This window comes from Calypte anna, chromosome 2 (genome assembly GCF_003957555.1).
Source record: "Calypte anna isolate BGI_N300 chromosome 2, bCalAnn1_v1.p, whole genome shotgun sequence".
Lineage (NCBI taxonomy): Eukaryota > Metazoa > Chordata > Aves > Apodiformes > Trochilidae > Calypte > Calypte anna.
In genome coordinates this window covers 105,768,234-105,912,412 of record NC_044245.1, presented here as the reverse complement: position 1 = coordinate 105,912,412, position 144,179 = coordinate 105,768,234, and the positions used below count along the sequence as shown (strand labels likewise).

The following is a 144,179-nucleotide window of genomic DNA, read 5'->3' as shown; positions in this document are numbered from 1 at the left end:
CTTTGCATTGAATGTAGTGAAAAATTCTCCTGAAAAGGCAATAGAAACTGATCCAGATACTCCATGCCAGCTATGGCACCCAAATCATAGGGTGAGAGCTGCCACATGCGCTGTGAGATGCATTTCAGCTGGTGGAAGATGACAGTGGGATTATGGCATGGGGATGTTGGGGATCCATGCTACATACAGCTCAAAGCTGTAAGAAATTTCTTCATTTCTTGTTATCTAGGAAATCTGGAGAGTCACTGCCCTGGATGATGGGAAAGGAAAAGCAAAAAAAAAGCTAAGAGGCTCAGAGTTATTTATTTGATATGGTGCAGATCAGTGCTTGTTGTTACCCAGAGATGGGTGGAGTCTACAGAAGCCATGTCTTGGGTTTGGAGAGGAGCAACTCAAGGTTCAGCTTCTCTGAGTTTTCCATCATTCAGTCCATAGCATTATGGATTAGCATTAGTGTGAACCTGGAATGTTTATGTGTTTCTTTGTTCTTCTGATGTACAGCCAAAACCTGAAGAATAAAAATAAAATGTTTTAGTATGTTATTCTTTGTTTGTTTGTTTGTTTGTTTGTTTATTTTTTGGGGATGATATCCTGCCAAAATCAAACCCAAAATATTTAAGACACCAGAACTGATTTCCTTTGTGAAGTATCACTATTACTTTGTCATGTAAGTCTGATCAAACCCACAGGTTTCAAAGAGCCTTTAGAGAAACAGTTTTGTCTGGAAGCCTAAAGTGAGATTGGAATCTAGATGTGCTATATGCTGTAAATGACCATTGCAAGTGATTGTTCACCCACTATGGACTGAATAAGCAGAGTGGAGAAAAACTATTACTATCCCTATGGAGCCTTGGGGAGCTGAGATACAGGTAATAACTAAATTACTTACCTTAAATTATATCTGAACTCAAAATTGAACTTCAGTCTCCTGAGTTTCCTTTCTGCCTCTTAGACATTGCATCTTGTAGCAACATCTGCTTATTCCTGCAATCAAAGGCCTAAGGGATGCATCTTACTGAGGATGGACACTGCGCTGGTGTCCTGAGGAGGAAAGATGGATGGGGAACCTCTGGAACAGGGCTCTGACATGCTGGGTGCTCAGCAAAGAGTTGAGGTTGAAAGCTTCATAAGAGCTGTGAGGTGAAAAAAGAGAATGTTTAAACTCAGTAACTTGGGGGGAGAAGGGGAAGGTGGAAACTCAGCTGATAAATACAAACTTAAGACATATTTAGAAGCTGGATATGCAAGCTGAACTTTCCCTGGGGCTAATTGCTGTAATGGCATGTTAAATAAATGCTCTCTAAACTTGGCTGTACCACCGGAACACTGTTTAAATAATGAAGTGTTCATGAACAAACTCTCAAAAGTATTAGGCAGAAAAAATCTTTTATTTGACTTGAATTGCAATATGAGTGGGTTTTTTCCATCTAGTTATTGTAACCATCACAAATCAGATCATTTTTTTCTGTTAATTTTGGGGCTGCCTCCTCCTTTTGCTGTCCTGAGTAACCAAGAATATAACACATGCTCCTCTTCCTTGCTTTTTCCCATAGTTCCCCAACAGACACGGGAATGTTCTTTGCCCTTTATTGAGCAGCTGATAACTTCTGGGCTTTTCCTTTTCCATTATGCATGTGCCTGAAACAAGACAAAGCTGCTGGGACATGGAAGATATTTATGAAACAGTAACTTCCATGGCCAAGCCTCTTTAAGAAGAGTACTTCAGCTGATGAGTTAGAACAGTTGCTGCCTCAAATAAATCTAAATCATGGCAATCCATACAGAAGAAAGATAGAAGATAAAGCAGAGGAGTAAAGGATGTATCTAAAATCTAAAATGCTTAAGTCTAAAAATTTTACCTCAGTTTGTGTAAATAGAAATAGCTAGATAAAGTTTTAGACTTCCTGATAGCATTATTCAAGAAAATATAAGATAAACTTTGGAGCACATTATGTTCACTATGTGAAAAGGTGTTTTCTGCTTTGGGTTGCTTTTCTCAAGAAACATACACAACAATTAATTTTATACTTTTGATAAAATATTTCCTTTAAAAACTTTCAGAAGAGAGCAGAAATAAAAGTATATGGTTCTTCTCAGCCTCAGAATAATGTGTTTACATATTAGGTAATCTATTTTGTAGAAATCAATATCTTTTCATTGCATCTGGGGGAGAATAATATTAGACACTTGTTGGTTCTTGGCATTCTTAACACTGTTTGAAAAGGGAAACAAATAATTTTACAGCTGCTTCCAAGAAAGCACATTATTAGATCTCAATACTTAACTGCATTTCCTCACAGACATTGATTTGTTGTTGTTACTGTTGTGACTGCAGCCAGGTGGTCATATAGTTTGAAAGAAGTATGCAATTAAATTGATATCACAGAATTATACTTGGTATATTTTTGTCTGCCTAGGTCTCAGACTCAAAGGTGAGTCATTTGATTTTTCTTTAGAACTGGAAAACTCAATTTCCTGTTATGAACTCCATGACTGTTAACAACCACCAAGAGTGATAGAGAGAGGCTTCTTTTAAGCAAGAGGCTTGTTGGGGGCTTTTCCTGCTCTTCAACAGCTGCCAGCAGTATGGGAGAAATTCCATTTTAGATTCCCATGCACATCCCAGGAAAATGCTACTACCACCAAATGTTCTTTGAGCAAAGAAGGAGCACAAGGCAGAGGAGCTGTACTGTCCCACTCTGAATGTCCCCCTCAAAGTATTTCCCATTGCAGTCCAGGAGTCCGGGCACTGAGCTGGAGATTCAGGTCCCCTGACAAAATGAGTTGTAGCAAGGACTTGAGTCTCTCTATGACTCCAACGAGGGCTGTAGCCAGTGGTTAAGTTGTTGCACATACATCCTGACCAGAAATTCTCTTCACACTGAACCTGTAGATAAAGTAATGTTGGGAGATTTCTTTCGCAAACTGATTTTTCTGCCTGGAAAATGGCTTCCTCTAAATATGCCCAACCAGCTCAATCTTGTATTTGCTAAAGGTATGAATATATATGCATTTTTGCTTAATTATTATTGGGTTTTTCTTTCTGTTGACTTTTGTCTCTGTGTATTCTGATATCGAAATTACAAAGATCATGAGATGTGAATATTAAATTATCCTACCTAGAATACATTAAAAGAATCTGATTTTAAAGACATCAGGTCTATGGTTTCCCAGCACCAGCCATATTTAGAAGTTTCACTGTCCATTTGAGCCTTTAGCCAACTAGTCACTCCACACATTTTTACACCTGTCTCAGGCAAGGACATGAATTTTAATTTTCCCTAAATATATTTGTGGATTTTATTTGCCCAGTAGAAGTAATATAATGCTTTCTGCTGAAAGATTTGTTCTTACACATTGAAACCAATCAAAGTCAGCATCAGCCTTGTCCAAGAAGTGGTCATTAAAACTACAGCTTAGCTCTGCAGTTTCTGAATGACAGCAGTTTGGTCAGGTATAAAGTTATTCCATCATGTCTCTCATTTTCAAGTGCAGAGGATCCCCACTGATGCTAAAGGGCACTGGGAGCAGGCTAGGACTTGCAGAACGAAGCCCTGGCCAAACTCATTTATTTTGTTCTTCCTTTGGGATAATACCCTTGCTTATAAACCACATGGTGTAAGTGCCTCATTGAACAGTCCATGAGCAGGGATAGATTACAATGAACTGCTGTGTTTGTATTACCCTCAACCACCCAGCCTGGTGGCTCTTGAAGAGACAGCATTGAGCTGCTCACGAAACAGCTGCAGAATGGCTGCAGTTTGCCACCTGGACCACTAACAAAAATGGGCTCCAGCAAGGAGCATGAGCTGAGGTGTTGATGGAGAGGCAGACAGGTGGGCAGAAAGGTGAAACACTCACACCCATGGGTCCTGGCACACAGAAACCACGTTTACAGCTAGCTGGAGCATGTTGTGTTTCCTGGCAGGGCCTCAAGTTGCAAAGTTAACTTCACTCCAGAGAAAACTATGCCAGATTCTGGCCTTTGAAGATTTCAGTAAAGTTCTTTTTCAGGGAAAAAGGATTGCCAGCTGGGAGGTTTTTTGTGAGTTTTCTACTTTTCAAAGATCTCTCTGAAAGGGGCTTGGTTAAGGGCATTGCTGGGGGAAATCAATTATAATTTTCAAATATGTTAGACTTAAATAAACATTTAATTAAAATAAGACCAGCACTTTCAGACATTGCCTGTCTTCTCCTGTCTGTAGAGTTGGGGAGTTCTGGGGAATTCCTGATATTAACATTTTTCGATAGCATCAGCAAACTTTTCAAACTAACCTTCAGTACTTCCTTTTCTGACTCTTCTCTCTCCCAACTCTTTTTCTCAGACACTTTCATCTATTTTTTCATCTCTAGATTTTCTGTTTTCCCCTATTTCTTGCAATCTCAATTTTTCTTCTAACCTCCTTACTCATTGCTCCCTGATCACTTTTCTGTGCTTTTCTCCCCACATGCTATTTCCCAGCCCAAATTAAACTCTCCACAAGAGCCTCTGCCTAATGATGGAGAGAAATACCCTGAAACATCAGCTTTGAGCAGATGGGCATCAGGAGGGTATGTGTGAAATGGATTTTTCATCGGCTCTCTGATTTCTGTTAATCCTTCTTCAAATGTCTGTCTGACTTGAAGATGATTTTGCCACTTGATGGGCAGCTCCAAACCTCTGCCAGGCAGTCCAGGAAGATCTGCAGGGAGACAGAGGGACAGAGCCAGGGCTGCGAAAGGTGGGCATCACCTGAGTGACCTACAGCACCCAAACATGGGTTTCCACTAAGGTATCATAACACTGTACTTATGGTATTATCAGAATTATAACCACAACACAACATGTGTGCTGAGTCTGAGTCTTTGCAGTTATTAAAACCTACAAATATCTACAATAAAAGCAAAGGAAACATATTGGCCACAATATGTTTTTCTTTCAAAAAAATCCAACTGATACTAGCTTGCCCCAGGTTAAAGTTCCCTCACCCAAATCAAATTCCAATTTTCCTGCTTTTTCTTCTCCATTTCTCCTGTCTTCCTCAAGGACTTTCAGTGCTTAGGTGTATTTGCTTGGTAGGACCTGATTAAGGATCATGATACCAAATTGAGATAAAGTAAATGTAAACAGTATTATTATCCCTATTTTGCAGAGGGACAAAGAAGGTATTGTGTAGTAGCTTGTGACACTGGCTGATAGCAGAAATGCATTAATGCAATAAATTGTACTTTTTACATATCTTCAGCCATACAAAATACACAGCGTAGCAAAGGTGAGCAGTAAATATATATTCTTAATAAATACAAATAAATTGTTTTATTTGAAAAAAAATTGTATCAATTAAAATAACCCAGTAAAACATTCCAATTCTATTGTAAAGGAGAGAGCTGCAGTAAAACTGGGGCAGGACGATTTACAAGGACATGTAGGGATAAGATAAGGGGTAATGGCTTTAAACTGGAAATGGGTAGATTTAGATTAGTTATTAGGAAGAAATTCTTCACTGTGAAGGTGGTGAGACAGTGGAACAGGCTGCCCAGGGAAGTTGTGGCTGACCCCCCATGGAAATATTCAAGGACATCTTGGACAGGACTTTGAGCAACCTGGGCTAGTGGGAGGTGTCCCTGCCCATACAGGGGGTTGAAACAATGATCTTTAATGTTCCTTCAAACCCAAACTGCTCTGTGATTCTATGGTTTAAAGTTTCTGTGATTTAAAGACAACTCCCATGAAGGTTTCTGCTCAGACTTGTCTTGCTCCTGCTACATACTAAACATAAAACATGATTTTTCTTTTCTATTTTAAAGCATGCAAAATGTGCAATATGATCCTGTAAACTTTGCCTGTCAACCTTAACTTCTACATTTTCTGACTTCCAAATGATTGCTCTCATAAATCTAGTTTACCATTAATCTCAGGATTCTTTGTCATTTTATGGTATTTAAAGATTTGGAGACATTTTGCTTTTACATTTGTGAGTATGCTGTGAAGAGCTATCACTTCTTCGCTTGTCAATTCATTCTCAAAAGCAGAAGGTCTTTTTAAATTTTCATAATATACAAAAGTTACACCAGGAGGATCCAGCAGACTTGAGGACTAAGTGACAGACTAACTTTAATCTGTATCAGGTGAGGAGGTGTTTTGAGAGTCATATCATGATAGCCAGCCTGCTTAAAAATTCTGTTTCATCTGTGAGCAGACTTTTAAGACTAGAGACATTTCAAAAGCAAAGAAAATATTTGGATTCTGCTGAATCTAAAAAATTTCTAGACTTACAGAAAGAAAATGTAAAAACACATTCAAAGTAACAGGTTTCTCTGTCAGTTAAAGATTTTGAACAGAACTGGAAAGGTAAGCCCAGGTGGAGATTAAATTCAAGTCTTTTCTGTCATAGACTTTATAACAGTGCTCTGAACTTTTGAAAACAAATAGTTCCTTGGTTGGAGGTTTGGCTGCAAGCAGCTTCATTTTCATACAAAGCTTCTGTAAAAAACAATCTGATTTGATGATATTCTTTTAGCAGATATATGGTTTGCTATAACAAAGAAAACCAAAACAATACTTTTCATGAGTCTTCTCAACATCACATAACAACTACCAGTTTCTACATAACTCCTCTCCCTCTGATGATGATTAAATTTTGCCATCTGCTAAAACACAAAATTTAATGTAGTTTAAAAACTCTTAAAGAACAAGACATGCAATTTAACTCCTGTTTTTCAGTTTCAAATCTATAATCAACATGGGGATTTTAGACACACTCAAAGATTTTCAATTGAATTAATGCAGTCATTATGATTTTCTCTGCTTTCTAAAGACCATTAAAATACAGATTCAGTGTTCTGTAAATGGAATAAAATTATTTACTATACCTATTAATATACATATACATTATCTTGAATTGCACATACTGATTATTACATAGTACAGATGAATCACTAAATATGTAGATGAATCACTGAATAGTTAGTACATTCTATTACTTTTTTAATCTATGGAAAATAATCCAAAGTGTGACACTAACCAAACCACAGAAATCTGACACACTAAGCGTGTCTGAAAGTGTTTGTCCTGTCTGATCAAATCACTAAATTAATGATTTAATAATGTAAATGTCTCCTTCTAGTTAAAATGTTCATCATATCTTAATAGACACTTTATATGTCATGTCCATCATTTTGAGGGGATAATTTCCATGCAGAACATGATAAAACCCCACATTTTTCCTGCATTTAGTAGTATAGATCTTCATTTCATAATTTCGAACTCTTGCTATTAGGAACTCATGCATGTGAATAAAGAATAGCAACCTTACAGTATTTTTAAAATTCTGTCTTTCAAAATGTAAAGAATTAATAGCCAGTGAGATTTGCTCTATCTTCAAATATGAATTAAGATGCAGAGCTCTGCCTGAGGAATTAAACCTTGTAAGCCACGTGTTTCTCGGATTTTTATGCCTTTCAGTTTTGTCATAAAAGTTCTGAGAAGATTATAGCCATCCCTGGGGATGTATTTTGTTTAGTTCTCAAGTGCCTGCATTCATATTTCACTTACAGGACTTTTGAAGAATAGGGCCTCCAGCAATCCAGGGGATGAAGCCACCCTGGAATCCCATCAGAGGGACAGCTCCCCCAGCAGCACTGTAGCAGTCACTTTGACCACCCAATGATTCTGTTCCAGTCCTCATCAGGTGGGAGATATCCCCTCAAAATGTTTTGGAAAGTTGTAAATGATGCTATTAATCATGGGATTAGGCTTTTAGATGGTGAGCACTGTGTTAAGAACTACAAAACTGTCTTTATCTATCAGTGGCTCTACTGGTTGCCAAGCTGCACTAAATCTGTGCTAAATTCTGGCTGCTGGTCGCAAAGCAACTCAGCCAATGCTCATTTGACTCTAGGATTTTGTCCTTAGAAGAAAAGGTGACGTTAGCTAAGTTTTGTCTTAGGCATGTGCAGTGGTGGCAGATGTTCTCAGCAATTGTTAAATGAGCTCCAGATGGTAGCTTAGAAGTTTGACCTTAAACATTTTCTAACTTTCAGCTGTAATTTTTCAACGAAGAGATGTGTAGATGCATGGCTTGTTCAGCTTTTCTTCTGGATGTAGACTGATGATAAAATGATGAGGTTCATCAAGAAAATGGATGATGATATTATCTTGTCTTGAATTCATCACAAATGAAGTTTGAAGGAATCACCTGTTCACCATTACCAATAAGGAGATTTTAAGGAGAAAGAAGTAGCCCAGTAATTTGTTTTTCTTTTAGTCCTCATAGAATGTAATAAACCCCACAATTTCCTGTTCAAATTGTTGATTTATTGTCTGATAAAATTTCCTCTATTTATGCAAACTGTGTTCTGTTAGGCCATTTAGAGTAAACCCTAATTCAATGTATTCAATGTACTTTACCTAACAGAGAACAAAACACTCAGCTTTCAGGTTTAAGGAGCTCTTAATTTGCTTTCTCCTTCAAAAGATGATGTATGTATTTTTAAATCATTTACTGCTTTTTGCAGAGTAATCACCAGATACTTTGCCACTTACTTACTTACTTATTTACTTACTGTAAGAAAGTTCATCTACACAAGAAGATTTATAATTTAGAAAATAACATCTAAAATCATCAGACTCTTACTGGAATTGTTCTCTACATGCAGAGTTGAAGGAAGATAATTCATCGTTCATTCCCTCATTAGAAAAGAGCACAGCCTCTCTTTGCAATAAAACTTCTGTATGCCACTTTCAGATGGGTATGCGTAGTAAGTAGTTGATTCTGAGCACATGATAAGCATGTGCTGTGAAATCCATGCCTGATTTCAAATTAACTGTTTTTTCCATTTCTTCCTTTTTGCTCTAACACACCTATAATTCTACCATTTACACCAAAAGTTATACTTTGAAGTCTCACCTCTTCCACCAGAGAGCAGGTAAGAGTCCATCTCATTTGGGCAGCAGGCAGGAGCCCGGTCCCATCAGAGTGCAGGGATGCAGAGCATCAGACACACACTGCTACTGGGCTCAGCACATCTTCCTTACATCCCAGGGGAATGATAAAGGTGGGAGTGGATAGGGCTGTGCTCATGTGTCACCCCAAGATGAGCTCAAAACACAAAGGTATTGCAACCATGAGAAGGACTCTGGGATATAACTGCATCTAGTAGTTTAGATATAGTCATAACAAGAAAAAGATAAATAAAAAGATCAAATATGATCTAGACCTGTACGTTTTCTACTGCTCCAACCACAACTAGCATCAGAACTTTGGCGCCCAAAACAATTAACTCCAGAGGAAGAAAATGAAGCCTAAAGAAGGTCTGCAATAAGGTTTGGGCCTTCAGCTGTATAACACTTCTAGATCCCTTCGAATGCACACATCTCTGGAAATATTGACTTGGAAATATTTAAAGACTGCCATTTATCATACCCTTGATCTATAGATAATTCAAGAAAATAAGATCTAATAACATATCTTATTAAAGCTGATGAATGCAATCAGCAGCTTTCAGCCTAACCAAATATTGAATGCTCCTTTATATAGCAATAACTCAAAAGAGCAGGGAGCTATTGCCTGAAGTCAATGGAAAATTAAACCATGAGGCCGAAAAGGATTCCCTTAATTGTAAAGCAGTTGGGCTATGGTATTGATTTATGCAAATATCTGTGCCTGTAAATTGAGGCAGTGACCCTGGGAGCAGGCAGAGAGGTTTGGGGACAGCTCCAGGGGGCTGAACCAGAGATCTCACTGCCTGTAACCCGTGCTCTGTGGCTTCAGGGTGTGAAGGCAGATTCGTGATGCCTCAAGCAGCATCTGGATTCATAATCCACATCTGTCCCCCAGAGACACATATGCACATGGGCTGCAGCTTAGTATTTCCAAAGTGCATAGATCAGAAAGCTATAATTAAACTTTTTGTTGCTAGTATTTATTGCTTTTCACACATTGCCTGCTCGTAGGTGGGGGATGTTGTCCCATACATGAGGTAAGGGGTCCTTTGCAGAAGTATATAAACAGCAGCAATATCACTTATCATAGAATCATAGAATTGGCTGGGTTGGAAGGGACCTCAGAGATCATCAAGTCCAACCCTTGATCCACTTCCGCTGCAGTTACCAGCCCATGGCACTGAGTGCCACATCCAGTCTCTTTTTAAATATCTCCAGGGACGGAGAATCCACTACTTCCCTGGGCAGCCCATTCCAATGCTTGATCACCCTCTCAGTAAAGAAATTCTTTCTAATGCCCAACTTAAATTATCTATATGTAACCTGTATTACTCATATTTTTGAGAGTGCAGATGAGAGATTTCCTTGATTTTTGTGCAATATATATGGAAAGTGATTGAATATATGTCTGAAAATACTAACTTGTGTAATGATTCTAATCACAGTTTGCTGGAGACTTAATCGTCATTTGGTTTAAAGAAACAAAACCAACAGTACTTTTCTGAGACATTGTGAGCCCACTCTGCGTGAGCCCGGTCCAAGCTGAGGGCAATTTTTTCCTGTGAAGAAGGGAAGAAAAGCAGTTTCTTTCATTTCCAAGTTGCTGTGCAATGCAGGTTTTTATATCAACAGTCATGATGAATTCATTAAGTGTAATTTGAAACCAGCTTGGCACAAAAATGTCCAGATGTCTGTTAAAATCAATGTAACTATGGAGTGAGTAATTAGAATTCAATCAGCAGGGAAAGTTGCTGATTCTTAAGACAGAGAAATCAATATATATTTTGGCAGAAATCATAAATTGTAATGACTGCATTAAAGACTAACAAGTAGCTACATCTTTCATTTCCAGTCCCTTTGCAGGTCTCTACCCAAGACACCCAGAGATTTCTCTAGCCTTACTCCCATTTTTTTCCTTAATAATGGGAATATGGTTCATGATAATGTTCTGATATACTTAGAGAAAACTTCCATTTAAAACAAAGAAACAGAGAGAGACAGAGACAGAGTTCTTCTTGCAAACAAAAAATTTATTCAGGCAGATAACTTTAATACTTAATGCTAATCATTAAGGTAAGTATAAAGATTAAGCCTCAAGTTGTCATCTCACAGAAATTATCCTGTTGTTATTTCAGGGATTTTGAGCCTTGTCTAGAATTAAGCTACATATAGGAAGAAATTCTTTACTTTGAGGGTGGTGAGACACTGGAACAGGTTGCCAGAGCAGCTGTAGGTGCCCCATCCCTGGAAGAGTTCAGGGATAGTTTGGATGTGGCTTGGAGCATCCTGGACGTGTCCCTGCCCATGCAAGGGAGTTGAACTAGATGATCTTTAAGGTCCCTTCCAACCCAAACCATGCTGTGATTCTACAATAATGGGTCTAGAGGTGTGGAGAGGGTAACTAAAATGATTAGTACCTCATAGGAAAAACATGGGTGTTTTAAGAACGACAGAAGAAAAACATAAATAAGAACATGAGTACAAAGTGTGCAACTTCCAAAGCTGCTAAAATGGCCATCTGAGATTTTGGGGAGAATGTGTTGAGAAGCAGATGTTCGTGTCAAAGCCTCACAGTGAAGATTTGACACAAACTTTGACACAAATTCCGTGCTTTATTTTTGTTTTCTAATACAAATCTGACTTCGAATAAAACACAGAGAAGCACTGTGAAATTACATGCAAATATATTTTATTACCCGGCTTGAGCCACTTCATCAAAAATTAGCATTAACGATTATAATGAAAGAACAGGAAGAAAAGTTAAATCACATGCAAATGTGTTTTGCTACCTGTCTTAAGCCATCTCATCAAAGATGAGCATTAATAAATTTAAGAGGCTTTCTGAGTAAGACCCACCAGTTTCAGTTGCTGAAGTTCAGCTCTGGATCAAGAGAGAAAAGCAAACAAATTTCTGGAATATAATAAGCAAGAAAGATGAGAGAAGAGAGTGACATGCAGCATGTTGACCTAAAAACCCACTAAATAATAGATTTTATTTATGTGCTCTGTGGGCCATCCTCAGTTTATCTGCAAACAATCTTACTTATAAAACAAAAATCCATTTCTCAGTCCTGCAAGCTAAGTTTAGCAGCTACTCCATCTGTTGAGCTGCAGCAGCAGAAAGAGTCTGTACTCTGTCACTGGGTGTGATTGGTATCCAGGGGAGAATGCAAGGTTGAAAATGCAAGCAGTGACCTCCTTTTTGGCTTCTTGCATGGGGATTTGTACCGGGGACTTCCAAGCTGAGACAATATTTTGTATCTGGGTACTGCCAACATTCATTTGTTCCCTAGGGGCAGGGGAAAAAAGGATCAGTGGGTTGCAAGTGGGTCCTGCATTTCTCTCCTGGGCTGGTCGTCTTGCTTTCCTTTAACCAGAGCAGAAAGCCTCACTTCTTTGCAACTCACCAATCTCCTATTCAGGTCAACTGCGTGACTACAGGCTGGTCTGTGCAATCATGGCAAGTTATTGCTGATCCCAGGATGCCCTGGTTTGGTATTAAGAATAAAACACTTTAATAATCTAGTGTAAATCTCAGTTTTGTGTGTGTTTCCAGCTCCATCCTGCAGAGAAGCTCTTAAACTCTTTATGAGTCTCTGCCATTCAATATTATGCTAGATAGGCTCAGCTTGCAAAAGGGATAGTACATTGGCACCAGACTTTCTTTTTTTATCACTGCTAAATATCAGGCTGACAAGACTGATAATCTTCCCTGATTAGTTCCTTCACGTTTTATTAGAACATGTCCCTGCATTCATTCAGATATTTAATTCCACTATTGATGGCTGCTTCTTAAAACATAAACAATTCTGTCTTGCCTTGAAAAAAGGTTTCTATGATATCCAATAATTGCCTTAAGTGACAGCAGCCACCATCACCAGCTCAATGCATTCTCCAAGGTTACTGGACTCAAGAGCATTTTCAACTACTAATTACTTTTCTGCATGCTTCTCTCTTTTTCCTTGGGTCTGATAATTAATTTCTTCATTCCTTCCTCAGGTTTTCATGTTTGCACACTAATTTTCTCCCTCAAGCTCCTAAAATGTTTTTGTGCACCTTAACCTTCAGATAGAGCCACTGTCCTCATGAGCATACACCCGTTTCTTTCACGGGGCTCTGCTGAACAAGGTAACTCTTGAGTTGTGCCATCAGCCTCAGGAGAGTCCCTGCAGATTTATACAGCTATGGCCAGATGTGGGGTTACTTATTTACAGATAAAATATCTTTCCCCTTGCAGTCCCTCCAAGCATGCAGCATTTGACTGGGGTTTGCTCATGTGTAGTGGGAAGCTCAGGAGTTTTTCTCTGGCTTCCCAGCTGGCCACTGTCTTGTTGGAGAGAGCCTGAGGAGCTGCTCTTTCCGTGCTTGAGCTGGGGATTAAGAACAGCCAGAAGGAATTTCTAAATAAGCATAGCATTTCTGGGACTTACACTCCCTCTGAGAAAGAGTCCTGGAAGAAACAGATAAAGATCTGGATGTGTTGCAAGGGGCAGAATTGCAGGGGCTCTCAGACTTTCAGTTGAAATAATGTGACTCAGCCTCTGCAAATATAGAGGAGGGTACTGGCTTGGGTAATGAGAGTGAGCTAGAGCCACCATTACCTTCAGTATTCTCAGCCCACAGTTTTTGGCAGCATTAACCTGAGTGTTACTCATGCTCAGAGCACAGGCATGCCAGAACAAAATGTGTTGCCTGTGCCCATTAGGAGCTGTTAGGTGGCAACAGGATTTCAGTCTCCCACTGCCGTGACATACTTTCCCCAGAGGTTTCACAATAGCTGTGTTTAAATATTTGCAACTCTTTACAGATTTACAGGATGCAGTGAAAATTAGAAATGTGAAATTTTTAGACCTACTCTGATCAGTGATTAATATCACCTCAAATGAAAAAATGTGCATTTCCAAAATACAGACATTTCATTGTCTCATTAGGAGGAAAAATTGTGTTATGAAATATCAGTCTTTGTGGGCCTCTTGACAAGAAGAAAACTGTTCTTTCAGAGTATTCAAACTACTCACTCACCCAGAGCTGCTATACATTAAAAAGAATGGAGAACTCATTTTATCTTTGCAATTGAAGATATTAAATCCCATGTAGTTGATACTGTAGCTTTTCCTGTACAATTATCCCATCTCTTGATAGTGGTGGTGATCATTCTGATTTTGGATTTCAACACTAGGATTGGGGAAAAAAAAAACCACCTTTCTGAGGAAGAAAGTGTGATCATAACAGTGCAAAAATGAAAAATGATGCTCAGGGGCAAGTGTAATACTTTGAAAGGTATTGTAACTCATTTACTGAAAATGACCAGATTTCATGGTACCATCATCTTCTCATAGGATTGCATTCAGTCCTCTTTGATGGCTTATAAGTCTTTTTTTTTCTACATAATGTAATCTTTACAGCTCCTAGAGAATGCAGTATAATGAAGGCAGGTGCTGAATAGAAGATACATTTATGTCATAGGGTGAATCTCATACCTTTTATTTGAAGCTTATCCACCAATTGCAATCCATGATCTGAAATAGCTAAATGAAGAAGCCCCGTTTTTCTGGTAGTGTAGCAGAATGGAAATCATATCTATGGCCTGCAGCCCCAGAATAGTATTAGAGCACTTTGTATACACCTGTTGCAGACAAGGAGCCCTGAGCAAATGATGCTAACTCAGTCACTCTGACCTTCTATAGAGGGTAGCTTAATTAAAAAAATATACTCTAAAAGCATGTTTGCAGGCACTTGGAAAGAAAAGATGATCTGGAAACAAACTGTCCTTTATCTCATTTGCTAAATGTTGTTTAATTCCTTTACTAAAACATCTCTCCTCTCCCCTTCACTCCCCTTCCCCAGTCTAGCTAATTATTCCACCTGGAAGAAAGGATGTGGCAGCAATTTTCACTAGGTCCTGGAATGTGTGAAGAGCAATCATAGGTGACAAATCTGTAGTGGCCTGGGCTGCAGACACAATAGAAGCTCAATTTCATGTTGTGTAAACCCGGACTTCTAGATTAATAAATCCAAACTGCACTGAGAGAATGTATTTGATTCTGTGTGCTGTATGGACCTCTGACAGCAGGGTGTCAATGGGATTTGCTAATACCAGTTTCTCTGGGGGCTACATAATATGTTGGATTTTTTTTACATCAGATGATCCTGAGAATCCTGACTATTTAAATGTCACTATTTAAATGCTTTTGAACACACATATTGGCATTGGGTGTTATTATACTGACACAAGCAGCAGCTGTGTACCTAACACAAATTTGATGGCTGTTAAAGAGATTAAGGAAAATAAACAAAAATTCTCACTCCTTTAATTCACTGCTGGCAGCTTCAATTGGTGTCACAAGCTCAGGTTTTTTTAGAGGACCTGCAAATTTGAAACAAAGGAGCATACAGGTATATTTATAACTCAAAAGAGTATGCAACATCATATGTGCGTGTAGACAACGTGTTTAACATATATGGTCAAAAATTAGTTTAAGAAACATGTAGCTGGTCAATGTGGTTGATGACAAGCCACAAATGTTGGGCTAGGTGTGCTTAGTGTGTACAGGGTGCACATTTCCTGCAAATTCTCCTGTCAAAAATTCAAGTGAAAAACCTTCAGTCTTTACTGACCAAGAACTTTAACTTTGCAGTTTATAAACAGCACTATAAATGGTTTTATCTGTGCTGTAGTTCTACAAATATAGTCAAATATTTGCCATGATGACTGTAAAGCTTTGCTAAACAATATATTTTGTACATAAGCATTTAGCTTTAACGAGGTATTTATGAAGTAGAGCAAATAAAAGAATAATAAGCTGCCTTGTTTATTGTTTAGCTGTTTCCCTGTAATAATTAGGATAATCCCAAAAATTGCAAAACAAGAACATTTAAGCTTTGCTATTTCCAAAATGTGACTCAGTTCCCAAGCATATATTAAAAACAAAACAAAACAAAACCAACCAAACCAAACAAAAAACATCAAAAAAAACAAACCCCAAGAAATAAAAAACCACAAACAGCACTGAAAAAAATACAAACAATCATTCCACTTGTGAAGCCCAGATCAGGTGTGTACTAGGAAAGACACCCGAGAATATAATTCCATTGGTTGGTAGCAAGTGCTTAACTGTGCACATATATATCTTTTCCAACAGTAAGATGGACCCTAAAATTATTTTGGATTCTCTAATGGATGGAGTGATAGATCATACTCCCCCCTCCAGATGTAGAGTAACAGTCCCAAGCAACAGAAGCACTATGTGAGTGCATTTGTGGAAGTTCATCATCTGTCCCAAGTTACTTATCAAGTATTCTTAAATTTCATTCTGATGATGAAAAGATGGAAAATTATGATACCATCTGGAAAGGGCAAGTTCAGTAGTCACAAATCTAAAGGAAGTTCTGGCCAGAATATTGGGCCATTTAAGGTAGCCTTGAGAAAACCACCTTTGTTCAGCAGTTAATAAGTAAAATAAATTCATTGCAGAATTCAAACATAGGGTAAAGGATGACTGCTTCCAATTAAGGAAGCAATCTGCTCTGGGTAGTGCTTTCTTTAGTAGGAAGCAATGATTTACTGTGTAGCATGTTACCACAAAGAAGTTAGTGAGCTACTCTGTGTCCTTTGGGAAAAGAACACAAAGAAAATGGCATGAAATCAATGAGAGGGAAAACTAGATCAGTTGCAAGCAAAAGTTTCCTAAAAATAAAGAAAAATCTTCTTGGGGAACCTAATTACTAGAGAAAAAGTAAGCCAAATCCTGGAGAGTATGGTTTATAAACAGTTGAGCTGAGCTGAGCCAAGGGAAATTAGCAGGAAACCTGTGAGATGTGCAAGGATTTTATGATCCTGGGGCTCCATCATGGTGTTCACTTACACTTTCTGCTACAGCATTTTGCAGCAGTGGAGCCTGAAGGCAGGAAAAATGGCTGTGGGTATGTGACAGGAGGGTAATCCCCTCAGCTAGAGAAGTTTCTGCTGTCAGCCCTGTTTCCAGAATAGCTCCAAGCCTACTTCCCAGCCTGAGCTGAAACAGCTCTTCCAAATCTCCTCCTCTTTGAACAGTCCAACATTAGAAGCATATTTAGTGTTCCCAGGCTGCTCTTCCTTTTATTGTGCAAAGTTATGCACTTTAGTGTTTGAAAAGCTTGATTATGCTATTAAGAAGATACGGAGTTTAATTGCCCATGTATGCTGCTGACTCCCAAATCTATTTTGTCTCCCAATCTTAACTGAGGGCTTTAGTATATCAGGATGTTCCCAGGACCAGGAGCACATGTAATTCCAAGCAGTAGTCCAGCTAGGAGGAGGGATAAGAGAATGAGACTTGCAGCTTTGTATCTACCCTGCTAGGTCTCATGTAAAACAGCATCACGTGATGGTCAGCTCCATCAAATACTGCCAGCAGATCTAGCTACATCACCATTGTAATTTGACTAAAAGTTTCTAGCTAAAAGAAGATGGCCCACCAGAGTAATCACCATTGTCTCTGTGTAATATCTTCAACTAAAACCCCAGCTGTGAGAACATTTTTTGGCAGAAAACAGGCAGTAATAGCTCCCTTTTGGTTATGCCTCCTCAAAAGCTATCCTTTGTTTTATATGTATCTCAACTTCTGGCTAAAGGGAAGTGTGTGATGAGCAGTGAAATTGCTTCCAAAATCTTAGGCTAGCCAACATACATCCTACATCCACTATAGAATACTTGACCTTGTTTTTTGACACTGCCCCTGCAATAATACCATCCAGAAGTGCAAAGGAATAGTACACCACTGACACTTGGCCACATGTGAATCATTAAATGATGACCAAACTCTCTGGATAAATGCCCATGCTAGATTTATTATTTAAAAATCCGTAGTTCTCTTTCTGTCTCTTTCCTACCATATAGTGTCTGGTTGTCAGTTTGTCTAGTCTTTATTCTACTTTCCACTCTCATTTGCCCTAGAATTTCCCAGTAACTTTCTTTTTCTGGCATAAATGAATACTATCATGTCATAATTTGCTCAGTGTTTGAATTCAGGCTGTCAGAAGGGGTTCAAAATATGTCCATTGGTCCTAATAAGTGATGCAAACATTCAACGTGTAGTACAAATTCTAAAACTGGCTAAGAGAAGTCTACACAGTTTTATTTCGTTCAATCCTCTTTTATATGTTCTTCAGGGCAGCTGCCAGACTATGTCACTGTATTTTGGCTTTTTATTCCAGGTATTTTAGGCTAGAAGAGGAACAATAGCATTGGAATTACCTATTTAATGGTATGGTGCCTTTGTTTCAGCAAATTGTGAATCACTTTGGAGGCACACTCAGTTTCACATATCAGTTCGTTTCACTGTCGATTTATATAGACAGCTTGTCAGCAGATGTTGTATCAGTGCAGAACTTTCTACTATCAAAAGTGCTGATGGGAGTAAGAGAGTTTTGCTTGTCTCACATTCAGGTCATGTGTAGAAACCAAAGCATAATGTTCAGATTTTACTTCTCTGACATTTAGTAGTCACTTAAAATATAGTAAAACAGCTTTAAGAAGGGCTTTGGTGGGATATTTTATGGTCTGTGTAATGCCTAAAATCAGTCACTCAGCTGAGAAATATAGAGTCCACATGATGATCTGCTAATGTCCCTTCAGCCAAAATTGAAAGACAAGCATGAAGAACACACCCTTCAAGATCTTTGTGAATGCTGTTAAAAATTTTAAATCAAACAGTTCAGAAATTCACAATTAATATTGTGTGAACAATGTGATACTGATAACTGATACAAACACCAAAGAAACTCTCTCCCAGATAGGCACTCTAACAGGATACTCTTTTCCAAGTGGTACCATAATCAAGCATTATTTGGCAGAAAAAAAGATAAATGGTTCCTCCTTTCTAGAACTAGGCAAACTGGAAATATTACATAGTTTTAATAAATACTGTTCAAAAGGACTGGAAAATCAGACCTTCCTTGGAATTTTCTCAAGAAAGTGTTGAAGGCTTTCAGAGGAACATCCTCCTTGCTTTACAAACCACATTTCAACTGAAAGCCTTCTGGTGCTAGTTAGGACCTCCCTCATTTATTTTCAGCCTGTGATTCTGTAGTAGAGTTACAGTCTTCAAATCTCATTTTTGGAGAGAGATGAGACACTTTTGGTGCAAGTCTGACCTCATGACTTTAAGATGAAGCCTGTCCAGGAAAACAGCACAGGACAACTCCCATAGGGTGTGATCACATGAAGCCTGGAGTCTCACCTCCAGCATGCAGCTGGGTCAAGGCCAAGCAGACTGAGCTGTTCAGGTATCTATCCAGTCTTGTCTTGAATATCTCCATGTATAGAGCCTGCAAAACAGGATACACTTCAACCTAAGGTGTAAATGAATAATATAATAATGTGAGTACATACATACATCCTGCTCATACAGGGCAGAGGATGTATAAGAAGGGGAGCTTATCTTAACCTACCCATTTGGACCTGTGACTGGAAGCCCCCACCAGTGTTTTTTAATACAGAATGAATTCTTTTTTTCAGAAAGATGAATTTTTAGGACATCCTGAGGCATATTCCAGCCCTGCAGCTCTTGACATGGTAGTAGCTGCCATTTGAAGAACATTTTAGAATTGAGGAAGATAATGCAATAACATTCAGAAAAAGAAAAGATAGTAACTACTCTTTTCTTTCCGATAACTTGTGAAACAGCAGCTAGTTAGAATAAAATAGTTTCACAGTTTACTCATTTACTTGTTTAAGTCAAGATGGGTTTGTTTTTAGAGACTTCTTTAGAATGAAACTTAGTAATAGCTGAAGAACAACAAGCACTTTGAATTGCCTATTATTTTTGAAGGAAAACACAACTTGCTTAAAAAGGCTTTGATAATTACTCCAGCATGCCAGTTACTGAGCAAACAAATCTTATACCAAGTTGCTAGCAGATTTTTTTAAAGAAACAAGCAAATGCCCTATAGCGATGCTTAGCAGAGGCTGATTTTAGCCTCTGAACTGAGAAATGGAACATGTTGTAGGTGGTGTATTTCTAGCTAATTAGCTGAAAATTAAAAAAGCTCAAGGAAATAAAATGAAACTGCTTGCTGAATGCTTTATGCCCTGGAGCAAAAGAGACACCTTCATAATGATAAAATGCTTTTAATCACCAAAGGTTTTTCTAATCGCCTGTGTATTGATATACAACACACAGAACTGAAACTGTGCCAGCATGGCCCATCCCAACATTCATTGCAGTAAATGCTAATGGCACTTGGAATGAATTTCCCTAATCTAAAAAACCCCTCTGAAGGTCTAATCCTTCCCCTTTGGAAAAAGATTGGGCCAAACAGGCACAGTTTTGTCACAGCTGCTACTTGAGTCATGGTTTTCATATTGAATTTTTCTTTAAGAGTAAGAATCCCCACTTTTGAGTCCTCTAAATGTGTATATCTGTGTAGGTGGCTGAGCCAGCTTTACTGTCAACTTTGAAAAATGAAAACATGGAAAGCTCTGTGGAAACTTCAGCAAGAGTGAGAGGTTTCTTAACACTTCACAGCAAAGGAGCACAGGGTTTCTCTCCCACCTCTCATGGTGGAATGATCCCAAACTCCTAAATGGCATTTAGGGGGTTTACACAGTGTGCACTGTTAGCCCACAGAAAAGCAGTTGTGAGTGTGGGAACTCCTATCTACCCTCCACATCAAACTTTTTTCCACAGCTATGACTGCTGGGCTGAAAATGTAGCCAGAAAAATGTGCTTAAAGAGCCTAAATTGGTCTTACAGTAGAGTAGAGGTGTTCTTACTTCAGGGAATTGACCTGCAATTTTTGGCAGGTTTCAGTTTCAATTTGTGACCTGTTATCTTTCTTTGCTAACTCCACTGACTACTCCTGTTACTTCGAGGAGGTATCAGTGCTGGCTGCTGCCTTACTGCTTTCAGAAGATGACTCTGCTACTTTAACTATTGAGCTGCTTGTCTACCAGAAGACATCAGGAGACATGCAGAAACCTGCCAAGAATAGGGTTGCTGGCTCCATACCAACCCTGCTGACACAGACAGACTGCCGCCACCCTTTCCTAATTCGTTTCTTTTTTTTGCTACACGTCAGGCTTTGTAAAGTGCAGATTACATTTACGTAGCTGATGAGTTTCCTAATCCAGTGTCTCATTTCACCTGCATGTTGAATTTTTAATCTTGTGAAGATTCTTCAGTCCATCACTGGAATATGCCCTCTGCACTGGAAGAGCCTGCAGCAGAACAAGTATTATATAAGCTAAATGCATGGGGTTTTTTATTAAGTCGTAAAACAAGACTTGGCTTCATCCCAAAGCAATTAATTTATTCCTTTAACTGAAGAAAAAAATCAAGATATCTGATCTTTTCAGTGTTGCATATAACTTTAATCAATTGATGGGTACAGCCTGAGTAGATCAATCCAAAGAAATATGTTTGTAGAATGTATTTATTGAGTGAAATTAAATCTACAACACTTGGAAGTTCAATCTGTATATACTGACTAGAAGCTTCAGTGACCTTCAGTACAATCTTCTGAGTGTATTACCTCAAGATGCTAAAATTCAGTAGGCCTCTTTTTCTGTAAAATCAGACTGGTGATGACAGACTAACAGATCTGTAATTTAAACCTAAGGTTGCATGTGTTGTTAGGGCATACAGTTATAGAATCACATGCCTGCCAGGTTGTCAATAAGGGCAAATGAGCTCAGCTCTTACAAAAGAGGGAGCAACTGGCATATTCTGCTGTTAAACGTAATTTCCTTCCTTTCTCCACTTTTAGTTCTACTAGGGAATCAGACAAGTTACAGGTGTGAGGGGCTGGAGTGGGTCCAGAGGAAAGCAACAAGGGTGGTGAAGAAACTAGAGGGAAAGTCTTATAAGGAAAGGCTGAGGAAGCTTGGGTTGTTTAGCCTGGAGGAGATCCAGGGGGGACCTTATCATTCTCTACAGCTACTTGAAGGGAGGCTGTAGTCAGGAGCAGGCTGGGCTCTTCTCCCAGGCAACCAGTGACTGGACAGGGCATGGCCCAAGGCTGCACCAGGGGAGGTTTAGGCTGGATATTAGGAAGCACTTCCTCAAGAAAAGGGTTATCAGACATTGGAATGGACTGCCCAGGGAAGTGATGGAATCACCATTCCTGGAGGTGTTTAAGGAGAGAGTGGATGTGGCACCTAGTGCCATTGTATAAGCAGTGTGATGGTGTTAGGTCATAGGCTGAACTTGATGATCTGAGGTCCTTTCCAGCCTCAGTGATGCTGTGTGATTCTGTAAAAGTGGATACATGACTGGCTTTAGAAGAAATAAAGGAAAATATTTTTGCTCCCCAGGTCTGCTCTGAACTGCTAGCCTCCATAATGTACTGCAACCAGAGGGATCCTCCAGTGACATAGAAAGAAAATTCATGGCTCCCTGGTGAAGCTTTATGTACCCACACACATATAAACCAACTCAAACTAAGAAGGAGCTGGACGATTTAGCACTTGAAATGGAAAACCATGGGGAATACCCCTGCACACAGATCTTGGCTGCTGTTGGCTGCTTCAGATCCTAGACCACTTTTCAACAAACACGTGTTATCCCCAATGCCTAAGGTCTGGTTGAGGTAATTACACTCTGCTTAGGTAAAACCCCCTGGAAATCAAAGCAACACATAGCTTTGCTCTCTGCTCTGAAGCACTCACTGTCTTGAGCTGGTTGGTGATGCTCAGCTTCATGTCAAAAGTGGCTGTGCTTTGGTGACTGGAGAAGTAATCCCCTTTTACTGGCTCTAAGAGTGTGCAGGATGATTTGAAACCTGTTAGGGTTTCACTAGTATTACATTAAGAAAAGGCTTATGCCTTAAGCCAGCCACGGGGCAGTGACTCAAGGAGAGTTTCAAAAGTAAATGGTGGGGTAATTCTAGGGCCACAGCAGTGCAGCAAAATGCCTAAGGGGGAGAGAGGTGGTTTGAGCACAACTCTGGAAAGTTATAACTTCTCTGTGCTTACCTCATCTTGCAGAGCTATTTTCTTCAAGGACTTTCTTGAAGAAATGTAAGCGAAGCAACATGCCCGTTAAAGAGATAATGTCATTTATCTACATGCCTGGCCTATTGTCACAATAAACTGATAACGTCTGCGAGGCACATCCAAAGTGAGAATAAGCACTAATTAAATATTTTTCTCTGTCATCCCGTTTCCCATAGACGACAATAAAGTTTTAGTATATAATTCCAGATACGACTTGCCTCTACCTGGCGGTTTAGATACATTTCTTTGCTAGCACAGGGAGAGCCTACCCCTGGATATGCAGCCGCAAACAAACCCTGTTAGCGAAGCGCTTAATCTCAGGGTCGCTCAGAGCCAGGAATGGCTCCGCACAATGACACGGGCTCTGCAGACACAGCGGCGGAGGGGCGGGCAAGTGGGCGAGCAAAACCCTTCATTTACCTGCCCCCGCCGGTAGCCACCCGCCTACCCACCTACTCTTCTCCCCTCCCTCCCTCCCTCCTGCCCGGCCCAAAGTTTTACGGGGAAAGTTTGTGCCTGGGCGCCGCTGCAGAGACTCCTCACGGGAGCAGCGGGAAGGTGAGGGGCGGAGACGGTGGGGACCCCCGCCGGGCCGGGCGGGGTCGGGTCGGGTCAGGTCAGGTGTGTGTGTTAGTGTGTGTGTGTGTGTGTGTGTGTGTGTGTGTGTTTTCTCTTGATTTCCTTTCCTGCCGGGCAATCGGAGGCTTTCCCGGCTGGGAGCCCCGCCGGCACCGCCCAACCCCGGGAGTTCCCCCGGCGTGAGCGGGAGGAGGCAACCCGGCCGCCCCGGTACGTTTATCGGGGACCGCCCCTGAGGGACAGGGATGGCCTGGGGACACGAACCCGTCGGCTTCGTCCGTCTCGGCTCTTCGGTATGTCCGTGGCAAGGGACTCCCAGGGATTCAGGGATCCACGGGACCGGCCGCAGAGAGCTGTCTGCCTTGGGTGAGGGCGGCTGCGGCTCGTCCCGGGCTCCGGTGCGTCCCCAAGAAGTTGAGGGGATGCTGAGCCCCCCGCTGTGGCACCGTGCGAGGCAGCTCTGCAGACCGATTAACTTTCATGCTGACTCCCCGCATCCCTACCCCCACTCCCCCCCACCGCCCTGCTACCCTCACACAACGGAATCGGGCATTCAGGGCACGTCTCCAAAGTATTAAAAAAAAAAAAAAAAAAAAAAGCTAGCATTGCCTATGCGTTTTCAAGCAGTGGAGTGAATGATCGGGGCAGACTGCAAGTCTACTTGGCATGCTGAAAACACTGTGGTTCACTGCAGTCAACAAACCAGGTTCGTGTAATCTCACCAAGTTAAAAAGAGGGAAGATTTTGCTTTGACATAGTCCTTTTCCTAATCTCTCCCGTCCTAAAAGGGAGAAGAAAGTCCACCTCCACTCCTGCCAGAAGACTGAGAGCCATCACGTTGCTGTCTTGTGAGCCCTGTTCCTGGGCAGCTTCCAAAATCCAGGTGACTTCCATGGGATTGCTTACTGATTTCACACAGTGCTTCAGGCAGGTAAGGGGAAGAAATTTTTTTATAAGAGGGTCGGGAAGCACTGGCCCAGGTTGCCCAGAAGGGTGGTAGATGTCTCATCCCTGGAAACACTGAAGGTCTGGTTGGATGGGGCTCTGAAAAACCCGATCAAGCTGAAGATGGCCCTGCCCACTGAAAGGGGGGTTTGGTCTATATGACCTTTAAAGGTCCCTTCAAACCCGAGCCATTCTATGATTCTGTGTGTTCATTATATACTAGCTAAGCATGCCAAACCTGTCTTTGTCTGCAGTAAGGTGCCTCTGTCCTGGCTGAGAGAATAATGAGAGATGTCCTGTAGAATGTAGAATGAAGCCCTTGGTACTGCGTATTCTGGTAAAACTGGTCAAGCTCCAAACCTGTTGCTTTCAGGACTGGATCTTCTTCTCTTGAAGTAAGCAAAACTTTTCATGATGCTGATGTGTTAACCTACATACTCATGTTTAAGACAACTCTGAACTTTTTTGTGTTGTTAACACAAGCACAGCTTCTGTTTGTTTCTTGATAAAGAATAATCATTAGAACTTCAGCAAAATTACCCTACAAGTGGCTGAGGGTAGCTGTGAGGATTAAATTAATATGGTCTGAAGTTCAATAGGTTTATGGTTGAGGAGCAGGACCAGGTAAGTAATCGTGTTTGTGCATGCTCTCAGAAGCAGTGCAGGACTGCTTTCAGTCACATCGTACAATTCCTGTGGAAAGATTTAATGGCATCAGAATCCATCATATATGTTGTTACTAAAATGAGTCCATTGCTTCATTAAAGAGTTTCTTACTTGGAAATATATTGAAAAGATAATGAGAAACCAGTGGCTTAAGTAATTTAAAATGGCCAAATCAAATGCAAACCATATTTTCCTTGCTGCGTTATTCATTTTGTATAACGTGTACGCTATAAAATGCATTAATAACAAAACTTGAGTTTTATAACAGCATTGTAGTCTGATACGTAACAAGGGAGAGTGAAAAAGGAAAATGTTAAATATGTGAAACTTGGCTGAGTGGGAAGTTATTGTGGTGGGATGTTGATGTTTGGAATTTCCTGATTGCTCTTGAAATTTTTTTTTAAAAAGAGCTTAAAAATTTAAAGGGGCTATATTGCTTCAGGATTTTCAGTGGATGAAACTTGGCTGAGTGAGAAGTTACTGTGGTGGGATGTTGATGTTTGGAATTTCCTGATTGCTCTTGAAATTTAAAAAAAAAAAAAAGCTTAAAAATTTAAAGGGGCTATATTGCTTCAGGATTTTCAGTGGATGAATGAAGGATGCTCACATTGTTTATACAGGTCTGTTCTTTGAAAATAACTCTCTATGTATTTCATACAAACTATTTCATTATTTTTGCCTTGTGGAACTCTAACAAAATTCTCATAACTCAATTTGCAAGGTAGTACTCTTCTGTTATTGCCAATGATAAAGTTGTGCAGGCCAGATGGTGTCTTCACTTACATTTTGATACAACTTTCTTAGGAACAGTTCTGAAGAAGTTGCTGAGATGTCAGCAGGACTGATGTACCAGCAGGTCTGGATGCTGGCTGTCTCCCTCCTTGGTGCCAGGTGTTGAAACACTGTTATGGAGTGACAAAGAAACTCTTAAATGCATTGCCCTGTGAGATTGCTAACTATTCCCCTCCTTTATCCTTCCAGTAGACTATAGACAGGAAAGGCTGCATTGTGGGAATTTTGGTTTTTGGGGGGGATGGTTTGTTTTGTTTAGTGCTTTTTGGTTTTGTTTTGTTTGAGTTTTGTTTTGTTTGGTTTTTTCATTACTACAAAGTTGCTCAGCAGCACTGAATTCAGTTATCTTGATCTAGTATATACTTAATCCAAATTTCTCTAAGGACTTTGACATCACCCAACCATAATATTCAAAATAAGTTCTGGAGAGAGGAAATAGCAAATATTGTGGTTTTATTCCTAGCAGCCACTGGAATAAACCAGAATGAGGAGTAACGCTACCTGATAGCTTGCTACTGTGCAAGCATTGTTAAGAGCTGGAGCTGTGCCCTGTGATATCTGTTGTAAAGCCAGAAAGATGAGGTGTGGACTATGGAAAGGTGATCCTGGAGGATCACTTATGCGTGAAGTAGGACACAGGCTAACAGATGAGAAGTGGGGGAGGAAGGGGAATGTTGAAGTGAGAAGATATCCTTCCCTTCTCCACTGTCTGAGCTGAAAGTAGCCTGAGCCAGTGTCCAGCAGGACATTCCTCGGTGGAAAATTTTCTTGCAGTGATACTCCTGTGAAGGCATCAGAAAATGTATTGCTTCTAGGGGTAAGGAAGGAAGAAGAAAACCAAAACACGTGTGTGGTTGTAATAGCTTTCTGTGTCCTTTTTTCATTTTGATTTCCTTAATTCAGTTGTGTCTACGGAGATGCTAAGTGGGTGGGAATTGGTGGTAACCCACAGTAATACGAATGCTTTGACCATTATAAAAATCATTTGTTTTTTTCATCTGTATTCTGCTGGCTAACCACTCATCTTGATAATTTTTTTTTTTTTTTTTTAGGTGAAGGGAAAAAGGGTGGAGAGGAGTTGAAAAGATGGGTTTCTAAATAGTATGAGACCATATTATGTTTTGCTTTTATGCTTCTGATTGCAGAACTAGATGATGGTGAGGGTAGTAGTGGCAAGGAAATCTTAAGTTAGCCAAAATGTACTGTGACCTTTGATTCTGTGTGGGTCTGGAATAGGAAGAAGCCAGGAATGGTAGCTGGGTGCTGGAGATGCCTCTCCTCAGGTTTAGGTGTATTTGCTTGCCAGGAAGAGAAAGGTGGATGAAGTACTGAAAGGAGGAATCATGCCAGAAGCAGGAGATGCAGTCTTCCCCATTTTTGGGTGGCTGTGCTATTTCAATTGCTTGTGTTGGGCCTTTACAGGAATGTGCCTCTTTGAACTGGAGGCACAAAACACAAATAGTGAAAAATCCAAGTGTTTTATGTTAGTGAAGTGTGGATTCCTGAAACTCTTAAATTTGACAATGGAATTAAACAATTCGCCTAAACAATGAATTATTATAAATCTGCCAGGTTGTAATTTTTTCTGTGAAAAGCTCTGTGTTATCATCTAAGACATAGTGGTTTAGTCTGCTGGATTAACTGGTTCTCCATTATGGATAAGAAGAGTACATAGTAATCTCTTTTCAGTACCAGAAATGACTTGGAATTTTGGGATATGTGGGTCACAGTGATGTTTTCTGGACAGGGTTATGTTTAAATGGATGGGACATTCTGGTCCATACTTCCAAAACAGAGGAGAGGAGGTTGGGCTAAATAAAGAATCAATAAATGAGAGGATTGCAGTAGTTTCTTAGGCTGTATTAGTTTCCCTGTAATAAACATCCTATCCAGCAGCATGGTCAAACTATCACTAAATGGAGCCATGTTGCCCAGGACTGGGGGCAAGGAAAGATTTACTTACTGAAAATGCTGAACTTCTGTCTCAGTACAAATTATCTCTTTTGAAAATACATAGGTTAGAAGTAATTTCTTGTTGGCTCTTCCTTCACAGCCACAAGAGAGAATTCATCTTGATTAGGAAGTATTTGCAGGTATTTCTTCTTTGCGAAGATGCTAGAGAATGTTATCCACAACAGTTGCTTCTTAATACTAAATGAGCAAATTTGCCAGTGTTGTGTGGCCATTTTTCAAATTCTACTAGGAGACTCATAGGCACAGACTTTTTAATGCCTTTATAATTTTTTCATACATGGCTTACAAATCACTATGTTAAATAAATTAAGCTTCTTATGCAAGCTGAAAAACCTTTAACAATCTCATCAGGTAGGAGAACAGTTTAAGATTTTAAATGAGTTTGGTGTATTTACAGTCTAACTTGTGCTAAAGTAGGTAGTTTTAATTGAAACTAACATTACTTTTGTTTAAAAATAATTTAAAACATAGCCAACACATAAATAAAGAATAAAGTTTCATATAAAATAATTTAAATAAATTAAACTAATTGCAAGCATCATGAAAACCCTTGATATAAAGATAATTGCAGTGACTGTAATGATAAATTTATTTTAGGCTGTGTTTGGTAGTTAAAACAAAAAGAAAAGAAAAAAAAAAGCGCCTTAAATGGCTGTTTCATCTTAGGAACTTAAATCTGTTCAAAACTGAAATCACCCTAGTAAAAAAACATCTGTTTTCTTATTCATGGATTAAATAGTTTGAAAATGCTCCTGATTTTACTGTGCATCTGAAGGGTGATGAGGCAGGGCTTGTAGATGGTGCTTCATGCAACCGTGATGGTGTTTGGGCAGGGTCATCTGTGTATCCTGTGCCAGCATGTGCCATGGATGCATGTGCTGCCTGGCATTGCTGAAGGAAAAACCTTCAGCATTGTTCCTTGGGTAAAATCCTTTGTGGGCTGTAATTTAATTAAACGAGTGTTTCCTGACTTCCTTTGGCAGAAAGGTCCCCATTCCTTCATTCTGGAGCAGTTTTTAGCTGGATGAGCTTTCTGAATGTTACTATGCTGGTGTGTAAGCTCTTGTGTTGGTGGCAAGGGCTGGGCAGTCAGGGATGATGAGAGCACTTGGCTGGATAGAGAGAGAGGCAGTGCTGGCCTACACATCCTGGAAATGCTCATGGAGATGTGGTGTGAGATACTCTGCTTTCAGTATCATCCATGAGGCCTGAGAAAGCTTTTCTTGCCCACTCAAGGACACTGATTTTCAGAAAAAAGGGATAAAAATGCAAGTTTTGTGCAGTCAGAGATGGGAAAAAATGACAAAACCCAGAAGTGGGCTTATTTGGAAGCATGCAACCATTTCTTGTGTGTTTCTGGGTTGGTCACTGTTTTATTATAAGGAAGTTATGAATCTCAAGCAACTTTTCCAAAAGAAACTGCAGCCTGCTTTCTAATACCTGGTAGTTGTTTCTTTTGAAGATACTAATTCATACCTTCATGTTTTATTTATTTGTCTTTTTTGTTTGGCTTTGTTTTTTTCTTTCTAATCCGGATGCTGTCAATGTCCTGTTACAAGAACAACACAAGTTTTGTCTGTGGAAAACAGAAGAGGTTTGTATCCCTTGGTCCTTGGTTCTTTAAGTATTGCTTATGCTGAGATGCTTCTGTCTCAGCAGAGAGATTTTTGAAGACTTACAAACAATGTGTTTGCTGCAGGACTGCAGTTAAGTGTAAAGACATAAGTAAACCTTTTGGGAAGATAAGGAAGACTGCAACTCTGAGAATGCTGAAGGCACTGTTGGAAAAGGTGGAAGTGGTAACAGATAATAAAGAGCTGTCTGGAAGGAGCCTCCACTACCCTGACTCTTGCAAAAGAGATTTCATGGAGAATTCCCTAAGCATTTTCCTTGCTTTAGCCCAGTGTTTGCTGCTTCTTTCTAATTGTGTGCAGCATTATAATAGCTGCAAAAAGGTACATTTATACAATGTGTAGGAAATTCTATCTCTGCAGAATCAAGATAGAAAGAACTAGATGGAAAAAATCTCCTATTCACCTTCCTTCTGTGTTCCAGGTTCAAACCAGATATGTGCTATACACAGAAGATGTCAGACAGTATGTACATTCTGTTGATGCTTAGCTATCTGTCTTCTACAGAACAATTGCATATAAATTGATTAAACTCTAGTTTACATTTTCTGCAGGCAATTTTGTGCTTCAGAGAAGTGTATAGTTTTAATGGCACAGAACTGGAAAAAAAATGCGAAGTTCTGAACAAGGTTTTGTTGGTTTTGGAACCTTCTCTTCCTAATGTAGTTAGTTTGTTTATTCAACAGCTGGTTTTAATGGCAGTTCTTGCTAAGCTTTGTGTGCATTTTTAGAAAATGTATGTGCATTTTTAGAAAATCAGCAATTAGAGATATGTCAGTGCTGGGTTACCTAAAAACACAAAGTTGAGGAACACACAGTCCCTATATGCTTCAAAATTCCGTTTTCTGTTTATTTGGATGAACATGTACTTAAGCTCCTCTTCTAATAGGTTTCTCTTTCAATTATTTTTCAGTAGTCTGTCTTTCTTCAAAGCCTGAGTTTTTCTTTGCATTCTTTGTGGTAGTTTATGAGATACTTCTATCAGATAAGCACTTACAAGGGTGTTCGTTGCATTGGATTTTAACACTGACTCTTTTGCTGTTCAGGTCAGTTGCAACAGCTGTTCTTCAGCCTCTAATAACATAATCTCAAAGTGAATGCATTCAGTTTCAGGTTAAGGAGGTGGCTCTTTCATAAGCCACAAGATCTTCTATGTTTTGTTACAAACAGAATTTTATGGACCCTTAGTGGCTGGCTGTCAGGTAGATTACCTCCTTTTTCTGTGTCATCTGCTGTACAAGAAGGTACTCTTTTTGATTTTATATTTGATCTTGTTTTGGTTGAATCCAGTGTAAAGAAGTGGGTCCTTCACAAGTCCTTCTCATGTTGCAAAATAGCTGAGCAAAAAGATGATCCATTAATTCCTTTCTGCCATGTTACTGGCACCATCTTATGCTGACCTTCCCGAACCCAGCAAAACTCCACTTGGATTCATGTTTGAGGGTAAACAGCATAATATGACTCCCTGAAGCATAGGCTGAACTGACGCTGGGGCCCATTAAATTGTTGTATTGCAGGGGTGACTGCAGGGTACACAGGGTCAGTCAGTCCAGAAGCAGAGGTGCTGGGTTGCCCATCGCAGGGCAAGCTGAGCTCCAGCTTCTCAGCTGATGGTTGTTGGGCACTGCTGTGCTGGTTTGAAATTCAAGTGTCTCATCTGGGGCATCACCTTGGTTCTTTATGGCAGTGGATGAAGTTTGGAGGTGGAATGGTCCCTCCTGATGCTTGAAGAAGCACTTCAGCTTTGAAATCATCCAAAGGTGGAAGGATCTTTGAGATGGTGAACAGAAATCTAAGCACTGAAAGTCATAGCTTGTGAGAGCTCCAGCTCATATATACTATGCTATTTACACAGCCTTCTGTAAAGAATAAAAATGTAACATAAGAACTAGTTCCATCTCTTCTTATTCCAGGTTGGTGTCTCAGGGGAACATAGTGAAGAAGATACAGGCACGCTGAAAACTTCAGAGAAGTGAGCCATGAGTCCTCTGAAAGCTGAAAAGTAGTCCTCTAACAGGGTCATGAACCTAAGACAAATCTTTGTGTCTCTACTGATGTTTGGAGTAGCTGGTCTACTCCTCTTCATGTATCTGCAGGTTTGGATTGAAGAACAACATACAGGTACTGTAGGTTTGCTTGCTTGTTTGCTTTTTGTTTGTTTGTTTTTTTAATACAAGTGCATCCATTACTTAAAAGGTTTTTGGAAAGTCTGTTGAATACATGTTGACAGCTGGGGGGGTGTCACCCTGTTTGGCAGTAGAATGGCACTGAGAACAGACTTGTTTTAATTGCTGCACTTCATGAAAGTATTAAGAAAATTATTGAGTCACATGAAAAGATGCCCCCAGCTACCTAATTGTATTTTATCAGCTTCATTTGCAAAAGCAAGAGTTGCAAAAGCTTATTGTGCATGCATGATGCCAAGCAAGTCCAGTTAAGAAATAATTCTGTATGCTGATTTTCTGTGGGTTTTGTACAGTTTATTTTATGTGGCAAAGCAACTTTTGAAGGATTATTGTTATTTTTTTGTAGACAAAAGCAGCCTTCTAATCAGCCATGGTCATGTGGAATAACCCTATATATTTTTTTTTTAATTTATTTGTAGTTGTTTGAGACAGAGTTAGATACTGAACCTACAAGACTTTTTTATATATGGAATCATGCAACCTCTGGTGAATTGATGTTGATCCAGGATTAAGGTTTTGAGGGAATTTCTGTTGTTACCAATTTTGGTTCACAGCACAGGTTGATCTACATTCTTTTTGGCTGAAACTAAACCAGGATATTCTCAGCCTCTAGTCGATGCTCAGTTCACAGGACCAGTCTAGAGTTACTCTGCGTTAACCTCCTCTCCATCCCAAAATAATGTGTATAAGGTGGGTGTCAGTAAGGTTCTTAATACCCACTATTTTGCTGTGCAGATCCACTGCTGTTGTTCCATGTTGCTTGATGGCATATCCTAAGTTTTAGTTGTGTGCTTGTTTTGATTTAGGGGGTTGTTTGTTTCTTAGTTGTGGTTTGGGTTTTTTTTTTTTCCCATTAACAATATGGAATGTTCCCAACTTGTTAAGAAGTCTTGACTTTTATTTCTTCTTGTCTCTATTGTTCAGCTTCCATTTCCCCTATAAAACTCTTATTTTATAGTATGCTGATGCCATTGTGAAGAAATGCATCAGTAAAACCACACAAATCTCCTGGCTTTATTGATCTGCTGGATGAGCTGGAAGGCTCCAGTTTGGTTTTGAGACTTTTTGAGGGGGGACCTAGTGCATTATTCCTGCTGTTTGATAGTGACCTTGAGGTTTTTTCAACTAAGTATAGTGACCACAACCATTCATTTCAGCTTGTTAATGTTTCTGAGCTGGTATATTTCTAGGTATTTTTCCAGGTAGTTTTCCAAGCTTGCATTAACAATGCTGCTAAAAGAGGTAGCGCAGACTCCCTTCAGAAGGGTTCCCTTGTAATCATCTGTTGACACAAGGGTGCTGGGAGAAACAGAAATTTGGAGGAGTCTTCCTTGAAAATTTCTACTGTTGTCAGGAATGTTAAGAGTAGATATCCTGGCTTTCATGGTAGTTCAGGAATGTAGATGATAACTGTAGATTATTGATTTACATACTTGCTGACATTCCTCACATTCCTTACATCTTTTTTTAGTCCTATAATTAACCCTTCTTGCAAGTTTTTTGCTATTTCTTTCTGTGTTTTTCTACTCCTTTCTTCTCTCTGTACGTATCTACCATTAAAAAAAAAAGAAACAGGGAAAATATAATAAAGGTAGAAATAAAATACACTATGTTCGTTTGGGCAACTAGATGCTTTCTCTCAGGTTTCTTTGATGTATTGCCATAATATTCTTCAGAAGAGAGAGGATTCTCCTTGTACATATAAAGTAATTTGCATGTGAAAACATTTCCATAATGAAATGGAAACTACTGGAGAATAACAGAATGGTTAGTGAACTTAAATTCTGACTGTGGTTTTGAATTCTCTTTTATCTCAATGGACTGCTGTTGTGACAACACCTCAGCAAGAAGAAAAAAAAATATTTTTGGCATTCTCTACAGTGGCTGGGTCGTGCACATTGTAAAGAATATAGTGAAAAGTCATTGTTTGGTATCTGCTCTTGCCTCTTCTTCCAGTTTAACCTGTAGAGAGCCATTCTTGTTTATTTCAAGCACCTGTATCTCCTCTAAACCTCTGCAGCTTAGTTCTATAATCCTTCTACAGTTCCATTCTGTAATGCTTCCCCTTCTGTATGCTGCTTAAGAGCCAACACAAAAATGAAACATATTTGCATCTTCACAATATGCATTGGTTTAGATACAGGCATTTTGAAATTTCTTTTCCCTCTTACGTTTTTCGTACCTCCATGTGTTTTGCAGCTTTTCTGGGGATGATCTGTGTCTGGAGAATCCAACTGACAAGTATCTTTACAAGGATTTTATGTGCTCCTTTCATTGCATCCTTCATGGCACAGCTGTAAGACAGCTCCCTTTAATCTGCAAGTGGCTGAGCGTGTGATTTGATGCTCTGCTAAGAAATGGAAAGCGCGCCTCGTGTGCTACTCAACTGCCACGCTAGGAGCCCGTGGAGACAAGTGTTTGTTGTAGGCAGAACTATTTTTATCTTCCTCAGTGCCCTGCTCAAGACCTATAGCATTCGTGTTTGCATTTGGTTTCTGAATGATGGAAAGTTGGCTGTGAGCTTAGGAAAATACTTGTTTTGCTCCAGTGAGGTGCTGGTGCTCATCACCCCGTTCCTCCGAATATCTGACCTGAAGCTTTTCTCAGTCTCAGGCACAGAAAAGACACAATGTTTCACTTGATTGTTGGATGCAACGTTCATAATTATTCCTCAGGCTCTCCTAGATGTGGTGCGAATGATTCCCAACCAGATGTAGATTTTGTGGGGATTCAGAAAACTACTTGCTAGTGTTTGCCCTACTGTATTACAGGCTATTTGCTTTCATACTCACCATTCTCATTGCCACTTTTTCTCTTTCTTGCTGTTCTTCTCAGAATAGATCTAATGCCACTTTTCCTTCATATTTTGAATTTTTCTCTATTTTTTCTCTTCTTCCTACTTGCTCTTCATATCTCTGAGATTTCAACTGTGACTTCAATTGCCCCTTTGTCTTATTCTCCTCTAGTCCTGATCTTCTCTCAGTATGTTTATTTCTGATTTACTTTTGCAAACTTCCCTCATCACTCAAATCTGCCTAGCCCAGGAACACCTTCCCTGATCTTTCATCCTGTCTGTCTACCTCAGATGCACCTGCAGGCTTGGCAGCTGCATGTATCTCTTAGCACAGCCATTTCTTCAGCTCCCTGATGCTGTGCTTAGACTCTTCAGATTCTTTTTCATTCATGTTCATCACCCCTATACCTTAAAAGAAGATAAAATCTTGAATTTAGAGATATCTAACAAACAGCTGCTAGTGACTTGGTGGTCCTATCTGATGGCTTTTCAGAGACATTAGCAGACTGAAAAAATAGGCAGATTTCTTGTTTCAGCTCTGTACATGGAGTGCATAAAGAGAGGATGATCAATGCTTACTTAGATGTAGCAGAGCACCCTTGTCTTGGGTACCTTCAGTTCACTTCAGTAGGGTTTTGGGAATGGACTTATCAAGACCAGTCTGACACGAGTGTCCACACATACAGACTTTATCTGGCTGAAAACTTCATTGACAGCAATATTGATAATCTAATGTACACAGAGCACTTCAAGTACTCCATATATCAATATATCAATGCATTTATATATAAATTCATATACATAAATGAAGTTTGAGTTTAGCTAAATCCTGCAGCTTTACTTGACAGTTCTGCATAAGGTCTTGCACTCTACAGTGAAAGAATCAAATAATGTATCAAGTTTAAAAAGCAATTACTATTTATTACATGCTTAATAATTTCCAACACAGTTAATCTTATTCAGGGGATGCAAACTGCTGGGACTTCTAGACAACATTGAGTTTTATACCATGAATCACCTGAATTACCTGTGGGGTGCAAAAGGCCATTGAATCCACCTCCTGAGTAGCTTCATCGTGCAGATCCTGTCCCCATTCCTCAGGCACTTGTTCTTGTGAAGAGTCAGAAGAAACTGCATAAAAATAAAGACGAAACCCCCATTTTATTGAAATTCCATAAATTGGCATCAGCTTTCTCAATTTAGTCTGCCATTTCTGTATCTATCCATAGTACAGTACCTGTACTTCTGAGCATAAGAAGGTGGTTTGGTTTTTTTTTCAGCTATGCCAGACTTTTTATTCAAAGGGAATCTTTTGGGTCCTTTGATAACCCCATGAGATATTTTGAGTCCACGGAGCTTCTTCCTTATTTTGACAAATGAATGTGTACAAAGGCACAGTAATATATGGCCTTTGCTGTTTGTGTGGTTTGATTTAAACTTTGCCCAAGTGGAGCAACATTGATGTAGCTTAAAGGCCTGTTCATACAGAATGGTAACAGTTTCCATAGAAGTCAGTCTTCCCAGATAGTCTTCAGTAAATACATTAAACTAATATATTTGTAGAAAAAAGGCTTGTAAATAAAGGAGAGAAAGGCATTGCTCAATAGCAGTAATTAATAATTAACAGTTCAGTTCTTTTAGTATCCTTGAAATATTTCTGTTGTTAAAGTCTTGAGTATTTTATGGGAGTCTTTCTAGCTCTGTTGGAGAACACCACTGGTATGGCAAGCAAATCTTTTTAGTTTACAATGTCCAGCTACTAATGAGGCTGTTCTAATGAGGCTGGCTGTTCTTAGTTTTTACCCTTCTGATCAGAATATGCTGACTTCTCTGTGTAAATTGTTCTAGTTTGTTTGTTTGTTTGCTTGTTTGTTTGTTTTAAACAATCTACCCATTATTGGATTGAAGCACAAAAGAAAGAGAATTCAATAGGATCAGTAAATGTTGCTTCATGAGAAGTTACAGAGTTGCTGAGGTCTCAGAAACACAACAGGATTTTATTAGGAGAATTTCTCCATGTAAAATAAATGGGTTTCCTTCCCCCAACACCCCCTTCATTAAATGAATGCCAGCTGCCAGAGAACAATTGTCGTTGCATAAAAAAATTATTTACAGGTGGAAATTGATACTTTTTCAAACCATAATGATCTAAAAATACAAGTAAAAAGAGAAAGTAAAAGAGAAATATAAGAAATTATGTTTTTCAGAGCTAGTAACTGAAGCGTTACCTTATCTTCAACAGCTGCAAAACCCAGAAGCTTTAAGAGAAAGAAATGAAAATTTAACATTGCAGCATGTAAGTTTTAATGTTGTAGTTTTCTGTTAATGAGGTTGCTCTTACTAGGTCTGACTGTTTAGCAGCCCTCAATCTTGCAGCTCATTCATTTTACTTTTATGATTGCAATAGCTAGATTTCATCTAAGTTCAGAAATCCTCCTCTCTTAAAAGACATGTATGCCATGCTCTTTTGTTGAACTTATGGTAGAAGAGCATCTCTGAGCTGGGTGGTATGTTTTAGTCCTTTGGTGCTTAGCTTTGGTGTTCCAGTGGTATAAATGAAGCTAGGTGGGATGAGGTTTTTTAGAGGGAGCTCTTCTCAGCTCTATATTCAGTAACATGTTTGAGCAGAAGCTGATGACATTTTATTTATTATTGTGAATAAGATTTTGAGAACACACCAACCTTGTTCATACTTAGACCACAGAGGCCTACTTCTAGAAACATGTGGCACATTATTTAATTGTACACCTGAACATACTCTTTCATGCGTGTTTTCAAGCAGGACTTTCAGAAGAGGCTACTATAACTTTCTTTTATCTGTAGGTATATGACTGAACAGACTTAAGATTTCTTCAGAATTTGGATTGTAATTGTGCTAAAGTAATTTCTTCACTTTGTATTGGAATGCTTACAAAATGAGGTGTCCTCTTCCCTCAGAATGCTGAGCATCATTCATGCTGTTTGCAAAATGCTTTCTTGAATTGGAGATGAAACACACGTAGGTAGTCTTCAGACTATTTTCCAGATCTGTGGAGCAGAACATGTACATGACATTTGTAAATGTGATTTTACATGGAGCCGTTAGCAATCATTCTTTCTATTAAGTATCTATGCTTCTTTTTTTTTTTTTTTTTTTTTTTTTTTTTTTTTTTTTTTTTTCCTTTTACATGATATGTGGCTTATTCAACTTTTCTTTCATTTTCTAACAAGATGTGCTATCATTGAGTGGCCGCTTCTCAGTTACTTTCCACAGCTATTGTTACTTTGAATGAATTCCAGTTCATAGCACCTCTTCTGTTCCAAAAAGTCCTTTCCTTAGAAGTTGATCATTCAGGCAAAGAAACCCTGCATTCTTGTCTCTTTGGTTGCCAGTTGTATGATGCTGTACCATTTAAGGCATACATGCCATAAAACAAGACCTCTGAAGAGGTAACTTTTACCTAGCAGGTCATCCTTCAGAAGTAATAGTGGAAAAACTTGGAGATATAAGTTTCTGTGTTTCTGGCTTGTTTGTTTTCCTTCAGTGCACTGTGTGCTGTCAGAATAGCAAATGGTTCATAGAATCATGGAATCCTAGAATGGCAAAGGTTGGAAGGGACCTCCAGAAAACATCGAGTCCAACCCCCCAGCCAAAGCAGGGTCACCTAGGGCAGATCACGTAACAGGTCTTGAAATCCTCTAGAAAAGGAGGCTCCAGTTTGTGTTTTCTCCAGATTGTATCTGTTGCCCCTTGTCCTATCGCAGGGCTCCAATTAAAAGAGATTGGCCCCTTCTTCTTGAAGTCCACCCTTCAGATATTTATAAACCTTAATAAGGTCCCCTGTCAGTCTTCTCATCACCAGACTAAAGAGCCCCAGGTTATTGCTGGTATACATTGAAAGCTGCTTACCTCATTATGTTGATCTGCTTTGATATGTCACTTGATTACAAACAGTCCTGTCCTGCTAGAGTATCTGAAGTGGTCTCTGCAAAATTCCAAGGCAAATCTTTGATTCCTTAATAGAATTAATTTATAAATTCTGGTATTTGTTTTTAGTGTGTGTATGAACATATAAGTATGCATGTATATTTACTTTAATATCCACTTTCTTTCCCTTCTTTCTGTGGGAGTAGGGTCTGCTGGTAAGAGAAATATTTTAGACAGACATCTCTGCAATGCAGTCAGCTATTAGTATACATGAGGATCAGTTCATATTTAGGAATTGCTTTGGTGCTCAGTCTCAAGAGCCTTTGTTTCTGTCTTCTTTGTACGTCCATTTTATTCATTTGATGTTACTGCAACCAGGTTATTGCTGAAAATTAGGGATATTTCTTGATAATCTTGCAACATTTCTCATCTTGAGAAATAAACATGTAAAGATCAGGAGGCTGACAGGTTACAAGAAATGGGAGTCATTTTAATGTACAAGGGATTAGTGTCCTGCAGATGATTTAGCTGGGAAAACAAACAAACAAAACCAAACAAAGAGCTGCTTAATGTTTGTCTCAGACCAACAGGTTCAAGGAAGAAGAAAATTTCCTTTAACTTAAGGGTTTTTTTAAACATGGAAAAACTGGTAGGTTTTTTTGGTTCTTTTGTATCTTAAAAGGTAATCATTATTGGATAGCAGTATGGAGACTGATGGAGATTGGCTGGACTTTCAAGTTTGGGTCTCTGCTGCCTCAGACAACTGTCTCACTTTTTGTATTTTTTCTTTATTGTCTTTATATTATTAGTATATTCAAACAAAAAGAATGAATGTTTCTTCTTTTTTTTTTTTTTTTTTTTTTTTTTAAACAGTATTTCAGACGAAGGTGTTTCTTAAATGCTAGGCTGAAAGTGGGAAGATGAATGTAACATCAGCATGTAGTGTTTTATGTCCCAGATCCTCTAACTCTGAGCCTTATGGCTTTATCCGTGGAAGGGAATGTTGCTGCCTTCAGTTACACAGGAGAGCTACTTAGGTACTGTCAAATGCTATGTTTAAACATCAGCAACAAAAAACAACCCAAAACCCCCCCCAAAGTTTGTTAATATCTGTCCAAGTTAGAGTCAATGACCAAATCAGCTTAAAGACATATTAAAACTGTAAATTTTTATTAAAACTTTTTCTTTATTCAAGAAAACTGCGAAATATTCTCTATTTTAAGCATGCCCTGTATATAGATGAAACTGTTCAAATGAGCCTCACTTGATGTAAAGTAATGGGGAATAACATGCCATGCACATCTGTTTGCTTTGGATTTTGATAAGTTTGATCTTAATTTAGCAAAGATGTGCAGGAGGTTCCTGTACTGCCTAGAAAGCCATAGACTGCAGGAAATGGGGTTTTGCAATCTAGCAGATATTATCCCCTACAGAAGTTGTTTAGGAACAAGTTGTTTAGGAACTCACACATCTCCACCAAAAATTATTGCATTGAGAGCTTTCTCACTGTAACACCCAGGATTGCCATTGACCTCTATTAAACCTGTGTGATACCTGTAAGCAAATACAATTTGTCCTGCACAGATTTGTTGTTTCTAATTATTTTGTTTATATTGACTGTGCAGCTTTCCATAACATGATCCTGGCAGAAATTCACAGTGCATAGCTTTAGCAAAATTAGGCTGTGTAGGCACAGTTTTTCTCTCTTAATCCTTTGGCTTCCTAAGAGCTACGCTTAGCATCATCTGCAAGGGGACAACGAATTGTGTGAGTTATCAAAATATCTGAGTAATGATAGAAATCTTCCTTTTTTCAATTTTTTTTTTTTAGGTGACTAAGAATGATAACAAAGAATATTCAAGACTTTATCTATTTAATAATAACTTTCTGTTTACAGTTCCATAATATTTTAAGGAAAAAAAAAAAGCCAGTACATGTTTGAAACTATCCCTTTCTGAACTAATAATAGAGGAAAAGCATGTAGGGACAATTGACTTTAATTTACTTTTCCGGGATTTTTTTTTTGCTCATGGGTGCTGCATTTCAGAAACTCTGGAAGTAGTGAGGGTAGGATATGGGGTAAGAGGTGTTGAGGAGGTTTTACATACTTCAGTTCATTTGCACAAGACCTGCTGTGAACCATGCAGACAGTGAGGAGAGAGGAAACCTGAAGAAAGTAGAGGGCTTTGGAAAACGGAGTTCCTTTGAAACAGAGATGGCAAAGTCTCCTGGTGAAGAATTTCATTGCCCTGGAACATAATGTATGATGACAATCACCACAAAATCGTGGTGGGAAGTCCTGAAAAGAAACTAAAGATCAGCAGCCTAAGGTTAAGAATAATAAGAATCAATATTAAATATTCACTTTGAGCAAATGCTCAGTAAAAGAAGAGGAGGTGTTAATTTATTTTATATTTGATGTGATTGGAATGGAGCAGATTGTTTTATTACCAATAATAATTTAGCACAGAAGAACTTGCCCAGCTGTAAGGGCATAGATGGAGGAAGAATCTGCTAGAGATTTGTAATATTTTCAGCTACAGTTATAATCTAAGCTTAATACAAGCATGCACTTAGGAGCAGCTTGAGTGCACTTTGGGTTATTTAGAGTCATAAGTCATGTCCTGAGTATGTATATTGCCTCTGGATAAATTATTTGCAACAAAAAAGGGCATTGTGGATCTTTTTGTTTTGATTATGATCAACTAGAGAGATGTAGCTCATGAGTTCCGTGAGCTGCAGCTGGAAGCACTCACTTGTATTAAATAGAAAGAAGAAAATATCAGAGCCTGATACTTCACCATTCATCAATAAAATATCTCTGTTAAGGAAAGAATTATGTCTAATAGGAAATAACAAATGTAGTAAGCATCATGTACAGAGACAGTTTTCTCTATGACTTTTGATCATACTTGATATTCTTAGTTAAACTTTGAAAATGAGCAAGCAGCCCTCAGTAAGAGAAAGAAACACAGTTGTTCCTGAATTTGCCCATTTGCTGCCAAAACTTTATAGTTTTTACTGCTGCTCAGAGGCGTGTGCCATGAGAGGTTATTTTGGTTCTGCATAACCATACTGTGTTTTCAGAGAATGATGTGGAGGTAATATTGTGTGAAGAAAGAAAAGTGTGTTCCTGCTCTCATTTGCTTGTTCCCAAACAATGTGTCTTTGCAAGCCTTAATGTGAACAAGAGTCTTGCTTTTTTAGGATAGGATGGAGGCCATGAACCTCCATTGAAGAGTCCTATTTTCCATGATGTACAAACAGTGTTTGTACAGAGCATCCAGTCCATCCTCTTAAGGAACTCAGAGGGTCAGTAGAGTGCCAAGAAGCTGCTATTGATGGGGACTGGCAGAGGAAATGCCACCAGCTTTGTCTTTTGTAGAGGGTTTTGAAGAAATCAGCTACCAGTCATGGAAGCTTTTACTTTCTTCCACCAAATACCTTTCTTCCTGACTTTGGCCTCATGGCAGCAGAAGTTAAAAGAGAGGCTTTAGTTACCTAAAGCTTAGTAAAGCTGGGTCAATAGGATTTCATTTTTTGTTTCACTGACCTCTTCAAGATTATTTCTTTATTGCTGGAAAAATACCTAGTAGCCAAATAATGCAGAGGAATCTGTTGCAGTAGTATTGAAATTACATCTCAGATGAAGCATGGCAATATAATTAAAAAGACATATATAGAGCAATTAATTTTATTTTGGTTTTTTCTTGTTGTTGTTGTTGTTGTTTGTGGCTCTTTTTTGCTATCATTAAATATTCATTAATGTACAGTATGCCTTGTCCACTACTGAGAACTAATGGCTTGCAATTTGTTGACACAGGTCATGATGATTTAATTGCGTGTCAAATGCATCTTGTTACTTAAAATATATTATGAACATAATTCCTTAAATGTCATTGCTTTAAGAAGATTCTGTAATTGTGGTCAAGAATTATGGTACAACTCCCAGAAAAATATGCAGCTCCATTCTTGATGTTGGGCCAAAGAATCAAGACTTTTCATGAACTTCAGTTTGATTTATAAGCTATTAGGAACACTCAAGCTGAGAAGTTCCATGGAATTAGTAAAGACAGTTATTAATAAAACTGACAGAAATTTCTTTTCCTTAGAAAATGAAATTGAGGAATATAAGATCCTCAAGATGTCTAATCTCTTCTGCTGACTAGCAGTCCTCTTAAGAGATCATAAAATATGTGAAATCTGGGCACTGTAAACAGGGCAGTCAGATTGGTAGAGGGACTGAAATTTACTTGGATGCACTTTTCTCTTTTTTCTGCTTTTTTTTTTAATTTTTTTGTGGGAGTTGCTGAATTATTAATACAATAATAAAATTTATTTGATATGAACAGACTCAAAATCACAAAAAAAATTACTTTTAGGAACAAAATCATTAGAGCAAAAGTTGTCTGATTGACCGCCGATTAGGTGATATTCAATGAAGCAAGAAAATATAAACCAAATGTATTTTAAAGTAATTATTTGATGATTTTTCTCTTCCTCTATTTGATCTTATGTCAAAGACTTGCTGTTGCAGTACTGGGACTAGTGGCAGAAAGAAGGAGGTGAGAAGCATCTCTTAACCCTGTTTTTGCCCTTGGCTTTCAAATAATTTTCACTGGATACTGGGGGGGGGCAACACAAAGTATATGCAAAATATAAGAAATTATATGGACATGATTATTGTACTCTTTGGGTTTATGTTTTTAATATGTTTTATCCAGATGGCAAAATTAATTTCAACTCACTTCTTTTCTGTTACAGTTTTCACTTTGGTGTGTCTATTTTGAAGATGAACAGGCAGATGAAACTGGGTTTATGTAGGCTGAGGAAGTTGCAGTGAGATATAAATACTTCATGATTTATTTAACCTTTGAGCAGAAATTCCTTTCTGGTAGAATTAATCTGCAGATAGCTGAGGTGTGCTGCCTCTTAAGTTATGATTGATCATGCAATATAATGAAACTCCATTGGCATTAAGTTTTGGACTGATGTAGATATAAATATAACACAAATAAAACCGGCATGCTGTGAGTGACGGGTGGGTTCAAGTTATTCTAGGCTAGTAGTCAGCCTTATATCTCCAGCTATCAAAATATACATATCCTGCAGATGACATTAATATGCTGGAGCTAAAACATATTTGAATGACAGTGTGAGTCAATTTAAGCAAAGATTATTCTGTAATCATCAGTCATAAAATGGTTTGGATTGGAAGGGACCCTTAAAGTTCATCCTAAGTCCACTCCCCCTGCAGCAATGTGTGACACCTTCAACTTGATCAGGTTGCTCAGAACCCTGTCCAACCTGACCTGGAATGTTTCCAGTGATGGGGCAACTACCATACCTCTGGACAACCTGCTTCAGGGTTTCACCACCCTCATTATAAAATTTTTCTTCCTTTTATCTAGCCTAAATCTATTCTCTCTTAGTTGAAAACCATTACCCCCTCTCCTATTTGAACAGGCCCTGCTAATAAATTTGTTGCCATCTTTCTTACAGAACCATTTCAGGTTCTCCCCAGAGAACCTTCTCTCCCCAGAGCCTTCTCCAGACTGAACAGACCTAACTTTCAGCCTGTCCTCATAGGAGAAGTGCTCCAGCCCTCTCACCATTTTTGTGGCTCGCCTCAGGACCTGCTCCAACAGCTCCATGTCCGTCTTGTGCTGAGGACTTCAGAGCTGGACACAGTACTACAGATGGGTTCTCACCAGAGCAGAGAGGGAAAATGACCTCCTCTTCACCTGTCAGCCACAATGTTTTGGTGGCAGCCCAGCATAAGGTTGGCTTTCTGGGCTGGCTCATGTCCAGCTTTTCATCCTCCAGCACCACCAAGTCCTTCTCTGCAGAGCTGGTCTCAATCCATTTATCCTCCAATCTGTATTGATACTGGGAATTTCCCTGACCCAGGCCTTGTTGAACTTCATGAAGTTCACATGAGCCCCCTTCTTAAGCTTGTCCAGGTCCCTTTGAATGTCATCCCATCCCTCAGGTGTGTCAGTCCCTCCAGTCAGCTTGGTGTTGTCTGCAAGCTTGCTGATGGTGCCTGTGGACTGATGAATATATTACACAGTACTGGTCCCAGTACAGACCCCTGTGGGACAACACTTGTCAGCACTCTCCGTCTGGACATCAAGCCATTGACTACTGCTCTCTGGCAGTTACCATCCAACTAAGTCCTCATCCACAGAACAGTCCACCCATCAAATTTGTATATATTCACTTTAAAGAAAAGTATTCTGTGTGAGAACTATGTCAAAGGCCTTACAGGAGTCTATATGGATGACATCCATACTTCTTCCCTTGTCCACTGAGGTAGTCATTCCATCATAGCAGGCAACTAGGTTGGTCACCAGGACATGCCCTTGCTCAAGTCATGCTGTCTGTCTTGAATCACCTCCCATCCTTCTTGTGCCTTAGCATAGCTTTTAGGAGCATCTGTTCCATGATCTTCTCAGGCACAGAAGTGAGGCTGAAAGGTAAGTAGTTCCCAGGATTCCCCTTTCTACACTTTTTTTAAATGCTTGTAATGCACCCCTTTTTTTCCAGTCATCAGGGACTTCATCTGACTGCCATGATTTGTCAAATATCATGGAGAATGGATTGCCCACTGCGTCAGCCGATTCCCTCAGAACTCTGGGGTACAACTCATCAGGTCCCATAGACTTAGGTGTGTTCAGGTTCTCCAGCAGGTTGTGAACCTGATCTTCTCTTACAGTGGGAGGGACTTTGCTCACCAAATCCATCTTGTGGTCCATCCACTTGAGAGGTTTGGGAAGAGAGATTGTCAGAGAAGACTGAGGCAAAATGTTGTTTAGTACCTCAGCCTTCTCCTCATCCACGCCTTGCTCATTCAGGGGGGATGCACTTTCTTTGACCTTCACACACTATAGATACACAATCCACTTTCTTTAAAGCTAGAGATTAATCTTAGTGTTTTAAATGGACTAATCCTCTTGGACTAGGATCTCCTTAAGACAGTCTTACTAATTTCTTGGGAGGTTATCTGCTTATTTTGCAATTTTTTGCTGTTCTTGCATCATTTGTTTGTTCCCAAAGACCATTTATTCCCTTTCGGTCAGAAGAATGCCAGATCTGACGGTATGTACCTCTTTGGTTTCATCCCCCCTATAAGGGTGAAAGATCTAAGAAAAGATCAAAAAGGCTGGCTCAGTTTATTCAATGACATGTTTCTTGAACTTGACATATTCAGTAACAAATATTTTTTGTTACTGTTTACCACCTGAGGTAAACCATAAAAAATGAAACAGATTCCAAGAAATGACCGAGTGGTTTCTTTCTCCTCTGATGATATGAAAGAAGGATAAACCAGATAGTACAGGTGTTTAATTCTAACTTCTATTATGACTTCTGTTACAAGAAATCTGCTAAACTTACTTCATACCATTACATATTTATTGTACACGTTATTGTTTTTCATGATTGCATATTACTCAGGTCCAACTATTTCTTGGCAGTTCCTGTCACTGAAATACTTTTAGCCTTTGACTATGTTATTTCCCACACATCAATCATTAGTTAAATTCTCTATCATTAAATCCTATTCCAATGATGCTGTTAAAAGAAGGCTGTCATCACACAGCTCATCTGAAGGGTAGGAAATGCAGAATTAATATTGCAGGTGCATTATGACTAATCTGGCCAAAAATGTCTTTTTGCCTCAGGAAAACTTCTGATATTTCAAGTTTTTCCAGAACTTCAGTTCCTGCTGCTATTTTTTTTTTCCCTTCAATTATCTGGAAGAATCTAATATAGCTGCAGTTTGTGAAAGCTTACAATGGGGAATGGTTAAGAGCATTAACATTTTTTTATGATTGGAAGTGAAGATATCTTTCTCAGGATTAGATTACCTGATGCCATAAAGGTCTAGAGAATGATTATGCTTCTATTGCTCATATGAATGCTCCATAGAATTAAAAAGGGATTTATTTATTTATTTACTTATTGTGCAAGGAGCACTGAAGTTTGACTCTTTCTTTGACTCTTGCTGTCTTCCTGTGATGTGCTAATATACTTGAGCAGCAAGTACTTCTGGCATAGAGGTAATGTTTCAGGTATTTACATTGCTACAGACAGTCACATTTTATTCTTAAATAAATAGCAAATACACCAAGTGAATATGTTTGCTTTTCAGTTGCAGTTAATGGTGCTTGAGATGGAGAAAGAGGAATGGTGGAAGGGAGGAAAGGCAGAGCCTGAAAGGGATGTAAAACAGGTTTGGTGTTCAGCCCTTGAGGAAAAAAAAGTCTGGGACTAACAAATTAAGTGGGTCCAAGAAAAGCAAAAAGACCAGTCGAGCTTTTCTTTTCTAAAAGGAACAGTTTAACCAACTAGTCCATAAATAATCTTTTAAATGAGGAATATTGCCTTAAAATATGACATCATGACTTAAAATACTGAACTACCAGGAATACCAGTAAGGAGGGGCATCCAGGCTGCTACAAAGTTTCAAAGAGAAATACTTGAGCTAAGCAAGGGACATTGTGGTAGCCAGTCCATCACCTTCTGTCATATAAGAAGTGGCAGGTCACATCTAGCTTCAAGTAGCTCAAGCAGAGACTTAAGCAGCCTGTTTTCTTTGGCAGAGATGAAGCAAAACTAAACCAGGTCATCCCCAGAAGTCTCTGAAGCTTAGAATATTGTCTCTGTAATAGTGCCTGGAGTAGACTGCGTAAAAAAATACGGCAAGTTTTTAACAATTAAGAGAATTTACCTTACCCTTTGTGATTTATTGTTTAGAAGCTTTCTGGTTTGGAGGGGCATTCACTAACCCTGCCTTATTACTGCGTCTGTCAATTTGTACAGTGTCATCTTGACTGATGCCTTTCCCCTGGGATTCTTCTGTTGAGGAGTGCCCAGCTTTTAAGTGTAGTGGAGACTCTCTAGTAGTATTTGTCATATTATTCTCCTTACTTCTATGGGGCTATGCACCAGAACATGATATCATCAGATTGTCAAAACAGCTTTTCCATCTTCTGTCCCAATAGGAATTTCATTTATTGATCTTAAACCAAAAAAGGGACTAATGCTACATTAGGGTTTTTTTTACATTGTTGGTACTTTTCTGTGCATTTCCCTAGCAACAGTACTGCAAGGTAGGAGCGACTGATTTTATCACTTTAGCTTTCTGCCTATGAAAAGAACTGATAGTAACTTGGAGAATGTTGTTTTCCAATTATTTTTGAAAAGGAGGGGAAATGTCTATTTAACTCTACTCATAACTGTTCTGGGATTGACTTCCCACATGTGTATATCAATTGTCTTTCAAGGAGAGAGATTTTGATAGAGGCAGGTCAGAGATCTGCTAGACACATGGAAGGGTTGAATATAAAAGCACTTTCCCCACAAGAGCAGTTTTAAAAAATGAGTTACAGGTAAAAATGCACTTCTCTCCCAATGAGATCAGTAATCTGACTGAAGTAATGATTAGGTTTTGATTAGATGAAGATTATTTCCACGCATTTGACAAAGCATGCATCTCTTAGTGCCTGAGACAGAGAGAAATGAGTGAGGATTTCTGTGTTTTTTATATAAAACATCAAATGCTCTGAGTGCCACATTTGCTTAGTGTTGCTTGCACAGTGATTAGAAATGGAGCTGACAGTCTGAGTTGGGCAAAACATTTGCTGGGTATGGATAGCAACTAGAATAGCAGGATGGTCTGGGTTTTTTTTTTATCACCATCTAGAATGAAGCTTTACTGTATCACTCAGCTGCAGCACCTTTGGGAACAGAATAATGATTAAACAGTGTTTGGAGAGCTATTGCCATCGCCCTTTCGACTGCTTAGAGGAACTGACCTGCTGCCTTTTCATCTCACAGAGCTGTCTGTCATGGGTGGCTGTAGCTGGGCCAATTCCCTTCTCTTCTCTGCTGAGAGAAACTGAGCATCTGACAGCAGCTGAGGGTGTTCTAGCTATGAAACTGCTGCTGCCTAACTTTGAACAGACATAAATTCATTTTTGTGTCTTAGCTGACAGTGAGGAAGTTAATGGTAGTGTTAAATGGTCACCAGTTAGTGAAATTTTCAGATGTGAGGGGTGCATGAATGGAAAAAAAGTAACTTGACTAATTCCAAACAGTTTCATAAACCATCAAAAAGCACAAATATTTTAAGAAAAAAACTCCCCACAAGCCTAAGTGGGTCACAGAAAAGCTTGAAGATAAATCATGCTTAACATTAAATAGATGAAAATAAGTACATTAGTTTTCATTAGAATTTTCACTTATTTTCCTGACAAGAGTTTACACTTTGAAAAAAAAATATGGAAAATTAAATTATAAGGATTTTTTTAAAAATTTGTAAGGGTATGTTATTCAATGCATGCCAGAAGAATAATGATTGCAGTAAAATAAGGTTCAGGTTATTTGAAAATATTTCAGAATTATTTTTACTGATAAATAAAGGTTATCAAAGTCGAAACTAAATTGAAATAAAAATTAGAGGCTCTTGTAAATAAAATTTAACATGCATTATTTAATCTCTTGATTTGCTTTTTAAAGAGCTGTTTGATTCAAAGCAATATATGGTGTGGAACTGAAATTAAGTGTCCTGTTAAAAACTGAAAAAAATTAGAATGTCAGGCTTTCCTCCAGAAGAGTAATTGAGGTTTTTATTAGCTGTAACAAAGTCCCCTTAAACTCATGCTGATATATTGGAGATGCAATATAGATCACTGTATTTGAATTTAAGATTGAGAAGGCAAATTATAATGTATCACTTAATTTATTTGACAAATGTACTTTGTTTAATTAGCTACGGTACTTCATAGGCTATTAGCAAATGTTTGGTAGCCTGTCCTCTAAAGAACTATTTCTAAGAAAAAAACTATGCAATAGCAATTGATTTAAGTTTTGATTTGAAATTAATAGAACTCAGAATTTTGTAAGCCAAATCTGCCTGTGCAGTTTATTGAAGTATGAGTTGGAGAGTCTTCTGGGTAAATCTATTTTGTTCATCTTTCACTGAACTTGTGAGCATTGTATTTTCATTCTTATAAGTTATGTTTTCTGATAGAAACTACTGGTTTTTGCTGGAACTGTTAGATAAAGGTTGCATTCCTTTTTAATTCAGTTCCTGAAAGTAAGATGACAGTCACGGATAAAATAATCTCCAAAGAAGAACTGATCAAACATTTTAAACTTTCAGAAATTAATATAAGCCCTCTCACTCTATTTTTCCCTTTCTTTTATGCATTTGTTTTTTGGAGAAATCTTGGGTTTGTAACAAAATATATCCTTCTCCAAGAGTGCTGGGGAAGAAGCCCTCAAGAAGTCTGTTTTTAGTGGCTATTCAGTTGAGAGATACAGGAATATGTATTTCAGATGGCTGAAAATCTACTGAAGAAGTTCAGACACTTTGTTCAGTTAAAAAGAAACGAAAAGTCTGGCTGCTACCTGGGCACATGGCAACTGTTTTGAGGATAATTTCTAACCCCAAAACTTCCATTAAACAGCCTGTCCTAGTGGGTACTGTACTGAAGCAGTTGGCTCACTGTTAAATACGAAACAGCGTTTGAGAAATAGAGAGCATCCTGCTTGCTCTGTGTGTAACTCAAATGGAGGGGAGAAAGTGACATATGCACTTGCTTGTCATTAATCCAGTGACAAGCAGTAGATGGGAGTACAGGTTTATGCAGGCTTCATACTTTTTTTGCCTGACAGTAGAAAATGCCAGTATAAATTTGACTCCTCTCTTGCTTAAATTGCAAAATGTCAGTCAGTAGTTGGAGTGGCTTATGGAAATGAGGGTAATGTCATCTTACTTCAGTGTTATGCTTTTCATGCTTTAAGCAAGCAGGACCACTTTCGTGAAGCACTTTTGGTCTGAAAAGTTTGCAGTGTTTGGGATTTGAGCTGGAATGTATTGCAAGAGGTTTTTCACATGGTGTTGTCCCTGCCACGGCTGCTGCCACCAAGACACCTGAATACTTTCAGCCCTTGATTGTAGAGTCCCAGAACGAATGTCTCTGGATGCCCTTGGGTGTCAATAGTCCTGTAGTAGATGGTGTTCCTCTGGTGTTGCTCTCCTGCCACTGCTCAAGTACATGCTGTTCCTCTTAACTGGTCCTAAACTAAAAAAAAAAAAAATTAGAAATGGAGATTTTCTGTAGTTTTTTAGCCTTAGACATCAATAGATTATGGTTGTGGACTAATTTGACTCCAAGCTTAGTTGCAGAAGATCAAGATTTTCCGTGCCCTGTTAAACCACGGTGGTGACACATGAATCAGGGAGAAGTTTCATCATATTGATTTAAGGGGACTTATGGAAAGCTTTTTACATCGTGTATGGAGATTCATCAAGGAAGATATAATGAGATTTTGAATTGTGTTTTTATCTAAAGCCTAGACACATGAATCATGAAATGTAGGAGAAAGATGGAGATAAAATAAGTAGCAAAATTTGGAAATGTTACAGTCGGTGAGCTGAGTCAGTGGAGAGGGTAAGGCTTCCTTTTGCCCTCTCAGATAACTACAGTCTCTCCTGCAATGTAATGTCAGTGAGGTTGGTGTCACACACTGGTTTGGGCTAAGATTGGGATGAAGGGTTGATAATATTTGTTGTATGGAGTGTGGGCAGACTGGAGGGAACAGGAACATTTGTCTGGGTGAATCTGAAAATAAATTGAGTGCAAACAGGTACAGAAGCAGGTGAGCTACTGGTTCAGAGTAAATAACAAAATAACAACAAAATAACAATGATGGTTGTTTTGTTTTGGGTTTTTTTGTTTGTTTGTTGGGGTTTCTTTTTCCTTGTTTTTTGCTGGTTGCAATTACAAGCCCAGTTTAATTATCCTCTTCTGAATATCTCCTATGGAGCAGCTTTCTTTCCAGGAGCTTAAGAGAGTGTCTAGAAAGAGGCTGGTTTCCTCTGCCTAAAATTAGCCTTCCTGAATACCCCCTAGAGGTACTACAGTTTGTGTTCTCTCTATATAAACATCTTAAAGAGGGTGTGCAAAGGAAAGCTAGCCAAGAATAGAAGGGGGTTTCACATTGCTAGGTTATATAAAACTGCAACTGTTTGCCAGGTCCTTCTATGGTTATTCTGCTCAGTTAACCGTTTGTATGTTGTGCAGTTCAAGTTAGCATTTTAAAGATAATTTTGAAAGACCAATTCAGGTGCTAATCAAGAGAGTCCTGGTTCTCCTCCATGAGTGTAGGAGGGGAGAAATCATGAAAAATATCTGCACCATAAAATGCTGTGAGAAGGGTTACACAGTGTGCTGCATCTTCTATCAGCTTTTATGTGTTCAGGAAACTTTTTTCTTTTGTATGAAGGTAGGAGGCTTTTGCTTGACATGAGAGGGGTTTGCCTCATAAACAGCAAATCCAGAGATTTATGGCATCAACCCCCTTTGCCCCCCTTTCCTTGTGGGAGCAAGGGTGATCTTTTAATCGAGCTCCTAGATAAGGTAGAAGTTAACATATTATGTCTGAGCTTGCCATAGGTTTCTTAGAAACCCTTCAATGATACAGAAAACTCTTCTTATGCACCAATTCCCTGTTCACAAAGCAGGGCTGATGCCAGGTCCTACTTTGCAGGTTTCCTCTGGTACTTGGATCTCATACTAACAGGCAGGTATCATCTTACATTCAATGGAAGCTTTTCATCATTGCTGTGCTATGAGACTCTTCTTTACAAAGGCAAGAGAACATTTCTCTTGGGAAGATGAAATTCCATTTAGTTTCTTTCTTCTTAGTGGCTCAGAAAATCTGAGTAATTTTGAATTAAATGTGGAGATACAATTTTGCCATTCATCAATGTTTATGCTCTGCTTTCTTTGCTTGCAAAGTTCTTAAACCCAATTCATTTATCTTATTAAAATGCATTATCCAGTCAGATAAAATGAATTATTTTAGATTATAATGGCCTCTGTGTACAGGCTCAGAAGCTGTTGTTGCAGAGTGGACGGGTGGTGCATAAAATCTAAACCATATAATACTCCCTTATTTATCCTAGTTTAGGAACTGTCTCTAACTGGTATGTCAGTATGAATATTTAGTTCACTGGATAGTATGAATATTTAATTTACTGCCAATTCTAGAAGCCAATTCTGTTCACTGTGTCAAATTTTCTGGGTTTTTTATGTCCTTTTATATTTGCCCCCCAAAAGCAAAATACCACCCCCAACCCTCCCGCTCAACAAATATATTGCATATTTCTTTGTTTAAAATATTAAATAATGTTAAATATTTAAGTAACTTAATAAATAAAACAAATTAAATTAAAATAAGGCTAATAAATTCACAACTAGACTTTCAATAAATATGTCAATACTTTCAAGGCAGTTGTGTATAACTTATTCATATATATATAAGAGCCAAAAGCAAAGGAGCAAAGGAAAAATACAGTTTACAGTTCACTAACTATTTCAGCTAGGAACACACACAAAGCTTATATCCTGTATTTTTCCAAAGGAGTGGTGGAAGATGTTTCAGTGCTGTTAATATTAAAGTTATTAATGTCGATGACAGTGATCTGAACAAGAGCTGTTTCATAAGCTTGATCTATTTTTCTTTACATATCATGGATCTGTACTGTGTGTTAACTTTGGGGAGGACAGTTAATATTTAAACATGTTGCATCAGGTAGATTAAGTCCTAATAAAGCCTGCATGTTTCTGCATATTTATTTTTTTCATGTTTGTTATCCTTTTTGTTCTCTCTTGTCATCAGAAGCAAAGTAGATGTTTCAGGTACTTTTAGGTTATTATTGCAAATGTATGGGTTTGTTCTTGCTTTCAGCATAGCTGAGATGCAAACTGTTCACTTTAAAGAAGTGTTGTTCTAAAGGGGCAAAGACCAGAGCAGAGCTGGTAGAAAATGCACCTTGCAGTGGTAGAGGTGGTAATTTGTGGTGTTAACACTGCAACTGGATGTGGCTACAGATACTTCTTCTAAAAGATATACCTTTTCAAGACAAAGTTGTTAAATTTTCTGTGCAATATCCAAACTACTGTCCATAATTCTCTGAATATTCTCTTTATATGAGTTTGACAGATTCACGGTTTCTTTTTGTTCTCCCTTTTCTCTTACAATCCCTCAGGCAGAATGTTCTTTTCTTATAATTTTAATTCAAAAGCTGCACCTAGTAAGGTATATTAAAGTGGAAGAAGAAAAATATTCAGAACCAATAGGCACGAATAAATAAAGAAGAGCAAGTTAGCTTAAATGCATTAACTTCCCTTGCTTTTTTTATCTGTTTCCAAGAGCCTCAAACTGCTTTTACATAAATGTTGTGATATTTTATTGGTAGGATATTCTTTTGCACCAAAAATATGCTGTAGAAGAGAATAATAACAATATAAGCTAAAGTGAAAAAGGAGTCCAGTTGATCAGAGTGATAAAAAATGCAAAGCATGGAGACGTGTATATCCTCTTGTGCTGCCTAAGGTACTGTTGTTGTAAAGATCTTACAGCAGTTTTGTTTGAACAGGACACCTAATTCTGTCCCTAAATTAAAAATAAAATGTATTACACCTCTGAAGCTGTTTTCTTAATATTTATTTCTTTGGATGCCAGTTTTGTGTCTGCATATATTGGTGGTGTAAAGTGCAAAGACTTCAAGGCTTTGGGTTTCTTACTAGCTGAAACTATGGATTTTAATACCTGCTATCCATGGGCACTGAAATTCCAGAGAAATCTGTACCTAGAAACTATTACCAGGTTAAATTTACTTGTTAAATGGCAGAGCATGAAATGATAGCAAGGATTTACATGCACAGGCCTTAATGAGGAGTAGAGGGGAGTTTTGCTTGGAATATTGTTCTACAGTTTTCTAATACCAGACTTTTCCTGCCTGGCTTGAGGACTCTGGGAGAGGTATAGTGGTTTTATAATTTTGCATGTCTCTCTTGAGGGCAAGAGCAGCAGTACAGAAGGGCACTAGGAGCCTAGCAAATAGCTCCATCTCATGTGGAGAAAGTGGAGATGTCATTCCTACAAAACCAGCTTTTTTCTCGCTTGTTCAGAGAGACCCCAAGAGCTCAGCATTTTCTGCAGGTAATCTCTGCGCTTCTCATTTTGGAAAGAAACCTGGTAATTCACAGACAGGGGTCACTAAATGGAACAGTGTGTCAAACATTTTGCAAATGTTGACTCCAAAGTGGGAAGTAGTAGGGAAACTAACTGTACTAATTCAGAAAAAGGGCAAACTGCAAAAGCATTTAACTCTAGGTAAGAGAAGAATTCCATTAGCTGTTTGAAACAAGAAAATAAATCACTGAGGTGTGTTTTTCTCTTGCATTTGGTACCAGGATTTTATATATATATATATATATATATATACACTCTTATTTTATACATCATTTCTTGTCCCTTTACCCTGTAAATGCAGTACAATCTTGGGGTATTGGAATGAGAGTATATTTTTGTACGTAGGTGAGATATGGATATTTTTAATGTTTTAACTCTTCCAGCTTTTTTTTATTTTTCTTGACAGGTGGTTTAGTGCAGCATGGGTTTAGTGCAAAATGTTTATGGTTTATTTTCTCTGCTCTGTTGCATGTGTAACTTAAAGTTGTCAGCGATTTATTTTATTTTTGCTACTTTTGTATACAAGTGGGTATAGTTCATTATCTTGTTATGTTACTGAATTAAAGTGTTTATCCTTTATCAAGAGATAGTTTCAGCCGTGCTTTTCTCTAAAAAAATAGAACTTCTGAAGTATTGCAAGTGCTGTAAGAGAGGCTGCCAGAGGTATTCTTCATTTCTTCTGGCTAGTAATTGCATGGTCTGTTTTCCCACATCCTTCCTTTATAAATGGAGCAGGAGGAGTGAAAGTAAGAAAACACTTGAATATTAAAAGACTAAACTTCTGGTAGTTTAGTGCTTGGCTGGCTGACATAACCAGAGTACACTTTGCTCATATAATAAAGTGTAACGAGTTTTTTTGGCTCCTTATAAAACCAAACAGGAAAAAATGGGACAATTAATCACAGATGCTTTGTTGTATTACACTGCATTCTTTGTGTGTTACTGAGCTTCTCTGCAACTTCACAGGACCATGACTGCAGTGTTATATATGAACAAAGGAAGTCAAGTGCTATTCTTACTGTTCTTGTCTCTCCAAAAGTAGTTTATGTAGTTAATATTTTTGGCATTTTAAAAATACATAATTTGAATAAAGCATCTTAATAGAATCAGGCTTTCCATGACATTTAAGTTCTAAATCATCTTCAAAATTATCCCTGTGCTTAAAAGAAACCTGAGAGGCAAAATAAAACAAAATTCATGTTTTTCTATTCATGGTACATAAAATTGTTAGATGGCTAAATTCTCACTGGATGTTGAAACTTCAGAATACAATTGGACTTTTAAGAGTTTCCCATTATTTCTTTTAGAAGATGGCAGCACATCTCATTCCCTTTCTGGGGAACAGTTAAGCCATAGTATGAGAGGTGGCTTTCTTGATGCTAAGTTGTAATTTTTTTGTTCTCTCCCTGCACGTTACTTACTGGCATGGCTTTGATCATCTATATGCGACTACCTACTTGGAAAGTTTGCTACTATATATAAAAATGCATACCATATTTTATACATTTATGCATTTTTATATGTAGCTAAAGGACAAGGGGTAGAGGTTTTAAATTATACAAGGGTAGATTTAGGTTAGACATAAGAAAGAGATTCTTTAATGTGAGGGTGGTGAGACATTGGCACAGGTTTCACAGTTGTGAAGTTGTAGCTGCCCTTTCCACGGAAGTGTTGAAGGCCAGGTTGGATGGAGCTTTGAGCAACCTGGTCTAGTGGGAGGTGTTCCTGCCCATGGCAAAGGTGTTGGAACTGGGTGATCTTTAATGTCCCTTCCAATCCAGACCATGTTATAATTCTATACTTGTCTCTTTGCTGTACTTTGTTTTTCCATTTTTTTTTCTTATACGTCTTTGGGTTTCTTTTTTGGTTTTGCTGTTGTTTTGCTTTGGTTTTTTTATAGCAGAAGTAAATACTCTTGGCTTGGGAGAATTTTCAGGACTCTATAGAAGTTCAATGATAACATCTACCTACAACTGGCATACTTGATTCTCAGCAGAATTTCAAACGTTACCTTAAGGCAGGTATTAACAACATGATGTGGATTCTTGAAATTTGCTTTAGAAGTATTTTTAATCAGACTGAGTCCTATTTTGATGTTTTTCACTTAATAGGTGTACTGATGCTTGAATGTTATTATAGCCCACAACTACCTAGAAAAATTGAAACCCTTTGCTCTTTCTGTCATTTCTCTTTGTGAATTATAGAATTGCTGTAGAGATTAATGGAAAAAATGTGCTGTGAATCTGAAAAGCAATGGAGAGAAGGAGAGTAGTTGGAAAAAGCAGCACTGCAGATATGACTAATAAAGTTTAGTCATCAGTGCTACTTCAGTAAGCATTTTGAAGATGTATATGCCATACTATGACCTTCATGTTTTGCAATTAGCAACAATTGAATCTAAAGCATGTTTCAAAGTATATTTTAAAACTTGTGTGCTTGCAGAGTACTCTGGAGATCAAAATCTTTTTACATTTTTTTTTTTACTGTGCAGAAGAGATCTGTTACAGTCCTCTGCCTGTTAATAACCAATATTTGTGTCTTAAATTATAATTGCCAGTTCACACTTCAATTACTCTGGTATGAACAGTAGTAAATGGCCATCAGAGCTCAAATGCAGTATCTCAAGGCCAGATCTCTGGAGCCAGTGGAACAGGAGTTGTTTGGATGGAAAGTACAGAGGGGTGCTGTCAGGTGGAACCAAAGTGGAATTCAAGTGGAATGACTTTCCAGCTGAGGAGACTTATTGCACAAGGGATGAAGATAACAAAGGTTGAGAAGGACAAGCTGTATTTGAGAAAACTAATTTTCAATTAAGGTAGAAGAAAAAAACCCACTTTTTAAACTTGGAGCATGCCAAGACATCTAGATGTTACTGTAATATGTGCATAGACTGTAGCTCTGGAAAATACACTTGTGATATTAGCTGAAATTTTATTGCCATTGCAGAAACTTGGAACATGTTGAGATATTAAGCTGCATGCACAGAGCTACCAAGACAGGAGACACTGAAGCTCTCTTGTATATCCAAAGAAACAGTGAAGAGAATAAACCTGAAAGGTGCTGTAGGAGAAATGAGAATCTTTTATACAAAACCTCCACAGAAAGGGCTTCACTAAATGCATTGTCACAGGAAGCAGATTTTGGTTCCTTGGTTAAATGAAGAGTATAAAGACCAACAAATTCAGAAAGATGTCTTGGTCAAGTCTGTGAAACAAAAGGTGTTATTGGCCCTTAGGAAAGCACGAGTCTGCATTTTTAGATGAATGGCAAAAGGTTGAATATAAGTTGTAAAAGAAGAGTGTTATGAAAGAAACATATCAGTACCTATGTGGAGAAACTCAGTGCCCTAGTTGTAGTAAAATTGAGTACTTTCAGGTAAGACATCAGATTGTAAAAGTGAGCACTCAACCTTCGTGCTCAGCATGGTAGTGTGAGGAGGTTCACATCCCAGAGCTGAGCGTGGAGATTCAAGTCATATCTAGTCATTCAAAATACTGGCAGGAGGGGATTGCTCACTAATCATCTTAGCAGGGGAAATAGTAGGTTCTCTGTGCTTAGGTAGAATTAGCTGCTCATTAGGGGAGAAAGTTATTTCAGTTAGCTTTAAATCACATTCAGAGACAGTTGATGGGAGGGTACTTCTTTGAGGAGCCAGTGGCCATATATTAAGCAGTTCTAGATGTCTGTACAAGTTACTTTAATGTAAGTAACTTGGGCTACATAAGACTCCAGGTGACCCTGCCTACAGCTGTGCTTCACTGGTATGGTCCCCATGGCATGGACTACAGGGTGGGTGGATTTTAGCTTCTAGCTGGGGAGGAAATGATCCACTGCTTTCTCTCTGTTGTATTTGGGGATGCTGAGGCTGCAGTAAATGTATCCTTTACTGAACTTGCCTTGCATGCTGTAGTTACAACAGGATGCTACCTATTTAATACAGTGCCACAGGTACAAATACCATCTTTCAAGTAAAAACAAGGAACATATGATAGTTGGTTTGGGTTAGGTTTTTTTAAAGCATTTAAGGCAGAGTAGCTATTAAACAGCACAGAATACACATCTATTGCCTACTCTTATCTCTTGCCCCTTTGACAGCTCTGTCTCTTGACAATCTGATGCTTTTTTGGAAAATAATGTGGGTATCACCAACTACTATTTGAAGGGCTCGTGTCATCTTTCTCTCTGCCATCCTAATGTCTCATTGCTAAGACAGCTACCAACAACTAAAGGAGAGCGTGGGAGCAGGAATCTAAATTTCATGAACTCAATAAAACTCTGCATGTGAAATCTCAGGGTTCCTTTCTCCAAACCAGTAAATCTTTTCCAATGACAGCCCTGTTTTATTTAGCTCTTGCCACCCATTGAGCACAGTGCTACTCAAGTGTGGGAGATCAGCCTCTAATTAACACTGTAAAACTTTACAAAGTTTTAGCCTGGATCCAGGTTAGTTTGCCACTGTATGGGCAGGAAGACCAAATTGTTCTTTGGCTTTTTAAAGCTCAGCTGACCTATCCAGTACAACCTGGGTGGAATCAGTGGATGAGGCAATTCAGGAAACAAAGGACAGCCAAAGTGGAGAGGTAATTTTTTAAAATTTCCTTTTCCTACTAGTGAGATGTAGTTACCTGAATATTTCAAAACTAAAACTAGGTAACACATACAGAGCTATCATTTTAAACTATTATCAGTGGGATGTTTGATATACCTTTCCTGTATTAAAACTGCCTGTGACAGGTTAAAAAGGCTTTTGTCTAATTTTGTCTTATAGCAGGATGTTTTGTTGCTTCTTTTTACTCTCTTCCCACTCATCTGAAATCTGACATACAAGGGAAAAATAATTTGGGTAACAATATGGAGTTAGTGCTGCTACAAATTACTGTTAAAGCAGAACTATCAAACCAGAAAGCATAGTCATGTAAAGCAGTGCTATGTTTCTTCTAGGAGTTTTTCTCTCAGAAAAAATTCTTGATCTTCAAAGTGAAACCGATCTTCTTCTCTCTTGAAGATTTTTTTATCATTATTATTTTAAAAAATGCTGTAGTGCCAAAACAATTTATTTGCAAGGTTTTAAACTAAATAGATCTTCAATGATGAAAGAGCTATCTGGTACACTTGCCATAAAAAATAATGCCGGAGGTAAAGGTCTACATCCATATGGCTTTTAGTACAATAGGAGCAATCAAGTTGATTGATCATGTGTTTGATCAATGAAATCAATATATAAAATTGATCTTACATCAAGCAATTGATCAAGGAACGACGTGACTACCTTTCTAACATGAGGTACTAAGCATAACCTAAGACAACAGTTTAAACAACAGCTGAGGTACTAAAGGGACCAGCCTCATGCTTTTGATGCTCAGTTTGGGTGTCTACAAACTGGCCAAGGTTCTGGCCAAGCTTTCTTCCCCTTCAACTAGAGAGCTTCAGCTGTCATGTCTAGGACATTCTCCTAGCTTTGTTCACTATGATTCTGCTTATTTTGCCAAAGCAGCTGCAGTTGTGTTTTGGACCTCTCCAAACACACATGGGATTAAATTTCTATCATGAGAAATTCTCAGCTACCTTTTGTCATATATGCTGTTCTTAAGGGCACAAAGTAATTTGTCTTGATCAACCAGTAAAGTTTTGTATGATGACATCACCAGTACTAATTTAGTCCCCAGGTTTGCCTGTTTGGCTTCATCTCAGCCTTCTCAAAGGAAATCATGACTGCAATTAACAAGTTTAGACCTGAACTGGTGCTGAAAACATGCCTGCAGGATTTTAGGTTCATTTTGGACAACCATAGTTAGTGAGTGGTGTATGTCATCTATGTACACCAAATTCACAAGTGAAGTTAATTGACCTTTAATTCTGTGCAGACAAACTGGGGCAGAGTGGAAGGTAAAAAACATGGCCTGAATTCCTTCTGTTCACTAATGATATTAAAACTGTACTACAGGCAAGGCTTTTTTTAGATTTTTAAATGCAGGAGCAGGTTGTATTTAAGACCTTGAGCAAGTCTGAGGACTTTAACCTGCTGTCTTGAAGTGAAGTTCTGCGTGGCCTTGTCTGTGCTGGGATTTTGCAACTGAACTACTGCTACTCATTAGGTAAAAAGAGTCATTTAAGTCAAACCCCACTCTTCTGCTCCTTAACCTCTTTTTTTATAGAGACCTTTACAACATGCAGCTTAAACCCATTTCAAGTAATTGGTAATTTTTCCTAGAGGTGGCAGATACATGAATAGGACATCTGCAGGAATAAGTAGCTACATTTACGTGGTATCCCTCAGTGGGTGAATGTCAACTGATGGGTATGGCTGGCAAAATTTCATCAAGTTGTTTTACTTGATGAAATGTGTTTGAGAAATTAGTATCATGTGTTGTGGTATACTAAATGCATATAATGAATAAATATTACTAGGCAGAGGCGTAAGTTCATTTAAGTATACACCAGTAAACCTATAAAAAATGTGCAAATACACTCAGGTATATTCAGCATTTTTCTTAAAATTATATGTAGTAAATATGTTTCTATTCAATTCACTGAATATTAGATAATGCTCTCCTGGCTGAACTGTTTCTGAATAAAGAGACTGTGGAGTCTATAAAGTTTTTCCATGGGCTATGAAGCTGAACAGTGAACCCTGATGTTAATTTTTATTGTGCATCTCAGTTATCCAAAAGATCCACATTCCAAATGAAGCTGTACTATGCAAACTAGATTATGCTGGGGTTTTAGAAGATTGGGTGTTTTTTTATTAATACATATTCTGTTATGAAAGTCTTGGGTTTTTTTGTTTGTTTTTTTTTTTTTTAATCATGTCTGAAAGGTAGTTTTCTTCTTTCAAATCTGTGTGTTCCTCATGGCACTTTTTAACAAAGAGAAACATTAAGCTTAAATGAACATCTCCAGGTAGCCTAGCAACAGGATATGATTAATAATACCTTTCACCTAACTGTATGCAGATAAATGTCTGAAAGTGAAAGCAAATTCAGAATTGGTTGGCTAGAGCCTGGCAGTGCAATGAGAAAAAAAAGATAATATGATAATATCTTGCAATCTTTGTTAAAAAAACAGAGAGATAATATAAAATATATTTAATGGGTTGAATCTGCTTTATGGAGTAAAATACAGAGCATAATGTATTTTTTATTAACAATTAAATAGTGTACTAAGAGAAAGTATAAATGCCTTTGCTTCTCATTATTGGTTATCATCACTAATTTACCACCCATAGTTTTTCATATGCGAGGGATCAGAAACAAACTAGTAATTACTGTGCCATCACAAATAAAATGAAAGGTAGTATAATTTAATATACAGTTAATGGCTTTATAGTACTGTAACAGTGTTTTTAGGGCTGAAATGGACTTTTGCACTGAGTGCTCTGCTTAAAATTTATACAAAACACCGGGTACAACATTAAGTTTATGATTAAAGTTTTCTAGCAAATAAGAGTTGCTATGGTCATTAGTATTAAATGACACTGCATTATTTGGCTTTTCATTGCAACTTTGTGTTTATATATACATAAATAAAAAGAATTTTAATTTTATCTGTATATATGGGGATTTTATACATTTATAAAAGACTGGAGATATTTACTTTTCAAGCACTCAAAAGGTGTTAGAATATGAGCTGGCCACAGAAGCTTAATTCTTTCCAAGTTTCTTTTTGTATAAAGAGGGTGAGAATAGGGTGAATATGAGATTCACTGTATGCTCATTTTGTAATAGTGGAAAATTACTGTTTCTGTAGAAATAAAATGGAGTAATATATTTATGTTCTGAATGTAAAAGATCTAGTTATCTTGAGACAGTCCCATGGACTATCATAAAATTATAAACATTTGCCTATTACAATGCAGGAGCACAGATTTCTATCCTGTGCTTCAAAACCTGCTTTTTTCTATTTTCAAATTACTTAATTATACTGAATATGCACTCTCTTCTGTGTGAAATCAGCCGAGATGTTTTTCCAGTTCATCATATGGTATATATTTCTGTTTGGTGCTCACATTTGCTGCTGATGAATTGGATGTTTTGATGCATTACAGAAATTGTAGGAGAAACATTGTGAAAGATTAACTGTTGACAGTGCTCCTTGTAACTCTGTTGATGCATATCCATGGACTAATATCCACCAGCAATCATTTCAGTATTTAATCTTTTCTTTAATTCTTGAGTGCCTGGTGGCTTTCTTGCTAAAACAGAGGGAAGATTTCCTGTGTTTAATAGGAAATTTCCTTTTCTGTTTATGTTTGGTAGCCTGCTGTCAAAGGATGATTGTTCTTGTGAGTTACCAAGTAGGTCTGTTTAAGTCCTGGGTCTTTCCAGAGGAAAGTTGCTGCTCATCTCCATAACAGCTGCCACCCCCAGTTACGATGCAGAGATGCTGATGTGTTATGGTGGCTCAGGGATGTAGTGGGGGATTTCTGCTTCATATCTCAGAGTGTTGCCCCTCATTAGCTGAAATGCCGTCCTGCAACTGGTCAGGCCCCAGTATTCATCTGTTGTCAGAGCTGAAGTGTTCTCTGATGGAGAATTTCCCTCCTGTATGATTTCTCCCAAAAATTTGTCTGTGGCCTTATGTTGTGCTCCTTTCTTGGTTAACTGATGTTCCCTCTTTCACCTCATAGTTATCACCTGAACCTATCTGGGACCTGGCTGAGGCCAGCAGTGTTTCCCATTCCTGTACAGCCTACTGCATCTCTTCATTCCCTCTTGTGAAGATGTCACTTAGAGGCTCTGCAGCTCCTCAGCCATCAGGTGTGACACCCAGACGTGTGACAGGACCCTCATGGAAGAGCAGCTCTGTCTGCCTTTGGTTTCTCTCCATCAGGCTTGCATCTGGTAACTCTCAATGTACATCACATGACTAAATGATGGGGAAAAAAACACCCCTATTTAAATGCTGCCTACTATTAAGCCTTGTGTCTTTTTGAGATGGAAAGAAGCCATTGATCCTTTTTTTTGAGTCACTTACAGCTACCTATTGCAAAGCAGGCATTAATTTTGTTGCCCAGCACAGTGTACATAAGGGTGTGGGCTTACTGCATGGTGATGACATAGGCATAAAGGAATGTCTTTTGTTTTTCTTTCTTTGTTCAAACAAATACTAAACCCTTAAGTTTTGAGGGGTTTCTCTAACATGTCTCTCTTGTATTAGTAGAGAGAAAAACTCCTGGTTAGGAAACAAATGCCATCCTTACTCTTGAGGTTTGAGAGTCTCCTTTCTGAAATTGCTGTAGGTTGTGCCACTGACCTGAGATGCCCTTATTTCTCCATTTTTGTTGAATGGAATCTCTGTAGATCACTGATTGTAACATATCCTAACTAAATTGGTTATTAAAAAAAAAAAAAAAAAGAAAAAAAGGAAAAAAAAAAAAGAAATCGATGCTTTTACTTCTTATAAAAACAGCACTCAGCAAAGACTGTTCACAGAACTCGCTTGACTTTCACCGCAGGTCATAACTTATTTTCTGAGAATTACAGCTTCTGCACAGTGCAGACTTATTCATGCATCTATTTCCCAGTTTTACTGACCTTCTAGCTTGAAAAAGCTGTGTTTGCTTGGGTCTTCTGCCCTTAAATGCATTTGTATGTTTTTGTTGAAAACCACCAAACAAGAAAAGAATGGAACTGAAATTCCCCTTTTCTAGGTTGCGGTTTCAGGGCAACATTTGTTTTGTGGGTAAATCACATTTTCATCTGAAAGAGGAGATATTTCATAGAGCATTCTATAAACTTAAATGAGATCAGAAGTGATTGTTTTCAGACAAACTTCTTTTTCCAACCAGTCAGTTTTAAGATGGAGTATAAGTAATGAAACAGCTATGCACTACAGTTTTGCAAATCTGTAACCTTTTCTTGTATATAATGCAGCTCTGAAATATAGTTTGCATGCAAGCAAAGCCATTCTGAATTTAAAAATTACTAATGTGTAAAAGAAAATAAAATAGACATATGGCTCCATGTTTCTGCATGGTTCTCCTCCACATCAACTTGTATTTGAATAGGTGGCTGCAATAATCATCAATGAGGTTGGATGTAATTAAGCTCCATGCTTCCTGAGTAATTACTGATGAATGATTAGTTACCAATTTATTACACTTTAGTCTAAATTTTCAGAACTGCAACCTGAAATACCTCTTTGCCTTTTGTAACTCATCTTAGACACCTCATAGGACCCACTTTTTGAAAGTGCTGTAAACAGACTGGTTGGGGGAATGGTGTCTAAAAGACATGCAAGTGTGGTGCTTAGGGCATGATTTAGTGGTGGAGCTGGCAGTGTGCTACATGAATGGTTGGACTAAATGATCTTCAAGGTCTTTTCTAACCAAAATGATTCAGTGTTCTGTGTTCTAAATCTTAGCTCAACTTGAGGCAAAGTGGTATATGTGCAAAGCTTCATTCTCTCTGCCTTTTTATGTGAATCAGTTGTGGATCTTTTTTCTTACAGAACTGAAAAGGGTGAGGAGACTTGTTTGGCTGAGAAATGCAGAGGGAATTACCTATGAGGGGTTTTTTTGCATTCTCAGAGTGAATGTATGAGTGTGCTTTGCCCCTCTCTGCCCTCACCCTCAGCTGCCAAAACACATTAGCATGTGGATCTCTGACTAGCACTGAAGGTCTCTGTATTTCTATCAGTGACACAGATGTCCCTGTGTTTCAGGTGGCAACTGCTGTGTTTCAAAATGCCCTCAACACCCCTACATTGTCAAGGAGGTATTGGACTGTCCAGGGGATCCCCTTCCTAACTTGCTTATTGCCAGTTAGCATGACCCCACACTCCATGTGTCTAAAGGAGCAGGAGACAGTATTAAGGCTGCTCATTTCCTTACATATGTTTGAGGGTCTGTTGGGTGGCGTAACAATCATTAATATTCTCATTCTTGCAGAGATCAGTGGCATGAAGTCTGAGATACTCTATTTTGTTCACTGAATCCTGTTCAACATCTCCACAGTGTTCCAGGATGACTTTGCAGAGTTTTCAGTTTCCCAGGTGTCTGAAATATTGGCTATTTTTTTCTTTTTCTTTGTACTAAGCAGAAGTGGTTTCTTTAATAAAAGAAAGTGAAATAAATTAAAAAAAAAAAAAAAAAAAAAAAAAAAAAAAAAAAAAAAAGAGAGAGAGAGAGAGAGATGATAAATGCAGTGGTCCAGTTGCTTCTGCAGCCAATTCAGGCTGAACACTGCTGTTCTACTTTTTTAACTGTTTTTTTTTTTAGCATTTTCTTTAGAATTCCTTGATTTCAACTGTTCCTGCACTGAATTCCCCTTTATTAGTGGATATTTTCCTCTAGATTAGTTTTTATCACGATTGTTTTTAATATCATGATTTTTTTAATGTCTTAATATTAAGAGCCCTGTCTCTTTTGACTTCATCTTTTCTTTCCCCATCTGGGTTCACACATTTCTTTTGCTGAACACTTCCAATTATTTGCTCTTGTCTCTGTAAATCCAGCTCTTGTACAGAGATTCTCTAACTGGCCTATGACAACATCATCCCTCCTCTGCCAACAGGAGAAACTTATTTTTTCATGTGAAATTGGATTAGCAGATATTGTTTCATTTTCAATTTATAACAATTTATCTTCTTTATTTTTCCTTGGCCATCTGAGAATCAGCATCATATCACTATAGTGTGGTAGGTGGTGTTCTAGACTATGGGGCTGGGTTTGGGGGTTTTAGCAGGGTTTTTCTGGGGGGCTGCCTGTTTTCTTTCAGGGAAGACTGACTCAAGGAAAACACACTTAAGGAAAAATGCTGTAGCTGTACTCAGTAAGTCTTAAAGGGTAATGGAACTTGCAAAATTACACTTAAAAAAACCCAAAGAGTTCTTAAATATCAGCCACACTTGAGTAACTGGACAAAGTTGACATGCCTGTTTCAAGGAGTCTTCAAATTCCTTTAGTTTTGATCTTTGGTGACTGAAGAACCTCTACTTGGGCTTCAGTGTAGAGGAGAACATCTCAAACAATTTGCTATTTACAGGTGCAGAGGGGTATTGTGTGGATCTGAACTTAGTAGCTCATGCAACATGGCCTAGCATGGAATTGCAAAATCTAAGCTCAAGAACCCAACAACAAATAAGAGAAATAGGAATTTGAACAAATGCTAGGCAAAAGGCATAACAGAGAAAGGCGTGAGAAGAACTGGCTTGTGCAGAACCAGGTGTAGACCTCAGAGGTCCTCAGCAACACCAGCATCCATGCTTTTTATTCTTGCCTCCTCCATCTGCAGGATGTAAGCCCTCAGAGGTAATAAATGAAGCTTGTGATTTACTGTATTTGATGCTTTTCCTTCTGTGAAGCTTGTGCTTAGCTTGTGACAGCTGAGTAAACCCTGAAGTCAAGAGGGACTTTTCATGTGGTTAAAGCTAAGGAAGTGCTGAAGTGCTTTGACTGGTTGAGTTGTGCTCCTTGTTGCAGAACTGAGTTTTAGCACAGAGTTTATTAAGGTCAGAAGAGGCAGATTTGGGAACAAAAATTGCTGTATCTTGGCTTCTATTTCTGGGCTTCTTTCCATAAACCTTACCTCCATCATGCAGTCATTTCTTTCCCTATAGCAGGGTCTGGTTTTGAGAGTGTTTTGTGTCTAACTGGAACAGCTAGTGAAACTAGAACCACAAAAATCAGGCAAATTATAAATGCATTAAGAGGTCGAGTAAATATTATTTTCATCAGCTTTAATAATGGAACTATAAGCAATAAGGCAAATAAGCTTAGAAAGGATAAATCTATGCAGATTGCTTTTTTACCTTTCTGATAAGATTACAAAATAAGCAGATGAAAGGCAAGTGATATAATATTTGCATTTTAGTAAGCTTTTGATACCATCTCACCAAAGTGTACCTGGATAACTAATATATGTGAGCATGGATAGAAACATGGTGTTGCAGACTGTAGATGAGTTGCAGGACTAAGTAATGAGCAATGATGAATGGTGATGAATTGAGACAGAGTGAATTGTTCTAATGAGGCTCTGCAGGGGTCAGGATTTGAGCTTAAGTTTTTATTCTTTAACATCTTCATTACAGCATCTTTTCAGCATACTGTTGACTTCCCCCTTGTCAAAAATGCCAGTGAGGCAAATAAGTAAAATTTTGGCATCTACTAGGATCAGCCTTGGCAGAGGACAAAATCAAGTACTTATTAGAAATTCTCAGACCTTAGATTTAAGAAAGCTAGAGAATACCTTTTTTTTTTTTTTTTTTTTTTCAAGAGGGTAGGCTGAACTTGATACTAATGCTGATAGCCATAGAAAAATATACTGAGTAGTGAATGAAACAACTGGGTGACTGAGGAGTAGCAGCAGTGTTCAGCTGAAATGCTTATTAAAAGAAGTTTAGTTTTCTGTCAGGGTTATGTAGCGAGTTCTTGAACTGCTCCTAAAGAAAGTTACTTAAAGCTTTGCTTGAACCATTCCATTCTGTACTGAAAAAAAGACACAATAAAATGTGCTGAGTGAAGGAAGGTGGTGTGAATATCTTCTGTTTCTACAGTCTTAGTCTACAAGTGTAAACCCCACATAGGAGATCTGGCCAACAGTGTCCTGCATGGCAAATGCTACCCCTGCCCCTGCTCCCACTCCTGAACGGCCCTGTCTTCCACACTGCCTCTGATGCCACTGAATGTGACACCCCACAGCAGGCTGAGATATGTGGTGGTCTTCCCCTGGTGCTTACAACTTCTTTCTTGAAGACATGGGATGAAATGGAAAATGTCAGTGGGTAGTTAGCATTTCGTACATGTTCACTGGAGCAGAGCAAAAGCATTCAGCTGTGTTATGAGGAATGCCCAGGAAATAGCTTTGCCTGAATAACCAGTTTGGGAGTGCTGTTGCTCCAAGATGTTAACAACAATAATATAGCAGAATGTCTACAAAATGATCCTCTACTTAATACCATCAAAGCAGGCAGGAATGGATTAGGCCTTCTCTGAATTCTTTTGCAGGTTATTTTCAGTGAAAAGTGCTTTCCTTGTTAAAATCAGTACTGCTGTAAAAACAGGATGTTTTGGGGTTTTTTTCTGACATGTTGCCATCGAATGTTGAAATAATGATTTCAGTATTTCTGAAACTTATTTGTATCTTCAAAATATTATTAGTCAATACCTAATGATTTTCTTATAAATCACATAATGCATAACATATGGTGAACACATAGTGGTGTGTTAAAAATGGGCTACAAAAAAGCCTGTTTCAATCTGTCAGTGATACAGCAACCAACACAGTACTGCTTTTATCACTTAAATCTGTCCTTCCTGGGTTATAATGAAAAGTTATCTCTTGCAGTTAAATAAATATGTACAATTGCAATTCCAATAATGGAAATTTGAAGTTGGAAGTAAAAATTTTCTTTAAATTGTCATTCAGGATACTGTGGAGAGATTTTTTTTTTAATTTCAACTCAGTTTCCATGCCCAGAAACCAGCTTTTTTAAAGTTTTCCCTGTGGATGAAATTGTGTATTTCAACTAGTTGTGAAATGATTATTTTTCTTAGGTTGGCATACAGAATATCTTGTCTATGCATTGGGAGTTAAACAAGGATATCAAAGGATTTGACAACAGCACTGTATTATCCCAAAGTTATGAATAAAAAAAGGCAAACCAGTTGCTGCAGAAATATGAACTTCTAAATGCAGGCTTTCAATACCCTAAACATCTTGAAAAAAATCTAGGTTTATTACTATTGAATTAATTAAACTAATTTTTCTATAAATTTCTGGCTGTTGTGATATGTGTATGTCAGCCTGAATATCAAATATGAATCTGGTATGCAGGCAATAAGCAATTAATAACAGTTGTATATTAAAAGTTTGGGAAATATCAGTGATAACCTTTCTCTAGTGATGAAATGTTGCAGCTTCTTTCTGCCACTTCATGTAATTAAGCCTGTATGAAATGTAATTAAGCCTTATTATGAGTGTCTCACACTGTTGTGGCTGCTTGTCTGCTTGAATCTAAATCTAAACTAAAAGAAAAACAAAACTGGTTTTCTCCACATCTTTTAGGTTGAGTTGGAGCAAACTTAACAAAATAATTATGAAATTAATCAGAAGTGAAAGTTTCGCCTTAATTTTCTGTATAGCTTGCATTTAGAAAAAAGGAAGAAAAAACAATTAGAATAGCAAGAGATGTGAACTGCATAGAGATTTTGCATCACTATGATGCCTCAAGGAAACTAAATAATTACTTTGTAAGACTGGCAGACAGTGACAACTGTTTTGTATTCAAAATCTATCTGGTAGTACTGTACACTTCTGCAATTTCAGTTTTGAAACAAATGATTTGTTTTGTGATAATTTACATTGGCACCATTAGAAGAATTTGTTCAATGACTTTGTAATGCAAACAACTTGGTATCTAATCCAATAAATTAGCATGAACATTTTGCTTTATTTTTCATGGGTATTAAGCCAATTATCATCCACTGTCATACCAACAGCAGAGTGTAACTGATGTGGTCCTGTTGCGTGTCAAACCCTTGCATCCACTTGAATTCTGGAGAAAATTCCTGTCGCCTCTTACTAATTTGGCACTGCAGAGTGTTGGCTATGGTGCTCTTCAACACATTAAGTCCTGTTTTTAGACTTTCTGAAGAAATTGAACTATGCATTAATGCATAGGCTAGTTCTTTATCTCTTTAAGATCAGAGAGGATTATGAATAAGATGCTATTTGAAATCAGATGGAGTTGTGGCATAAAACTACTAGTGGTCAATTTGACCTGAAAACAGGTCAAATGTGCCTGTTTTCCTCTTGGAAAAAGTCCTCTTGGTTCAGCATTAAGTAAAAGGCACTGGCTATGTTCATTTTGGTCTTGGCTGCTCAGTGAGAAGTCATTTAACATCTAACAGAAGAACAATCCTGTTTCTTGACCTAAAGCTGTGAAATCAAATGGAATAATTTTTTACTGTTAGTACACAATGAAGCCCAGCTCTGGTGTACATGTATCTCCTGATCTGCTTTTGTTTATCTGGAAGATACCTTATTCCCTGGACATTCTTGAAGTATCTCCTTGCAGAGCATGCTACAGAACTCTGGTCAGAAACAGGCTCTCCCATTCAGCCCCACAGACTGTTCTTTCCCAGATAAATCCTGATGTCTCATGAGCTGGGTAGTGTGGTGGTAGCTGATGCATTTGCCTGCCCTTCCCCATCTGCCCTTACATTAAACCAGGTATGAAAATGACCGATTTACGTGGTGACCTTTAGGCTTTCCTAAAGCAAAAAAGAATTTATTCAGGAAAAGAGAAAACATGTTATAAATAAACTACATGTATAAATAGTCAAGAGCGGGTCACCTGTCTTCTGCAGTGGGAGAATTAATTTATACATATTAAATAATTCATGTCCTTGATGTAAACAACCTTGGGTAAGATAGAGAACCTGCCTTTTCTGGTGTCAGTGTTCCCTGCCTCCACTGATCACTTGTTTTTTGCAGTAACTCATATCCTTTAACCACTTAGGCAGTAATACAACCACTAACAAGCCCAGGCAGATACATATAACACCTCTTACAAAATTAAAGTAGTAATCTTCAAATGATCGGTGATTCCACAGCATCTGCCACATAGTGCCCCTAGCCACACTGTGTTGTAAGTGCTTAAAAATAATATTGGAAAGTGTTTTATTAAGAAGCCACTTGATGTGCAGATTTACCATAATTCATTCTGTGCTATAAAATGAGGATATAGGATAAACAGTGCAGTAAAATTAGAATAATCAGTTAATATTAGACCTTGGAAACACAGAAGCACAAAGATAAAAAGTAAGTATAACAGAAGCTTATCTGAGGGTAGTGCTAAAAATTGTTTTATAGTTCAGGGAATTTCTGATTTAGCAGTGGGAAATGTCTGAAAATTAGACAGATGATCTAAGACTTCAGATTATAATTGAGCTTTCACTGCAGTCAGTTTAGTTTTCTATTTTGTGAATTTTCTTTTTAAACACTCGTTAGTTCAGGAAATTAGAGAACAGAAAAAAGCAGGGAAGATGATGTATATTTCTTCCACCCTCCTAAGTACTTGGTGCCTTTTCACATCAGGGCATTTCATCTGGAATCCTGTAGCAGCATCCATCCCATCCCCAGCTCAATTACCTTACCTCTGCCTGTAGTTTTGCTGTTCTTTAATTTGCAGGGCTTGAGCCCATGTGCTTTCTCACATCCGTGCCTCACAACTTAGCAGTTTGCTCAGAAATCTGAGCCAAAGTAGCACAGTTGTGCCATAGCAACACTGAGCCTGGCATCACAGGCAATTGCACCCCAAGGAGAAGGGTTACAGCACTTACTGTAGAAAAAAAACGTCTTTTGAGGCCTTGATTCTCCTCTTGCTAAAATACAAGTAAGCACAGAGCCCTAGAGCAAATCAGGGATCTCTCTGACAGAATATTCTCTGTCAGAAAGAAATGCTGATTCAGTACAACTGTGAAACAGTGTGTGGGAAATAAAGTTTCAAATGAATTTTCTATTTAAATACATTTCTTTGGAGAATTGTGTTGACATTATTATTTTGACATCTGCATGAAAGGATGCTTTGTGAGTTATTCTGAATTTGTCAAGAGTCCACAGCCTAGAAAAAGGACAAAATATTTTGAAGTTATTTGGAAGTTACTGCTAGTCAAAAGTGCTTTTTTATTTTTATAAAATCATTGTAATGTTAGATTCTTCCTGATTTGGAGCAGAATAGTTTTTGAAAAACCTCAAATATTTTCCCAGGATGGCAAAAGTGTTTCTTGGCACTCTATAATAACTGATAATTAGAAACTTTCTTGATAATAATATTTTTTGAATAAATTTTTCATTCAATCTATTTATTCTGGATTTTTGTCTAGCAGTTAAGAGGTTAGAGATAAATTTTTCTGCCACCTTGAAGACAAAGGAAAAAGATAAGGCACATATATGCAAACTCCATAGATAGAAGGCTCCTTCTTATGATGATGGATAGATGAAAAGCCAGCCATGGCTGTGCTCATTTTCATATTACATCTTCATCCCAGAGCACTTTTGTTCATTGTTCAATCTTTTTTATGAGTTTGAGTATTTTTTCTGTTTTTGCAAATTCCATTCTGCTTTCAGGTTTATGCACATAAGGATGAAGAACACAGGGAAAACTGGGTCAATATGAGCCTGCTTGTGATACACTGAATATTGGGAAGATAGAAATGGGCAAAAAGAAGAATTACCAGATTTGGATCTGGGGTAAAGCCCTGTGTTTTCCATGCAGGGGCATGGGATTGGCTGGGCTGGGCTGACCCAGAAAGGCCCATGGCCAGAGGTGTCCAAAGTGGTATCTGCAAAAGGCAGTGGAGTGTTTGTGATGGGGCTGTTGAGGTAAAATCACGTAGCACAGTGTCTAAAGCCACCATCCTTTCAGGTAAAAAGCAAACCTTCTCTGGTTATGGAAATATTCTGGGATCTATTTTAGATTGTGACTGGAGTCTGTATGAACTTAGGCAGAGCTGTGGTGTATATCACACCTGTATAGAGAACTTTGCACCTACACATACTTCGTTCTTGAAGAGATATCCTGTTACTACCTTTTTCTAAATAAACCAAAATTAATTATGTTTCCAGAAGTCTTTAAAATAAATGAATTACATTTTAGTCTCCAAAAGCTGAAAAACTTTCCACCTTCAGTGGAAAAATACACCCACTTTACTATTTTTAGAAGAGCTAGTGGCCCAGTTGCAATCTAGGCAAGTTTGGAAACTGGTCGTTAAGGCCATCCTCATATTTTTGCAATCTGTGTGCATTGAAAACAACCTGTTGAGGAGCCTGCCTCTTAAGATGATGTGTTTATGCTAATGCAATTTACTTGGCTTATTTAAAGCAAATCTAAAGGAATTTTAATTGTGAGATCATAAGAATATTTTCATGGAAAGGTATGCATCAAAAGTCAAGTGCTAGAGTCTGGAAGAAAGCAGGAACATTTGCATTAGCAGCAAGGCAGTTTCTTACAATAGCTTCTATGCTCTCTGCATCCTTTTTAAACTCATTTACTCGGAAAAGACATTAGTCCTGGTATTAGGACAACGGTTTTCTCTTCTCCTGTTTACTTTTGGCCCAAAAATTATGCCCAAAGGAGTGATATACTCAGGACAGTGTCAGAGAACATTGCTCGGACCTCCGCAGCATGGGAAGCTCTTCGTGGTGGAGGGCACTTTATGTCAAAGCTTCTCTCCCTTCTCTGTCACACAAGTCCTGATGTTGCAAGCCATTTTCTCTGCTGTTTTTCTACCTTCTAAAGGGTTTAGATTTCATTGTGTTTGGTATTGGTGCTAACTAAAGGAAGGGTACAAAAGGAGGGCAAAGCCTTTTCTTGAGTGCTGCAGGAGGAGGCTCATGACTCTTTTTCATGGTTGATACCCTGCTGACAGAGTGCAGGAGGACACAGGATGACCTGACAGGTGTGGACAGACCTTCAGACTCCTCTACCCACACATCCTTTCAACTGGTATTGGAAATTGATACCCAGGCTTGCTTAGCTGAACAGCCCTTTAGCCAGGAGAGTCTCTGTGTATCTGGAAGCCTGTGCTGGGAGGCTCTGGGGAGGTCACACAGCCTCTCCTGTCTCAGTTGCAGTGTATCAAGGATGGATGCCATCTTCTGCCCCACACAGAAGAATCACAGAATGGTAAGGGTTAGAAGGACCTCTGGAGATCATCTAGTACAACCCACCAGCTAAAGCCAGTTTACTTAGAGCAGGTTGCAGAGAATCACATCCAGGCAGGTTTTGAGTATCTCCAGAGAAGGCAACTCCACATCTTCTCTGAGCAGACATCTAGAGAAAAACAAACAAAACCTGTCCAAGCCTGGAGCTGACCCCATCAGCATCCACTGATATTTGCTGAAACTGTTTTTCAGAAGTGTTAGGAAATCATTAGGAAATTGCTGAGAGCATCTGAGGGTTTTGTTTTGCTTTGCTTTTTAACTAAATGTTACTATTCCATCTTATGAGAAGGAAGGACAACTTTATATTGCTTTATTTTAATAACTGTACTCTGAGACTGTAAGATACAGGTCTTTGCCTCTAATGGCTGAAACACACAGCAGTTCGTCAGTCTGCTTCAAGGTAATATAGGTGGCTGTATTTTGTTTAAAAATTGGCTCCGGAACATCAGTTCTTCTGTTTGTGATGGCTTGGTCCCCTTGGGATCACATTGGAAAAGCCATATCTTAATATTCTTACATTGAGTGAAGAATTTCTCTATCAGACTAGTAAAAATGACAGCATCTTTTCCCCCTCATCAAATTGACCTCTTTCCTCTATATCCAAATATAACTCCTCTTGCTTTTTTTGAGTAAATTATGCACAATTACATCAAAACACCTTTCTGAGTTTTGTCATGCATAGTAATTTCATGATTAGTACTTAGGATGTCTTCACACTTGGGTATTTACAAGTTGATTAAATGCTTTGGTTGCCTACTTGGGTAGCAGTTTTTACAAAGCTGCAGCATTTGGGAGGGAGAGGAGTTCTTGTTCCTTTCTAAAGATCTCACGGTGCTGTAGAAAAGGTGAGAATTTGGGAACCTTAGCTGCAGTTACGACCTGGGTACTGGTAGCAGCTTCTCAGTTTTGCTTCTCTGGTGCAGCCTTTTGCTTCTAGGGACCTGAGCTCCTCCACTCCCCAGTGGGTGGGTTTTAGCTGTGTTGGGCAGTGCCCCTGCTCAGGGTGATCTTTACATTCCAAACCTATAGGATTGAATGCAAAGAGCTGGTGTGATGGGGCGAAGAGGCAGCAAGCATTAAGAAGAGCAGTCTGCTGGCACTTGTTACAAAATCTGCTCTTCTGTCCAAGTGCCTGTCCATTTACCTGCCTCTCTCTAATTAGGAAACCTGGCAGAGACAGCCTGCTTGCTTCAAGAGATTCCCCTCCGTGTTTTCCTTACAAGGGGTTGCAGTCCAGGCTTGAGAATGCCCCAGCCCTCCTTCCCTACCAGCCCCAGCTGTGCCACACGGTTATTTTCTTCGTAAAGGTAGAAAGTGTTTCTCTTTCCCATGGAAATGTAAGGGATACAATGCATTAGAAATAAGAGTCTCAAATTTGAGAGGGTTTTATCTTGTTCCCCCGAGTTTGGTTTTAGGTGGCACATTGGGCTCCTCTGAGATTACGTCCGCTTCCACCTTCTTTTCAAAAGCAAATAATTGTTGGTATTTTTTGTTTGGTTGGTTGGTTGTTGTTGGTTTTTTGTTTTGTTTTGTTTTGGTTTGGTTTGGTTTGGTTTTTTTACTTCTCAGTCTTTTAGTAGAATAAATAACCCTTCCACTCTCTAAACAGCCCAGCATTGGTACTGTTTACATTATCACATTTACCTATAGTTTACTGCCGAAGACAAAAGTTCTCAAAGTGTTACTACTCCCCTTGCTGGTGTATTGTAGCCATGGCACCTAGCTATTCCTCCGGCTTTGCAGTGGCAAACCTCTTGCTGTTTCAATTCGTGAGGATGATTTTATGGAGGGACAGAGCAAAATTTAAGACAAGTTTTTTTGTCCCCTTTCTTATACCACGTCACTATTAAATGACTAGAATGACTTTCACCTGTCTTTTTGATTTATGAAGGTGTGGACTTTAGGCATGTATAGACTTCTCAGAATATTTTATTTTATTTATTTTATAGCTGGATCTACTTAAGCAATGGAACAGCAACTATTTTAGCTGCTTTGGTTTTCAGAGCAATTTGTGCTCCTGAATGAAAAAATCAAAACGGGATGTAGGCATCTGGGTAAAGTCTTGCTGATACTGCTGTATTACAGGATAAAAATAGTAATTCATTTTAAAAACTTGAAAGATGGAATTTTTTTTAACATGCTAACTGTTTGAGGTTTGTTTTCTGGCTCTATGGAACTGATCAGATTGTGTTGCTACAACCTCATTTTTAGGTAAAAATCAATTCTCTATCACACAAATATAAGTCTCCACTGCTCTTTTGAGTCACTCTAGAAATCATGAAAATGTTAATTTAAAGAAAAGAGATTATATAGAAGCTACACCAGGTTTTTAAGGAAACTGGGATCTCTGTAAGGAGCTTGCTGGGATTTTGCTTCCTATTTGTACACCTTAACAAAATGTAATGGAAACAGCACAGAGCTACATTGCAACTCCAGCCCAGAAGAACAGTTTCCTTCTGCATCTGGTATTGCACTGCAATAGCTTTCACATGATTTTATATAAACAGGAGATAATCTGGTTGCTTGTTTGCCCAGTGATAACAGACTCTGTGAGGCCAGGCAGCAAATCTGCTGAGTGCAGTTGCCCGGTCTTTAGCAGGTAGCCAAAAAAGATTCCCAAGGGAAGAATAGATGAAAAAAAGCAAGAATTTGTAGTCCCTTCCCCCAGAGCTCTCTCAGTTTTGCTTATGTAATACTCTAATGAGATCTCAGAATAGTTCTTTAAAAAATGAAAATTAATCATGCTTGTCTGTTGGAGACCAAAGCATGGAGGAAAGCTTGTGAGGTTTCTGGGAATAGCAATGAAATGTAGCAAGGCTTTAGGAAAAGTGCAGGCAGCTCTGCCTAAAAAGTGTCTGTGCCCTGGGCTGTGGTGCAAAATATTGAGAGAGACCAGGCTTATGGGCATTGTAGAGTCCATTCTTGCAGGGTGTGCTTTTTCATTTCAGAGGGTGGACCTGTGTCTGAGAACAACCATGTTGAGCCCCAATGAGCCACCCAAACAGACCAAGAGCAGGGGCATGCATTTTGTCTAGGGTCATCTCTGTGAATGAAATCAAATCAAATTAAATGTAGAGTAACGATGAACCTGGGTAGGAGCTTGTGATGTGCACACCTCTAAATGCTGAGTCGGAAATGTAAAATACTAAATTTCAGCCATTCATTTTCATTGTAAGAAATGGGGTTATTTTGTCTCCTTTCATATGGGCTGTCCAGATGAAGCACCCTGACCATGTAGGGGCTGTGAATGTGCTTGGCAGGGAACTTCTGTGGTTAAAGCAGGTGAACAAGCTGGAGGTAACTGTCTGCCTCGTACTGCCATCTGTGATCTCAGATCTATATGCTACAGGATACACCGTTCTTACTCTGCTTTTTGCTACAATCAATGGATTTTGTCTCTGTGAAGTCCTGACCTGAAGCCTATATGTGGTAAAGTCTGTTCCTTATACCTGTTTATGAGCATTCTTATTTAAAGTATGACATTTTCAAGGTATATGGATAAAATATAAATTGAGACTTTTTATTGGTTTTCTGCCTTGTTTTTTATGGCATACTGGAAAAATATTTAAGAGATCTGTATCTGCAAAAGTTTCTGTTCGAGTGGGCTGTATTGCCTCTGTTTTATAAAAACACTTTTTTTATTAAATCAAACCCCCTGAGGCTTCAAGTGGCTAGTTGAAGGCCCTGTGGGATTATAATCCAGAAACACAGAACTAATTTCCTTGTTTTACTTTTAAATTAGGTATTTGTTGCTTAGGTTTTTTTTCTTTTTTTTTTTTCCTCAGTTAACTAAAATTGAAATGTTTCAATTATGAATAATGCCAGGAAGAGCAAGCACACTTGAGTGGGTTTAGTGAACTTTGTGTGTTCTTGCTGCTTTGTCAATGCGTGCGTGGCAGTGGAGTTTCTGAGACCTGTCACTTAATATATGCTGAAATGCATGTTTTATTTCTGATGTATTAATTTTAACTATCCTAGGGTGGGGTTTTTTGTTTTGTTTTATGAGCAGGGCTTTTGTAGAGCCCTAAGAGCATTTTAATATGTTCAGAAGAAATTTCCACAGACACTGAACTGCAGAGCTTTCTGTCTCATGAAAGTGTAAGAGTAGCATGTTCCTTGTCTACATTTATTAGTCTTAAGAAGGCACTAGATTTTTCTATCATGATTGAGAAAATACTAAAAGGCAATTTATTTCTTCCTCTGGGAAGATACCTAGTCTGCATTTGCAGTCGTTGGTATTATAGGCTGGTGATAAAACATTAGCCAATGTTGCATAGGAACAAAGGGACAGCAATGTAAGTACTCTGATAAAACTTGAGCAGAGGTAGTAATGATAAAACTGCACTTTTTTGACAATAATCTGAAAGGTCAAATTGCATCTAAGAGCATTGCAATACTGTGGGTTTTAAGGAAGAAAAATTTCCTTAGGAGATTTGAACTTACAAACTCTTCTTTGTATTCCGTAAGAAATTGCTGATTGAAAAGCTGTATTTTAATCCTGCCTTTTAATATTCCAGGGGAATTTAGGAGTACTTTTGACTAAAACCCCAGTTTTACAACAACTTGTGAGGACACAAGCAAACTACTTTTCTAGAAAACATCTTCAATTATAATAGTGCAAAGATAGTGAGTACTGCAGACAAAATAAATGTGATAAGGCTGTTACTTCATTAGAGAATATGGAAAATATAATTTATGCTTATCGAGTGTGGAGGCAAAAAAAATTTTCACTGAAGTGACTTTCTATTTAAAAGAAAATCATAGCAGACAACAGTATTGCTTAAATTAATTGTTGTTGCTCTTTTAAAAGATGACCCAGAGGAAAAGGTTGCAGGGCTGGCATGGAGTTAACTTTTGCTTCTAATTTTGTAGCATCATCACTTGGTGGCAGACAGCTCTTAGAAGTAGCAGGAGTTGCTTCTAGGGCACTCCCAACATAAGAAGGTCATGGAGCTGTTGGAGCGAGTCCAGAGGAAGGCTATAAAGATGATCAGAGGTTTGGAACACCTCTCCTGTGAAGACAGGCTGAGAGAGTTGGGGTTGTTCAGCCTGGAGAAGGCTCCGAGGAGACTTTATAGTGTCCTTGCAGTAACTGAAGAGAAGCTGGAGAGGGACATTTTACAGGGCGATGTAGTGATAGAATAATGAGTAATATTTTCAAGCTGAAAGAGGATAGGTTTAGAATATACATCAGAAAAAAATTCTTTCCTGTGAGGGTGGTGAGACACTGGCACAGGCTGCCCAAAGAAGTTGTGGCTGCCCCCACCCTGGAAGTGTTCAAGGCCAGGCTGAATGGGGCCTTGAGCAGCCTGGTCTAGTGGGAGGTGTCCCTGCCCATGGCCAGGGATTCGAACTGGGTGATCTTCAATGTCCCTAACAACCCAAACTGTTCTGTGGTTCTAAATGTATCAGTTCACTGGATTTGTGTAGTTTAAACGACTCATCATAGACCTGACTGGGCTCTTCTCTTGGGTTGTAGGAATATTGACATTGACTTTGATGCTACCAGTGCAAGAAAAGACTGAAGCATTTGTAGTCATGTTTCAATAAACATGGCTGAGTTAGGCTAAAAAAAAAAGAGAGAATTTTTGAAATATTTTTTTAATTAATTGTAGTTGTCTGCTTTGCTTTATTTTTACTTTAAACATACAAACAGCAAAAATGTTTATGATTCTGAAAACCAACACTGTCTGAGGCTTGGAAGTGACTGTTAAAGTTACTTGGATTTGAACTTTGTCACTAGGGGGCACTTAGTCACACAAAATTAGCCCTGTTTGGGTTGGAGTTGTTTTGTAAAAGCATCTATAATATCTCATAAAAATATCATTGATTTTTTTTAATTGATTTAAGAGTATGCATGTATATCTGTAAATACCTGCAAACACAGAAGAGTTTCAGGGAAAAGATCTTCCATGAAACATTTCCTCTGGGACGGGGAATAAAGCAGAAAGTCTAAATACAGATTGCAGAGTACAGGAATTAGCACAAAAACCACTCAGGCTAAAAATATACCAAGTGGCTGCTCAGTTATTATTAATCTAATTAATAAAACCTGAAGTGTAACAAATGATCATATTTAGCAGTAGGGGGGGAGAACAATCAAAAACACAGATACATTTCTGGAGTATTAAAATGTCTCTGCTCTAATTTTGTAAGTGCAAAACCTCCTGGTGTTAAAAGCAAACAAAACCAGAGCACTCATTTACACATACCAGTCTTGAAGCACCTAGGATACCAGCTGGAGTGCCCTTTTATAAAAGGGTTTAAAAGAGTTGGCACTTGATGTTGTGTACCATCTCATTTTATTATGCTCTGGTGGTTTGTTTTGTGGTACTCTGACATCCCCAAGTGATCTGCTGATGGGATGCTTAAGGTTTGCTGGCAGCCTGGCCACACGTGGGCATATTGGCAGTTCCTGGTACACCTGTAAAGCTTTCTGTTGAGAAATAATGCATTTTGCCCTGCTGGCTTAATCCCTGTGAGAATTTGCCCTGGGACCCCTTTTCACTGTACCTCTCTGATGGATAAACAATCACAGTGGGCTGGAAAACAAGCCAAGGGGTGTCCCAGGTGGGTGGGGTTTGCTGTATTTATTTTTTTCTGGCTGTTACTGCCAATCACAGAGAGCAAAAAAAGGCACCTGGGGACAACGTCTTGTCAGGCCAGCTTAATGCTGAGATATTCAGAATGCAAGTATTAATTTACACATCCTTTCAGCAAGCATGGCACATGGTTGTAGTGCATCTGGTTGACAGCATTGCCCTCAGCTTCTAACCAAAGTTTGCCATAAAAGGCCATGGTCCAGTGTGATTTGGTTTTATTTTAGCTGTTGTGAGCAGTCTGGCAGGTTAGTTAGCAAATTATTCAGCTATAATGAGAAAGTGGAGCTAGGGATAAATATTCCGGGTGTGAACCTAAGTGAGTCTGGGAGTGGGAAGGGATGGAAGCTCCTGGACTGCTGGTGAAAGAGCTTGGCAAGAAGTAGCAGCAGTGGCAAGGACGTAATGTGCTGAATGCTTATGGCATTTTTCCTTTTTCAACTGTATTCCCTCTAATTAAGTCTTCGTTGGAAGCATACAAAACCCTGGAAATTTAGGCATTTTCAAAAACACAAATTCAAGTATCTAATTACCTAAGTAAGCATTTATATTCACTGTATCTCCTGCCTCACCTGGGGGGAATGTAACTGTGGTACATTTTGGAAGACTTGCAGGTAGAATAATGAAATTGTTATAAATTTCCTGAATCTTTTCTGTTTTAGAGCCATTGCACATGATTAATGGACATGCATATCCACAGCTGCAGCACAGCCTTTACATGCACGGATTTGAAGTTAGGTCTGGCTCTCTTAGTGCCCTTCTACATGGCTTCTGTCCCATGGCAATACTGCCTGTTCTGTAGCTCAGACAGAAGCAGCATTAAAGTCTAGAGGTTAGTGCACATGTGTACCCCCTAGCAAAAAAAACAAAAGAAGGGATTTTTCTGTTGATTCCCCATAGTTAAGGACTTTTGAACAATTCTCTTGGGTGAATTTAGAATTTAGAATGCAAGTCAGACACAATAACTGTGGGTTACAGTAGTATCACTTAGGCTGGATGGCAGGTCAAGACTATTCAGACAACCTTTTTCTGAGTCCTCATTCATGGTGCTGGCTATCTGCTATGACTTACAGGGACTTTGTCCTTTATGGCATGGTGTTATCTGTGCAGACATCAGGGTATGCCCTTCTGTAGTATGTGGCTGGTGCTCAGATGGCCTATGTGAGTGCTTCAGAGCACAGATCATATTGCAGGACAGAGATTTACAAGTTGAAATTCTTTTTTCACTCTGTGTCATGAACTTCACTGCATTGTAGCTCCCACCACGTTTCCTGGAAAGGTAAGTTGTACATCTGAATTCACAGTCCCACTGAATGTTGTCAAGGGATATTTAATTAGGTTTTATGAAAACAGGATAAAATTATGCAAGAAATAAATATCTGAACATTTGGTAATGCAATTCCCTTGTTTGGCTTGCTACCTAGAGGTGAATAACACTTCTTACTCTTGTAATTAAAAATCAATAGATTGAAATCTGTTATAATAAGAGTGAGTTTGACCAGCTTAATTATAAGACTGAAAATTTTAAAAATTTGAAAGTTAAGTATTCTCTGGTTTTTTGCTGCTTAGGCATTTTAAATGAAGCAGGTAGAGGGCAGCAGGTGCTAACATTCCAGCTAACTTTTCATTGTACCAATGCTGGGCAAATCACTTGGCTGGTAACCTGATTTTACATGGAGGAGCACTCACACAATCCATCAACACAACTCAGCAGCAAGTGGTGTAGCATCTTCGACAAGTGGCCCTTCCAGTAGGACTTAAGAGTCAGCAATAAAAACACTACAGGCATCAACTTGGGGACTATCCATGCAGGTGAACTTTAAACCTGATGGCTGATTTTGTCTAACACAACTGAGAACATTCAGTGGTTTGTGCAGATTTTGTTTTTCACTTTTTTAAAAAATGAAGTGATGAGCATTATTTGCCCTAAAAACAAATGTCTAAAAGAAGACATTCGTTTCCTCTTATAGAAGGAGAAAAACTGTAAAATGACTACTATATGAAAAGTTAATTAAAATGCAGTTGTATTTAATCAAGGCAGTACAAAAATAGTGCTTAAGATTCAATAGTGCTCAAGATTTAATTTTAATGGTTATTGTGCTATTTATATTCTTTAAATTAATATCTGCTTTATGAACAAAAGAGCAATACAGTTCAGTTCTCAAAAAGAGGTTAGTTTGGGGTTTTTTAGTGATTTTTGTTCTATTCTAAGGAAGCAAAACAAGCAAATCAGCAAACTTACAGATGGTGAAAAGTTCCTGTAATACTTCCTAAATACTTGACATTTTCAGCCTGTAGTGTAGAAGAACATTCTGGTGTTAGCACATGGCTTTGAATACTGTAAGTCAATCCCTTGCTCTCAGTACTCTTTCTAGGTAACTTTGGAATTCACTGAGGTCTTTGTGCTTATTTTTCACTGCACTTAGGGCCTAATACTTTTATTATTTGGTAATTCTGTTCTTTCTTTTCCTTGGAAATTCATCTAAGTGCTACAGCCAGTTTCCTGTGGCTGTAGATGTGTATCAGCTCGACAGAAGTGGTCAGAAGCATCCTGTGTGAGGACACTGTAGTAAGTAGGGAATTCCCATGGAGCAGGACATCTCCATCACCCTTCAGTGGGGGAGGGAAAAATGGTCTCCCATGTTTAAGGTCTCCCACATGTGATCTAACAACAAAATCACAGGGTCAAAAATGAGCATTGCTCTGAGACTTCCCTTTAGCTTAGCCCCTGAAAGCGCAAGCAAAGGGGAAACATTTCATTTGTGACACCTGGAGGAACTTAGGCTGCTTCCTTGCTCAGCACTGCCAGAGTTGAGGGGTCCTTGACATGACCAGAAGAAAACTTTTACATGTGCAGAGAATCTGAGTGGTGGAAAAAAGGTTTAACAAACACATTATGTGCCCAGTGGTCAAGAACTGATCATAGTTTCACTACATGTCTGGGGTACAAAATACAGAACACAGCTTTACTCTTGTCTTGACAGCCTGCCATCAGTGGCCCGTGACAGTAAGCTGCAGTGGACCTACTTATTGAGGGTGTCCAGATGCTGAAGTATTTTAAATTGGGACTTTTTTTTTAGACTTGCACATGCCAGCAGCAATACTGGATCAGGTCAGAGCTCTGCCTTGCTCTGTATCCTCTCAGAAATGTGAAACCTCCTCATGTGAGCTTCCCAAACTCCAGCAGTTTGTGTTTCAGGGACTTCCTGCACCAGAGGTAGTTTCAGTTTGCTTATCAAACCCCAAAGGACTTCCCATCTCTCAGCTTGTTCAGTTGTCCCCTGAATCCATGTAAAGTTTTAGCAGCCGTAACATCCCCTGGCAAAGAGTTGCCGAGTTTCCTTTCCCAGTTGCATGGAGAGCTGCTTCCTCATGTTTTTTTTCAACCTGCCATCTGCCTGCTTCATCTGATGCCCCTGGCCCTGTGTTAGAAGAGGTAGCAAACAGTTCTGATTCACCCCTTCCATGTCACTTATGATTTCACAGATCTCTATTGTGTCTCCTCTGGATCATTGCTCTGCCAGGTTTAGAAGCTGTTGCTCCTTGTAAGCCACTTCATACTTTCAGTCCACCAATTTAGGCTCCTTTGTTCTTCTCTAATTCTCCACATCAGTGGAAGGACCAGAATTGCATGTAATATACAAGATACAAGTGAGTGTATATGCAGAAACACGATGTTGGGGTTTTTTAATTTTTTCTTCTGGTCTTCAATTTGCTTTCTCTAACTTGTGAGAGTGGAGATCATATTTATGCAGTTTTACCACCTCAGGATTTCATTCCTGAGGAGCCATGAGCTCATAATTCAATTTAGAGCCCATCACTTTTGAGTTTAAATTAAAAGGTTTGCCCCTAAAAGTTTTCTAGCATCACTTTGCATGATTTGCACTTCACGTGTCTTTTTATCACCAACTTAGTCTTGTAAAAACTTATTTAGCCTTCATCATTCCAAACAAATGAAGATCACCAGCAAATGTTGTCATTTCCCTTTTCGGTACCTTTCTTGGATGCTTTTTGGAACACGTTGAAGAGCATGAGACTGAGGACTCCACTGGTGACTTTATTCCACAGTGACAACTCTCTGTTCTCTCTCATATTTCTATGCTCTGTTTCCTGTCTTATAAACACTTGCTTTTCTAAACCCCTGCCAAAGATGTTCTCTATAGTTCTCTGCCTCTTAAGTTCCCTTAAGAAATCTTTTGAGAGTTGTTATTGAACACCTTTGGGAAAGACAAATGGACAGTGTATCTGAGTATTAAAAATTCAAAGTAAAATAAGTAGAAGTAAAATAAAGAAGTCCTGTGCAGCCCTGAACTGGTCAGTCATTTATGACAAATCTTAGTATTCTGGTGCTGATGGTTCAGAAGCAGTTGGGAAGATGAGGGCTCTGTGGAAGTGGCTATACAAGAGTTTTATGCTGGCCTACGTGTGAGCTTCCCCCGCAGGGGACTTCTTCTTGTCCCCAGTGCTGTTCCCAGCCACACATCTCCACCTGCCCAGCAGATGCACTGAGATGAGCTGATAAAGAATCATCGAATCATGGAACAGACTGGGTTGGCAAAGGACTAATGCCATTAACTGCCTAATTGAATACCTTTTGACCAACTTCATATGTGATATTAGAGCAGGCACTCAGTTCCTGAGCTCCAGGTCACCATTTGTGAAACCTATGGTGGTTACACTCCTCAGCCTTACAAACTGGTGAGATGACAGATCTCATCCCAGTTCATGAAAGACAGGGAGCTATGTGACCATGCATTTCTGGAAAGCAGAGTTGGTGTGAAGAGCTGGGCCTCAGTATTTTACTTAAAGTTTTCTGGGTGAAGTCTGTAGCTTTTTTTCTGAGCCCTGGCTTCTTTATTTGCTTTGGAGCTTAATTATTGACTCATATGATGGTGGGGGTTGGAAGGGACCTTAAAGATCACCCAGTTCCAGTTCCCCTGACCTTGAACACTTCCAGGGAGGGGGTAGCCAGAATATACCTGGAAAGCCTGTGCCAATGTCTCACCATACTCACAATGAAGAATTTCTCCCTAATATCTAATCTAATTTCACCCTTTTCAGTTTGAAACTGTACCCCCTGTCATCCTGTCCCTACATGCCCTTGTTAAAATTCCCTCTCCAGCATTGCCACGGTCCCCTAGATACAGGAAGGGTGCTATAAGGTGTCCCCAGAGCCTGATATGATTGAAAATCAGCCTATTAAGCAAAATGAGAGTTTTTAGCAGAATCAAGCCTGTGATGCATCTTGACCTCTCAATGCAACTGCACTAGTGTTGGCACAAGGTAGGAGGAAGAGCACATCAGTCACTACAGCCCCAGCAAGAGCTGGGCTGTCTGTTTTTGCCAGAAATTGAGCAGCTTAAGGCAATCGTGAAACCAAACCCTAAGAAAAGCTGTGTGTCTGTAGCTTGTCTGAAGTGGTATTTTTAGCTAAGATTATTTGGCTGTTGAGCATGAGTGGGTGGTTTCATGATGCCATTTGCTTTCCAGCAAAGAAACACGAGTCCACATTGTGTTAATAGCATTGGTCTATCCTGTATCCTCAGAAATGAGAATAAAAAATGAGTAATTTCTTTATGACTTATTTTCTCTGAGTTTGTGTCATGCTATCTATAACTCCAGCTGCCATTATTCCAATGGGTTTATTTGTTACTACGTTTAACATTGGTGCTATATAGTAGCAACCAGCAGTGTTTCTAATTTTTTCTGTGATCCTGGGGCAAAAAGTGTTGAAAGTAAGGACATTAATGATGTATTCATTTAAGCAGAAGAAAGCTGAAACTGTAAGATGTTTGCAGCTCTGCTATTCCAGTGTCTCTGGCTATACATCTAATTAACCATCCATTTAAAAAATTAGGGCCACTGCTTTCACTCCCTGCCAGCAACATCAAGATAATAAAATTAATTTTTCTGAAGATTTTCTTATCATATACATGGAGTAGTTTGACCTGGCCCTAATATTGTAAACAATACAAAGTACACAAATCATTTTAATTATAGTAATAGGTCAATATGTTAGTGATGCTGAAAAGTTGTGTAGGAAGTGGATGCTCAATTATAATATTTTCTTTTTCAGATCTTATCAAGATTTCAGGCAGGAAATTCAGTTCTGTCAAATTGGGTTTTTTTCCCCTTCACTTAATATTTAAGTAATAGCAATTGGTATGGCTTTACTCCAAACTTCTTTATAATCTGAAGGGATTTTTTCCACATGTTCTTTGTGTTTCTTTTCACATTCTTTAATTAGATTTCATATAAAGCATGATGTCCATTACAAATCAGTACTAATAATAAGGTAAAAAGAAATATACATTTTCCCCTTGATCTGTGAAAATATGTGAAGACCTTGTCCTCAGTTAGCAAGAACCCAATAATAATTTTTGTTAATCAGATACAATACTGACTGTGTTCTTCTGCCAGAAGAAAAGAGAAATGTCTCTTCCTGAGTGTTTAATTCAGTGAAAAATTTGTAATTTGCATGTGAATGAAAGCACCATGTTATGAGTAGTTGGGGGTTGGACTCAATGATTTTTTGAGGTCCCTTCCAACCTCTAACATTCTGTAATTCTGTGAGTTTGCCACTTGCTGAAGCAAACTTGGTCAGTAATTCACATACTGATTCATGTCAGGCATGAAGGATTATTCTTTAATGCCTTGAAAAAAGAGTACAGTTCACTGGGAAAGCATAAACGAGGTGTGCTTTTTCAGTCCTAAAAAAAAATATTTTTAATCACTTGATGCTATGAACTCTCTCAGTATTTCTTTTTTGCCATTGGAGAAGGCACATTAATCTGACCCTCAGTTTGGGCCATTGTCATCACTACCAGCATTAGTCCACAGCCATGTCTTACAAACTGGGACTGGGTAGTCTTGGCTCTTAAATCAGTTTGCTGGTCATGAAGCTGCAGTTTCAGCCATAAATTCTGCCTCCCTTTGCTGTGCCTGGTGTGGCACGTCCCACGGGAAGATTCCTCAGCTGCTATGTGAAGGCTGCGAGGTAAATAGTAGTTGTGTGCTATATGGTCACATTCCTCTCATAGGTCTCCATAAAACTGCACCTGCATGTTCCATGGATGCAAATTGTGGCTAGGTACCAGCTTTTGGTATGTGCATATGGCTCTTTGTGGGCAGAAAACGCTTGTGTGTACAAATCCTGCAGGTGTGGTTTTAAAGCCCATTTGACAATCCACTGTCTGGGCAAGGAAAAGGTGTGCTCTACCTGAGAACATCTCCTTGGACTCTGCCCAAGTGATCCCACGGGTGCAGTGAGTGCATCATTTATGCTTTTGGCGTTGGAGTGCTTTGCAGTTTCTGAGTACCACTGTTCCACCTTACTGCTGTTATTTTCAGTCTCTGTTTAATTAAAAGGAAACATTTAAGTGTGTTTTCAGTGACATACGTGAGTTCTGTTCTCATGATGATTTCTCCACTTGAACTTGCTTTCCACTGTTGAGCACCACCACCCCTATCCAAGTTGGTAGAGCAAGGATGGCACACAGAAGGAGGCACAAAGGGCATTTCTAAAGGAAGCAAAAAGTTCCTGCTAAAGCAGAGTGTGGTGCTGTTTATGAGGCTTGGAGCATCAGGGTGTTTCACCTGTGGGAAAGGAGGTAGATGCAAGGAGCCACAAGATGTGCAATATACACTCAGTTGCTACTCCTCTAGCTGAAGTATGGCAGATTACAAGCCTGATCTGCAGATTTGGCTTTAAAGACATTAAGCATACAAGAATATGTTTTTGAAAAGCTTAAATGTGCTTTCATATAGTGAATCCTTTACAGGCTGCTCTTTAAAATCAGTTTTGGGTTTTTGGGAGATGGTTTCATAAGATCTTGTTCAAATAACTAATGTTGGTTCTCTCTTACATTAATTTTCTTTTTTTTCTACCCCTAAATTATTGTATCTTTTTTTTTATCTAAGTAAACTACCCTGTTTGAACTTCCTGAAATTGAATGAGCACTTTGAGAGAACATGACTAAAATGGTTTCATATATCTGTTGAACTTTTCCTTTTGAGAATTGCTTGTGCATCATTATAGGCTCTTCTTGTAAGGAACTCCTTAAAATATCACCTGTTTAGTACTGCTTTGCAAAAAAAAAACCAAACAAAAAACAAAACAAAACAAGCAAACAAAGGGAAAAAAACCTAAGCACTACTAAAGTTGTTTATGCAGATAGTCAGGTATAGATGTTTAATAGGGCTATAAACTATCTTTATCTGAGAACCTTATTTCTTTGTAACAATAACAACCAAGTGTCCATTCTTTTCTTATAATGGAGAAACAGTGGGAATAAGAGGTTTTATGGTGCTGTAGACATTTAAAAATTGACTCAAATTACAATAAGCAAATAAGTAGCCTTATTTAGTAACATAACCTCCTCTGGTAGCATTTCAGTAACATAGTCATCAATTACAAATACAAAAACTGTGCATTCTGTAGTAATTCTCATACATATAGCAGAAATTTGCTGCTTAGATTAATCACTTTTGCCAAACTATCCAAATCCATTTGAGAACTGAATCTTTCACAATAGTTGAGCTTCCACCCCCCCTTCTTTCTCCCCAGATTCTTTTGAGTAGCACACACCTGAACCCTTGTGCATCTTGGATTCATATTAAATTCTCAGTCATGGATGACCTTTTACAAATGACTTGCAATAACTACAGCTGAATTCAAGCACAAGAGCTGGTTGTAAAAGGTCATACTGTAGTTATACAAAACACAGATAAATTTGTACTCCCTGCAGCAACTGATTGCTGTGGGTTTTTGTTTTGTATCAGACCAATCTTCATTCAGAGCCATGCATTAAAAAATATTATATTCTAGCTGTGTTTCTCTTTTCCTCTTTTCCTCCTGTTTGTTTTTCACTATAAGATTATCCTGTTTAGAGAAATGTTTGAGTTTTCCAGGTGTTAAGGTTCTATTTTAAGGGGATCCTATTTCACTTTTTCCTTTTTCACTCTGTTCTTTACTAGTAGATTAATTTCAGATTCCCCTGCATGTAACCTTCCTTGTAAACATGATTACTGTGTTTCTGGAAGTGCCACATTCTCATTGGGGAATATTTTACTTCCAGATAATTTCAGATATGTTATTTGAGGCCAATGTGCTAAGAGAATGCCTGAAAGTGGCACTTTTAGACCTTAAACAAAGAAACATGGCAGATTCACACAAGTACAGTTTATTTACGTAGGCATAGCTCAGAGTAAGTAGTAAATTGAAAGAATATTTGCTCTTATCACCACTGGTCACTTCCTGGCCTTATTTTGCATAGACAATTCATGTCCTTTTTATTTCTGAAATACAGAAACTGTAGACTAAGGCTTCCCATGGAGAATTTGCTGTGGGACTCTACTTTGTAATTAGTGCCAAGAAGCTGGATTTTTCCACCCCTGTTTGGGCTTGCTGCATGCTCATCTTGCACTGCTTCTGATTCACAGCCGAGAAGCTCTGTAGCTCAGCTCTTTGTGGTGTAGTTGCCCTAGCAGGTGAGTCAAAATAAGTTTCTGTGGACATAACACTCTAGGAGCTTGTGTACTGCTTCCCATCAGTCCTGGCGCCTTCATCTTCATTTTCCAGGGTATTAAGATTAAATGGGGATAGCGTGCTTCGGAGATGGGTATCAACCCATCTTCATTACAAGTGAAAAATCAAATGCTGACCTTCTTTAGGATATGCCAGATTGGAATGGTCAAGACTCTGTGTGGCTTTGCTTCAGCATGGTTAATCTGACTGCAAATTCTCACTGCAGTCACGTTCCTCGGCTGGGAAGGGGCAACTCTATGTTCTTAACAGGGACAGAAACCAAGCAGAAACCCAAACCAAAGCCAAACTACTGCAATCTTTCAGCCTTAGTGGGAGTGCAATGCAAAGCTTCAGCTGCCTCAGCCCACAACAGGGTATGTTAAAGAGACAGCTGTATGTCCATAGCCTTGTTTATGTCTGGGGTCTGAGTATGTAGGTTCAAGCACCAGACCTTAGAGTTGCTCTCTGTGGTTTTTTCCATTATGACAGCTCTTACCATGCTGTTCTTAGAGTAAATGTCTGATAGTTTTCCTTCAGTAGAAAAAAATCAGAGTCCCTCATTTAACACATACTAGGGACCTTGATACAGGCAGCTGCAATGGACCAGCTGAGGGGTGGCAACAACTTCTTTCGTGTCAAAGCCCAGAAACCTATTTTGTGGAAGATATCTGCATAAGCAATTGAGCTCAACAGTGGAGTGTAGTTAAAAAGGCATTTTAACAGGCTAGATGACCTATCCTTTAGATGATCATAATGTAAAACACTATACCTGACAAGCAATGTGAAAGCCAAAGCTTTCCACGTGATTTCAAATGAAAAAGCAATGGCCCATGCAGTGTGAGAACAGAGGCAGTTTCTACCTTAGGATTTTGATCTCATTGTGACAGAGTTTGAAGAAATGAATCTGCTAAGCCAGAATTAAGTGATCTTTGCCGCCTAATTGCAGATGAGTAATAATCCACGATTTGGTTCATTCAGTTCCTCAACAGAGCAGGAATCTGAAAAAGTTGTAAAGTAGTTGAATGAAAGGAAAAAGCCTTCCAAAGCAGTTGCATAGTGAGTTATGAAAAAAACCTGAGACAATCCGTGCTTGTTAAATGCAGGGGGAATGCCAAATAGGCACTGAAAATACACATGATGTTCATCTGGAATCCATCCAAACCAAGATATCAATACTGTGTTAATGTTAAAACTAAACATGCTATGGCATGCTTCACAAATATGGAATATTAATATATCTCTAATCTCCCATCCTTAAAGGAAAAAGGTGACAAATTTTTTGCTTTCCCTTTTTCCGGGTATATAAAGCTCAGCCTTCTAGAAGAAAACTGTCGAACTGGGTTGTCTACTAATTCTGTTAGTGGGCATCCTGGTAATTCTGTCTAATCTGGAAATATTTACCAGTGCTGTTGGGGCAGAGGGCAGGTACAACTTCAGATTTTTAATTAATTTATATTCTAACATCTCCTTGAGGTACATACAGTTACACAATGTTAGGCAATGGAGGATTTGATCCGGGAATGGATTTGATTTACATCCCCACCTCTTTTTTTATGCACAGCATAATTAATGAATGAGGGCCCTCAGTCCTATTAAGACTAATGTTTCTTTGTCAGTCCAATTTCTTTTTTTTTTTTTTAATTTAGAGTTTCTTTTTGTTAATACTTTATTAGGTGGAAATTGAATGGTGTATGTTAATCAACACAAGATATTTGGCTACTTGAGCACTATACAGTTTCCCAGGGTTCTTTGAACCTCCCAGGGAACAGTCCTGCATCCTTATTAGAGACTGACAATTAAAGGTCTGTTTTCATATCAAAAGTAATCACAAAAAATTAGCTAGGGAGAACTTGGAATGCTGTGAGAGTTTCAGTGTTTTGAGATGGCCAACTTTCCTTCATTTGCTTCAATCAGTATCAACTTGGGTTTCTTTTTATGTTTCCTACTGCCAGGACAACTTATTAGTTGGCATCGTGACAGCTGAGAAGGATTATGCAATACCATGAAGTTGTGATTAATACATTTTAGGCCACTGTAATCATATTCAGCTGCATAATTATCACAGAGGTGCAAAAGTAAGCTAAACTATGTTTTGCAGAAAATACTTTCACTAAGCAGCTTCGGTTTTCTGAATTCCTTGTTAGAAGGAGGAGGAATGCTGTGCACATCTGCAGGAGCTGTGTTGCTTACAGATCTCAGAAATTGTGTAGATAATTTATAGGAAATGTGTGGTTCTGTGTTTATTATTGTTTTAATCTTTGTGCGCCGAAAATAATCTGTGTCATACTTTTTCCTTTTAAGTCAGAAAAACGGGAAGGGAGGAAGGGAGGAAGGGAGGGAGGGAGGGGGGGAGGGAGGGAGGAAGGGAGGGAGGGAGGGAAGAAGGGAGGGAGGGAAGAAGGGAGGGAGGGAGGAAGGGAGGGAGGGAGGAGGAGGGAGGGAAGGGAGGAAGGGAGGAAGGGAGGAAGGAAGGAAGGAAGGAAGGAAGGAAGGAAGGAAGGAAGGAAGGAAGGAAGGAAGGAAGGAAGGAAGGAAGGAAGGAAGGAAGGAAGGAAGGAAGGAAGGAAGGAAGGAAGGAAGGAAGGAAGGAAGGGAAGGAAGGGAAGGAAGGAAGGAAGGAAGGAAGGAAGGAAGGAAGATAGATTTATTTTACACTCTAATTAAATGCAGTAATCTAGTAGTCTTTTGGAATGAAACCTTCTTTTCTCTACTGCTTCAGTCTTTGAGAACAAACATGCTGCCAAAGTCCTTGATGTATCCCATTATTTGAACGTAAGAAACAGCATCAAGCTGTTATTTGTTCTTTTGGAGTGTACTCATATTTCCAATCTAAATCTTTTGTACCTGGTGATCTTAATTATATTTGAAGTGGAAATAGTTTAACATTAAAAGGAATTACAGCAGATTAATCTGTAAACCTGCACAAATATCACATTCCTTTGTATGGAAGTAAGCAGGGCATACTGTGTGTAATTATGTTGTGCTCTGTGTAAGTTGTGTGCATAAGGCTGAAGAGTCAGTGTTGTTGTTCTTCATGACAGCATCGACTATGGCACGTGTGGGTGTCCTGTAGTGGTTATTACATCAGAAAATATGCCTTATTACTCTCAGTAAGGAAACCTTTCTTATTATAAGAACAAGCAAGCAAAAATTTTTTTAAAAAAAGAATTGGAAAACCCAACTGGAAACAGGAATTAGTATACTAATTAGTGTATGAAAAGTTTGCTGTAATTGAATTTATTTTTTTTTACTAAAGTGGTATAGCTTGAGGTCAACCCAAGAAGACCATTTATCTCAGCTACCCAACCATCTATTACACTTTTTGCAACTGGAAATACACAAAAGAAAATCACTAGAAGTTTTTTGGGATCGGTCTATTTCTCCAGTCCTGATAAAAAAAACAACACTGGAATCCTGTTGTACTAGTTTAACCTCCATCAGAGTGACAGGAGAGCAGAGCCTCATCCAATGAGAATCGTAGTTCTGATGAGTACATCTTTTGACTCAAATAATCATTGAAATATAGTTGTGTATGATAAAGGTCTTTTGATATACTTGTGTTTTCAAGGCTGGTCAAGTTGCACAATTCAGCACATTTAGGGACAGTTTGCCAGATGACAGGTAGAAAAAAGAAATTTCTGGAGGAAGAACAGGATAAGAGCAAGCCATTCACATACAGTCTGAGCTGCAGATGTATCACTTGAATTACACTATCTACCTGCTGGACAGCTTCCATATGTATTTCCAGGTGACAGTAAATTTCCTGGTTAGTTCCCGTGTATCCATTCATCTTGCATAGGCTGCTACCTCATTGCGGAAGCACTGGAATAACTCATAAATTTTGAAATCAGCATGTGTGGGTCTGTCACAGAAATGAAACCTATGTCAAGTCTAAAGAGTTACCTGCATTTTGTGAGACTAATTCAGGTGTTCCTTTTTGATGTGTTTTGACAGTTCCTGGCGTCCCATTGGGTCATGTCCTTCTGGGGCCCTCTCTCTAGTGGACCTTCTTGAAGCCTTCTAGGGGATGCTGATGGTCACCACAAGTGATCAAAAAGCAGCTAAGCAGAAGCATCCATTTTGAAATGGAGGGTGCCAGAAATAAAACATTAGGGAGTAGGCACTGCAAGATTAAAAATGAAAACAAACAAACAAAAAAACCACAAACAAAATCAAACCACAACAAGAAAAGGACAAACTAAAATCTGGCTACTTTCAATGACAAAGCCTTCTACCATCCTATTGTTAGGCCTCAGATGGGAAATGAATCCCCTTCCAGTGGTGTAGATGTTGTTCATGTTTTTTCACTGCTTTTTGTAGCTTTTCTCCATAAACAAAAGTACAGTACACACCAGGAATTCTCAGGCTCCCCATATAAAAATGCCAATGTATTTCCACCCTAATGTGCAGCGTCTCTTATTACAGACCTTGGTGTCTTCTGAGCACAACTGCTGACTCTGTTAAATTCACGTAGTTGTTCTGCGATGAACGAGATTCATCTAGCAAATAAATGGAGAACACAGTATTCAATTTGCTGGTGACCTTCATTTTGATCTCTTTTCTATCCCTTAGTCTGGCTAATCTCTGTCCTGTTTAACCCTGTCCTGCTTATCCCATGTCATCATTACTGGTATATCACAGAGACATTTCTGCAGCTTCCTTTTCCTTGGTTCTGTAATTTTTAAATCACCAAAAGAAAGAATAAAGAGTAAGCAAGGAAAGAACTACCATAAATTCTGCTTTACGTTTTCCTCAGCAGCATCAGGAATGCCTGCAATGGTCTTCCCTGGCCTTTCTGTTAATTTTTTTTTATATTTGTCTGAGGTAGAAACCACATGTTTGATTGATAATGCAATTTGCATCTTGAGGCATCACTGGAAATACAATGGCATGAAAGGCTACTCTGGAGGAGCACACTTCTTCCCTGGGGCTGAATTCAGAAACTCATTGATGTCACTTCCTTCCTCAGTCAGCAAGTGAATTTTCACTAATTCTCAAGACCAGCTGTCCATGCTGTCAACAGAAAGTTATTAAAATTCCTTTAAAGTGAATCAACATAGCCTAAAAACAAATGTACTGGGAAACAGGAAAGCATCAGTATTCAAAGTCCACAAACCTTTGAGCAAAATAGTGTTGATCTAACCAGAGATTTGAAACACTCTGCTTTCCTAGCAACTTGTATATCATTAGAGAATGCTAAAAACACAGACTCCTTTAATCTTCTATTACCAACAATCTATTTGGTTGAAATATTTGTTACAAGAATAAATTTTATTTCAGCCAAAGATTAACTCAGTGAACAATCCATTTTGAGAAGTCTCCCCTAAATTATAGTTGATTGGTGGTTTTCTAGCATCCCCAAAAGTATAATTGCATAATTTTTCTATTTCATAAATAAAAACACAAGTATGCAGAAAATAATTATCCTGAGACAATTTTATAATATAGCCTGCAGTTATTATATTTATATATTTATATAATTATATATTTATATTATTATATTTATCTGATATATCTATAACACTTTCACTGAGAAGAGGTACAAGCAGGGAAGATAATTTTCCCTTAGTTATTACAGTCTTTATGCTGTGTTTAACACTTTAATTTCATTTCATTAAAAACTTTGATCTTGTGCCACACATATCAGCACAAAAAAATTCTGTTGAAATGGAATATCCTTTCCAGTACTGGAGGTGGCAGCCACCCTTGCTAGGTAGGCTACGTTGACAGCTCATAGTTGTAAAGAGTGTCCTATCATTATTACTTAAAAAAAATCCTCTGGGTACATGCAGGCTGGCTGGATAGGTAAGTGTGAAATTCCTGACTTTCCCCAATACATGTGGATGGTTTCCAAGCAGAGAAGGGAGGGTAATTGATACCAGCTGCCCTTTTGAAAACTAGTGCATGGGAACAGTAAATGAGGCAGAATTACTCTCCCTTTTGATCTAAAAGTAAAGAAGTGGTTTGAGATGCCATTGCTGCTGGAGTCCCAGATGTCTGTAGAAAAGCAATGTTCTCTCTGGGCTTTAATTGTGTCTCCAAGGAGCACACTGAAGGACACCGCAGAAGAAGGCACGAATAAGGAAGCAAGACCATAATTTAGCTTGCCACTTTGTGGATAGGATCAGGATAGAATTTCTTCCTTCAGCCAGCTGGTGCCTAACCTCAGTCTTGACACAGGCATGTAATTTTATTTTAGGCAGAAGCTGCTTTTACTCCTCCAATGGTCAGATCTAGAGCTCTGGATGCTGCCACTTGTTCAGGGACGTGAACATGCAGCAGTAATCACAGATTAAGATGCTTTGTAGCACAAATTTCAAATTTTTTGTCTTCTCTTCAAATGCAACCTCTTGTGGGATTCTAGGTTAGCAAGACTGGATACATACCTCAGTCTTACATTTATCACATCCTGATTAAGAGGGGTTTGTGCTTCTTTTACTTCAGTCAGATTTCCATTTTGAAGTGTCAAGTCATTTGTACATGTTAAATTCTCTTTCTTCATTATAAGGTTTGATTATTTTTTTCCTGAATTCACTGGGTTCTGCTCTGTATTAGCAAATCATATTCACTTACACATCTACAAAATAATTATTTTCTTTCTCTTTCAGAGTCTGGAGAGAAATTGCAACAACAGATAATTAATCAGGTATTTTGATACCTTCATACTTTTTGTTGCTTAACTTTTTATGCTGATTAATTGTAGCAATTAAGGGGGAGAACCTCACAGGACAGGGGAAGATTAACTATACAGGTATGCTAAGGACCACACATCAGACAATTGCCTAACTCTGCAGATGTGTCAAATTCAGAAGTCTAGAGGTAATTTCTTCTTTAATACCAAAGTTTGCAGTACAGAATTATGCTCTTTTTAAAAGGAAAAAAAAAAAAAAAGAAAACATTTCTCCTGTTTTCTAACAATCCATTTTTTAAAAAAAGATATCAATATGAAATATATGCACAGCACACATAAACAGTGTCTTTCAATGTTGATTACATTTTCATTTCTGCATCAATTTTCATTGACTCTTCACTAAACTGTGACAGTGCTTGTCTTTATTACTGTATCAGCTTGGAGTAATTATTTAGAAAAAAACCCAAAACTTTAATATATCATAATTTAGCATTTCAGCATCAGGAAAAGGATACAGGAACTATCCTGAAAAAAATTTTCCCCTGCACAGAAAGAGCAGGAAACCCAAAGTCTCCTTTCCTAAATTACATGCTCCTCTGGATTGAAAGAACTTGACTTGAACAGAAGCATTGTGCTACTTCTTATTCTTGGTTTCTTGTCTTCTTATTGAATGCTGTTATCCAGGTGCTATGGGAATGGGTATCTGGATTGTTCATGAGGTTTATTTTGAAAAGTCACTTAAAAAGCAGTCATTCTAATATTTGTATTCCAGCATTTACCCATCCTTAAGTAGTCTTCCTTCCAAGCTATATAAACTTAAGCATTGATGTAATTTCATCACTATTAGCTGTGAACTGATCATATAGATGCAGAACTAACCCACCAGGTGATGGACCACCCAAAGCAGCCTGATTTGAGTCTGACAGCATCTCCCCTGTGGTGGCAGAACATGGCATGGATGTCACTGTATCACTTTCAGTGGTCTGAGCTGGCACTGCTACTGACTGAGTAAACTCTGTGCACGTGGAAGCTTATAGGAAGTCTGTTCATGTGACACTAAATAGCATCCAGAGTTGCTACAGACTTCTCACTATCTTGAGATATTGATGGGTGAAGCAATCTTCACTTTTTAAAAAGTAAGTGTGGAAATGTTTTGAAACTTAATGGAATTTTTCTGTTTTGGCTGAGGGTTTATGTCCTAAAACAAAGTGGGGCAGTTGTCATTTTAAAACAGAGTTTTAAGCTACCCTGACAGTGCTGTGTATGGCTGATTGGAGACTTAATTCTGAACATTTTATATGTGACCAAATCTGCTCTGTGGATGGCATTGCCCTCTTCTGAGTCTATTGTGATAAAAAGGACATTTGTAACAGTTACAACAGGTGGATCAGATGCCATCCTTTGTCTTCCCAGTTGTGGTCTTTTCCTGCAGTGCCTTGCCCTCCTCAAATCACTCATCTGTTCTGCCTCTCTTCAGTTAACTTAAGAACATCTGATTTTGTATGAAAATTGCATTGTGTTGATCTGTGCAAGGCTGTAAAAAGTTGATTTGGGGACAAATGGTAGACATTCACTTTTAAATGGATACTAATGAAGGCAGTGATGCCCCCTTCCATATGGATTTTCTTTAGACTTCCAAGAAATGGAAGAATGTTTCAAATCAGAAATCAATTTCATTCTCAGGTCTATAATTTAGGGTACAATTGCAGAGGCACTCTATATTGATTTGTAGTAATACTACTTCAATAAAAATATTTTAACTGGAATTGATCTAAATAGAATATCTCTCAGTGAAGTATTCTGTTTATTTTCAATACTGAACTTGAAATTTTATATTTCAAGGGTAAGATACCAATCTGGCTTAAGATCCCATAGACCCCTTTAAGTCATTGCAACAACACTGAGAGAAACTGGCTGCCAGAAATTGAAGTGAGGCAAAAGTGGCTCTGCAGAAGATGAATGATGTTACAACTCGACAGGAGCAGGAGTGCAAAGGAGCAGATAGCAGGAAATGTCTTGTTGAGAGTGAGTGTAACAGAGAAGGGATGGGGAAATGACAAAGCTGCTGTTTTAGTAATCTCCTGCTAGGTAAACCCCTCAATATCTGTGGTGCTGCTGACCAGTGGTGCTGCTGTGTGGTTCTTAGCTCCTTCTAAAGTCTAAGCAAGGTTTGGTGAAATATGACACACATAAAATACTAAGGTAGCAACTGCTTCCAGAAACCTTTAACTGCAGTTATCATCTTCACTGGCTCTTCTTCCCTTTGATCATAAGGCATTTGCTGGTTTTCCTTGGTCTTTTATTTATACAGGTATGCATGTTTGTTTAACAGTAGTAGCCATCTACCTCTCTGCTTAAGCAGACACAGCGAGAAATGGTGTGCACTCTGCTTTTCAATACCTGTTTTTAACCACTTTTGCAACTTCAGGGTAAATCCTGGTACAGCTTCAGCATTTGTAGCATGGGAATGAGTGCCAAGGGAAATGCAAGGAAACAAGAAAAAAACTTGTGTTCCTAACTGCGTAACAGTCTTGGCTAAAAAGCACATTACAGTCCACTACTCAAAATCAGTCTGAAGGCAGTCCTTTCCATTTCCTCCTTACCACTCAGATGTCTTTTGGTCTTAATGTGTATTCATATATGTGGTTTTTGCCGAGTGCTCTGAAGGACTACAAGAATATGCCTACTTGCCTTCAGAAAATGAAGTTCTTTGCACAGTCAGGCTTTTGGGTTAAAATCACATCTGGGTTTGAGCTTCAGACTTGAGCCTCTCCCCTTGGCAGGGAACCTGCAGGAGGCTGGTGAGAATGCTCCACAATATCTGTCCCACTCTTCAGTCCCTGAGGAGCTATTTCCTCAAGGCAGTCTCTCTTGCAGTGGCATATCCACCTCTTTTAACATCTCTGTCAGGGAATGTTTTCCTTTCTGCACATGAGGCTAGGGAAACAGTAATGGAGAAAGGACTGTGATGAAGGAACTTGCTTGCTAGAGCTAGGCTTGGACCAGGGATAACTGCAGCTCTGATGTACACAGTTTCTACCAATAAGAGATGTTTATAGACAGGAACATATATGTAGCATGTGAAGATATTTTTACCTTCAATTTTATGAATAATGATAATAAAATATAAGCATTAAAGTATGAAACAGACTATGAAGATTAGATGTTTGAGACAAATATTGAAAGAAATGGTGTGAGGTTTGAGCAATGAAAGGCAGTATGGGTAGGGAAGTTGATTTGCAATTCTGATTCTCAAATTTATGTGTCTCTTCTTAGTCTGTAAAATGGTCAGGTTTTTCTACCACTGCTAATAAGAAATAAGAACTCACAATAATCACATGAGGTAGGGAATTATTATCCTTTCTTGTTTTGCAGACATGGAAAAACAAAGTATGAAAGTCAAGGGACTTGCTTTAAGTTACAGAACCAAGAACAGTGGTTCTGGCCGGTGCACCTACCCTTACCCACAGCTGTTCATTCTTATTATCCCTCTGCTTTAAGGAGGGGATAGTGTTTAGTTAGTGTTTAGCACACTGATCCTCTGTGGCACTGCTTGCAGATTAATGCATACCAAGTAGATAACGAGACCAGAATTTGCTACAGAATAAGCCAGGGTATTTTTTTTTTACCTATGATAAACATGAGTTAGCCCTCTTCAGTGAAAACAGGGTATGGTACCTTTCAATCAGTATGAGGAGGGAGTATACAGTGAGAAATCCCCATCTTGAATTCACAGTGTATTTTGTCCCACAGTAATTTATGAATGCAATCCATTCTCAGGTGTTCATATATTTTTTTTAAAACTGAACACATGAATTTGTTTAAAAGTGCGTGAATGTAGGCAAACACAGGTTTGAGATATCTGACAACTTAAAGCAACATTACGCTTTCCTGTTTATTTTTTATTTACTAATGATGTAATCTAATTTGAATTAAATGCTAATTATGATTGAGGGGAAAATGTTTTGAGATCTCTAGAGATTTTCCTGTCTCTTCCAAAGCAATTTTGGGGAAATTGAATTCTTCATGCCTGAATATACATTAATATTCTTCAGCTGAACATTGTTACATTTGAAACTTTTCTTACTATTTCTGACAGTGCAAGATGTCTTGTTTATGCTGCAAGATAAGTGTGTTTACCTACAGACTAGAAAGAAATGGATTCCCCATGGATCTTACCACTGCCCCTGGTGTGAAAAATACTGCCATGTATGTAGCAGCACAGTGTTACATTACAGACATCTCTTCTCCCACAAGATGGGCTTTGTAGGGAAGAAATACAGCTTTTATCATTTTCCTTTTTACATTTCACTGGTTGTAAAATGCCCTGGGTGCCCAAGGGAGACCAATTCAATCATGCTTCCAGGCCATCTCCTTCACGGTCCTCCAATTTTAGCCAACTTTGACACAATTCTAGGAGAAGAGCTCAGCGATGTGACTGGCAGTGGCTGGCCAGAGGGGAAATTTTGTCCCTGCTGGGGAAAGACAAGCACTGGTATCCCAGCTTCATATCCATTTCAGGAGAGGGTAGAGGACAGGCTGTGAGTACAAACACAGGTGATGAGCCACTGTGTTGCTGCTGCCTGCTACCAGATGGATACAGGGAGGAATTGGAAGTGGTGGCCTGGGAAAGATAGGATGGGGAAACGTGACTGAAACCCATCCAAAACTAGGCTACCACTTGTATAACCATTTGCAAGCTTGACATTTACAACTCAAGTTATTCCTTCAGAGTAATTGAGGAAAGACTTTGGTACCTGGCCGGAAACTTTCTGAGCTTAGAATCATGTTGTTTTCCCATATAATACATGTTTTTTCCTCCTTTTTATTCCAAGTAACTTAATGGGCATCCAAGCTCCACATTTGCCTGCTCAGAACAAACATTAAGCAACCACTGAAATAGATTTACCTTCATTATAGTACAGGTTTGGAAGGAAGGCAGTCAAGTTCAGATCTGCGAGCAGCTCTGTTCATTCATCACCTCCCAGAGGAGGCAGCTAAGACTCTTAGGCTTGTTCCTATGCTGACACAGATGTACCCCAGTGTTGGCAGGGCTGATGGACCAGCCAACCTAGACACTTATCTCAGTGTGGTCAAAACCCAGAAAGGGCCATCTCACCAGGAATGCTCATACCTGCCAGGTTAGACCTCATAGGTACACATCTGCTGGGCTGTCTTCTTCTCAACATCTGGTTGGGTTATCTGTGAAAACTAAGTCAGAGATCCCCTGAAACAGGGAAGTTTAGATCCATTTTCATCCTCTGCTTAAGCAGATTAAAGCCTACAACTTCTGCTACATGCAAGATCCATGTTATATCCCTCCTGTATATAAAAGTGAGCTGGAAAGAGGGAGAGGTTCATTTGATACCTGAGGGTTCCTGGAAGAGGGAAAACAGGGTTTCAGTCCCAGCATGCAGGATTACTTAACCTTCATGGTTAATGCCCAGCAGTTAGATCATCCTCCTGGGAAATATTCATGCAGATGAGGCAATGACAATTGTGTCTCCCCTGTACAGGATGGGTGTTGATCAGCAAGTGCCAAGACATGTTCCCTGATGCCTCTGGATGGAAAGGTGGTGGTGTTGAGCCTCAGGCATCAGCCCTTGTCTTTAGAGAAGGAAATAGATCTTGTTTAAAATATTAAATGTGCTCAAAAATGCCTGCCTGGCTTGAGTTAGGAACATGCAAGAGACATTATTTATTTTCTTCTTCATAAAATCACTGTGTATATGAATTACCATGCATTTGGAAGTAACACTTTTGAGAATTTTACTTCCCAATGGAGGGAACTGCTTAGCTTATTTTATTTGCTTTTATGCTTTAAGTTATGAAAAGTAGGCACATTAACATTACTTAATAAACTCAAATAAGATACCAATGTGTAATATACAGGAATTACCTGAAAGTTTCATTTTCAGATTTAAACTCCTGTATACATACAGTAAACCTACCAGTCAGTGGTACCCAGGAGTCTTTTTCTAATATCATTCTTCATAAAATGAGCATTGCATGCATAGATTGAGTTCATTTTGAATTTCAGGTTGTATAAGATGCTTTGCTATAACATTCTTCTGACCTGAAATAAGAATGACTGCAATGGCTGACTTAGGTTTCATTAACCTTAGTCTCTACAAGAAGCTCTGAGCACCTCGTATGCTCCTTCCTTTTTTCTTTTTTATTCCCCAACTCTCTTAGTAATCCTGGATATGCTCTGTACAACCACATGCTTCAGTGATACATATCTCATCAGAAAATGTGGTGTCTGTTACAGTCAGTACTGATGGCTTCCCATACAAAATATTCCTTTCAGAGGAAAGATAAGCTTGCTGGTATTTTGTGGGGTTTTTAAGAACTCTAGGAGGAAATGTAACTATGAAAGTTCAAAGCACAGTTTTTTCATTCTTCCCCTTCCATTATGGAATTGTGTATGAGCCACAAGGTCACTGATAAAAATACCTCACTTAAACTTGCAGTGTATGCAAGGAATACAGGTGTCAAGTCTGGCTTGGGAGAAACGTAGAGGTGGTGACTTGCCCTGAACAAATTAGATACATGAAAAATTCATGACTCTACTGGGAGTTGAGGGATTAGTGATGCTTACCTCTGGACTAGCTGTTTTAAGCACAAGTGATGAATCAAGAGGTTTACCTTCACTGCACAGAAGGTGAAGCACCCCATCAGCAAATATTTCCTGTCACATGTGGCCAGCCTGGACAGCCTTTCTATTGGATGCTTCTATTGGGATTTGTTTAGCTCACCAATATTATACTGCACAGCTGCTAGGATATGGGAACACGTGAGCATATTTACATGTTAGCTCAGGTAACACAGTAGTAGAGGAGCCTGCCTGTTCTGAATTAAGCTTTGCAAAGAGTCTCCTAGTCTCCTACAAAAAAAGTTAAGGATAATCCCTCCTTTTGGAAGCCTTAAAAAACTTGCACATACATGTGTAAATATATTTCTATGTATGTTTCCCACTGAAGTAAAGTAGTAATAGCTCCAAGCTTCACTGGCTCGCTGAAGATAGGAGTCATGCAAACTTTTCCTCCAATTTCAGTGACATATCAGTTCTGAATCATCTGCCACAATTGTGGTCCTCTACTAGAAAAATTCTTCTAACTGTGCCCAATTATTTGAAAAACTTGATATTTTAAACAAATGAGGTTTAGGCTTCTCAAAGACTCACACATACCTAAAATCCAAGTAAGAGGATGTTCTGTAGCCCTCCAGTATTCAAGCTGCCTTCATCTGAATAACTATATTAGGAGATTGATCTCCATGTAGGTCCTGATCAATAGAGAATCAGAGATGGAATTGGAAGTCAAACCTTGACTCAGAAGAGCTCTGCTCTGCCTGTATTCTACAGATTGATTGTAGGTATAAAACTGAGGTCTTGAAATTACATAGTCATTATATTACATTATATCATTCTCACACGAAAAGGAACATAAAAGAAATACATTCATGTAGTGACATAAAATATCTGGTGCTCTCAGTTCATGCTTAACTTTGGTACCGCCAACCATGTCTTGTACCAAATAGCTGGGTAGTAGATATAATATACTCCAAGCATGTATTTCAAACACCTGTCACTTCATTACTGGGGGACTTCACTTCTTCTCATAAGTAAGTTTTGGTGAGTATGTATTGCAGAACCCTTGCCTGGGCTGATCAGAAAACCTGAATCTTCTGTCTTTCTAAATAATTGTTTTTCATAAATTTTACCTGAAATAAAAAAATACTTCAACCTCTTCTTGTTTTAAGGAGAAAAGTTTTTATCATCTTAGAATGTCCATGCATTTACAGAGCACCCTTATTAGCTATTTAGCATAACAGATCTGAGGGGGTCCAGAGGGCACTTAAAACTGCAACAGTCAGGTGTGAACCACAGGAAAAAGCACAGCACAGTAGATTCCCAAGTGATTCATGCAGTTGCTCCTAAGAAGCATCTGAGAAGACTATTCTAGGAAGCATACTTTAGGACAGAAGACATATTAGCTAAATGTTGAGAACTAAACCATACACTACTGATACTGACAGTGTAGTTATTTTACAGCACAGAAATGCACGATAAAGCAGAGTATTTCTTTCCTCTCGTATTATTAGTCCTACGTTTCATGTTGGGCTCAATTATATTATTCTTGTCAGTAAAAATGGAGATCCAGCACTAAGACATTTAGAAAACTCAACACTGTCTTCACTGCAGGCCATTAAGTCTTTGTAAATCAGCCGTTGAATATCATCCTTTCCAATACATCATTCTTTCTGCTTGGCAGGTTGCTCTAATTTTGACCTGTCTAGATGAGATCCTACCTGTGCTTTGTAAAACCACCACAAAGCATAATTGGATGAGTGCTAACTACTCTTGGCAGTAGTCAATCTCTTCTACCCCAGTGGCTTTTGAAGGTACTAAAGGAAAGGAAAGCTTCAATGTGTGTAAAAGTAGGATCTAGCTACCTATTTTTCCAGTGAGGAGAAATCCTTTTGTGGATGGGGAGGAGCAAGGAATCTCCAGCAACAAAAAATGTCAAAAAAAAAAAATCCACAAACCAATTAATGACTCAAAAAATGCCTTTTGTGTCTGCAGCTTCAACAAGCTGTGGGCCAGTAACCAAACCCCACACTAACACTCTGTTCCATTCATTTTTTTCCTGTATTTAAACTAATATTTAAATCTGGGTTCAGTGGCTGCATAGCTAAAGGGAGACAGCTGTGATGTGCATACTCCTCTAAGTTGGACTCATGGCCATTTCTTACTTTCGAGTGTGGCACTGCAAACAGAGAACAAGGCACTTTGTACAATTATTGGCAAGGGTGCAACACTTCACTTGGGTTTAATTCTCGGATGAAACGTACACAAACTGCTGCATAGGTTGTCAGCATGTTTCAAGGACAGCCTTGTGTTAATCCAGTTGAGCATAGAGTTCATTTCCCATGGCAGGCAGCTGGTTCCTAAACTTAGTAGCTCTTTGGAAAGCCTCAAATGGCAATCTCTGCACTTAAAGAGTTTAGTCAGGCCTGTTTGCATGAAAAGATTTGGATCCAGAGCTAGAGACTTATATGGGATTACCTGCATGCTACCTGGTTTTGGTGTATGCTCAGGTGTTTTCCAAAATAATATTACTCAGAAGGTTCCAGGGTGGACTGTTACAAATGTAGATATAGTGGACAAAGTTTTCTTAACAAATGTTTGTGGGTTTTGCAATTTTTTTTCTTTTCCTGATCCCACTATGAAAAAATCAACATAACACAGACATATTAAAGTGTCATAAAATGGGGCACTGAGAAGTCACTGGCACCAAGATGAAGCCAAAGAAGACACCTGACTTTGTGCAAGCCTAGTACTATAAAAAATTAAAATCCTTTTGTTGTGGCTTTCAGCTCTCATGCACATCAGATTGCTAGCAGCTAAGTAAGACTGTCAGGTAGTTTTGCTTAAGAAATATGGCTTTATCTATTCAACAATTGCTAAGTAACAATTTCCAAGAAAACTTTCTGGTTAAACAGGTGTCATCAAAAGTAAAGCTTTCTTCATCCGTTTATTCAGCTGGCCTTCACTAGCTACTAACCGAGTTACTAAGGCAAGTGTATAGGAAATTTTCCTTTTTTTTTTTTTTGTTTCCTTCTTTTTTGAGTTGGAAACCTTCCATGGCACTGTGATAGTCATTTTCTGCCTTTGAAAATCATCCCTATCCATTCCCATTCGTACACAGAGCAAGTTACAGAGAGCATTTATTGCAAGTACGCCATCCCTCGTGGAGCTTATAACACTTATTAGCCAACACTGTTCTATATGCTATGGGATATATGTCTCAATGAGAAGAGGAAGTGGAAAGGGGAAGCAACGAATAGTATTTTACATACTTAGATAATATTTTTTGTCCTCAGAACTTCCCATGTCATTGTTTTTCCCCTAGGTCATTTTTCTTTTCTTTTTTTTCTTTTTTTTCTTTTTTTTTCTGTTTGGAGCTTTTTTTCCTGGTAGAGTCTTCCTTCTTTTACTTTCAAGTGACTCCCACTGCATATAATTTGTTCCTTTAGGGTGTTACCTGGGATTTCTCTGTATAGTTCTGCCCATCTCAGAAATTTAATCTCATATAAAATCCCTCGATAGTGGTTCCTAACGCTTCATGTGAGGATGAAATGCACTCTGCTTCTGGTGTCTCCCTGGGTTATTCCCTGGGATTGGTCCTGCTTCCCAGGTAGACTGTTTGAAATAGAACAAAACTAAGACTACACAACTTTCAGTCTGTCCTTTTGCCTCCCAGCCCGGTGGGACTGAAGCACCTTCCACTAGTTCAGGCTGGCAGGCTGAATTCAGAACTTTCCTCTGAAGTGTGAATACCAGGTTGCAAGGGACCTCAAGGATTATCTGGTCCAACCTTTCTTGGCAAAAGCACCCCCTAGATCAGATGGCCCAGCTCCCTGTCCAGCTGAATATTAAGTGTCCAATGGGGAATCCACCACTTCTCTGGGGAGATTATTCCAATGGTTTATCTTTCTCATTGTTAAAAAGTTTTCTCTGGTGTCCAATTGGAAGCTCCCCAGGAGTAACTTGTATCCATTTTAGAAAATCTGACCATGTCAAACTGAAAGAATTCAGTTATCTTTTTGTATCTGTAAAAACACAACATGTCCCCTCCTGCAGATGTACAAGTGCTGCATGACTGCTGTCATTTGCTGTCAACAATACAACAATCCTTTTACTCACTTCAGACAAAACAAAGACCTGATGGGCAGTGGTTTGCAGCAATAAAGAACAGCCTGATCCTTCAGTTTTGTTCCTGTCATTGGAAATGATTACACAGCAATACAGGTTAACTTTTATTGGAATTGCTTGTTTTTCCACAGACTTTCTTTCAAACTGGAGTTCAAATTGTGTTCCGTGCACTACTATTTCTTACATAATTCCTCTAATTTTTTAAGGCCTTTGTTAGAGTTGGCCTATGAGCTTTCCAATCCCCCCAAACCCATACTGATAGTCTGCCAGTCTACAAATCAACTTTCCAGTAATTGTTTAATCAGTTTATGGCAGAAGAGTCTTTTTATGTACATTTCCAAAAAGCTTAGACTTAGGAAAGCAGCCAGGTAGCCTGTGCATATATGTCTATCTAACCATTTGGCTCTCTGATATTTGCAACAGGGTGTTTTAAAACCTGTTGACCAGTATTCCCCCCCTCTTTCCAGAAGTCTAATGAAAATAGACAGCTGTATAGATGTCTCAGCAAGCAGCCAGCTTGCCTACTGACAGGAGAAAGAATTTACAAGCCTTAGTAGACACGTAAGAAACCACTCTGGAACGAGATAACAGAAATACTCAAACTGCAAGAAACTCTTCAGTCAACTTGTGTGATACAAGATCCTGAAGAAGTTGAAGGCAAAACACAGATCCAAGCTTTGCTGTTTCTGCAGCTGGTGGATTGTACAGTAGCTGGGGACATTAAAAGAGATATTTGCGAGGAAAATCTCATCTTTTCACATTCTTTGCAGGGTCCCTAGTTGATGTTTAGTCAGTTCCATTTAGCTGATGTTGATGTTTAAGTAAGCCAGATGGAATAAGCTCTAAAGGCACCTCCTTATCAGGTATGAAAGCAGCTGGTTCATGTGCAGGCATCTGTGTTGCAAACACCTGGATGTGCAGGCAGTCTGTGAGCTGTCGGTACTTGGACAGAAATAGGACCTTTTGGAGGGGGGGTTCATCTGTCACTACACCCCACTCAAACCCACCAGTGTCAGCTATGTAGGACCTTTAGTCCCAAAGGTCCTTTAGTCCCAAACCCCCAGCACTGACCTTGCAGCTACTTCTTTTGAGGGGGGAAAGACATGTTCAGTAGGGAACTCACTCCACCTTCCTTGCTGCTGTTGCAATGTAAACAAGGCTGGGCTGGGCTGTCGCTGCATTGTAAGCTCTGCTCCTTTCCATATTTGCAGGATTTCACAGTCCCACCTCTGGGAAGGACGAGGAGAGCAGCATGGAGCAGGAGCATTCCTCCTGGCCTCAGTAAGCACGAGATGGCCATCTTGGGCAACAGATACCAGTGGGGCAAGGCAAACCCTTTTGGTGTGGTGACTGCCTCCTTAGTGAGCCAGCTGTCTGACCTGCAGAAGATGACTGAGTTGCCTCTCAGCCAGTTCAGAGGGGTCTATTTGCCTCCTGTGCTGCACCCTTTAAACAAGACATTAGTCAAGGGTGGCAAGTGGAAGGATGTGGATAGCACCCAAGAAAAGCGCAGATCCTTCCTGAATGACTTCTGCAAGAGATACAACAGCAGGAAGAAGCTGCCAACACACCTTGTGCACCTGGTGTCAAGAATTTATGTGGAGGACAGGCACAAGGTCCTGTACTGCGAGGTGCCCAAAGCAGGATGCTCCAATTGGAAAAGGGTCCTCATGGTGCTCAATGGACTCGCTGCTTCAGCAAACAACATTTCCCACGATGATGTGCACTATGGAAAACATCTAAGGAAACTGGACAGTTATGACCTAAAAGGCATAGATACACGTTTGAACACGTACACCAAAACTATATTTGTACGTGATCCTATGGAAAGACTGGTATCTGCCTTCAGGGATAAGTTTGAACATCCAAACAGCTATTACCATCCAGTGTTTGGGAAGGCAATAATTAAGAAGTACAGACATAATGCAACTGATGAAGCATTGAAAACAGGATCCGGAGTCAAGTTCAGGGAGTTTATCCAATATTTGCTAGATTCCCATCGCCCGGTAGGAATGGACATTCACTGGGAGCAAGTCAGTAAGCTCTGCTATCCCTGCCTTATCAACTATGATTTTATAGGGAAGTTTGAAACCCTGGAAGAAGATGCCAATTACTTTTTGCAGCTGGTAGGTGCTCCAGCTGAGCTGAAGTTTCCTAAATTTAAAGACAGGCATTCCTCTGATGAGAGAACAAGTGCAGAGGTAGTGAGGCAATACTTAAAGGAATTGTCTAAGGAGGAGAGACAGCTGACCTACGATTTCTATTATTTGGATTACTTAATGTTCAATTATACATCACCAGTTGTATAGCACAGAATAGCTTCAGGCTTCTATTAGATACTTACCATTTTGAGATTCAAAACAACTACTTTGATATTAGCCCTGAAAGGAAACAAAGTTACTGCTAAGTGGAGTTGTCTTGACTTAGTGGGGATTTTATAAGCTAGAGTGACATCAATTGACATTAAGTTATAGAAGAATGCACAAGAAAAGACCTGTAAACAGCATAAATTGCACTAAAATGGCTGAAAAAGCTGCTTTTACCATTATGGATTATACTGTGGAAGCTGTAGCGCAGCCAGCTGTTGCATTAGCTTACCTAATGTTCTTTTAATGGTTTAAGAAAAAAAGCATTCAGAGTAGCATGATTTTTTCTTGGTGTGTCTGCTTTGAAAATTGTTTTTGAAACTATTTTTGAATGTATGTTTTAATTTCTGTCACTTATTAATAAAGAATATTGGCTAATTTTCTAAAATGTCTGCAGTGTTCTCAGTTGCAAGGCATGGATGTTTGATTATCATCAGACTGTGGCTGGGTTTAGACCTGATTGGTTTTTACTGAAGGATGTTCTTGAATACAAATACATAAAATTACCAATAGCCCAGCAGTTCAACTGTTGATCTGATGTGCCAATCCACTGCCCTATGTTGATTGATGCACTAGAGCTGATGAACATGAACTTTCTTTCAGAGAACAGCCACATATGTTAAAATTAACATTTTAATTTAAAGTGGAGTCAACCACATTGCATGCTGTGATCCCGATATTCAAGATAATCTTCATCCTTGGTAGTAAGAAAAATGTCTTAGATGATCTTTAAGGTCCATTTCAACCCAAACCAATCTATAATTCTCTCCACTTCTTCCCTCTTCCCCCTCCAGCATCCAAGCAACACATGTGGTGCCCAGCTGTACATAGCACTGTACAATGGATGTCCAGGGTGTCCCAGGAGGAGAAATCTCTTCAAAATGGATAGGGAGAAAATCCCTATGCCCTTCTAAATCAAAGATGACACTTATTTTTGGCTTCCTGTAGAGAGTCAAGGCACCTGGCTCCAACATCTTCATATAGCAAGTTGTAAAATAAGGAAACAATCTGGCAGGACACTGGTGAAAGCAAAATGTCCTTTTCCTCTGTTCCCAACCATTGGTCATAACCAATGCTATTGCTTTCTTTTCCTTCACCTTAGGCAAATACGTGGCTTCAGTCCTTACACAGGAGTAACTGTGGGTCCTTGTTGAAAGGAGACACAATTTCCTACATATCCTTGCTCTTGCTTGTCTCTCAGTTTTCACCTTAGAAGAGGGAAAAAAGCCACCTCCAGCCTCTGCAGTGCCAGTGCATAACCCAGCAGGCTCTGCAGAACAAGCTGCTCCAAGTCAGAAAGCTGCAAGCACACTGGGCAGCCCAAGCTGTAGGTGATGCTGTACATGACTAGCAGCACCCACAGCCAAAGCCAGCCTCTTCCCTGGGGCCATGAAGCAAAGAGGAAGAAATGGAAAAAAACCACAAGCAATCATCACCGTGATGTATGGAGAGATGCAGGTGTTCAGAAACAGCAAGCAGTTTCAGGGAGGACTTGGATGGGTAAACACACACACTGTTAGTTTGTGAGCTGCTGCTGGGCCTAGATGAATCCATAGGTGTTACCACCAGAAGCATTTGGAATGGGATATCCAACCACTGAACTTCCCCAATACATGAACAACATGCCCCTAAATCTTCCCCTTAACACTCAACATGGTGTCTGACTCCCACCTTCCCTGGCAGCACTGTCTTCTGGTTTTCCTTCAGGCTCTGTCCCAGAGCAGGGATCCCAAGCACTGTCTCTCTCTGCCCATGGAAATGACACTGCTGTGGGGAGGCAGCTGCCCCATGGCTGAGGGCTCAGCCCCAGGGGACCAAGCTGGAGTGATGGCTCCATGCAGCCACTGCCTTGCTGGACACCAGGATGCTACTGCACCAGTTTTGTGCACCACACCACTTAATGACTGTTAGTGAATTCCATGTATCTCTACACATAATTATTCTTTTTTTTTTTCTTTTTTTGTTTTAATAATCTGGCCATGCATTTTCATGACTGTTGCCTTTGAGTGGGACTGCATCAGGACTTTAAAGAGCAGGTCCTTACAGGGTTTTGAGTTCATACCATTCAACCACCTAACTCAGGTAAAAAATTGCCTTAGATGTCACTTGGATTTGACCTTGGTGTAAAAAGTATCTTTTCCACTGTCACATCGAGAGCCCTCTAGTTCCTCTGATTTTGTAAGTACAGATTCCCATGTCTAATCCTGAATGAATCTCTCTTGATTTGTAGTGAGTTGTTCCAAGCTACTGAATCAGAATCATAGAATGGTTTGAACTGGAAAGGACGCCCAATTTCACCTAGTTCCAATCCCCCTGCATAGGCAGGTTCACCTTCCACTAGATCAGGATGCTAAAGGCCCCATCTAACCTGGCCTTGAACACTTCCAGGGAGGAGGCAACCACAGTTTCTCTGGGCAACATGTGCCAGTGTCTCACCACAGTCACAGGAAAGAATTTCCTCCTAACTTCTAATGTAAATTTAATTGCCTAATCTCTTCTAATTTCAAGCCATTCCCCCCTTGTCCTATCAGATGTGAAAATCTGATCAAAAACCCCAGGATGAACAACCCCAACTCAGCCTGTCCTGGCAGGAGAGATGCTCCAGCCCTCTGATCATCTTTGTGGCCCTCCTCTGGACTCGCTCTAACAGTTCCATTATGTTGGGGACTCCAGAACTGGACACAGTACTATAGGTGAGACCTCATGAGAGCAGAGTAGAGGAGCAGAATCACCTCCCTTGACCTGCTGGCCATTTTTCTTTTGATGCAGCCCAGGATACAGTCAGCTTTCTGGGCTTTATGTGCACACTGTTGGCTCATGCAGATCTTCTTGTCAAACATCATCCCTAGGTCCTCCTCTTTTCAATCCAATCTCCATCCAGCCTTCATTTGTTTTTGGGAGTGCCCTGGCCCAGATGCAGAATCTTGCATTTGGCATTGTTGATCTTCATGCAGAGCCCACCTCTCAGATCTGTCAAGGTCCCTCTAGATGGCCTCTCTTCCCTCCAACATGTCAACCGTACCACACAGCTTGATGTCATCAGCAAACTTCCTGAGGATGAATTCAGTTCCACTTTCCATGTCCCCAACAAAGATGTTGAACAGCATTGGTCTGAGTACTGACTCTTAATGAATGCCACTCATGACTGTTCTCCATTTTGACATCAAGCCATTGGCCACAACCTTTTGAGTGCAACCATCCAGCCAATTGCTTATCCACTGAGTGGTCCATCCATCAAATCCATACTATTCTAGTGTAGTTACCACTATGTCATGCAGGACAGCATCAAACACTTTGCTCAAGTCCAGATAAATGACCTCGGATGCTCTCCCTTTGTCCACCAATCCAGTGACCCTGTCACAAAAGCATGCGAAGTTTGTCAGTCAGGATTTGCCCTTAGTGAAGCCATGCTGGCTGTCACCAATCAGCTCTTTATTTTCCATGTGCCTTGGCAGAGCTTTTAGGAGGATCTGCTCCATGACCTTACTGGACACAAAGGTGAGATTGATTTGTTGGTACTTACCCGGCATTTCCTTTTTTCCATCTTTGAAAATGGAGGTTACATTTCCCTTTTTTCAGTCAGTGGGAACTTCACCAGACTTCCATGGTTTCTCAAATAGGATGGACAATGGCTTTGAAACTTTATTTGCCAGTTCCTTCAGGAACAGCAGATGTATCCCACTGAGTCCCATTGACCTGTGCACCTTCAAGTTCCTGAGGTGGTCTCAGACCTGTTCTTCTCCTACACTGGGGAGATATTTCTTTTCCCAGTCCCTTCCCTTGCTTTCTGCAATTTGGATCATGTGACAGGAGCCCTTGCTGGTGAAGACTGAGGCAAAATAGCAATTGAGTAACTCAGCCTTTTCTATGTCCTGCAGGTCTCCAGTTTCCTTCTGAAGAGGGCCCACATTTTCCCCAGCTTTTTCTTAGTCATGACATACCTGTAGAAACTTTTCTTGCTGCCCTTGACATCCCTGGCCAGATTCAATTCTTCCTGTGCTTTGGCTTTCATAGCCTGATCCCTCACTTCTCTGAAAACTTACCTGTACCTGCAGTTGAAACAAGCTTGAAGAAGTTAAAAAAAGAATAAATGTACCTTTTGATGTTTATATATTTACTTTGTCTTGTCTGTTGTGGTTGTGTTAGTTGTTAAATTACAGGTAAAAATGGCTTATATACCAAGATTTTCCAAATATGTAGCAATATTTAAAAAAAAAACATAAGAGGGGGAAAAGTTTAATATAATAATAAAGAAAGGAGGCCAGTTTATATATGAGTTTCATATGAATTTTTCAACTAAATAGTAATCAATTACAAAGGCTTTGAAGAACTTAATCTTCAACTTGAGCTTGCTTTAGGGACAAACTTTTACTCTAGCTGATCAGTGAATGAAAGAGATTTGTTGGGGAAGGGTGTATCAGTAATGTTGTATCAGAAATGTCTCCCAGGATTTCATCTACCAAATTCATAACTTGTCTTAGATAAAAAAAATTGTTTGAGTCCAGGGGGGTGAAAGAAGCTATTAGCAAATGTTTGGCTTCTGCAAATGAGAGGGAAAATGACATTGATTTGCATGCATCCATGGACATGCACATCAGGTCCCTGGCTTGTCAACTTGAAAATCTGGTACAGTTTGCATTTGTGATTTAAAAGGGGGGACATTACGTAAGGCCTTTAAAGTGAGCATGTACACAGAAGTGTAATTGTTTTAGCCACACTGTTGTTCTATGGCTCTAGTGAAAGTAATTTAACTTCTTTGTATGCTCAGTGTCAAACTTCATAGCCCCTAAATGCACTTAAAAATTCGTTTTTTTGAAAATCTAACTCAGACTTTTGTAAAGAAGATGCTCTCCATAGTCATCTTCAGCAACCTAAGGGATTCAGATGATCTCAGTAGCAGAATCTAGATTGTACTTTGCCTCATTAACCACATTTTGAAAATCACCAGCCTGCTTTGCCAGGAATTAAGTTACATGATTTAAAATTAACACAAGAGTCTAGCATAATTGAAGTGGGACTGTGATATCTGACTTACGGGATTAGAAGGGATAAAGGCATCATTTGAAGCACAAGAGATAACCTCTATTTTTCAAAGTAAATTTTAAAAGGTCAAAGTGTGAGGCTGGGTTGCAACTTGTCTTACATTGTGTAAGACATCTAGGCAAAAGAAAATGGGAAAGTCATCCACTATAAGTAGTGCAAAACACCTCCACAAATGTGCACAGATGTTTGTTTTATTTAGAAAATTCTCTTGAACGTATGCAGAAGAGGACTGAAAAGACACTCCACAACATTCAGTGCAATTACACTTACACCCAAGCTCAGCTGCAGCATGCAGAGCCTCTTCTGGAGGGCTTCATTGCAGTAAACGCTTTTTAGTTATGAATATTTCTTCATTTGAAGATCTCTAAGCACTCCTCTAACGCAGGCTGGTTGTCAGGAAAAGTCAAATGTGCTGGAAAGGCACTGCAGTGAGTCCATGGGAGGGCTGGAGCAGAAGAGTGCTGCCTTGGTTTATTTCTCTTCCAAACACCATGCCTGAAACAAAAAGTTGGTTTTTGGAAAATAATGTCGCATAGTTTCCTTTCTTCTATAATAAATCAGTATTAAAGAAAAATTATTTTATTTAATAATACAGTAAAAATATTTTAACTCATAATTAAATAGCAATACATTAAATGTGTGAGTTCTCAAATTCTGATACATTTGCCCACATAAAGCAGTTTCCTCTTTCCATGTAGGATTTGCAAAGTCTAAACTTTGCAAAGTTTAGACACAGCCATCCCACCCATCTCTTCTGCAACTGCTGGCAAACTGTTGATGGAAGTCAGGGGTATGAGAAGTATGCAGCCACAGTGTAATCAAACATGGCACATCCTCTTGAAATGTCCTCTGGTGTAACTCCCCCAAAAGGACAAATTTATTGGAGCTACTCCTGCCTTGGGCTATTCTGTCTTGGTGATGTGTCATTGGAGATCACCACTTTCATTTTAAAGGCAGTTTAAATTTAAATGAAAATTACAGTATGACACTTGGCAAAAGTCTGTGAGGAAAATAGTTTAATAGATCTTTTCATTGTATATGTAGATTTTATATATAACCTATATAAGTCTTTGTTGTATGTGCCTTCAAGCTAACAATAGGTCAGATAAGTATTTTTAACTGCAATGTTAGTGCCACTTTATTAGATGTGTAACCTGCTGTGCTGCTTTCAAAACTAAATTAATTTGGCCTCAGAACCTAATGTCTGAAATCAGACCATAAATTATCTCACTTCATAAAAAATACAGATGCATCTACTGTATCAGCCAATTCCTTTATAGCTCAGAGGGCAGGGCAGGGATAGAGTACTGGGGCATGGAAGTAGCTGACTCAGCAAAGGTCCATAACCCCAGATACCTGGGACTGATTTGCCTTCCAAAATGGGTGATGGGGAATGGACGGGGACACACACACAACAACAAAATCATATTATTTAGTTTAATAAGAATATCTTCAATTAAATTTATAAAAACTTCTATTTTGAGGGAGAACTGCTGAGCTCTTGGCCCTGTGGCTAGTGGCAGTGAGTCCTATGGGGTCTTGTGTCTTAGATATAGTTCTGCTTGTGTCTAGAATAACAATGTTGGACTTCAGAGACCTGGGTCTTCTTCTAAATTCTGTAACTTCATGGACTTGTTGGATAAACTTGACCTGCTCTCTGTCTTGGTTTCCCCACTGGTGAAGTGGTCCTGTAAATGGAAGGTAGTTATACCATATGCCTTGTCCTAAAATCATTGAATTGTTTGGATAAATAGGTGTAGTTAGAAATCAGGTATTAGTATGAAATTTAACTCAGGACTTTCATACTCTTTCTTTCTGTTTTATTCCTAATAGCTCAGAGGGAGCTGAGGATCTCCCAGCTTTGTTTCATCTGAGAAGTGCATCATTCAGCTCTGTTCTGGGCAGTTGGCAGCCTTAAGAATGCAAGCTCTGTTTCAAAACACTGTGTGTCTTGTCAAGCCTGTCCAGGCACTGCCTCAGCATAAAACCAGTGCCAGGTTGTCTGACCAGAGGCAAGTGCCCCTCCGGTTCCTTTTGTATAGAGGAGAGCAGACAGAGACAGGGTGAGAATTTTGCTGTCTCATTTTATTCTGATCCCAGATAAAGAGCAGCTATTTTACTTCGGTGTAGTAGCCCTAAATAAAGTGATGCTCAACTACAGAGTTCTGCAGAAGCAGTGGATTCTGTCCATGTACTCAGACTCCCGCTTTCTCCTAAACACCAGGGCTTCATAACCCAGAACCCAGGGCCATGTTCCCCCAGCCCTTCTGTAGATCCTGCCAGTCCTATAACATTCTCCACTTTACCTGGCTGCTAGAGACTCTCAGCATTTATCTCCTACCACCATAACCACTTTTTCTATGGCTCCCTGGAGAATTATTTTTTTTTTTTTTTTTTTGTAATACAATTAATCGTTGTTCCTTTTGCCTGTCTTCTCACATACACTTTCCCACTCTTTTTAAGTATGTCAGCAGAAATGAGTATGACCAGCTCCTGCTTCACCCTCAGATATTGAGCATAAGCCAGCTCCAGTCCAGCACATCTATGTTATCATAGCACTGTGGCTGCACTAATAAGTCTGCCTAAGAGTATGGTACTGTCAGTCACCATCTGTGCACAGATATCTGTCTTGTCCCTGTCACGTAGAAATTCCTCCAATGCCTGTTTTGGGTTTGGTTTTTTTCCTCAGATTCCTTCCAGAAAGCACATTTTCCGCAGAACCTTACAGAACTGCCCATTTCCCAAGATTTGGAAGTTTGAAGTGTTCCACATAATTTGCATTCAAGAAACAGCATTCTGAAACACAAGGTGTAGGAGCAGAGCAGGTTTATCTGGGCATTTCATCACACAGAGATGTAAATCAACACTCAGTGGATTGTAAATACATGTCACTAGGATATTAAATGCTACAGGTTTAATTTTCCCTAGCTGATTATTTGTGTGTAAAAACTGGATGTAGGCAGACTAGCACCTGCCTATTGAATTATCTCATTCCTGATAAAAGCAGGCGCAAACACAGACAGATTTTTAAGTTTCAGGAATGATAATGACTCATAATTCATCTGAGAAACTGTGTGTTCAGAGAGCTGATTCAATTAAACAGCAGTTCCCTCCTTACAACCTTGCACAAATGCATGTGTAGATGCATGCACATGTTTTATAAAGACATGTGCACACATACAATGTATACCTGAGTCTCACAACTTTCAGCCCGATGTTACTCAGCAGTGGCAGTGGGAGCTACTTAGCTTAAGTCCTACATTTCATTTGAAAGATCTTAAATGTGTATTAAGATATGTACTCTCTAAAGAAACAGAGTTCCAATTGCTCTGGATATACAGGCAGAATTTATGTTTTCATCTCTGGCTGTAGCAGAGAATGGATATGGTGGCATTCTATATGCAAAGGTATAGCAAGCTGCAGAGCCACAACATTATTCCAAATCAACCTAAGCTACTTCCAGGAGCTAAGTTTACCTCTTGCACAAGCTGGGGGTTATTTTGCTGCTTCAGCTTTCATGGGACAGGATGCTGCCAAGTCTCTGGGTTGGCAGTGTGGGTAGCTGTGCCTGCTTCTGGTCATGGGTATGGCTACAGGTTTTTGGGGGGAATTCTCTGGTGGGAAACTTGGGGAGGGCAGGAGAGAAGTGAGCAAGGGTTTGTAGTATCTCTCTGCTTTCAAGGAAGTTATCATAGAATTATAGAACCATAGAAGGGTTTTGGTTGGAAGGGACCTCAAAAATCTTCTTGTTCCAAGCCCCCTGATGTGGACAGGGACACCTCCCTCTAATCCAAGCCATAGGCAGTAGTTGTCACCTATGCTGTGCCTTCTGCTATCCTCTTCAAAATGGAAAAAAAAAAAAGGCACAAGAGAAAAGGGAGAGAGAGGAAACCTCTAACAAGAATGGGAAATGTTAATTGTGGCTGGAGGTGACAGTACAGAATAAAAAAATAGCTGTTTTGCTATTGTATCTCTGTTGAAGTACCCTGAGACTACAGTACAGCAAAAGCTCATCTCCAGGAGAGGATGGTGTTTCTCAAATTCCTCATGATCCTTGCAGGTCCTTCTGAATAGGAGGGAAAACAAAAACATACAACCAAAGTGAGATAAAATTGTTCTTTGTCTCAGCCATGCTGCCAACAAATTCCCTCCTCCCACTTTTCCCTGAATCTTTTTGGCTGTCTCCAGCCCAAGTGGCTGCAGTGGGTTCAGGACACTGTGCTGTCTCCACAAACAGACTCCCCTGATGAATATTATTTCAACCAGGAAAAAATCGGTTCACAACGTATTGCTTTACTTAAAAGTGATGTTAAGAGTGAAATTCCCAGCTTAAGCTTATATATATGAGGTGAGTCAGCCCAGAAGTCAGCAGCTGGAGAACACAGGCAAGACTTTTCAGCTGGGCTGGAGCAGCCGCTGCTGCCAGGCACATCAAGGGGAGATGCATGGGACAGCTCTGAAAAGAAATTGGCCCTAAGGGAAACTCCAAAGTGTAGCTGAAGAAGCCAGTTCTCAGGAAACACTGCCTAACAGCTTTTTTGGATAAGAAGATATCTTTAGACATACATTACCTGGAAGCAGCAGAGGCTACTTTGCCAAACCCAGATCTTTCTCAGCAAGTCATGGAGAAACAGAGGGAATAATTCTGGACATTTTGAGAAAGTCCTTTTAGCACTTTCAGTTCTGCTTTCTGCCCCCCTCTTCCTGCAAGCACCAAGACATTTCTTTAATTTATTGCAATTTACCAAGGGAAAACAAGCTCTCCCACTGACATCTTCATAGATGAAATCTGCTCTCTGTGCTGTCTTGGTTGCAGAACTGGGCACAGGCTGAATGAGAGAAGCTGGGAACTTGTTATGTAAAATCTACAGCAACTGAGCTTTTCTAGTGCTATTATGCCCTGACCCCTTATTTTGGCTCAGTAACAAAACCACTGAGACTGGACAGTTATAGGGTTTCCCAGGCTTTTTTTTTTTTTTTTTTTTTTTTTTTTTTTTTTTTTTTTTTTTTTTTTTTTGGCATCATCACAAAAACTAAGTGAATCAATAGTGTGCCCAAACTTCTGAAATGGTCAAGGACTTTCAGTATCTCTTACACACAAAGAAACAGTAGGGAAAAATGTGCATTTTATTTACTCTTATTTAGTCAGGACGGTCTTCAGTGTAAGAACTTCTTGCTCTGGATCATGTTAGAAATCTCATTGTTAGAAACATTTTCTCATTGTTTGATATTTGAGCTACACTATGATCCCTATTGCTTTGCATTCCCTTTTCTTTTTTTCTATATGTCTTGAATTTTCCATTTTTTCAATAAATTACATTTGCCTGTAATTCAGGTGATTATTTTCCTCTTCAAGACTCAGTCTTTGTTCTGCTTCAGCATTCTTCCTTGAGTGAAAAAAATATGAGTTAAAAAGAATCAATTAAAATAGAGGGGAGAGGAGAGGAGAGGAGAGGAGAGGAGAGGAGAGGAGAGGAGAGGAGAGGAGAGGAGAGGAGAGGAGAGGAGAGGAGAGGAGAGGAGAGGAGAGGAGAGGAGAGGAGAGGAGAGGAGAGGAGAGGAGAGGAGAGGAGAGGAGAGGAGAGGAGAGGAGAGGAGAGGAGAGGAGAGGAGAGGAGAGGAGAGGAGAGGAGAGGAGAGGAGAGGAGAGGAGAGGAGAGGAGAGGAGAGGAGAGGAGAGGAGAGGAGAGGAGAGGAGAGGAGAGGAGAGGAGAGGAGAGGAGAGGAGAGGAGAGGAGAGGAGAGGAGAGGAGAGGAGAGGAGAGGAGAGGAGAGGAGAGGAGAGGAGAGGAGAGGAGAGGAGAGGAGAGGAGAGGAGAGGAGAGGAGAGGAGAGGGAGAGGAGATCCCAATGCAGTTGGGCTCAGGGTGAGCTTTTAGGGATGAATTATACATTGATGACACTGGACAGCAGAAGTTGAATTGTGAGACTGCGCAGAAATTCCCTTCTGTGCCTTTCATACCAAATAAGCTCAATTTAAAAGTCAAAAATCATTTTCAAAAAGCCCATTCTGCAAACTGCTTCCTGCAACACTGTGCAGCAGGTTGGGTGGTTTCCTGCCCCCTCTCAGAGCCCAAGGACCATCCATGCCACGGCAAGAGCCTCACCAATAACGGTGCCGGTGAAGCATGTAGCTGAAAAGAATCCTTTTCACTGGTGTATTGGCTCTGCCACGCTGCTGGTAAGAAAATTGTGCTCATATCAGTCAAGCATGCAGGGTGAAACTGAAAATCAGATGAGTATTGTAGATGTTTTGCTGATACAAAAGGGGGACGTGGGAAACCATAAATTTATCAGAAATTTCCTGTTCTGCGCATGTGTTCTTATAGAGGTAGACTGATTTGTTTTTAACAGGGATCAGACTATTTTGGTTTGTACACTTGAAGATGTATCTCTAGCTGTATCTGCCTCCTGTCTTCAATATCCATCTTCACAAAAATAATTCTTTCCACGAAACTCACAAAATCCACTGTAAACAGCAACTTATAGCAGGGCTATCTACAGCCTATCCAAAGCCTGGATGCAGGAAAAGAGAAGACTGATGAGTCTACAGAGGTAAGCCACGAAGGATGGTCTCAGACTAGTGGCTCTGAATTAATGTCTGCCAACAAGTGAAAAAAAAAACAAAAACATTATCCTCAAAATCTTCTGGAAGAAATGTCTTTTGTTATAATTTTTAATTATTTACATTGCTTGCAGCTTTTTTGCCCTCAACAGAGTTTGAGGAAGAGCAGCTTGCCAAATTATATCCACCCATAGAAGGCAGTTACGGAGTTTAGATTAGAAAATGTTGCTTATAAAGAAACACAAAATGTGAAAGCAGCATAAAGCAGGGGAGACCCCTGGCCCTTTGCTTTATTCCATTCAGTCTTCATGGACTGCATCTGCCACTCAGCTGCCATCCCTGTGGGGTGCCAGTAAGTACCAATACTGGACTAGAGCTATGGGCCTCCAAAATCTGTTTTCTGTGGCTTTATGTGCTCCCAGAACACGCTCACAGGAGATCAGCAGCTGAAGACAAAACACTTTTAGCTGGTCAGTCCTTACATGTTCACCAACCACCCACCCATCCCTGCAGTGGCTTTAAGCTGGTATCAGTAAAGCTGAAGAAGGCAGCAAGAAGTGAAGTGTTTGCTTCTTTGTATTAAATTCTATTATTTCTGTTGACAATTGAGCCAACACAAGGATCTCCAAAGCAGTACAACATCTGCCATTAAAAGAAACTCTCCAGTTGCCATTCACTGGTTTAAAACATTACTTCTAGTGGAGCAAAAGCGTGGCATGAGTATCACAAGTTATTAGGCTTCAGCTAGCTTTTTTTCAAGCTGTAAACAAGAAAAACTGTCAGAAATGGAAAAAATGTTCTACAAAGGTTCTCAGTAAAAACATGCTGTCAGATTTTCTTTAGAAGTTTGTAGACAAATGAGCTTGAACTTGTAAATATTCATAGTCAGACTCTGCTTTTCAGTTATTTCAATGAAAGATGAACCTCTGCATAGAAAAAAAGGTCAAAATCTTCACTTCTATCGCCGCAGGTTTTAGCTTTTAGAAGGTATTAACGTTAAGAGACAGGAAAAGCCCTGTAAAATACATATTATTAAGATGACAGTTACTATTGTAATCTACAAAGGTACTCTGAATGATCTGAAGCAAAGCTGTCTCTCAGAACATGCTGCATAAACCCATTCATGTCATACATTTCCTCTGGTTGCATAAATCCCATGGCTACGAAGCTATACAAGCATTATATATATTACCATCATATTGCACATAGCAGATGCCTTAGACAAAGAACAAATTCATAGCATGGAGCCACATGTCAAATATACTAGCCACTCAGCCTCAGCCTTGCCAAAAACAAATTAAAAAAAAAAAAAAAATCAACAACACAGGATAGATTTAATTTAAAAACTTACACTTTGACTCAGAGAGGTAGCTGCATGGAGCAATTTGTTAAAGTGCTTCTAGAGGCTTCACCAGAATCCCAAATGACATTTATCTAAAGCATTACCACTGTAGGTAAGCCACAGAGCAGTAAATGGATTCAGATCTGGGTGACAGATCTCTGAGAGTACTTAATGGACTACTCATGGCAGCAGTTGGTAAGAATCTGAAGAAGATCACAGTGAGGCCTCATGTGCTTCAGAGTTTTCCTCAGCGAGTAAGTTTGGAAGTAATCATTAGATTAGGATGAGAATCATTGCCAGCATATTTTGGACATTATTGAAATTACTAGGTTGAGAAAAAGATGGACAAACTCAGCAGACTGGATTGTTCTCAAGAGTGATCAACGTCAGACAGAATGTCTGCAAAATTCCATGTCTCAGAGTAACTTACCTACAGGATGAGCACCGTATCCCAAGAAGGTCTCAGAAGTTACTGTGGAGAAGCAAGGAAGGATGCTTCCACAATGTGATACTGCAGCAAGAATGGCAACTTCAGTTCCTAGGTGTGATACAAGAAATGTTTTCACATCAGAATGTGCTTGCTGGGAGTCCGATATTAAAAACGCATTTTAAAAAAGCATGTTGAAAAAGTGGTTAAGATACAACCAAGAGCTGAAGAAAAACATTAGAGAAATTTCTTCAGAGTGGGAGACTTCTGGAATTTAGTCTGCTTAGCTTATCAAAAGGATGACAAAGAGATGATTTGTTCACATTATAGAAGTATCCTCATGGGGAGACAGTAGAAGCACAGGAGACTTTTTAAACTGGGAGAGAAAAGCATGGTAAGAACCACTAAATGGCAGAGGAATTCATAAAAACTGAATTTAGAGACAAAGACCATTTTTTGTGATGAAAATTATTCGCCTTGGGAATAAGATACCAAGGGAATAGGTGTATTTTCTATCCCATGAGTTTTGACATCAATCAAGAATGCTTTTTGTAAAATATATTTAACCAAATATAAGGTATTGAACTCATGAAATGTGTCATGAGGTGAAGTGTAATGGTCTATGACACAAAGTTAATTAGAAAATGTTATGTTGCCATCTAATCTTAAACTCCATGATGCTCTGACTGATCTTTGCCTGTATAGGAAACTGAAGCAGTGGTGAGGGAAGAAGCTGAGCATCTGGAGCCAAGGAGCTCAGAAACAGCAGCAAGGGTGTAAGGCAGAGCAACTCAGGCTGGCCAGGAAAGCACGGATGGATGTTAAAGAGAGTGTAACAGTGGTATATATGGAGTAACACATTTCCTGTGGCTGATAACATTTCTGAGCACTTCACTGAATTCCAGCATCTCACGTAGCAAAATTAGACAAATCCCTTTTGGCCATACTGGCTGAGGCTGAGCACAGAGGCCACCAGCATGTTGGGAATGCTTCCCCAGCACATGCACAGCCTCCTGCACCCTGCCCTGTCCTGCTGAATGTCATTGCCTCCCTCCACAAGAGAGCTATTTCTCCCCTCCATTTCCAGCTGACCTGGGATTCTTCTCCCGACTCTCCCGTACCTCCCAGGAGTGTCCAAGGCTGCTTTCCTGCTCTTCCCCTCAAGTTCATCAAATCCTGCATGTCTCTACCATTAATGCAGCTTTTTGCAATAGGACTCGTGGCAGTTTGTGGCAGGAGGGGAGAACAAGGACTTTTTTTTTTTTTTTTTTCCTTTTCATATTGCCAGCAAAGGGCCTGTCCATGCCATGTTGAAATTAAACCATTTCTAAAGATGAAAAGCCTCTAGATGGTTTCTATGCTACCTAGCTCTTAATTTTGCTTTTCTAACTGTAATTGCTGCCTATTGGCATTGGGGCGGGGGGGGAGAGAAAAAAAAAAGCAGTCAATCCAAATTGTCTCATGAGGGAAGAAATGGAGCAGGGCTGAGGAAGCTCAGCAGTAATCTAAGTGCACAGATTCTTGTAAAACCTTTCTGAAAAGCCTGAATGAGTCCCCCAAATGAATGGCCATTTTGTCCCCTTTCAGTTCTCCTTCTCTACCATGAACTCAATGTGCAGCTTGTGGACAGACAGATTCCACAATAAATAGAGAAGGAGAGTAAAACTAAACCCACTGGAGCTTGGCCAGGAGCAATGTCAAATCTCTTGACTGATTTCCCAGGGAATTCTTGCTCTAAATGTCAGGAGAACATAGCCCTGCAGCCAAGTTTGGACCAGACCGATACCAAGGCGTGACAAAATAAATGACCTAACAAGATTGCACTGCAGGAAAATTAAAACTTCAGAAATGTGCAAAGATCACATTTCAGTAAGTGGTGTTTTATATCTTTGTAGTAGACAAAGCTTAACGCAAACTTAGAAAACATAAATTGTAGGGGGGAGTGGGACTTATTAGTGGCATACAGTTGAAACTTTCAGTCAATCAGAAATTAAAGTCTGAGACTATCTACAAGCATCAATGGTTTCTGAAAGTCTTACACCTTGCTCTCAAACACCCTTGTTGACAGGAGCCAAGGAAGGTCAAAGGAATTTAGTCTCCTAGGAGCCTGCAGCACTTTGAAAACAGCAGCTAAGTCCCTCTATGCCTCGGGCACTTCTGAAAATCCTCCTGTAGGCTCTCCTGCCAGCAGCAACAAGTGTTGCTTTTGCTGTGGTTACCTGCAGCCCGGCACTCCTGTGGGGCTGGTAGGAGCCTAAACAGCTTTAGGATTTCTGATCTTCCATCAGCTGGTGGGGCCAAGATCTGCTGGAAAGGGCAGAAACACCTGGAGAAAGAGTGAGGAAGAGAGAAAGTACTTGCACGCAAGCCTCATTTCTTTTGGAAACTCAAAGTCTGACGTGGTGCTGAGAGAGGAGCCGAGTGAGCTGATGAACTGAACAACAGAAACGTAAGGGAGAAGATCCACCAGGTGCAAGTGGAAAAGGTTGAGGCACTGAGAAAACACACAGTGCAGAGAAAAGCAATACCAAAAATGCAAAGAAAAGACATAATTCTTTTCTCTGCTTCAGTCTTGTCTGGCAGACCTCAGTGTCTGACAGATGCCCAGGGTAGAGATCCAAGAGACTTGCAATGGGACTGAGGGGACTCTTCCCACACAGATGTTCAGTGAGGTGACAGAATCTAGTGCTGGGAGGTTTTGTTCCTCTCTTGTTGTTTTAGCTGGAATTAACTGTTTGTACATTCCTCTCTGGCACTGGCAGTGTGCCCTCTCCTCCAGAACAGACCAATCCAACTCACTTCAGCTGCCTGGGAAGCCCTTGCTCAGAATGGGGATGTGCCTTATGTGTTGTAGGGTCTTCTCCCCATGGCTTACATCCCTACAAATCTTGAATTCATGATGCCTTAAAGATGACTGTATAAACTCAGATTTAATGTTCAGTGAAGGAGAAGCAGCCACACAGTGAGATTCAACTGCACTTCCTCCCCACCTCTTCCCAGACACAGATTGAGCTTTAACACCATTTAAAATTTTTCATACATATTCTTTTGTAAGTTATTTCCTTAAATGTGTTGAGCGAAGCGGCAGGAAGAAGAAGAATAATTCATCCTTGTGCAAAAGTCCAAAATGACTTAACTCAGACATTAGGTTTTATAGGTGAAAATATTTCAGAAAAAAAGAAAGGGAAGAAAAAAAATTAAAAACAAAAAACAAAAAAACAAACAAACAAAACCAAACCAAACAAACAAAACAAAACAAAACAAAAGAACCTATGTGGTCTCAACTCCCAACATTGATAATTTTTTCCCTGGACTAACTGGGGCAGCTTTCCTCTGTTTCTCACTGCCATCTCAAGGGATGCCTTCCTTGCCTTCTGTGCTTTCAACAGAACATAGTCTGTTTCTTTGATCAGAGCTGGCACAGTGCAGTTTGCTCCAGGTTTGTGCCCAAAGCATTGCCTTTCTCTGTTTATGTGGCTACAACCTTTGTCTAATCCTCCAGAAGATCTATCACAATAAGAATGGTAGCAGTGACAGAAGCTATTAGTGTCCCGGCTTCTCCATGCGGCAGTGATCTGCTCGGCAGATCAAAAAGAGCAGATACATGCTATCTGCAAGAAAAGGAAAAGCAATTGCTGGTTTTGCTAAGCGAATTTTGTTTGTGAACAAACAAATGAGCTGCAGGAGGCAAGGTGCCAAAGAACAAGTGTGTTGTCAAGGCAAAGCTATGAAAGCAAACTCAGCCCTTATTTCAAGCAGCCAGCTCCAAAACTGGAAAGGAATTTGAGGTTTGTATGGGTGCTTTTTGTAGCTTTTGGAACAGCAGAAGAAAGAATTGCTATGACAGATGTAGCCCTGGAATAAAAGGCTGAAATAATCAGATAATGACTTCACCAAACGCAGGAGGGAAAAGATGTGGCAAGTTCAAGCCGCATCAAGGGAAGCCACAGGTGTCTGAAATAGAGCACGATAAAAGGAGCTTTTTGTACAATAATTCCTTGCAGAGAGGAAAAGGGGAATAGGAGTAAAAAAACCTCATGCTGAGGAACATCCTAACTGAAATCCTTTCAATGTAATAAACTACTTCTGCAGCCTTGACAGAAAAAAGTTGGTCTGTGAGTGTGAATTACTCCTATAGACTGTGAGTATATGAATTATATGAATGATGGGCTTATGTGTCAAGAAGACACTGTTAGGACTTGAAGTTTGTGGAATCACTGTAGCAGGTTGTGAAGGGCATAGATTGAAAAATCAAATGCACCAAATGAAAGCATAGCTGTGCTATGAGGACTGCACCCCCTCTTGACTAAGCTCAAGACATCAGCAAATGAAGTAAAGCATAAAAATAACAAAGGCAAACATCCAGCCAGATGTTTTTCTTTGTAAGTGTCTCTTGGTATCTTTTATGGCATGACTTTAGGGAAAAAGAAGGCATGCATGAGAGAAACCCTACATTCATACTGTATGATCACCTGCATTTACCATAAACTGTGATCTGTAAGCATTTAACACACAGACATGACATTTTTATTGTACAAATTTGTCCAGGGCATCCTGAGCTGATAGTGCTTTATGTTATAGTTGATTTTCACTTATAGTTGCTTTTCAGTAAATTATTATCAACAATATCCTAGCAGAAGCTAAGTGGGGACTTTCTGTTGATCATTTCCATGCCCAAAGCAGTTTTTCAGAACTTGAATTGCTTCAACATGGTCAGAAGTTTTCTCTGATACTGTGTATCCTGTACAGGTTGGCTGATCATCATGCCAAACTCTGATTTTTTCCCTGTTGCTGCATGGATGCATGGCAGATGAGTTGCTCTGTGCATTCTATTTTGACTTTACTTAACATTCAAACATGTCCCTTAAATTTTTTTCTATATAACTGATGCACAGATTCCTTTTTTCCACATGACAGTCTGAGCCACTGGATAAAAAGGATTTTCTAGATATCTTGTTCCATTTTCACCCATCTTTTTCAAGAATCAATTTCTATGCATTCTCTAACAAAATAATTGTTCCTGGAAACTTTGACAACTTTATTTTGTTCTTGTTACATGAAGAGCAGTTTTTTCATTGAATTATTTTCATTCTGTAGAGTCACTGGGTCCTTCTTAAGGTGGGAACCATCTGAATTTCCTCAGCAGCATCACACACTAATTTCAACAGTTCTTTTCAGTGGCCTCCTTTGGCTTTCCCGAACTTCGTTGAATTTTGCAGCTTCCAACAAATCGAATCACTTTGCCCCTTTTGTAACCAGGAGGGTTCTAGTAAGGTTCTAGTAGGAATTTTAGATGGACAAAACCAGCTCCAAAAGGAAAGTCAAATAGTTGATCCAAGGGCTGGAGCATTTCTGATGAAGAAGGCTGGAAGAGTAGGGGTTATTCAGCCTGAAGAAAAGGCTTTAGGGAGACCTTTAAGAGGCCTTCCCAGTACCTGAAGAGGTCTACAGCAAAGCTGGGGAGGGATTTTTCACAAGGATGTGTGGTGATAGGATGAGGGAGAACAGTTTCAAACTAAAAAAGGGTAGATTTAGATTAGATATTAGGAAAAAAATCTTTCTTGAGAGGGTGATGAGACACTGGAAAATGCCACCCAGGTCAGCTGTGGATGTTCCCTCCCTGGAAGTGTTCAAGAGCAGGTTTGATGGGGCTTTGAGCAACCTGTTCTAGTGAAAGATATCCCTGTCCATGGCAGAGAAGATGGAACTAGTTTATCTTTGCGATCCTTTGCAGCCCAAACTATTCCACATATCCATGAAAGCTCCCAGGGTTGCTTTGACTTTTTTCCCTCAGAACAGCAGGGACTAAAGAAACTGAGAAACCTTCGAGTCCTTCCCAGAGCCGCGCATTCCCCGCTACAGAATCAGAGTGGGGTTCTGTTCGGCCTCGGCTTCTCCTCCTCTCAAGCAGCCGCGAAACCCCCTGAATTAATCTGCATATTCACATGATCGCAGCTGAGCGGCGGCCGGGGCTGGGGGCCGGCAGTTCCTCAAGTACCCTTGTCCCTCCGGGAGCAGCAGGTAGGGCAGCGCGGCGCCGGCCAGCCGCATGCCCGGGAGCCGGGCCACCCCCCCGCCCCCCGCCCCGCTCCCTGCGCCCACCCCGGCCAACCCCGCTCACCCGCCGCCCCGCCGCTTCGCCGTGCCCGCCGGGGAGGCATGAGCGACGGAGCGGCCGCGCCGCGCCGCGGGTGAGTGCGCGGCCCTCCGCGGAGGCAGGGTTAGGAGGGAGGAAGGAAGAGAGGGGGCGGCCCACCCCAACTGGAGATGACTCTTTGGGAGAGACTCGGGAGGGGGGTGCGCGGATGCTGGAAGAGGGTCGCGGGGGGGGGGGGGAGGAGGGCGAAGGGGGGTGGTGCTTTTTGCGCGCCTGCGGGAACCCCAAGTTGTACGGCTCCGCGATGTGCCCGCGGAAAGTTCGGGGTTGCTGCATTTCCTCGGAGTTTTGGACCCAGGGCACCGGGCAGCCCCACCGTTCCTCCTCCCCGAGGGCAGCTTTTCAGTCGTGTCTGGGTTTTCACACTGGGGGCTCGAGGTTAAGGGAGAGGGTTGCAAACCCACCTCCTTTTCTGCGCCCTAAAACTTGGTTTTATTGGCCACTTGTGTGTCTTGGGATGGAGAGACCTGTACGCGGAAAGCCCAGCTCTCGCACAATCAAAAAGCGTCCGTACAGGGCTCCCCACCTGCTGTGGGCATCCGCGCCCGCCAGTAGTTCATTCAAAAATTGTATTGGAAAATGGAGACAAATGGTTATAAGCAAGGGCTGCGACAGTGCATTTGTTTTGCAACAGTAGCCTGTCCCCCGCCTCCCCCCAAGCTGGCGAGAGGATGCTTGATGTCCATTTGAGCTCCAGCCGGCCGTGCCAGCGCAGGTCGGGCAGTACGTGAGTTTGCTGGGGAGATGCCACTGTAAATAGCTGCCGCACGCACAGAACTTCAGCCTGACAGTATGGCGTGTGGAGTGGCTGGCTGCAAGCCCACGTCCAGGCTGTTTGCCCTGCTCCATGAAGTGGTATTAGCTAAAGAAGGAAGAGCTTTTAAAATAACTATTTTTTCCTTCTTTCTCTCTCTCTCTCTCTCTCTCTTTTTTTTTTTTTTTTTTTTTTTTTTTTTTTTTTTTTTTTTACTGATGCCCCTGTTACTATTTCTATTGGTGTGGCTTGTTATGGCTGCCATCCTGGTGGCAACGTGATCTGTGAAAACCCACCTTGCTCCTATCAGGCACAATCCACTGTGTAATCTTGTAGTCCAGACCAGAGAATCTCAGGTGTGGCCATGTGAAATTAATGTCTCTTTGTAGTTTTCTGTTGTAGTTTGCATTTATCTAAGGCAACCCTGAACAACAACGACTGCAAAAAAATGTTATGCGACTTTGATGGCAACTTTTAGCTGCCACAGAGTCTACATATGTCACATTCTGGTGCCAGACCTGCCACAGCCATCACTCTCTCTGCATCTCAGGCATTTCAATTAACTGTATGCTGAAAATAACAGTGGATGTTGGGGATGGTGTTGGATTCTAAGTTGCTGATACCCTTTGGATTTAAGTGAAAACATGGCCTCAAGGTCCAAGTATTAAGTATTAACATCACAGTATTAAGCTGTTACTAACATTTGTAGGGGTTTTGGCTATGAGGAAGAAAGATATGCAGTTTGAAAGAAAAATTTGGCCATGACAGCTGGGTGTTTTGCTAGGTATTGATATCGTAGAAAAACAGACTGCTTCAGAAAAACGTGTACATTAAAAATAGGTGTTTTGGTTATTAACTGTCAAAAGTAAGGCTGGGAGTGTAGTTCTACCATTTTGATTTTTTTTCCCATGTATCATGGTGTTTTAGAAGAGCAGAAACTTTCTTCATGTTGGTGAGCAAGCTTCTGTGTTTGAATTAGATTTCTGGCTTGCATGCAGCATTTTTGCATTTTCAGGGCTACAAGCAATATTGGCTTAACTGATTTGACCTGGTCTCAGCTGGTGAAGAAGTATGAGGTCTGCTTTTCTTAAGTGGTAGCCTCCTTCTAGAAAGGACCATCAGCAGGTCATCAGGAGGTGTGATCTTCCACATCCACTGTTACTCTCTTGCACATGTGTATTTGTGCACACATTCACTCCTAATGTGTTCTTCCAAGATTCTCCACAAAAAGAAGGAAGCTAACTGTGTGATTTTAATACCCAAATACAAGCATGGTTTTCTGTCCTCTTCTACAGGATGAATCACAGAACTGTAGATGATGTGGGTTGGAACAGACCTTAAAGAAAAATCTAGTTCCAAATCCACCTGCCACGTGCAAGGAGAATCCCACTAGACCAGGTTGCTCGAAGTCCCATCCAACCTTGTCCTTGAACATTGCTAGGGAGGGGACAGCCACAGCTTCCCTGGGTAGAGTGTTCCAGTGTCTCACCACACTCTCAAGAGAATTTCTTATGTCCAATCTAAATCTACCCCCTTTTGGTTTGAAGCCATTACCCCTTGTCCTAACACTACATACCCTTGTAGAAAGTCCCTTCCCAGCTTTCTTGTTGGCCTCCTTCAGGTACTGGAACGCCACTGTATGGTACATGTAATTAATTTGCAGTTCTCCTTCTTCCCTACATGTAGCAAGAGACTGCCAGACACTTTGACAAAGAAGTCAAGAGTCACCATAATCCTCTCTCCTGCGCTCCAGAAACCTAAATCCACCCCCAGAGTGCCCTTTGGTGGTTGGAAGTTTTGCTGAACTCTCGGATATAACGCCAGGGATAGCATTTTGCTTAGCAAGCAAAAGCTCAGGGAAATAGAAGTTGCAACCCAACTGAGCAGGGGGCAAAAGGGTGAATTAGTGCCACTTTCCAGTTTCTTTTCCATGGACTTCAGCTTATGCTTCATCCCTATATGAAACTTTCATCTGGGACATGCCCTGGGAAGATGAGTTTTTCTCAGTGTGGATATATAGCACCTGTGTATTACTCAGGCCATTAAACCAAGTTATTAATGAGGAAGATGTAGGGATGTCAGAGATAAGCCTTCAGTTTTCAGAGAGAATCTGGGCATAGGGTTCAAAGGCAATGGTGGCCAAATACCTATGAGCTTCAGCATAGGGAGAAACAAAGATTATGGAATAATTTTGAACCAGAACTCTAGTCTAGAAAGTTGGTCATTAACTGACTGTTGTTAAGGGATCTTACAAAAACATCTTTCCATTTGTCTTGAGTCTGACCCAGAATCAGAAGATTTTGGGCATGACTTTGTTCTCTTTTGAGTCTCTGGCTTCAATTCTTCTCTAGCAGAGCAAGTCCCACTCAGGTCTTAGATCACTTCACAAGCACTTTTGTAGCACTTCACAAGCCACAAGTGGCTGATTTTCACAACAGCCATGTGCAGGAGCTAACGTACTCATTCTCATCTAAGAGTCTAGAGTACTAAGATAGAGTTCAAATGACCTACCCAAAGTACACAGTAAATTACCATAATAAGTGAGACAGGGAAACAAATTGTTTGCTCCAGTCTCAGAATTAAATTGCCTTTCCCTAACTCATTGCAACTGTTAAGAAATTCATGGGCCATTCCTCTTGCAATAACTTTAACAGGGCATGCATGTCTCTTACGCTTCTTTCTAATATAAGTGGTATTAATATGTATTGTAGCTCAGTTACCTTAGACAACTGAGCATAAATTCACCCATCTTCTACTTGAGATTCTGTCCTCAAATGTAGCAGCTGAATATTCTTTCTTTTGTTTTCTGCTTTTTGGAAAGGTTGGAGAATTTTCGCTTTTGTTTTTAGAGAAGAATCTTGTTTGCATTCCTTAGAAACTCATTAAAATGCTTCCCTTTTGGCTTATTCTCCTAATTTATTAATACCACAAATAACTTCTTTGGTGACCCACTTTCATAGGTATCTGAACATCTAGCAAAAATGTAACTCACGAGGAAGGCAGTGTAGACTGATAAATAGCATCTCCAGACAGAGAAGAAGATAAAGACACTTCCTTCTTTGCCACAGAGAGTCCTACACACCACACATACAGAAAATATTGCTGTACTCAACAGCTTACTTGGCACCTTCAGAGATAAAGAAAGCACTTTATTGATTTCATGATTGATTTAAAGCTCATAATTTAAGATTGCCCCTGTCCTTCTGGGCTGAATGTAATTCTTACCCTGCATCCACAGTGAAGAAACTGCTCTTTGCGTAAATATAAAGTGAAATATTGGTTTGTGTGAGTGTTCAAACAGACAGACTTTCTCTTACAGCTCCTGTGGCAACCTCCCAACACTGTTGGCAAAAGCATGAAGGTTTGACTAAGATTCTTCTCTTTATTGAAGTATCATACTTGCTTGATGACCTGTACAGATTTGCTTAGGAAAAGAGGATACCCACTGATTTAATGAGTATGATGATCCACAGGCCACTAGAAGTGGTAGGGCTGTACAGACTCTTAATTCAGGCAGAGGTCAGCTGGCACAAAAGAATACTCTTGGTTTCATACTCACTTACTTCAAAAGTTAGAAGCAATTGCTTTTTGTGAACTGAAGCTGTACAGACAGACTTACCTCAAGGGGTGACAAAGCACCTTGTGTCCTGCAGGCACTCAGATTCTGGTTATGTTCCAAGGACAATTTATTGTGAGAGAGCAGTCTGAGATTGTCCCAGCCCAAGGATACTGGGCCTTATTGCATTCTCTCCAAAGTTTGCTGGATAGCAACCCCCTAACAGGAGAGCATAAGGCTTATTTAGTGACCTCTGACGAGGCTTTGTTTTCCTTTTCAGTAAGTGTGGACGCCTGTTTAAGTGTGAGAGCATCATGGTGGCATTTAAAGGAGTCTGGACTCAGCCCTTCTGGAAAGCCGTTTCAGCAGAATTTTTGGCCATGCTTATTTTTGTCCTCCTCAGCCTTGGCTCCACAATCAACTGGGGTGGAGCAGAGAACCCCCTGCCTGTAGACATGGTCCTTATCTCCCTCTGCTTTGGACTCAGCATTGCCACCATGGTGCAGTGCTTTGGACACATCAGCGGAGGCCACATTAACCCTGCTGTCACTGTGGCAATGGTTTGCACGAGGAAGATCAGCCTCGCCAAGTCGGTCTTCTACATTCTTGCCCAGTGCCTTGGAGCCATCGTGGGTGCAGGAATCCTTTACCTCATCACACCACCAAGTGTGGTGGGAGGCCTGGGAGTCACTGCGGTAATCACTTCTCCAGCTCTTCAATTAGCTTAGAGCCTAAGAAAATACAAGCAGACTAAAAAGAACTCAAGTAGAGATTTTTAACAGCTTGCTGGTTTATTTACATTATCTAGACAGGGCTTACAGATCTCTCTAGGTTGAATTTATGCAGTGTAATATCTATAGATGTTCTTTTTATAGAAGTTCTCTTTCCTAGAACTTCCCCAAATGTGATGACGGCAGGTAATGTTAATATACATACAAAATTTAAATAATATATGCACGAAATGCCATTTTCACATGGGCTGGGGAGGGGGAAATTAATTCTATGCCATTATGGTGGGGATTGAAAAAACATCAATTTAAAATGACATACTTTTGAAATAGATTGTGGCTCAGATTTCAGCTTTGTTCTGAACTAATAAGGAATGCCATCAGTGAGCCCTGTTGCAGTGCTTATTAAAAATGCACTTGAGCTGCACACTGCTTAATTTTTAATTGAAATTTAAATTAATTAAGTCAGGGCTAATTAATGAATTTATAATTGAATAGTAAATTACAGTGCTCCCAAGAAAAAAATGGTGAAGGGGAAGTGCAGCATTTGCAAATCCCTGTGTAAAAATAAACTATACTTCTGCAGTCTAACTTTGAAGTCCTGGTTGGGTGTTACTGTTAAGCCTTCTGTTCTCAATCCAGCAATATTTTTCTGTGGCTCTCAAAAAAAAAAGTTAAAAAAATAAAGAAAAGGGGGGTGGTGGCCTGTACCTCTGAATTCTATTGTTGTCTTTTGTGGTGTACCTTTCATTGAAACACCATTAATGTATGTGATGATTTTATAACCATTTAGAAAATCACCTCTGTTTCATCTCCGGTGTTCCTTTCTGCTCTTTCAGGTACACGAGGATCTTTCCGCTGGCCATGGACTCCTGGTGGAGTTGATAATCACCTTCCAGCTGGTTTTTACTATTTTTGCTAGCTGTGATTCAAAACGAAATGATGTCACTGGTTCAGTAGCTTTAGCAATTGGATTTTCTGTTGCAATTGGACATTTATTTGCCGTAAGTTAATGGCTTCTTGTTAAAAAATAGACCCTTTGTCCCTTTATTAGTACTTCAGGAGTTAATGGCAACTTCTGGGGCCTTTATAACTGCTTTATAACTTCTGTATCCTTATTGATCCATACCAGAACCCTTTGGGGTAGCAGGAGGGTCCCCTTAGGGAGCATGTTCCATCAGAGATTTTCTGCCTGCTTATGTGCTTTGTTAGTTTTGTGATAAGACTCGGAAGACTGACAGTACTTGCTGTCAAGATTAGAAGCCATGCAAAAACAGGGTGTTGACATAGTATAAGGACTAGCAGAAACTGAATAACTATCTTCAAGACTTCAATAATAGGTAACATTTTGTCTCTGCTTTAGATCAACTACACTGGTGCCAGCATGAACCCAGCCCGATCATTTGGACCTGCTGTCATTATGGGGAGATGGGAAAACCAATGGGTAACTCTCTTTTCATGCTTCCTTCACAGGAGTGCCAAATAGAATTTGTCATGCATCATTTGCTTTTAGTTATCCATCCCAGAATGTCCCATAGGGACCATCACTGAGGAAGACAGGTGCTGACCTGCCGTGAGCTTTGGGATAATTGCACTCCTCACCCAGAGATTTGGGGCAGTGTGCAGAGCACTAGAATAGCATCTTGGTTTTGTGGAGGTGGTAGCTGGGTAAAAAGGAAATCATAAATAAATAAAAATTAATAATTTTTTTTAAAAACTGCAATCCAGCAAGACTGAAAGAATTTAACTGCTAGAAAGAAAAATCCTCTGAGGCAGATTGCAAACCTCCCCCAGTCATGCTGGTGAGGAGTTGTGGAAGTAATTCTTGTCAGCTTCACGTTTCACCTGGTTCTGCAGCAAACTGGGGCAGAGGTATGAAATGAGAGCAGGGACCCTCTGTGGTCTGGGTCCCAGGGGATAACCTGCCTCAGCAAATGCCTGCAGTGAGAGATGAAGGGGTTGCAGTCTGGTCTTTGCAGACCAGACCAGATGTCACCTGCTTCATTTGAAAGTGTCATCTTAACTAGGAGTATCTGATAAACAGACTGTGAACAGTGCAGCCATTTTCTGTACCATCCTGCTATTAATTTTTTTAAAAAACAATTCGCATTTTATAAGGGAGAGGTGGATTGTGCCTCTGCCTCACCTAATTAAGGACAGGGAAAGCACTTCTAGGGACAGTTTCCATGATAACTGTAAGAGCTGTGTATTACCATGCATATAAGAATTTTTTTTAATTTTTAAACTATTAAGCCCACATTGCTCCCACTGTAGCTAATAACAGAAATAGCATTGTCTTCAGGCCCTGAGGCTCCAATTTTGCAAACACGATACCATGTGTAACTTAATTCCCAAGAGTTATGCTATTGAGGCAGATTTACCCAGTTATCAGTGCATGGTTTGTTCATATGAAAAACTGCTGTAGTTTTGTCACAAGATTAATTACCCATAGTCTGAGGAGACCTGTAATTTATAACTAATGCTGTAAACAGTAGACAACTGTGTGATGGAGAAACTTGTAGGAAAAGCTTAGCTACTGTCCTGGTCACTTGGAAAGATGTTTTTTTCTCCTTCTTCAGTGCACTGACATTGGCACACCACTGGCAGAAGCTCAGGTGCTTCTGCACCTACTGTTGGAGAACTGCTGGCAGACATGCTGTGATAGATATGTACCCTATGAAGTTGTGTCTCTCAGTTGTATTTCTTCATTCAGATTAGATAATCAGATAGCCAGTTGCCTGTTGGAAGCCAAATTTGGGTTGTTTTGGAAACGTGAGTCAGAAATACTGAAGTAGAAATGTTTGTGTGCACACTAGGGAAGGTTTTGTTTCCTTAAAAGTTTATTATCACCTTGGGCAAAAATGCAGAAATAAAATCTGTTTCCTGCATTTGTGTTATTTTTGAGGTAAGATAGAACCATTTTTCTTTCAGTAATTTTACTTTTTGATTAAGTCTTTTCTAAGTGCCCTTTCTGAAATAGAGCATGTTTTCCAGACAGTATCTGCTTCTAGGATTGATAATTCTTGATGTTTATAGTTACTGCAGAGGTAACAATATGAGTGGTAGGCAGAGAGCCTCTTGCCTTTGCTTACTTCTATAGAAAGCAAGGTCAGTGCTTGATTCTGCTAAACTTATGGTCCAGAAATGAAAGGCCATGAGAGGGTCGCACCTGTGACCCTTCTGCAGGGAGGAGCAATGTAGTGAGATAGGACCAGGTGCCCTGAGTTATTGATGAGTGGGTGTGGGTTCACCTGTGTCTGGCCTCCCTCCTGAGCATGTGCAGGAGCAGGGGGCCAATAAGAGAGCAGCTGACACCCACGGAGATGGCTCTCACTCTTCAGTGAGGATGGAGAAGCCCACAGCTCGAGGAGCCCCAGGAGCAGGCAAGAAGGGGTAGATCCCGAGGCCACAGGAACAGCCCTAGGACATCGTCCAGGAATGGGCTAAACCCCGAGGCCTCAGGATCAGCCCTAGGAGCAAGAAGGGCTCCTTCCCGCTTCAGAGCAATCCAGACAGATGACCCAAAAACTGACCAGGCAGAGTATTCCATCCCATACACGTAATTCTCAGTATAAAACTGAGAGATCACAAGGGTCAAGATGTCTTCTTCCATGTCTGGTGTGCTGGGAGGATTCTGTCCATTTTTCTGCCTCAGTCCTTACCCACACATTCCTAAACCTGTGCGTTCATCTTTCAAGCAGTCCTATATATGTTACCTACAGGTCACAATCAATGATGAAAATTTAGAGGAGAGGTGTGGGCCTGGTTGTCAGTCAAGTAATTCCTGCTAGTTTAAAAGCTAAACTATGCTAGAGAAACTTGTGTTGTAGGTGACAAGTCATATATGACTCTTCTGGGATCTGTGACCTTTTTTTTTTTCACGAGAAAAGTTACAGCTCTGAGTGATCTAAATAAGGATGATGAAAAACCTGTACTCTTTTTGTTATTGGACACAATTAAAAAAAGACCAAAAGTTAAATCTCTCTTAAAGAGAGGGGAAAAAAGCTGCTTTCTATCAACAGAATGTAAAGCAGCCACAAAGGATGCCTGTGTGTTTTTCTGTGGGAGGTGTCTGTAGCTTTGCTGCCACTTGGCTGGTCCCTTTGAGAAGACTGGTAACCAGACGTATAGACTGAAATCTTTTCCAGGCATCAGGGAAGTGGTAACTGTACCTCACTGATGTGTCAGCCTAGGTCCCTCTTCTCTGGTCTGTGGGGTCTACTGCCTGGTGATTCCCTAAATACTGACACAAGAGGAGTTTTTAGGGGAGTGCATGCAAGGTGGTTTAGATGACTGGATTCAAAGGGACTAGTCACAATTTCTGGAAGGGGTGAAATATGTGAGAGAGGGACTGAGAGCAGACAAATTTTAAAGAAGTGTCAAAGGACTAATGCCATTAACTGCCTAAGAGAATACCTTTTGACTAACTTCATATGTGATATTAAAGCAGGCACTCAATTGCTGAGCTCTAGGTCACCATTTGTAAAATCTGTGGTAGTCATACTTCTCTGCCTTAAAAACTGTGAAGGTGGCAGATCTTACCCCCAGTTCATGAAAGCCAGAGAGCTATGTGACCATGCATTTCTGGAAAGCAGGATTGGTTTGAACAATGGGGACAGTGCATTTTACTGAAAGTTTTCTGGATGAAGTCTGTAGTAACATGCTTTCCTCTGAGGCCCTGGCTTCTTGTTTTAGGGCTTCATCATTGAAACATAGAATGATTTTGGTTGGAAAGGATCTTTAAGATTATCTAGTTCCAACACCCCTGCCATGTGCAGGGACACCTCCCATTAGGTGAGGTTGCCAAAGCACCATCCAACCTGGCCTTGAACACTTAGAGGGAGGGGGCAGACACAACTTCCCTGAGCAACCTGTACCAGTGTCTCACCACCCTCAGAGTGAAGAATTTCTTCCTACTATCTAATCTAAATCAATCCTTTTCAATTTAAAGCCATGACCCCTTGTCCTATCACTGTATGCGCTTTTTTTACAAGTCATCCCCAGCTTCTTTTTTGCTTAATGCCTGTCTTTTTTTCCACCTCTTTTTTTTCAGGTGTATTGGGTGGGACCCATCATAGGAGCAGTCCTTGCTGGTGCTCTTTATGAGTACGTCTATTGCCCAGACGTTGAACTCAAGCGCCGTTTTAAGGATGTCTTCAGTAAGGCTACCCAGCCATCCAAGGGGAAGTACATCGAGGTGGATGATAACAGGAGCCACGTGGAGACTGATGACCTGATCCTGAAGCCTGGCATAGTTCATGTGATTGATATTGACAGGGGTGAGGACAAGAAGGGGAGAGATCCATCCAGCGAGGTGTTGTCTTCTGTATGACTAGCAAGAAGCACTGAAAGCAGAGAGCGGCCTGCTAGCCTGTCCACTGATATCCTTCCACCTATTAAAGAAACAGATCTTCTCTAAACTGAGCATCACTATATTTTAACAGGTGTGGTGCAGGCAGTTGCCTGGTAGTGGTGTCCCCAAACCATGTGCCTGCTCAGTTGGATTATTAGGACTTTGCTATAATTAGGATTCCCCCCATCTAGTAGTTCAAATTAAGAGTTGCTCCTACTATTTTCCTTTTCCTCTTTCTGGATCAATCCCAAAGTAAAAAAAAAAAAAATTAAAGTATTCTCCTTTAGTAAATCAGTCAATAAGAGATGAAGATAATGTTTAACATTCAGATTGACAGTTAAGACATATCAGGAAATTCCTATAGACAAGAAGACCTACTTATCAGATTGTTCTTCTGACACTTAATTGGCTGTTGTCAGCTTTGATTACAGGATTTTATCCATTATGCATTCTCAGCAAGGTTCAGGAACAACACCAACACTATTTCAGAGTTTTATCCACAAGCAAAGGGACATTGTTTCCACTCACGTACATAATTATTGTCTTGGACACTACTGAAAAAAATAATACTTTAATATGTTTTAAATAAATTCTGTCAGCCCACCAAATTTCACCTGTGATTTGCAGTGTAAATTCTTCATCCCTTCCTGGGAGTAAATATTCTGAAATTGAATGTTGAAGTCTACTGTAATAAGGCTGCAAAACACTTGACTGTACTTCATGCTCCCTGTTGTCATTGTCTATCTGGGTAAAAATTCTCCTGGGCTTTGACTATTGACCATTTACAGTTAGCAGACTTTCAAGGTCATGAAAGGAATATAAAGACTTTCCTGTTACTTAATAACTCAAATAAGAGATATCAGAAGAAAAGAAGGCGTATCTGTTTTCAGTGCACTTATTCAAACACACATTTCTGTGCTAATTTATGTAAACTAAAGGTTTAAATTACTTACCTACTTTCTTACAAGATGGTTTGAGGTATGGGGTTTTAATTTATTAGTAATGTAGAGGATTTTTAACTTTTAACTGAATTGAAACACTGGTTGGGAAATATTTTTTTATAACAGATGATAAAAATATGATTGCTTCTGGCTTTTTGTTGTAACTGATGCCTAACTATTTGAACAGGATCCATGCTTGTTGCAGTGTTCATGTAGTGCTAATTACACCCCTGGCAAAGGATTCTTTATCTGTTGTTAGGAAAAGATGAAAGCACTTGCAGGGGTTTTTTAGGGGGAAAGGGACATGAAATATGGGCAGTAATCAGTCTTCCCCCTTAGAGAAGTATTTTGACAGACATAATCACCCCAGCAGAACACTTCTGTAAAGCTGGTACTGACTTACTGCTTTTGTTCCTGATCAGTGACTTTGAGTTTTACAATATGCAGCTGCAGAACAGTCAGGAGCATGGTATTATTACTGTAATTATATAGTTTTTATTTTGAAATTGAATAGCTACTCCTGCCTGTTTAGCAATAAGAAGGGGGGAAAAAGTATTAGTCCTGACTGTGGGCTGTAATAGCCTTGTCTGTTCTTCGACACACTCTACATGCCATCTTTATTACAGGGAATTAGATGTTTCTAATGAGATAAGCCACTGCTACCCTCAAATCTGTGCACTGTGATCCAAGGGCAATCCTGCTATCCCAATTTGAAGAACTGTATTTTCCCAGCATGCCCCGCAGCGCTCATTTTCCTAGTTTCACACTTTTCTTGTCTTAAGCCCTGCTAGCGGGGCACAAGCTCCCTGGCTTGAGCATGGGATCCGTGACTTCTTCGTGCATTTGCAGTTGGGCTTTGCTCTCTCCCTTATTCCACCCAAACAGAGCCTGTAGCATGTGCAGGCACAGGACAGGGCTTCCTTCCTTCCTACCACAGTAGCCCTCCTGCCAGACCTATTGTGGCAGCATCGCAGCAGTGGCTGCCCGTGGAGTCTGGTAAAACAGCTGAGATTTGTCCTTAGCTGTGCCCTGGACACAGTGACAGCATCATGGTTCAAGGGCATCAGCATGGTTAGGGATCTGCAAGGGACAGTATCAAATTGCTCCTTCCCACAGCAAGGACTGAGTCTCCTAGGGAAGGGCAACAGAGGTGTGGTGTTTAGCCCTCTGCACACCTCTGCTCAGACAGGTAGGTAAGAAGCTAAATAGATTCAATGAGAAAGATCAACACGTGCTGGAGTTTTGGCTTTTCTTAGGTCTGCACAGTTTTTCTGGCTCTTTTTTTCTCCTTCGAATGCTGTATTTTTTAAAGGGACACTTTGGTCATACCTTTTGCGTGGCTTAAACAGGTAAAGGAAAATGTAATACACATAGCACTGGTAGATTTTTAAGCAAAGGTTTGCGTTTTTGTATTTTAAGACACTCCTTAGAAACCCTTAATTTGTGAATTTTGCATGGTACTGTGTTATTTAAATAAGAAGCTGTGACTTTTTTTATGCTTGAGGGTTCTTTACATGAATGGCTTGATGCATATTTTTTTCATCCAGCCTGCTTCTGCTGCTGAGGTGAGCATTAACACATGCATAGCTCCTGCCACCTCAGAAGTAATTTTTCCTTGAAACAATATTAATGAAGTGTGGCAAACTCTCAGAACCAGTCCCAGGAGAACTTGATCAAAGAGAGTATAGGAGACAAGATGCTAAAGCTCCTGAAAAGATTAGGGGAAAGAATGGAAGCTAAAATAAAGAGACCATTAAGCAGTAAAGGGTGTTGCCCTGCCATTGGACATCAGTAGGAGAGCAAGCTATGCTAGGCCTGCTCCTGCTTCCACAGAATGAGATTCATAGAAGAGTTTGTCATTGGCTACAGCAGAAATGATCCTGAGCTTGTTTGGGGACCTGATGGTTTCTCTCATACACTTCACTGTCTTTTTCCAAAATGGGAGTCTTTCAGCAAGATACTTAATTCTGGAAGGAGATGCATTCAACTTGAGTTTTATGATCCGCTTGAAAGTAAATCCTTAGGAGTGGCCTTCATCACAGATGGTTCTGCCCCACTGCAAGAGGTCACCATTTGTGTAAGGGAACATCACTTTTTCAGCATGCTGTAGAATTTGAATTAGCCTTGACCTGCAGGGGTATGTGCTTCCTCAGCACTGTACAATAGTCACATTTGGTTAAATAATAGACTAGGCATAAACTTTTTGTCAATTGGAAATACTTCTGCCTTAGTATTATTTTTAAACATGTCCTTTTTGAGTGAAATTTATGTTCTAAAGGCCTTCAACTCTAAATTGCACCTCATAACATAACTGAGTGTACTGTTAAAGTATTTTTTTGTTTGGGGTGGGAAATGGTAAATGTCTTTTGTTTGTGATGGTGGATGGTTATCACAGGAAGTCTACCAGGCATGTTATCATTCTGAGGTCTCAAAAAAACCCATAGATTAATCTCTTATTTCTCCATTATGGCACAGTTGTTTCTAATGCTATATTTGCACTTTAACAAACACACTCAAAATATTAAATAATTCAATTTCAGAAAAGAAAGGATGGAAGCTTTGAGTGGTTACACTGAGGCACACAAATACCTTTTGAGTTGTACAAACTCTGAGGAGTTTTATCATTAAAATTCTAACTATTCTCAGGAAAAAAAAAAGTAATCTGCAGCATTTGAGTTTTTATAAACCTGTTGAAATATTTAGGATCTGTATCGTTCATTCAGTAAAAGCAGGATCAAGATGCATCTCAGTGTTTAGACTTGTGGCATGCATTCGCATATGAGCTTTTCAAAATGTGTTTTATTTCTGATTATTAACAATTGTCACAGTATCTGCTTAGAAAGCTAAAATGACCTTCAAATTTCCACCTTTCTAGAGCCTGGTGGCAGAGCAGTTGGTGCTGTGTTGTGCAACATTTTATCTGCAGTCTGTGTAACACATTCAGGATGCTATACAACACCCTACATTTTTAATCTAAATAAAATGTGTGAGAATTTACTTTCTGAGCAACTTGCCTACACCATGCACAATTTTTTGAGTGTCAAATCAACCTGTGTGTATCTGAGTTACTCAAGGACTAACTAAATAGAAAAGATGTGAATATAGATTGAACTTTGTTACCCACTTGATCTAAAGCATACAGATGCAGTCTAATTTAGGACAAATGAGGTAAATAAAACTATGTAAATGGATTTTTCTACAAGACTGCTTATTGTTGAAAAGCTTAGTCACCGTGATACCAGAACTAATGTTATAGGACTTAAAATTTCCAGATGTAACATTTGGAATAATCTACTGGAAAATACAGTATAAAATACTACAAGATTACCTGGTTCCCACTTGTATCTCTGTATCTCACACTACTGTTGCAAATAAA

At 39.6% G+C, this 144,179-nt stretch overlaps 2 protein-coding genes across 2 annotated transcripts; both read left to right on the top strand.

The window, feature by feature from the left end:
• The first annotated feature begins 31,506 nt into the window (after positions 1-31,506).
• On the top strand, positions 31,507-109,908 carry CHST9 (carbohydrate sulfotransferase 9). The gene is made up of 3 exons (XM_030445762.1): positions 31,507-31,606; positions 96,829-96,866; positions 108,783-109,908. Exons 1-3 carry the CDS (start codon positions 31,507-31,509, stop codon positions 109,878-109,880), a joined length of 1,236 nt encoding a protein of 411 aa, XP_030301622.1. The 3' UTR covers positions 109,881-109,908.
• A 19,526-nt stretch (positions 109,909-129,434) lies between these two features.
• Positions 129,435-140,670, top strand: AQP4 (aquaporin 4). Its single transcript, XM_030445601.1, has 5 exons — positions 129,435-129,505; positions 134,062-134,476; positions 135,349-135,513; positions 135,873-135,953; positions 139,563-140,670. Exons 1-5 carry the CDS (start codon positions 129,474-129,476, stop codon positions 139,839-139,841), a joined length of 972 nt encoding a protein of 323 aa, XP_030301461.1. The 5' UTR covers positions 129,435-129,473; the 3' UTR covers positions 139,842-140,670.
• Positions 140,671-144,179: the final 3,509 nt, after the last annotated feature.

Bases quoted from the DNA above. Each gene is read 5' to 3' on its own strand.
- AQP4 (XM_030445601.1), top strand. From the start codon at position 129,474: ATGAGCGACGGAGCGGCCGCGCCGCGCCGCGG. The intron at 134,477-135,348 runs GTAATCACTTCT...CTGCTCTTTCAG, and splicing joins GAGGCCTGGGAGTCACTGCG to GTACACGAGGATCTTTCCGC. The intron at 135,514-135,872 runs GTAAGTTAATGG...TCTCTGCTTTAG, and splicing joins CAATTGGACATTTATTTGCC to ATCAACTACACTGGTGCCAG.
- CHST9 (XM_030445762.1), top strand. From the start codon at position 31,507: ATGAACCTAAGACAAATCTTTGTGTCTCTACTGATGTTTGGAGTAGCT. The intron at 31,607-96,828 runs GTACTGTAGGTT...TTTCTCTTTCAG, and splicing joins GATTGAAGAACAACATACAG to AGTCTGGAGAGAAATTGCAA. The intron at 96,867-108,782 runs GTATTTTGATAC...CCATATTTGCAG, and splicing joins AACAACAGATAATTAATCAG to GATTTCACAGTCCCACCTCT.